Raw genomic sequence first — 144,179 nt, 5'->3', positions numbered from 1 at the left:
AACTTGATGGTGTCAGGTTTTGCCCAGCGTGATCACTTTGAAGAAGCATTGAATTTTTTGACTAGAATGCATAGTGAGGATTTTATACTCAATATGTACACATTCTCTAGTGCTCTTAGTGCTTGTGCTGGATTAATGGACTTAAAATTGGGTACGCAAATCCATGCTTTGATTTTGAAATCACCATTTTCATCGAATGTTTATATGGGGAGTGCACTCATTGATATGTACTCTAAATGTAGGAGTGCGTCCGATGCGTGTAAACTGTTCGATGAAATGCCTCAGAGAAATGTAGTATCTTGGAACAGCTTGATTACATGTTGTGAGCAAAATGGGCCTATAAATGAAGCATTAGAATTATTTTCTAGGATGATGAAATGTGGGGTGGAGCCGGACGAGGTCACGCTTGCCAGTGTAGTTAGTGCGTGCGCGAGCTTGTCAGCTGTTAAGGAAGGAATGCAAATTCATGCTCGCGCGATTAAGTCCGATGAATTTAGGGATGATCTTATATTGGGTAATGCCTTTGTGGACATGTATGCGAAGTGTGGTAGAATTAAAGAAGCTAGGCGGATTTTTGATAGGATGCCGGTTAGGGATGTGATCTCGGAAACATCAATGGTTAGCGGTTATGCGAAGGTTGCGAGTGTGGAAGTTGCACGGTTAATGTTTAAAGGGATGACACTGAGAAATGTCATATCTTGGAATGCACTTATTGCTGGTTATGCACAGAATGGAGAGAATGAAGAGGCGTTAGAATTGTTCCGCTTATTGAAGAGGGAATCAATTTGGCCTACCCATTACACTTTTGGCAATGTTCTTAGTGCTTGTGCAAACCTTGCTGATCTCCAGCTTGGTAGGCAAGTTCATGTTCACATCTTAAAACATGGTTTCCGGTTCGAGTCTGGACCGGAGTCTGATATCTTTGTGGGGAACTCGCTAGTGGACATGTACGCAAAATGTGGATCAATCAAAGATGGGGCTGGAGTGTTTGACAACATGGTTGAGAGAGATAAGGTGTCATGGAATGCTATGATTGTGGGGTATTCACAGAATGGAAATGGCAACGAAGCCCTTGATATTTTTTGGAGGATGCTAATGAGCGAAGAGAAACCCGATCATATTACGATGATTGGAGTTCTATGCGCTTGTAGCCATGCGGGGCTGGTTGATGAGGGGTGTAGATACTTTCACTCTATGACTGAAGAGTATGGTGTCGTACCACTTAAGGACCATTATACATGTATGGTTGATCTACTCGGGCGAGCCGGCCGCCTTGTTGAAGTTGGGAAGTTTATTGAAGCCATGCCGATAGAACCAGATTATGTCCTGTGGGGATCTTTGCTCGCGGCTTGTAAAGTACACCGTAATTTTGAAATGGGGAAATGGGTGGCAGAGAAACTCTTGGAGATTGATCCTAATAACTCAGGGCCTTACGTTCTTCTCTCGAACATGTATGCAGAGCTTGGGAGATGGGGGGAGGTTATGAGAGTAAGGAAGCTGATGAGAAAGAGAGGGGTTGTTAAGCAACCAGGGTGCAGTTGGATTGAGGTAAAGAGCAAGGTGCATATATTCATGGTGAAGGATAAAACCCATCCCCAAAGAAAGGAGATTTATAGACTCTTAAAGATGATAATGGCACAGATGAAGTGTGCCGGATATATTCTGGACTCAGGATCTGTTTCCTTGGAGACATCTCATGAGGAGCACAAGAAATTGGATATAATTTCAGAGTGCCAGAGTGATGCGTTGGCAGTCGCTGTTGGATGATATCAGTTGATACTCTGTTCTCTCAGCAGTGTGAATTCTGAAATTACATTGTTGAAGTTTTGTTTGATCGTATTGTTTGATCAGCTTATATTGCTGTTTATCTTTAACACCTCCATTTTTTATGGTGTAAAGTGTGACACTACTCCAAGACATGGGTCTGCTGTTTTATGGATATTCATCAGATCAAAAAGGGACTGCTTCACTCAGGAAATTGGAATGTAATCTCTCACTTGCTCAGACAATGTTGTAATGTGATGCGCTGCCATGTTGTTCGAATATTGACAGTGAGTCTGATCAAAATGAGACCGGCTTAGGTACAACAATTTAGTCTACTACAAAACAGTAGGTGCACCATTGTATGCTTTCATATTGAAGGGAAATATATTTAAACTTCATTTGTGAACAAGATGTGATTGCCACACGGTGGCTAGCATGTGAAATATCCCTGCCCCACCCAGAGTTTGTGCTTTTGCTTGGTCATCAGTTCTCGACAAAATCCTCACAGTGGACCACCTTCGCAATCGCAATATGTGGATCATCGATCTTTGCGTGCTATTTGTAGAGGCGGATGAATCTGTTGATCACATATTCATCCATTTCAAAACTGCCAGGCTTGTGTGGAGTCGCATTCTTGGCAGATTTGCCCTTTTCTGGGTCTTCCCTGCAAAGTTATCTGACTTATTGGAAAGTTGGCCTCACGTGCCTTGGTGAAGAAAAGATAAAATTCTATGGAATATCATACTATTATCTACCATTTGGGTGGTCAGGAAGGAAAGAAACGCCAGCTTTTCAAAGGCATAGTGAAATCTCCACAGTTTCTCTACATTCAGATAGTAGCGTTAACCATCTCCTGGGCCAAGGTCTTACCTAGTTTCCGCTTTGTGTCTGCATACAATTTGTGGCAGGGGTAGAGAGAGGTATGTAATAGTTCCAATCAGAGGTTGGCAATTTCTCAGGCTTGGGAGCCTCCTTGCAGTGGGTTTCTCAAGTTGAATTTTGATGGCTCAAGTTTAGGGAAGCCGGGTCCGGCTGGAATAGGTGGTCTCCTGCGAGATGAGCGAGGGGGAACGTTATGGGCTTTCTCAGGACCAATTGGAATCTCAGACTCCAATGAGGCGGAAGTTAGAGCGGTGGATCAAGGCTTGATGATGATAACTCCAATGTTTCTTGACCGGATAGTGGTGGAAGAAGACTCCATAACTTGGTGGTTTGTTCATTGGATGGACAGGATCTTGGATAGGTTGGAGGGATCCTCCGTTTCTTTCCGCCATGTTAGAAGGCCAACAAATAATGAGGCCGATAGGCTTGCTAGGGAGGGAGTTCCCAGGGCAGCTCTGGAAACCTTCGACTTTCTCCCCCTTGAGGAGTCTTTTATTTCTAGTTTATATTTGATCTTTTGTTGTTTTCCTTTGTATTGTGTTGATTAGCTCAATCGCCAGGGTTTTTCCCATGTTTTTTCCTCATTAATATAATTCTTTGCTATTAAAAAAAAGATGTGATTGCCACACTTGTTTGAAATCCCTATATCTTTTGCCTTCAGAGCTCGAAATAGGATTGTTCGTTTCTCCAAACCTCTGTCGCAGGATTTGGATTTTTTGCATCACCCAGAGTTTATCCTCACTTTTGGTGTTTCTCCATGCTCTCTTTTGTAGGGGAGAGACATAGGAGCTGATTACCAATTTTGGGCAGTAGGCAATGGCTGACCTCAGGATATTTAAAAGCTTGAAACAATGGATGATTGAAGGGCAGTGAGAGGAGTAGCAAAACTTGGAAGATGGTCGTTCCTAGTGGCTGGGCTAATAGCATGAAGAAGAAATTTACCACCCACAGTAATGGAAACTTGTTCTGTAGTTGCTATAGAAACTCCAAATTTTGATGGATCGCGTCACCTTGCTTTCCCCTTAATGTTGGTCCTTTTTGTTGGATGGTAATCAAAGAAAGTATCAATACAGCCACAGGTGATGTCTTAGAAAGGACAAAGATGATACTTAATGGTGAATCCTATGCAGGGTAGCTTAAGAGATGGCAATCACATGTTCAATCATTGTAAGATAGCCACACACACACGTATGTGTGGGCGTTCCTATTGAGTGAATCACTTGCTGTTCATGAGAAGGCCTGACCTGTTGAAAGAGAAAATTAAACAATGGTGGAAATCATCTTTTGGATCTGTTGGGAAAAAGAAATTTGATTTTGCGGGTTGTGCTTAGATTGGAGGAGATTAACTGGAGACAAAACTCAAACATTTGGCTTAACGAAGGTGACAAAACATTTTGTCAATCTCCATGGAGAGACCCTTTGATGAAGATGAAATTTGGGAAGCAGTATGGACAAGGATTAAGCACGGGCCCAAATGGCTTCACAATATGGCATTTTTCGATGACAAGTGGGACATGATCAAATATGAAGAATTTCTATGAGCGGTGTGATTACCAAAGAATGAGGTGCAATTTTCATGTCTGGATTCCAAAAATGGAGGGGCGATTTAGATAAAGGATTTTAGGCTCATAAGCATTGTGTGAAATATCTATAAAATACTTGTGAAGATCTTAGCAAGAGAATTGAGGGTGTGCTTGGAGAGTCCACCCTCAATCGTAGCAGCCAACTCCTTAATCATAGGAGTTTGGAGTATGTGTAGTTATGGGTAAATACTTTAGGATTATGTTTTGCAGGGACTTTCTTTCCTAGCTTAGAAATGTTTTTTTTTAAATATAGTTTCTTCGTAATGTTTAGTTTTTCTTTGTTTCTAGCTATTTTCTAGAAATAGTTTAAAAGAGGGTGATGATAAATTCACACCCCCTTTTAACGTGATTTGATGTCAAAAAGCGTTAAAATCTACCTCAATTCACATTATAACGGGTGCAAATTATCCTACAGGGGGTGCAGGGGCGGAGGCACATGTAGCATGAGGGGGCCATGGCCCTTTAAATACTACACGACAAGATGGGTCGCGCATCTTATAAAAACATAGCAGCGTTGATATCATTTCCTGATTTTTTTTGTTGGATATCTTTCCCGTTTGCTTCTCACACGGCATAAACGGAACTTCACATTCCTTCTCAATTGGGGGCTAGGCCATGTGGTGTAGGGTTTGAATTTATCTTGATTGTATCTCCCTCAACAATCTCTCTCTCCCTCTCTCTCTCTCTCTCTCTCTCTCTCTCTCTCTCTCTCTCTCTCACACACACACACACACACACACATTAATAATAGCTATATATATATATATATATATATATATATATATATATATATATATGAGGAAAATAATTGTGAGCTTGAAGCTCATATAGCTTATATGAGCTTGAGGGCCCAAACACATGGGTCCCACATTTTTTGTGGTGATCCAAACCATTCATTTGCAAGGCCCCGTCATAGATAGGGTGTGTACAAAAAGTCAGCTCCATTGGATCATCCTAACCCCTCGAAAAGTGGAGGGCAAAAATGGGCAGATTTGTGGCAAACGGTGTCTGTCCATTTTGCCATCCACTTTTGGATGGGTTAGGATGATCCAATGGAGCTGATTTTTTGTACACACCCTATCTATGTAAGGGCCTGTCAAATGAATGCTTTGGATCATCATAACAATGTGGGCCCACATGTATTTGGCCCTAAAGCTCATATAAGCTATGAGCTTCAAGCTCACAATCATTTTCCTCTATATATATATATATATATATATATATATAGGAAAGTGTTTCTAAGCACGTGCTTAGATAAGCTTATCTAAGCACATGCTCAAAAACACATGTGGCCACATTTTTTGGGGGATCCAAAGCATTCATTTGGAAGGCCCTTCTATGGATAAGGTGTGTACCAAAAATCAGCCATATGGGATCATCCTAACCCTGCCATTTGTGGAGGGGAAAATGGGCAGAAACATGAACACACACTGTCTGTCCATTTTCCACTCCAACTTTGATTGGGTTAGGATGATCCTATAGGGCTGATTTTTGGTACACACCCTATCAATGGAAGGGCCTTCCAAATGAATGCTTTGGATCCCCCAAAAAATGTGGGCCATATGCTTTGTAGGCACGTGCTTAGAAACACTTCTCTCTCATATATATATATATATATATATATATATATATATATACTAGTAAAAAACCCAGTGCGATGCACGGGCCTACAAAGAACTGTACGGACCACGTCATAGGTTGATCCAAACCGTCCATGTGATGGAACACAACATAAATAGGTTGTGCCCCAAAAATCATTTCCATAGGCTGATCCTAGCCGTCCAATCTATAGAGGTTTCCATAATTCCTCTTAAATCGGACGGTTAAGATCACCCTATAGATTTTTTATTAAAAAACTATAAAGGAGGGGGGTAAGATTGAAATTATGTGGCTTTAATTGGTGCATTTGTTAAAAAGCATAAAGGAGGGGGTAGGATTGAAAATATGTGAGTTGAATGGGTGCATTTGTTAAAAAAAGTCAAAAAAAGTGATGTATAATTCTCATAGAATTTTTCAAAAATTCAAAAAATTCTCTTCTTCTTTGTTCTCCTATATAGTACACTAGTGGGACAACCCGTGCGATGCACGGGGTGACATCAAAGAGAAAGCAGAAAACGAGAATTTTGAAATAGAACTCAACACAAGGATCCTCGATATGTAGAGAATTTTAAACTATGATTTGGCCGACACTTTGAATTTATTACCGACTCACGTGTCCTGCCGTGTCCGACACGACACCCGTGTCCACACGTGTCGACACTCCTTTGGACAGTTTTACCTGTATTGCTGGAAGTGTTAGACTTAATGTGGGTGTGGACATGTTTTTGTACCGTGTCAAGTGTGACATTCTGTTTTTTATTGAATATTGTGTTTACCTCTTTTAGACAACTCGTATCCATGTTGAAACTGGACACACAGATCCATATCCACATATCACGATTACATATACTTTCTATTTTAACCGTATCCCCGTTTTTAAAGCTTGAGGGTTTGCCGTGTCCGACACTCCGTGTCGACACGCGACACTCGTGTCCGTGTCCACAAATCATAGATTTTAAACTGGTCATGATATGTGGTCCACTATTCACAAACTACATTCAAGTGCCATACACCAAAGAGAAAGCAGAAAAATGACTAAAATAAGGAACCCTCTTGCAATTCTATAAAAAATGGAAATGAATTACGATATGCTGGTTTAAAAACAGTTCCAAAAGCAGTTGAACTGATTGTAGTTTGTGTTTAACCTTTACTGTTTATAAGATCTTAGTGATGGATTTGATTTAAGCAAGCCTATCGATCAGTTTGTGGTTAAGTTTGGCATAGATTAGAAAGTATCTTTTGTATCCTGATAAGTATATTTGAGACTCTACAAATCTGAGATAAAAAGCATGCACATTCAAAATCTATAAACCAAAGTTTAACCCACTTAAGGGTCTACAAATCTAAATCTGAGATAAAAAAGCATTGACATTCAAAATCTTGAAACCAAAGTTTCCAACCCAATTCATCAATGTTTCAAATAAAACGGCACAAAACTTGCTTTTACATATTCCTGAAAGAAACAAAACATCGCTTCTGATTTGAACGTTAGGAAGTTACATTGAACCTTTTTTTTCCATTTATAAGCAACAACCAGAAATGAGTAAGAAGAAGAGATAAAAATAACCTGGCTGATGAAATTGTCTTTGATGAGAGCCGGCAAGTTCTGAATCTGCCAATTTTAGAAATGATACAGTGAATGGGTTCCAAAGAGATCTTTATGTCCCTTCAGAAAATAAGGTTAGTTCTGTTCCAGTGGCATTGAAAGAGAACTTCTTTTGATTTGTTCTCTTAATTTATGTGCACTCGAGCAAATAAAAAAAAGAGAAAGGCAAAGCTAGAAGTAATCTGATGAAGCACAGAAAACAACCCGTGCATCGACTGATGTAACTTACTCTAACCTGTATATTATTGTGTAAAACACTCAGGCAACGTTAGCCTTTTTCCCACAGGTAAGTACATTAACTTCACCCACTATTCATCTGTTGCAATGACAGTCCAAAAAAAAGATGGAAATCTCATTGCATTAGAAGATGGAAAGTACATTACAAAAACTTAATAGAGAAAACCGATGAAGCACCTTCGCCAAACAACCATTAAAAAAATGCTCCAATGCTTGATGAAGCTTTCCATCAAACACCCGGTGTGCATCAAATAAAAGCATACTGGAAATGTATAAAAAATGAAAAGAAGAAAAGGAAATAGATGAAATTTCCTATGATGAAGAAGCAGAGATGAACAGATTATTAGAGATCAACATTCGGGAATGTCAATGATATAATTTCTCTTCTCCTCAAAACCCACGAATGGAAAACAAACAAAAAAATCCACTATCAATCACTTTTTTGAAAAACCATTACCGAATTTGTCATTTTTCCTAACATTTGCCTCATCAGTTGATTCCTGAATCTGAAATTAGTAACCATGGCATATTGAAAGCTAGGGTTTTCAAAATGAGAAGAATTTCATGAAAAATAAACATATAAAAACGTCCAAAAAAGGCTAAATCGATTAGGAAATCACCTATCCCCGATGCAGGCATCAGCGTGGGAGGATCCTCTTGCCAGCAATGAATCTTTGGCCTCTTCCATAGCGTTAGCGGAGCGGTAAACTTCGCATCAGGAGCAGTCTTTTACTTTACTACGGATAAACCGCGTTCACGTGGTCGAATAGAAAAAAAAACAACCTTGCTGCTCGCTCAACGCGCGTTAAGTACTCCTGCCATCCACACCAGAATAGATGGAGTTTTCCGAAAAAACCTGCTAGTGGAGGAAGACCTCCTAGGGATAAGAGACATAGGGCTGAAGAGAGAGCCAAAAAAGGATCTTTCGTGCAAGGGACCAGCATATTCAGGCCCAATACGTTGTTGTATCCCTGCGGATATTTCTCTTTCTAACCACACAATCACGAGTACCCCTATTGTGATCCCCGATACGGGAGTAAAAATAGGGACGCTAGAGAGGCTAGACAAAGGGTCTTTCGATGGAAGAGAATGGTTTTCCGCAGAGAAAGCAAGGAGGGCATCTTTCGAAAAATAGGTGTGGCAGTGGGGAGCAAGGCCAGAGAGACATGAGAAATGTGACGGTGGCCATGGAGAAAGAGCTCTGTTCTAGGGTATTCGAGAGAGAGGGAGGGAGAGAGAGGGGCTCGTAAAAAGGTAGGGATAACCTTGGAAGTTTGCTAAATATGGGTAAAGATCAATGTGTCAATAGAAGAGCGAGCATGTGATAAAATCGATAGAAGAGGATGGTGTTGGAATTTTATGGCATATGAGAAAGAAGATCACATGAAGAGAGAGAGAGAGATGGCGTGGGAATTTAAGGGCATAGGAGGTATTTTCACTTAGATGTGTTCGAATTTTAGGGCATAAGAGGCATTTATCTGTTTGGGGGTGATGTGTAATTCTCATATAATTTTTAAAAAAATCAAAAAATTCACTTCTTTTCCTCCCAGCTTATAGTAGTAGATAGATATCTCATTAATGCTCAAATAATAGCTCCTAAAATCTCTCTCAACAAAGCTCAATAAGTAGCCACTGACAAAGAAATATACATGTTTTCTCCTTCCCTTTGATTGACATGGGTTCCATGCTTCTTGTCTGATCTTGACTACTTCACATCAAAGCATCAGCCAAACCCTCCAATATTTCACCAGGTCTTCAATCCTCAACTTCAAAGTCCTTATCAGTTTCTAATCAAATAATGTGGCCAATCTGCCAAACCCAATACTCATAAAACAATACTATTCATGTTACTTTTTTAGAAGATAGGTAGCTTTTTCTTCAAGTATTTACGGCAAAGAAGAAAAGTTGAAGGACACATCACCAGTCTAACACTTAGGATAAGTTCTAGTGCTATTTTTTCACTCGTCATCATTAAAAATAGGCATGGGTCACACCCAAGCAATTATAGTGACCAACTAACCATCACAGTATTTGTCTTAAGTAAGACCTTCCACGTCTAAACTATGTAGACCCATATGCTTCACCAAAACTCGGCCGAGTTGTCTCGACTCAATCCAAACTCTTGTAGACTTAGGGGCCGTTTGGATACAAGGATTTTATAATCCAAGATTTTAAAATAGGAAAAATTGCCAATCGGAGACATCAAAATACGAGAATTGCCAACTGGGGACACACTTTTGAAAAATTGTTAAGAGGGACGAAATGGGTTATCAAGTCTCTAAAAGGGGACTATCAACCCTCTAAATGGGGTTATCAAATTCTCAAAAGGGGTTTGTCAACACTCTTTAACAATTTTTCAAAAGTGGGTCCTCCATTGGCAATTCTCGTATTTTGATGTTCCCATTGGCAATTGTTCCTCTAAAATAATGTGCTTTACAAGCTAAAACCTGGATTGTACAGTTTTAGGCATGGTTTTAAATTTCGACCGAAATCCGACCGACACCGAAATCATATAAACACGAAAATGGTACTTTATTAAAACCCAAAAAGCCTGTTTTATTTTAATTAATTTAATATTTTACAGAAATTTCAACTGAAATTACTGAAATTTTATATTGAATAAAATATTGTTTTCTTTATTTTGCCGGATTTCAGCCAAAATTTCAAATGACACGGGGTCCGAAACTGGAATTTAAAACCTTGGTTTTAGGATTGTCAAATCCATGCATGTTTTATATAGCTTATAAAATTGAGGTATTAGCATGCCCGTATTATAAAATCCATGTATCCAATGTGTTGGATTTGAATTTTTCTTTCTTTTTTGTTTAATTTTTTTCAAACCCAAAAGAATAGTCATGAAGACATGATATAGAATTACGGAAAAAATAAAAAAGCTTTCATTTTTGGAAAATAATGTAGAAACTCAGTAGGGTCCTCTTGCCGTGTCAAACACGGCCAATCCGAGTTCAAAACGAGTATTGAACTTTAAAATAATGGCAAGGGAAGTGCTACACTCGCCCCCACTTTATGACTACTCTTTTACAGTAGAGGAGGAGATGTCCCCATTGGGCGAATATATCATTTTCCTAATGGTAACTGTGAGACCCTTTGCCATGGTCCTACCTGGGTTGAAGAACAATAGTGAAATAACTAAAGTCCTTTCAGCCCTGGCTTTACATAAAGTATATGAATACGAGAGTAGGGCCCACGCTTCTGCGTGAAAGAGTTGATGATCTGAAAAGGAAATGTAATATTGAACATCCTTTCAGTTGGAAAATATAACAAGGTGGATAGAAGGTTGGTTTCTCTCTTAATTGACTGGTGGTAGGACATAGCTTGGTTTGAAGTTTAAAGTGACTTTCAGAAGATGGCAACTAGGACTTTATCAGGGAAAGAGACTTGACAGCCATAAATTTAGCCCTTTACACTATGTCAGCTTCACTTAATTAATTTGCTTTGTACTTCTCTCTCTATGTAGGACAAATGTGATTTACTAGGGTGTCATTAAGGGTGGCAAAATCAACCGAACCGAAACCGAACTGAAAATTCGGTTTCGGTTTGGTAGAACCAAACTGAATCAAATTTCGGTTCGGCTCGGGTTTGGGTCGGTTCGGTTTGGTACGTTTTGGACAATGATAAATGCGCTCCTTTTCATAGGAAAATGATAAATTTGCCCTTTTTATTAGTTCGGTTCGGTTCTGTTTGGAGTGAATGATCGGTTCGATTTGGAGTATTTCGGTTTCGGTTCGGTTCGGTTTCGGTTTGGGGTGAAACCGAACCGTTGCCACCCTTATGTGTCATTTGTAATTTTAAGGGTGACTATACCTCACCTTTTTATAAGGTGTTTGTCCTAGCCTTATTTGAGTTATTTCACATTTGTAAGTAAGACTAAGGGTTAAACTTATACGTTTTCTTGAAAATGAGAAGTCCCAACTCAATTGACTCAGTGAGTCAACGACCTTATAAATTTGGTACAATTGGTTTAAATTAAATGGAAGAGAAATTGTCAAATAAATAAATAAAATTTAAAAATACAAATAGGGATGAACAAATGATATACCCTTTTTTTTTTTTTAATGCAAAGGAGTAATATTCCAGATATTATTTTTGGTTGCGTCAGCATTACGTAAATTATGTAAATTGAGCTTTTCTTAAATAAATATACAAAATAAAAATGTGGTTGAAGTATTCATTTCATAAGGGAACATGTGCCATGTGTATGGCTAAGATGTTCCTTAAAGGGAAGTCAACAATTTTGGTTTCTCTTGATCATCTAATTAAGATTACCCCCTTAGAATAGTTTTTTGGGCCCACCACAATGTTTTATCAATCAAAGTGGGACCTACGTGGTTAGTAAGACCTAAGCAGACTCGGTTGACGAGTTAAACCCAATGCTGACTCCAAGTCCGTGAGGCGGGCCGATTTCTAAATCTGACAGAAATTTGTAAAGAAACCCAAGGGGCCGTTTGGATACGCAGATTTTAGAATCCATATTTTTAGTTTGAAAACAGTGTAAAAGAGGGTTTGTAATCAAGCTGCTGCAGCTGTCCTGGCAGCGTTTCTTGGATTTTAAGTAAGAAAACCATGTTTTAGAAATCTCTCCTACATCCTGAGATTTCTAAAACCTGGAAAAATGGGAAGATCGGCTACTCTTGCTGTTGGAAAGAAGGGCGAGAAGTAAAAAATGACGGCTGGTTTGCTTCTTCTCTTGTCTCTTGGCTACAATTTTGAAGAAATCCCAAATTCTAAAATCCGCATATCCAAACAGCCCCTAGGTTCATTCTATAAAAAAAAAACTAAACTCAAGTATCACAACTCACCCACACAGATAAAATAAAAGAGAGAGAATATTTCCTCCTACCATGTTTTGGTACCATCCCCCCCCCCCTGCCTATCTTCCTTTCAATAATTCTACTCGAATATTATCATTATTTAAAAACTCGTACCCGACAAAAATTCTCCCTAGGTAAAACCTAGTCACACGAGTTAATAATTGATACAATCAGTTTTCTAGTCTAGTTAACTTGGGTAAGTAGAAGTAGTTTTTGTTCCAAACAGTAGAGACAAAACTTAGTTCACTAAGACGAGTTGATGATTGACTTGGGGAGTTTTTAAGTAGTGTTGTTATATGTTTCATTATATATGCTTGCCAACCTTTTGTATTGGACGTTATAGGTATTTAGATTTTAGATACTTGTATTTAATCAAATTCTAGGGAGGTGATATTTACGCCCCTTTTCATCACCAGGGACACCCAGTGCCAGTGTACGTGGCAATCAAGGCCACTAGATTCTTCTGACATCAAGTACATTAGGCCCCCTCAAGTCATTGGTATACTAGCACCAGGTGTCCCTGGTGATGAAAAGGGGCGTAAATATCACTTCCCAAATTCTATCGTGAGGTAAAACCAACTCGCTTAGACGAGTTCATAATTGATGCACTAATTGTTCACATTCATAGACAAGTCAAAGAAGTTTTTGGTTTCAATGAGTAGAGCCAATGCATACTTAACTTAAACCAGCCGATGATAGACTTAATTAAGGGAGTTTTTAAATAGTGATGTTATAACTCTCATTCGGTTTAAGGGTATGTAATCCATGCTAAAGAATCCCAAAAACCAATCAAATTAAAACAAAGGTTTTTTTCACAAAATCCAGATCCTTCCGCCGAAACCACTTTAGGTCGACCTGAGGGTGTTCTTGATAAGTTTTGGAATTCTTGGATCCTTTATAATAATCTCAAGGTGTGCTTATATAGAGCACATACAGAATAAACATAGAATAAAATCAAAAAAACTATGAAAGGAAACAATCCTAATCAAATCTACTTTTCTAGTCTATAGAATGAAATCAAATCAAATCTACTTTCCTAATCTGTAAGGTTACCTCCTCTAATCTACTTGCCTAATCCACCACCACAATGATCCGATGGTGATATCTCAACCTAATCCAGCGGTGAGATCTCATATATTCTAACAGTTCTGTTCGAACCAGTAACTCTGTAGGTCGACCTGTAGTGTGCTGTATAGAAACCAATGGAAGAGCCCTAATAAAAGGGGCCAGCAGCTTAAATTTTATATATACATTGTACCAACTCGACTTGAAAGAGGCAATAATTGACGGGTTCAATTTTTCATTAACTTTGACAAGTTAAAGTAGTTTTTTATTTAATTAGCTAACTAAGACGATTATTGACTTGTTATAAAGTTCAATATAAAAAAAGAAGAAGAAGAAGAAGGGGTGGATGCTACTAAAATAAGTACCTAGAAAATCCTTCGTTTCCTCCAATCCTAACAAATCTGTTTTTTGTTTTTAATCATACCACTCAACTTCCCCTCCATTCATGATCAAACAACCTTCTTCTCTCTCTCTCTCTCTCTCTCTCTCTCTCTCTCTCATGTCAATCTTTGTCACTTTCTCTCTCCCCCACAATATAAATATGAACCAAACTAGACCATAGAAACTATAGGAAGAAGAACCAATCAACCAAAACACATTCTCCCTTCATACTCTCAAACTCTTCTCCAAATTGTGATGGCACAAGGGAACACAAACCTCCCACCTGGTTTTCGATTTTACCCGACCGACGAAGAGCTCGTCCTTCACTTCCTCTATCGCAAGGCGGCACTCTTACCTTGTCATCCTGACATCATCCCCGACCTCGATCTTCATCGATATGATCCGTGGGAACTCAACGGTTAGATCACATCTTTAGCTTGTTTGTAGTACTTTTTCCTTTCAGATTCTCTTAATTATAATTTGATTAGCAATTTATTTATTTTTTTCAATTGGGTATGATCTGTGGGACCTCAATGGTCAGATCACATCTTTAGCTTTGTTACTAGTACTTTTTTCATCAAATTTTCTTCTAATTTGATTTTATTTTTCAATTGGGAGTAGGAAAGGCTTTGGCAGCAGATAATCAATGGTATTTCTTTAGCCATAGGACGCAAAATCGAGTTTCGGAGAATGGTTACTGGAAGTCGTTAGATGTGGATGAACCCGTCACAAGTGGTAGTAAGAAAGTGGGTACCAAGAAATCCCTTGTTTTCTACATTGGTGAAGCTCCTTCAGGTACAAAAACAAACTGGATCATGCATGAGTATCATCTTTTGGATTGTGGTACCAGGACTAGATCTTCGAAAAGTCGAGGAAGCTCAAAAACAGTAAGTCTATTTTTTTTAATCTTTAGTTTTCATGGATTTTAGTATTTTTTAGACGAAAAACGATCATATTAAAATGACAATTGTAATAACAAGTGGAATTACACTATGATTTTCAGGTGTCGAAGAACGAATGGGTTCTTTGTCGAGTATACGAAACGAATGGTGGTCCGCAGGTGAACTTCTGCGAAGATGGATTCGAGCTTTCGTGCATGGACGAAGTCTTCTTGTCATTAGACGATCTAGACGAAACAAGTTTTCCGAATTAGATCGAAAAATTTGAGTCCTAAGCTTGTAATTACACCCATCTGATCAAAATGTAATAATTTTATGAATAGCAATCTAGTATGTTATTTGGAAGTATGATACTCTTTCAAATGGAGATGGTTTCTTTGCTTTGTTTTCTTCTTCTTCATTGAGATTCCGTAAAGCACGTGTTTTGGATATTGGATGGGAAGATAACGTGGGGAAGGTGGAGCCCAAGAAGCACTGTATGCTGTGCTTCGAGCTCTCAGTTTTATTTTTATTATTTTTGGCTCTTTTCATGACCTTGGTGTGGGTGCATTCTGGCTTTGAGGCACAGAGCAAGGGACATTTTTTTATGGGTGGCTGTTTATGCAAGCATTGCATCATGTCTGTTGTCATCACAAGAACCTTATAAATATGTTTCCAAGAGCTCCAAATGTTTGGATTGCAGGAAAAACTTTTCCTGACGAAAATATTTTTATTTCCACAATTTCAAGGGAAATGATAAATTTTAGGGATATCATTCTAAATTATGGCTACTGATATTGACACTGCATGTTTTAATAATTGCATAAACTTAGCTGGTGTTTTCTTTCTTAATCCGAGAGCTTTTTGGGAACTGTAATAACCTTTGTGTTTAATTAGTAGAAGACAAGATGAGTTAGTGCAATTATGAAAACATGGTTGAGCCAATATCAGTTGCCTAAATTAATGGTCCCTCTAAATAAAACTTGAACTGCCATGTTTAAGTCACTTAATCAAACAATGGAAAAGGCATGAAAATTTGGAAAAGTTTTTCTTTTCAAAACTTTTCCAAAAAATTTTGCAATCCAAAAAGGAAGTTTGGATGTAGGGGGAATTTTTAGGGAGATGATATATTCGCACCCCGTGTAGGGTAATTCACACCCCTTTTAACGTGAATTGTGGCAGACTTTAACACTTTTTGACATCAAATCACGCTAAAAGGGGAGCGAATATATCATCGCCCAATTTTTATTGGAAAATTTATTTCATGGAAAATGAATTTTCAAGCATTTGGATAACTCCTTTTCCGTGAATTATTTTCAAAAATAAAAATTTTTCTTGGTTTTAAAAAATATTGCACACTCACTAGACCCTAGAATTTTATTTTTCAAGAAAGAGTTTCTTACATAAAATTTTTAATTCTCTATAATTTTCCATTCCCTAGATCCAAACACCCAAGCATCTAAGGAAAAGTTTCGACGCAAATAAAATTATTTGGTATAAAACATATTATATTTCAATGGAAATCGAGTTTACCCGATTGAATTATCTACAATGAGCATCTAATCTTTTGCTTAAACAACTGAACTATTTTGAGACTCAAGGGCCATGTTTTGTAATGCAGGCTTCTCTCCCAACTGATATGCTAGGAGAGAAAATGTGGTAATGTTTTGCCTGAAATCTAGACTGGCTTTCAGAAGTGGTCCCGCGCTAACCTTTGGCTCCTGAAGATGACCTTGCTCGGAGAAAACATATATGTCACAAAGAGGGTGAGAGTTTGGCTCAGAAAGGACTCTCCAATGCTTAAGTCAGATAGGACAACAATATGAACTGAGGAGGAGAGGAACATTTGAGCGGAGTGATTATGATATGCGTACCTCGAAGTTTAGTCCCCATTTTATAGACTGGATTCTTAGGCAGCTATGGAAAGTTTCATTCTACCGAGTCTCCTTTGATTGGGCGAGTTCCCTGGAATCTCGGTTTCCAAGTTTATCCCTCTATTAAGGTTGGTTTTTAGGGGTTTTGGAAAGATTGTGAAATTACCCTTTTACCCTTAATGAGCCTTTGAATCTCCTTGCACCACGTCTCGGCTTCTAATTGGTTGTTGGATTTTGCCCCATTAGTTAATATGTACATAGGAATTTAAAATGTATTTAAATAAGAAGCGCATGACGTGCATTTATAAATATATATAAATTAAAATTTATACATCGATTGATGCCTACGGGCTGCTTTGGATGCCACCAAAACCAATCCTTATTTCCTAATAAGTTTATTATAAATTAAGGGAAATGTTATCCACACTACTGTATTTTGCTGAGGGCACTTCTCACTTTATTAAAAGTACGGTATGGCCAGCACCATAGGATGATCCAAACCGTCCATTAGATGGGCCACAGCCTAAATAGGTTGTGCCCCAAAAATCATTTCCATAGGTTGATCCTAACCCTCCGATCTATAGAAGGTTAGGATCAACCCTCTAACAGTCCGATCGAAGGGTTAGGATTAACATATGGAAATGCTTTTTGGGGCACAACCTATTTAGGCTTTGGCCCATCTAATGGACGGTTTGGATCATCCTATGGTGCGGGTTATACCATACTTTTAATAAAGTACGTGAGGAGTGCCCTCATCAAAATACGGTAGCGCGGATAACATTTCCCTAAATTAATTTTATTCACAAATGGGACATTAAGATCTCTTTGGAAGAAATTTTATAATTTGAAAAAAACCATTATTATCATTTATTTGAAAATATTTACATTTAGAATCAAAACCATTTGCATGTAAGATTAATACATAAATAATTTTTCGAAGTGTCCAAAGAGTCCCAACATTTAAACGTATACGTCACACCATCTTGCGATACTAAACAATTTTCAATTACCATGCCTGTAATAAACAATATATATTTTAAAAATTATACTAATCTTTGCTTAGTAAGCTCGTAACCACCTGGCCTTTATAATCATCTTCCTCATATATGGAAAACCAGTCTCTTGTGGGTCTCACCATGATGCATGCATGAGAAAACTTGTATGTGCGGTCTGGTCTTTGCTTGATTCAAAGCCTTATGATTGCACAAGACATGCCCCTTTGGTGCCCCGTTGGTCCCATCTCAACTTGTTTATAAAGCTTAGTATTTTTTTCTTCTTCTTTTTTTTTTGATACAGACACCCCTTTTCACTTGTCAACTGATGAGTTTAATGTGGCTTAAGAGAACTGAGGTGATTGACGGACCAAGGTGTGTCACTTTCCAAATAAGTTGATTAATTATGTTAATCCATGGAACCACATTCAACTTGCCCAAGAAAAAACCAATTAGTGTCAACAGCTAGCCACTAAGAAATGAAGTCTTAGAAAGATAAAACATGGAAATTAAGGTTAGGGTGGAAGACCTACAGAAAATAAAGGAACTTGCTAGAGCTCACTTCCTTGTCTCTTAAATGTTGGAGGTGATACAAAATTTAGTCAAGGAGGAGGACACTATCAGGCTATCAGAACCTTCCAATGAAGAGAAGTGAAGGTTGCTTTCTTTAGTATCCCACTGGAGAGTGCTCCATGGGATGAGTCCATTGGTTTTTACTTCACCACCTATTTGGACATCATCAAAAAGGAGGTGGCCGAGGCATCAAAGTCCTTCTTCGCTGAAGGTAAGCTTTCTAATCTCTGACATTGATTTCTCTGAATCATAAAGTGGAAAATCCAAATACTTTATCAGCCTAGTAACTTTCTGCCATAAGATTTTCGCTAAAATCATTATAATAAGACTTGCAAATGTCTTGTCTAGTCTCATCTCTCTAGAGCATCGTGCTTTTGATATAGGGAGATGTATCACCTATAACATCCCTATAGTCCAGGAAATGGTGATGGGTGTCGAGAGGATATTACAAGGATGGAATGTTAATGTAAAAGTATAAACGATTAAATAATGCCTTCTCCAGTAGCTTAAGCTTTTGAAGTAAATGGTTGTTTCACATGGTATCAGAGCCAAAGGTCAAAGGTCCTGAGTTCAAACCTCCTTGATAGCAATCCAAATGCAATTGCCAAATCCAAAAGAGGGCCCCATGTGCCATGTGTAGGCTAACCCTAAAAAGAGGGGCCACATGTTAGGAGAGTGTTAAAGTATAAAAGATTAAATAACGTCTTCTCCTATAGCTTAAGCTTTTGGAGTAACTGGTTGTTTCACAGTTATGCTCAAGATTGACATCAGGATGAACTGATAATTTATCCAAAAAGCCTTAAAAGTGCTCTAGATATTCTAACCACTGAATAAGTCTTATCTGAGAACCTACACAAACCTATTAGTTCTCGGTGATAATGAATGAGGAGCCAGTTAGGTATTTCAAGTTTAAGGCAGCCCTCTGTCTCCTTGTTTATTATAGCTGAGTTGGTGCTAAGAAGAGGGCTATACCAACTCTTCCATTCAAAGAAAGCTAAGTACTTGAAAGTAATTCAAAAGCAGTCTTACTCAGATCAAACGCTTTCTAGGAAGATATGAGAAGATGTCTAGGCAATTGATGAATGCAGGTAGAAGCAATTATAATGGGATGGTTGATAAAGTCAGAAAGAAGATTAACGGGTGCAAAGGAAAAATTCTATCTGCTGGGGAAAACTCATGCTAATCAACCATGTGATGTAGGACCAGGGAAGAGAAATAGAAGAATAAGAGGAGAAGAAGAGAAGATAAGGAGAAGAGTTGAGGAAGAAGAAGAAGAAATTAGGGGAGAAGATAAGAGTGAAGAAGAAGAGAAGGATTAGAGGGGCCTGCAATCTGCATCACCATGTCTCGAAATTTCACGGCGTTCAATTAGATTCGCCACCTAGGGTTTAGGTCAATGACTCATGTATGACTCTGAAACTACTTTCTATGCGCCCATAGATAGCGTAGGTTGTCTAATTACAATAATGAAAGGTGCTAGGCACCATTCGTGCCTGTAGCACTAGTGTCCACATCATAGCCTTGTCATGTCATTCAAAATACTTATTTAATTGGCCCATAAACAGTTCATAATGGTGATGATAAATTGTATGAGAATTATGGCAGCAATTCTCATTTTTGTGTGTGCATGTGCGCACACGCGACAGGTTATTGCAGTCACACTCTTCCACACAGCAATTTATTTAACTAAAGCTGATTTTCAAAAAATGATCCCTTATTTTGATGACAGAAGATGGAAGAAAAAGGAAAGAAGGGGGTTTTTCATTTGCAACTTGTTAAGCATACGTGAAAAAATAGTAATTGACAAATTAATTAGAATAAATATGTAAGGAGGATCCATGAAATCAGATTATGGGAAAATCCATCTCTCATATCCCAACTAACACAACTAGAATCAAACTGAAACCTAAAAAGAAGAGAAAGGAACCTGATTAAACTTAAACCATACTTGGGGAGTGCCTTGAGGTTTAGGGTTCTTCGAAACTAAAGCCTCATGTCCATCCCCTTAAGCCGTATTAGCTCTAACATGATAAGGCATGATCTTGGAAAAACTAAATAAGAAAGGAAGAGATTATGATATCTTTTGGAAATTTCGTCGCCAGGATCATTGATTTGAACCATTTGATATTCGATCTAAGGGTTCTTAATGGTTTGATATCGATCTAAGCAATCCGATTAGATGCTCCTGCATCATAAAGTCTATTTACAAAGTTCCAATCCCAGCTCCTTTCAGAGACTCCATTAATCATTGGATTCCCTCATCCTGATAGTGATTAGTATCAGGTCAGGACCAAAAGAGGTGTCTACAGTAACATGAAGAACTAGTGGGTAGACGCTAGGGCCACTAAGTACATCTGTTGTGATAAAAGTGTGTTTTATCTCCTACGAAACTATAAAGGATGATTAAAAACTATTCATCTGACACTTTTCCACATCTTAGGTAGCATGTATAGGAATTGTGCTGCTCAAGTTTAAATTCGAGAAGTTCCTCAAGTTGAAAGAGTTATTGCATGTTCTACGTATTAAGAGAATCTGGTATTGGGATCAATGTTGAGTAAGAAAGGTCTTTGACCTCTGGGAAGCCTTCCTCTGTTTCGTTTTGTTTCAGCTTTCGACCTCTGGGAAGGATGGTCAATCATATGCTTGGAATCGGCTACCAAAGTGAAAATCCTCCCCTCCTGGATTCCTCCTCCTCCGGGATCCCTGAAACTTAACTTTGACGGATCGTCTATCGGCAATCCAGGAATGGCAGGAGTAGGGGGGTTATGTAGAAACCACAAAGGGGAAGTCCTCTGGGTCTACTCGGGACCTATCGGAGTGGCAGACTCAAACGAGGCAGAGGTCCGAGCCGTTCATAGCGGGCTTCTCTCGATGCCTCGTCTAGAGTGCGACAAAATTATCGTCGAAGGGGATTCCTTAAATGTTATTCGCTGGCTTTCGGGTAACGCTTCTCCCCCTTGGCGATTTTTGCCTCTCTTAGAGGAAATAGAGGACAGGGCTAAGGGCTCCTCAATAGTTTTTCGCCATGTCAGGAGATCAGCCAATGCGGAAGCAGACTCCCTTGCCAAGAAAGGAGTCTTTCGGGCCGCGTTTGAGTGCTTTGACTATCTACCTCCTTGAATTATTGTACTGCTATCTTTGTATTATCTTTGTTCCTTCAGGACCACCTCGGTTCTGTTTTTACATATATATATATATATATAATCTGTTGCCCTTTTCAAAAAAAAAGAAAGGTCTTTGAGCCTGATACATTCATCTTATCCAACAATGGATGTTTTTGGTAAAGATAGGGATTATTCAAACTAATTGTCCTTAACCTTCTTGCGTGGATTGTTGACTCTATACTTATGGCATATTTATCAAGGGGTATTTATCATGTGGAAACATTTATCAAGGTGGTGTTGGGTTTTGAACTCAAGAGCTGTCATGAGGCAATAGCTCTGATACCCCGTGAAACAACCAATTACTCCAAAAGCTTAAGCTGTTAGAGTTGGTATTATTTAATCATTTATACTTCCAACACTAGGCACTGAGTATTAGATTTATGTTCCTCATTCATTAAAGGTCATGGTTCGCATGTCAACAAATACAAATTCAATCACAGTAGCCTTAGAACTGAAACAAGAGCATCTAGCATGTGAGATACACGCATGGCAGCAGTTGAACAAAGGTAAAAAGGTTTCAGATTTAGGTGTAGCTGTTTGTCCAAATCAAACATGGAAAATAACTTGATGTTGTATGAGAACTAGAACTGAGCAAAAGCTCTTTTCTAATTAAAAAGGACAAGCTAAGCTTGGATTTCCCAAAATACAGTTCCAAAATTGCAGATAAGAGCACTTAAGATTAGATCAGAGGTGGTTATTTCTAAAGTCTTAAATCTGGCCTTTGCTTCTTTATGAAATTCATAACAAACCAGAAATGAAAAACTGCCAAGAGGATCAATACAGAGATAGAAATTGTAGAGAAAATCAGTCACTGAACTTATTAAATTGTAAGATTTACAGCAGCAATCACAAGAACAGCAGCTTGAACAATTCAGCTCCTTTTGTTAGCCATGAAAAAAGTCACAAATCAGCCAAGCAAGGGGATACCTAGCTCAATTATAGTAATGAAAACCTTAATTTTCAAGGCAATGAAGGACTGAGATTCCATGGAGGAGCTTGATTTCCATGTTCAAGATCTCCTTGGATGAAAATTCACTTCAAACCCTCTGTGCAAGAACTTTCCCTCCAAAATACTAGGGGTGGCCAACCGGTTCGGTTCTCAGTTCTCGGTCCCTTTTTTTTCGGTTCTCGGTTCTCGGTTCCATGAACCGTAAGAACCGAACCGAACCATAGTACACAGTAGGACCGAACCGAACCGGACCGAACATAATCGGTTCGGTCCGGTCCGGTTCTTCGGTTCTAATGGCTAATTATTAATTATTAATTATAATTTATAAAAACTTTTAATTAAAGTTATAATATAAGTTACTTTCTTATTATAATAATAGTATTAACTATTACTTATTAATATTATAAGTAATTTATATTATTAAGTATATGTATAATAGAAATATATATATATATATATATATATATATATAGAGAGAGAGAGAGAGAGAGAGAATGGTTCCTACACATATGTGTAGAGAGTTCTCTACACACTAGCTTAAAATACAGTGGAGGCCCACATTGTTTGGGTGATCCAAGCCATCCATTTTAAAGGCCCTCACATAGATAGGGTGTCTACAAAAAATCAGATCCATAGGATCATCCCAACCCTACGATTTGTGGAGGTAAAATGGATGTCTTTAAACCTTCACAAATTAGTCCATTTTTTGCCTCCACAGTTCGAATGGTTAGGATGATCCTATGGATCTGATTTTTTGTGGACACCCTATCTATGTGAGGGCCTTAAAAATGAATGGTTTGGATCACTCAAATAATGTGGCCCCCACTGTATTTTAAGCTAGTGTGTAGATAACTTATCTACACATATGTGTAGGAACCGTTTTCTCATATATATATATATATATATATATTCAAAGTTCGGTTCTTCGGTTCCGGAACCGAACCGAGAACATTAGACCCGGAACCGAACCGAATAAGTTCGGTTCTTCATCAGTGGAACCGAACCGGACCAAAAATATTTTTTTAGAGTTCGGTTCCGGTTCGGTTCTTCGGTTCTGGTTCGGTTCTGGCCACCCCTACAAAATACCTCCTTAGATCTAAGATTTAAGCTAAACTTATTTTCAAATTCAAAATCCAAGAGTTAATTACAAAATGGTGAGAAATGGTGAAATGACTAAAATGACCCCTAAGAATAGCAAATGACTAAACTATCCCTATTTAAACTAAAAGACAATAAGCGCATGAGAAAATGCTCAAGATTACCAGTCTACCACTAGGCGAACGCATCAAATGAAAAAAAAGAAGGGAAGTGATATATCCACGCCTTTTGATTACTTGGGACACCCAACAGCAATGTACGTGGTTATCAGCGCGCCCCATTGAATCCTTCTTATGTGAAGTACACCATCCCCTCTGCAGTCATTGATACACTGTTGTCGGGTATCCCAAGTAATCAAAAGGGACGGACCAATCATCAATTCTAGGCTAATGTAGAGATTCTCTCCTGCATTAATTTCTCTCCTGCTAAAACTCAAAAATTTCATTCTCTCTCATTCCCTATCTTATTTCTTTGATGTTTTTACTGTTTTTTCTACTTTTTCTAATTACTTGTGAAAACACTAAAATCACGCAGCAAGAAGAAGAAAATAAGAATAAGAAGGGCATTTTAGTCTTTTTTTCAAAAGCATTGTGTGTTTGTTTCAACTTAATAGTTTTGCCTAGCCTTTCCATTCGATACTTCGAATCAGTGTTTAAAAACGCGGATTTGACGCGGAACGCGGCCAAGAAAAATCCTTGTTGACTCGGCGCGGACGCGGCCAAGAACGCGGTTAACATGATTGACAAGGTCATAACTCGGGAGAGTAAAAGGAGTTTATTGACTCTGTAAGGCAAAACGCGGAACGCGGATGTGCTGAAACGCGGAATGCAGCCGAGGTAAAAAGGAGTTGACTCGGGCGAGTTCCTTGCCGAGTCAAGGAGTTTTTAAACACTGCTTCGAATACCCTGTAATATGAGTTTTGGTTGTTAAATGTGTCTCATAGGCAGTCTTTAGGGTTGCAACTAGGGTCGGGTTGAAGCCAACCCGACGCCGACCCAAGCAATCAACCCGGGTTGAGAAAACCCAACCCGAACCCGACCTGAACTCAACCCATCCCGACTTTTTCCCGGGTTGAACCAGTCGGGTTCGGGTTGAGCCCGCCCAACTTGCACCCTGAGTCTTCCACCGTTCGCATTGAATGAAAAAAAAAGGCTACTGCATTACCATGTTTTGATAATTGCACTAACCCATCTTGTTTTTACTATTTAAACATCTGTCAAAGGTTATTGCAGTACCAAAAAGCTCTTGAGAGGACGAAACTTCGCTCAGGTCAGGGTCTGAGGAAGATCGTTCATCCCCTCTACTTGGCCCAATAAAGCATGCGACCTTTCCCAGGGAAAGTTTCTTTAAGCATTATGCCCCAATCTACTGAGAAAATGACCATTTTGTCCCTCCCTTTTCAATTACATGATAGTGCAAGCCAGTATGCTTCAAAAAGTACGCTTACACCATAGGATGATCCAAACTGTCCATTTGACGGGCTATAGCCAAAATACATTCTACCCCAAAAATCACTTTTATAGGATGATCTTAGCCCTACGATCTATAGAGGAATTGTATAGTTTAGACACATCTATATAATTTTTGGGCACAATCTATTTATGTAGTTGTCCATCAAATGGACGGTTTAGATCATCCTATGGGGCACAATCTACTTCGTCGCTGCCCATCAAACGTACGGTTTGGACATCTTATGGTGTAAGCTATACAGTACTTTTTGAAAAAAATACTAGACTATACGGGGTCTCTCTCTATCCCTCCCTCTATATCTAAATTGTATTCATTTATCCAAGTTACTAGTGACAGGCTCAGCAACAATTCTCTTTATGAAATTCTTTATTCTTTTGAATTTGGGATCTGCTAAGGACCATCGCAGAAGGCATTTTGCGGGCTTCTGTTGCTTGTGAGAGCAGCCACATAGGCTCACTATGAGTTTGGGTATGTGTTCTCTAAAATAAAATTTAGGGATGATTTCAAGAGGCATGAAGGCTAAAGCGTTTCCAAAATATGCAGTTCCTCTATATAGGATGGTCTAAACCGTCCATTTGATGGGCGACAAATGGACGGTTTCGTTCAAACAACTTTCCAGTTTTTGAAGCATACTGGACTATACGTAGGGGTGGTAATCCAACCGAAACCGAACCGGTACCGAAGCGAAAATTCGGTTTTGGTAAATCCAAACCGATTCAAATTTCAAACCGAACCGAAACCGAACCGTTGCCCCCGATTTCCAATGATTATGAGTAAGGGGTGGTGAAATTGGCAGAACCGAACCGGAACTGTTGCCACCCCTAACTATACGGCTTACACTATCACGTAATTGGAAAAGCAGGGACAAAATTGTCATTTTATCAATAAAAATAGAGCTGGGGTATAATTGCTTAATGCAACTTTCCCAACGAAAGGTGGCATGCTTTTACTGGGCAAGGGGGTGAATGATATTCCTCAGATCCAGACCTGAGCGAAGTTTGGTTCCGTCGGAAGCCAATTAAAAAAGGAAAAACAAGCTGAGTTTGTGCAATTATTAAGACATGGTAGTGCCAATATCAATAGCTAGCCAAACAAATTGATTTGATTAGGACGGTCAGATGTGATCTTTGGGACAAAATTCTATGACAGGCTCTATCAAATGTGCTGTGGGCCACTAGCAGAGAGAGAGAGAGAGAGAGAGGCAGTGGTTGGATTAATTATTAGGGGCTCCACTTATGTCGTACACCCATTACGTGGACAGCATATAATATGACCTTTTTTTGTTGGTAAGGTGCAAAACACCTTGTAATTACATCTAATTAAAAGCTCTTAGGAATTAGAGAGATGCAAAGCTCTTACAAATTTGATTTCATGTATTATCAACAGATGTAAAAGTCTTAGAGATTAGATGCACTTTGAGCAGCTTTTACATGTCTAGACATCTCACGCTTAACTATGAAGATTCTCTCAAGAAAATTAAACTCAAATCACGAGAGAGAGAGAATTTATTTTCAGCCTTGCAGTTTGATAAGCTTTTACATGTTTATAGATCTTAGAGTTCTTAACCCTTTAAGTAAATGAAGAGAGAGAGAGAGAGATGACTCACTGTTGAATATATTTGTGACAACTCACCCTGCCTCCTCAGCGCTGTGATCTCTTCCTCGGATTCTACTCATGAACCGTTATGAACTGCTACTCGGGCCATTTACTTCTTGATGCCATCAACAAACGTCTCGATCATGGAACTCAAGCTCTGATACTTAACCTTCAAAATGGGGTTCCCCTCAGACCCCTCTGAGAGCACCTACATCTAAGTATGACATAAGAGAAAAACCTGTAAGCCAAGATGAAACACACCATGATCAACACATTCCTCCACCTACTTGTATCTCCAAACCCTACCTCTCTAAGAACATCATCTCCATCCACCAGACATATTCCACTCCTCTCCTCCAAACACTTCCCTGAACCAGAAAACTCATTCACCAAAAACCCTTCAAAAGGATACTTAAAAAGAGACAAATAATGCATAAAAATCCAATAATTCGGAATCTCCCCTTGCGAAATGAAGTAGCCTGAGAACAGAAAGAATGCCCCCATCACGCCCGAAATCAAAGAATTCCCAACTATGAAATTCGGCACGAGAGCGCTGAAACAAACAACTACCGAATTCGCCGTATAGAGTATCAACCAAATCACGAGCAAGAAATACATAAAGGACTCAAAATTCCGATTAAGGCCGACGAGCCAATATAAAGGGGCGGCGAATAACACGGCGAGGATGAGCTTAAAGGGGAGGAAAACCAGTCCATTTGCAATGACATAAGATGAGACTCTATAGCTTCCACATGAGGTCTCTTTCATGAGAATTTCCCTCTCTTGCAAGAATATTGGTAGGGCTTCTGTGGTGCAAGACAACAAAAATGTCAATACAAATGCAAATAGGCCTACTCTTTCTTCGGCGCCCGATTTATCGTCTTTAAGATTGTAGAAAATAGAACCCAATACAAGTCCCGCGATCAACATTTGAATTGTCCGGCACGCGAACAGCTCTTTCGTTCTATAGATGTTCTTCGAGAAGCGATTCGCAAGTATAATTGTCTCGTGAAATCGAGAATTTGCAAAACCGCTTTGAATAGTAGTAGTGCCAATAACAATTTCGTCCTCTACTACTTTTGAGAGCTGAAATAGTTGTTGTAGAGTGATCTTATTATCTGAATTATCAATTTGATCACCTCCCCTTTGTTGTTGTTCAAGGGCTTCGATGGATTCGATCGCGAATTCCACAGCATTGACATGAAGAGGGGGCTGTAGTCCAATGGATCTCATTTGAAATTGGAGCTGATCAATTGAGCCATGGTGAAGAACTGAACCATTGGCCAACAAAAGTACGGAATTAAAGAGCTTCACAATTCTAAAACCAGGCTGATGAATGCTTAGAATTATGGTCCTGCCCCGGACCTCAGCAAAGGTCTTGAGCAAGTTGATGATCTGAAGGGCTGACGTGCTATCGAGACCAGATGTTGGTTCATCTAGGATCAAAACCCTAGGATCATGGATCACGTCCACCCCAATCGAAACCCGACGCCTCTCCCCGCCGGAGATTCCCCGGATCTTGTCATCCCCCACGCGGGCCCCCGCGACATGTTCTAGACCAAGTTCTTGGATCAAAGACTCAACCCTTGAGCTTAATTGCGAGGGGGCGAGCCGGAGCCGGAGCTTCGCGCTAAACATCAATGTTTCCTGGACAGTTAGTAGGGGGAAGAGAGTGTCTTTTTGAGTAACATAACCACTAATCTTCTTAAAATCAGCTTTGTCAATAGGCTTGTTGTTTACAAAGATGGTTGATGTTTGCGGGGTGAGTTTTCCGGCCATGATTTCTAAGAGGGTGGATTTTCCGGCGCCGCTCGGGCCGACGATGGCGAGTATTTCCCATGGTTTGGCTTTGCAACTAACATTCTTCAGTACATGTCGAACTCTTGTTGTTGTTTTTCTATCTCCTTGTTCTTCTTCTATTTTTTCTTCTTCTTTGCTCCAAAACATAAATGGGTTCTTATGTTTTGGGCTGCAGATTTTGTAACTGATGCCTCTTGCTTCTACCTCACAACCCTCTTTCTTCATTGAGAAATCTCTCTTTCCCTTTGCATTGCTCCCCATCTCAAGTTCTCTCTTTCCTTTCACTTCTTTTGTGTTCTACGTGAAAACATGTGAGTACTACCTATTTCTCATAGAGATTATTAGCAGCAATGACTTGGAAAAATGATATTTTCACCCCTTTCCCAGTATTGTTAGTTGTTAGTTGTTACCCGTGTTGTTGTCTTCCTAGAAATGATTACATTGCCCTTTTCTCTTTCGCAACTGATATTGGCACTACAATGTTTTGATAATTGCACTAACTCGAGTTGTCTTTTGTTATTTAACCAGCTTTCAAAGGTTATTACAATTCCTAAACGGCACTCAAAACATGGTAGTACGCTTATCAGAAGCCTTCTCTTTTCTTGAAAATATAATAATTTCCTGGAAAAGACAAACAAAAGGGGTGGAAATGCTTAGAAAGTGGGTCGAATATCATTACGATAATGACTATTATACCCTCTTTGCAAATGCTACACCTCATGAATGCTAGCGTAGTGTTTGTAATTCGGTGGAAAACATGAAATATTATGGTAATTCTGATTGATAATATTATAAGAGAATGGTATTGCCACCCACATGAAAGATGGTGGCAATACCAACTCCCTAGGAGAAATATGGAGATACATTGCTGACTCACGTGACATGTCTTAGTGTTTTATTTTAGATGACGAAAATGCCACTATTATGTGAAAGATTTACCATGAAGCTAGTTAAGGAGAGTGGGAGAGAATGAGGATATATTCGTCACTCTAATGAAATACGGTCGTACTCTTTGTAGGGTTTTGGATGGCTCCTCTAGCTTGTGGCTGGGATCACATGAGAATGTTGGTGGCTGAAATCGCTCCAGCTGTCATCATTTTTGCCCCTCTATTGTTATAAAACTACAATACCACCCCTATTATGTCATTCCAAGAATGACACTCTTTTTTAAGAAAAAAAAAGATTCAAATTCAATGAAAGCGACGAAAAATTGGGTATAAAAAAGAGACTGTGTGGACAAAAATTAAAGGGAAATCATAAATGCGCCCCCTTTTTGTCATTGATAAGGGCCCGTTTGGATACCTCAGATTTTGCATTTGAATTTGGAATTGAGTTTTCAGTACAAAATGAATAGATCTGCCGGATCATATTGAGGGAGACAGAGACAGAAGGGGGTAATTCCTCGTGCAGGAGAAAGGTTGAGGAGCCAAGAGGGTGAAGGAAACTGGCAGATATGTGGATTACCATGTTCTTATTTCCACAGCTTATTTGGAAATCTGATTTTTTTCACTATCAGTCACTGAATTGAAAATTCAAGGATTTGATCGGGATCCAAATGTCAATCCCAAAAGGGTTTTAAATGTGAGAATTCCAAATCAAAATCTTCTCAGCGTCAGTGTATCAATGACAAAAAGGGGCCTAATGTACATGATGTCAGAAAAATCAGGGGCTTTGATTGTTAAGGATACTTTGGTCACACTAAAATATATGAGGTCGTTAATGAAATGCGTGCCATTAAAAATCTCTGAGGGCAGTTCCGTAGTTTGAATTGAGTTGAGGTGCTTTGAACCAAGAAGCAGATGATGTGGAATGAAATCTTTTTTCATCTTTTGGATTGAGGCTGAGGCGGATTCAGTGTTTTTGTTTGTCGTATGTGGCCCGTGATCTCCCGTCCCTCGTGATATTGTGGGCCCACCAGACCAAATTCTTGGACCCGTGAAATTGTGGACCCACACCAACTCTGCCGCACTTCTTTCCTCCCTCTCTCTCTCTCTCTCTCTCTGGTTTATCAAAATGATTATGACTAATATTCTCTCTGGTTTGTCAAAGTTCTTTTCCGATGCTCCTTAGCAAAACCCATTTTGAATTTAAAAATTTTGGATTTAGTTCTTGCCACTATTTCCTGCCATTTTATGTGTGTTCAATTCACGAGATGTAAGACTGATTCTTTTGTCACCATTGCCTTTTCTCTCTCCCAAGAAACACTCATCATCTCTCCTTATCCAATTCTCTCTTAATCACCAAAACCATGCACACTGCTTCTCTACATCTTCCAGGACTGATGATCAAACCTCTTTTTTTCCATGTGGGGCCCACAAATACTTGCAAGGATCCAATGAATAATGGATCATTCTCCAAAGTATCTATTCTGGGCTAAATCTATAGGAACCGTGTCTAGAAAATCAAACTCGAACGATTACTCAGTTGACTTAGGTGAGTTGATGATTGTCTTGGGTAGTTTTTAAGTATTGATTTGGACAAAAAAAAATTACACAGCCCTGTAGACAAATTCCTTGCCAAGATATCACAGATTTACAGTGGGTGAATCAACCTTGGTAAGAAGAGGGGCATGAAAATCTTTTTAATAGACCTAGAGACCCATGAAAAGAGCTCAAACCATTGCAAAAGGAGGCTAGCCTCAAAGAATCTGCCTTTTCTCACTGGGCCAAGGTCAGGGAAAACCCACTTCTAATAGCTTTGAAAAAGGGAAATGGAGAAACCCACATAATAAGAAAGAGAAAATGGATACAAGAGCCTCTCTAACCACCACACAATGAATGGAGATGGGGTTGCAAGGCTCATTTTTTGCACAATACACTCACTAAGGGTTTGTTTGGCTACATGATTTTCAGAAACTCGGGAGAAAAAAATTCCATGGCCACCAAACATGGCCTAAATGGCAATCCTATTTTTGGAAAAATTTCGGGTTAAAAAATGACAATTATTTCGTTTTAGACTGGGAAGCATATTAAACCTTGCATCCGCCAACCGTCCACTATTCTCCGAGGTAATTCCAGGCAAATCCAATGCTTGTCTCCCTCCCTGTTGGCTTCTTATTCCACTACAATCCCAACTCTATGCCACGCATCCAATCATACCCTCGAAATTTGGGCAATGCACAAGTCTTTCAAGAGCACAAGTTGCTGATTCCAAGGGCCCCCTTCCCACATACACTACATACCAACTCCAGCTCAAGGTGGCAAACGTGCCTTGCCGGGCCGGCACGGATAGCTACAATGACGCATGCCGTGCCGGCAGGGCACGAAGCCGAGGGCCGTGCCAGGCTTGGTTGGGCGGCCCGGCGGACCAGCACGGCACGGCATGAGCCCGGTTCCCCCTTTATAAAATGTATTTTTTTTTTGAAAAACCCAAAAATACCCCCCAAAAGTTATTTCAAACAGCTAGTTTGGGGGTATTTTCGTCCAAAACAAATATTTTCAAAAAATAAAAAACACAGGCCGGCACAGCTGGCCGTGGCCCGTGCCGTGCCTAGCCTCGAGGATTTCAGCCCGGCCCATGATCCCTTCCGTGCCGTGCCCGGCCCGCGGGCCTCATTTGGTCGTACCGTGCCGGGCCACCTTGAACTCCAGCTATGACTTGATCCTTTATTTGCAGCTGAGCTAAAAATATGGGCACACTAATCTGATTCTAATTTTACATTTGAGCGTTCCACCGGGACACTGGGACTTGATTTTCACTTTTATGAAGATATTAACTGGATAATTTCCTACGATACCTTCAATGTTTTATACCTTCCCATTTAATCACAGGAATTAAATGTCAGTCAAAACTTCCCTCCACCATTGAAGGAAGTAGCTCCAAAGGTTCCAAACTAACTAGTAAGCTTGTGTCACACCTGTTCTAGAAAAGATTTTTCTTTTCCTTTTTTGAGTTTTCCCCCCTCATGCCTCAAACTCTTTGAAGCTACCAAAATTTGTCCCATGAACTTGGGTTCTCTTCAACAAGAAAAAAAGATACTGATCAGTTTGAAAAGAATTTGAATCAGAGCCTTGTCAATTCACAGTCTTCCTTGCTTTCGGCTTCTTTGCACGTGGTTTTCTTCGCTTCAACAAAGCACTAGATGGTTTCCTCTTCCTGTTCTCCTGTTTCATTGGCTTTCGTTTCTCACCAAGCTCTTCCTCTGAAGAGCCCTTCACAGGTTCATCTTCATCAGCCTCATCTTCTTCTGAACTCAGAACCAACTCCTCCACAACATCCTCATCTATCCCTCCCTCTTGATACATCTTTTTCAAACTTTTAGCCTTCTTAGCACCAGCACTGCATTCCAATACATTTTGAGTCTCACCAAATAATAATAAGAGTGAAGTGAAAGTAGACCAATATAAAAACACAACTGCTATTGGCACTTTCATGTTTAGATAATTGCACTAACTCATCTTGTCTTTTATTATTTAAACCTTTTTTACAATTCAAAAGCTTTCAGAATCCAATTAAAAAGAAAGGACTGGCTGAGTTTGTGCAATTATAAAAATATGGTAGTGCCATACCAGTAGCCTATAAAAAACATGGAAATACTGAAATTCATACTTGGAGTCACTTCCAGGTAACCATGGTGAGTTAAAGACAGCAGTCCCTTCCTCTCGGTCCACGGGATCTTCAGCAATTTCTGATATCTTACTATCAAACACCGACGATTTCTCCCCAACAAGAACACTGAAAATTGTGAAAAGGAGTAAGCAGTTTTCTGACTCTGCAAATAAACATGATAAAAAAATAACATGGACACAAACCTGGATTTAATAATTGAGTCACTCCTTTGTTGAGCTCTTGCGCGTATGTTATCAACATATTTGGACAAAGGACTTGCTCTTGAATCCTTTTCAGCCTATCATGAACAAAAAATTGATCATGTTTATTACCAAAAAAAAAAAAGAAAAAAAAAAAGGGGGGGGGGGGGGGGGGGGGGGGGGGGTTAGTTCAACTCCAATGTTAAATGGTTTAAGATCCAACTCGAATCTTATATGCCAAACATGAACCATACGATTACCGAGGAAAATAGAAATGCATAGGGTACATGTGTTATTGGTTTAAAAGTATATTTAATATGGAGGGATAATAAAATGGACCTGCAGGAACATACTAATAATTTCTTCCATGTTTCAATTTTTTTTTGAAAGATGACTTTTATTACCAAGCAACGAAAAACAGAGAGGGGGACAAGACGTTCCCAAACCCTGTGATTACAAAAACCATACGGTGAACATCATTGAAAAGTGCAATCCATAAAGTAATTTGCACCAAAAAGACGGTCTAGTCCGATGCGATATAGACAACCATAGAATCCATAATAACGCCGTCTTTCGCCAATCGATCTGGCATCTCATTAGCCAACCTCCTCCTATGCTTGATAGTGGGCCTGATAACGCTAATCAAGTCCCTGATCTCCGAAATGAAATTTTGGATGCGCCATCGTCCTTTAGTGTCGGTAGACGCCCATGAGATTGTGTTTGCTGAATCGCCTTCAACAATGAGGGGTCCCAAGTTGTGCTCTGAGCACCACTTGAGTCCGAAAAGTAACGCTCTTACTTCGGCCTCGTTTGCATCACATACACCCCCCAGCCTGGAATAGGACATCCGTATCCTCTCGTTGGAGTCCTGAATCACACCACCAATCCCAGCCTTACCAGGATTGCCAAGTGAGCTCCAGTCAAAATTCAATTTGTGCCAATTAAGCTCCCTTCCTTGTTTCAAATTATCTGTCAGCTTACACTCCAATAATAAGGCCTGTTCGTTTGGGATAATGACAACCGATTGCCACCCCCACAATCCAATTATTGGACCCAAAATTACATTAATTTTGGGTCCAATAATCAGATTGGGGGTTGACAATTGATTGCCACTATCTCAAACGAACAGGGCCTACATATAAAATCCAGGGTTGCTAGAAAAACAAGACACCCGTTTGGAGAAAAAGACGATGCCCTCTAACGTGACACGTGTGCAGTGTGCTAGAAACAAAAAGGAGAGCCCGTATCGCAAAAAAAGAAACCGTTTGAAAATGACCAAATCAATGGTCATTTTCACTCCCGTCATTATTTCCAGGACGGGATTCTGTTTTAAAAGTGTTTTCCTATAAAATCTATTGACGTTTGTAAGTATGATTCATTTGGTCATAACTGATACCTCTGTAATTTTAGTATTATCTGTAAAGGTTTAAAGGATGTTACCATTTATAATCTGAATTTATATTAGTATTGATCTATGATTTGGCCGACACTTCGAATTTATTGCCGACTCACGTGTCCTGTCGTGTCCGACACGACAGACACGACACGCGTGTCCACACGTGTGCACACTCCTTTGGACACTTTCACTTGTATGGCTGGAAGTGTCAGACTTAATGTGGGTATGTGGACATGTTTTTGTACCGTGTCAAGTGTGACATTCTGTTTTTTTATTGAATATTGTGTTTACCACATTTAGACAACTCGTATCCATGTCGAAACTGGACACACGCATATCCACAAATCCTTATTACATATACTTTCTATTTTAGCCGTGTCCCCGTTTCTAAAGTTTGAGGGTTTGCCGTGTCCGACGCTCCATGTCCGTGTCGACACGCGACACTCGTGTCCGTGTCCACAAATCATAGGTATTGATGTTTGCATAATGAGTAGACAAAACAGCGGCCAAAAGACAAAAATGGGACCCAGCCTGTGTTGCATGGATTCTTTGTCCCCCTATGCCGAATCCGTGTCAACACATCTCCGCATCCGAATCGGACATGGATTCACGTGGGACACCCGGATTCTTGTCGTAGCCGTGCCCTGCACGAATCCTATTTTTTTCGAGCGAATCTGATTCATTGTTGTCTCTTTTGAAATGTGAATCCTGTATATTTTCCCTTTAAACGTATTTTCTTCTTAAGTTTTTTTATATGAAAGCACAACCCGTACTCTTTTAATAAAAACCATAGCGCCTCGATCCTCGAACATCGACCCCCTTCCTCCTTCAACTCTCTTAATACAAAATTCGCCTCAACCCTCTACCCTCAAATTTTTCATGAATATATATGCATACACACATCTTTACTATTTTGGATACCACTACCCACTGCACATCATCATCGATGAAGACCGATACCTTCATTATTTTCGATGAAGACCGATACCTTCACTTTTCGACTTCTTTCCTCCATAGTTCCAAGCTTTGTTTTCTTTATTTCATCTGTATTGTTTCGGCTCGTTGCCCCTTTCTTTGTATCTTTTTAAGACCCCCTCGGTCTTTGTTTTATTAATGAATTTATCCTTACCATTCAAATATATATATATATATATATATATATAGAGGAAAAGGATTGTACGCTCGAGCGTACCAAGCTTATGGTACGCTCGAGTGCCCAATCACATGTGGGCCCACTTTGTTAGGATGATCCAAAGCATTCATTTGAAAGGCCCTTACATAGATGAGGTGTGTACCAAAAATCAGCTCCATAGGATCATCCTAACCCATCCATTTGTGGAGGGCAAAATGGACAGACCACAAATCTGCCCATTTTTGCCCTCCACTTTTGGAGGGGTTAGGATGATTCAATGGAGCTGATTTTTGGTACACACCCTATCTATGATAGGGCCTTGCAAATGAATGCTTTGGATCAGCACAAAAAATGTGGGACCCATGTGATTGGGGCACTCGAGCGTACCATAAGCTTTGTACGCTCGAGCGTACAATCCTTTTCCTCATATATATATATATATATATACATACTAGTAAAAAACCCCGTGCGATGCACAGGCCGACAAAGAACTGTACGAACCACATCATAGGTTGATCCAAACCATCACAACATCAATAGGTTGTGCCCGTAAAATCATTTTCATACGCTGATCCTAGCCGTCCAATCTATAGAGGTTTCCATAATTAAAAAAGCATAAAGGAGGGGGGTAGGATTGAAACTATGTGGCTTTAATGGGTGCCTTTGTTAAAAAGCATAAAGGAGGGATTGAAAATATGTGGGTTGAATGGGTGCCTTTGTTAAAAAAAGTCAAAAAAAGTGATGTGTAATTCTCATAGAATTTTGGGAGAAATTCAAATAATTCTCTCCTTTTCTCTTCTGCTATATATATATATATATATATATATAGAGGAAAAGGAGTGTGCGGTCGAGCGCACCTAAGCTTAGGTTCGATCGAGGGCCCAAACACATGGGTCCCACATTTTTTGTGCTGATCAAGACCATTCATTTGCAAGGCCCCATCATAGATAGGGTGTGTACAAAAAATCAGGTCCATTGGATCATCCTAACCCCTCCAAAAGTGGAGGGCAAAAATGGGCAGATTAGTGGCAAACGGTGTCTGTCCATTTTGACCTCCACAAATGGATGGGTTAGGATGATCCTATGGAGCTGATTTTTTGTACATACCCATCTATGTAAGGGCCTTTCAAATGAATGCTTTGGATCATCCTAATAAAGTGGGCCCACATGAGTTTGGGGCCCTCGACCGCACCTAAGCTTGGTGCGGTCGACCGTACAATCTTATTCCTCTATATATATATATATATATATATATATATATATATATATATATATATATATATATATATATATATGAAAATTTTATTTTATTTAAAAATTACCGAATCCGAATCCTACTTTTGGGGGTTTGCCGAATCCAACACCTCAAATCAGTGTCGGATCCCGACACGCGAATCCGAATCCATGCAACACTGGACCCAGCAAAGACGCAAACCTGAAGAAATGATGCGACAGCAGGATCACTGGGTGAAAACGCAATGTTCATACGCTTTGAATTTATAAACTCAGAACTTGCCTCCACCTGCAAGGAAAAAAAACTCATACTTAAGAATATGCACTGGAAAAGGACAATGAAAAAACCATGACAGCAAGTAGAAGATACCTGACGAATGAGCTCCTTCAATTCTCTGCGGAACCTCTGGACCTTGGTAGATTTACAGAAGCTTTTCAAACGTGTGAGTGGAATAAATGCGAGTTCAAAGAAAGCAACAGAATAACTCCATTGAGCTAAATGCTCCGCAAGTTGTTCCACCACAGAAAACACACATGCCTCCTGAAATGCGCGGGTATTCAATCTTGACTTGCTTACCTGCCAAAAAAATTTTCACCAGTTACAGTTGGCATGTGCAGAAGACCGTAGTTTTAAATTTCGGCTGAAACCGAAATGTGTCGGCCGACGTTTCGGATTTCAGCCACGACACGAAATTTACTGGTAATCAGAAATTTACAAGATAGCGAAATTTCGGAAAAAAATTCATTTTGTACCCTTTTTACAAAATTTCAACAGAAATTTGAAACTTTCAGACGAAATTTTATGATCCAACGAAATCGCTGAAATTTCCAAGAAAATTTCAGAAATTACAACCGAAATTTTAGTACGAAGTTAGTACACATTTTCGTACGTATGAAGTTCGTGCAAAGTTCATACACATTCGTACGAAGTTTGTACATACGAAGTATTTCCACGAAAGTTTCAGAAATTTCCACAGAAATTTTCCACCGAAATTTTAGAAATTTCAGTGAAAAAATTTATTCTTTTTTTATTACATAATTTCAGGAGACTGATAATTAACTCCACCTTCAATGTAGTTCGCAAATCAACTGCCTCGCCAACACCTCCAATAGGAGGCCTAGTCAGTTCTTTCATCTCCAACATATCAAGGAGGAGAAGGGAAACAGGTATATAAGTACCGGTGGCGGCACCAATGCGGTTAAGCATTCTAGTACACCGCAATCTAACAGGGAAGTACCGCGCAGTTGGAACCAATCGGGGCACCCCGGAAATTATTTGCGTCAGTGGGTATGCCAGAGGTCGAAAATCAGCTTCAGAACCATAGGCACAGATAACTCCAGTCCAAAGTTCAAGGCAATTCATGAACTTCCTATTATAAACTTTCCGAAATGCTTCCTACGAAACAGTAAAAACATAGGATTTGCATTAATTCCTCATGGATATGTATGGAAAGTCAAAAGACACAAAACTATGAATATTATCATAGGAGACAAGCCCGTGATGTGTTATACACATGCAACTACAGCAAATAATGTGATGGATAATCAACAGCTGATCTCAAACTATAACAAGGAGATGGTGCTTCTAGTTTTATTAGCAAGCTGGAACATATTAACAGGGTCACACGAGTATACATGGCTCTAGGTTTCTCTGTTCTATTCTAAGTTATTTGCACTTATTTGGGTATTTATAAACTTAATACTAAAAATGTAATTATATGAACAAGCAAGGAATAGTGAGATTGATGGATATTTGTCAACAGAGAAAATTGCCAAAATTGCCAAAGAAAGATCAGGTGTTGGGGAGTAACTTTAAGAGGAGTTATATGGCATCCGGGTGCATTTATCCAAGGAAAATTATCGGCAGAAAAGGTATAGGTGGGATCCAGGGGTTTGGTGATCCAACCCATACATCTGTTAGGGCCTACAATGGATCAGAACATACCAAAAAATCAGACGATTTTAATACTGATATGTGGAGATTTTTGCATCACTATCTTCTTACTTTCTAATTACAAACAAATGTTCAAGGTCTAGCATCATCTAATGGTGAAGGGTTTTGGGGCATGGACATCCGGCGGTGGGGTATCAAATGAATAGCTCCAGATCACTAAACAAGTGGTCCCACCTGTGATCTTGCCCACACTTAATTACTGCTGGAAAAATAGTTCTGGTGTCATATAATTCATCTACAACACCTGCAAAAAGTCATTTAATGTTAGGTTTTGTAGTAAAATCAATTAAAAAGGGAAATCAATCAGCTGACCACACGCTAGGAGAAGGAAATGTGTAAGATGTAGTGTCTCAAATTGAAAGACACTATCAGCCCTCGATGCTATCACTTGTATAAAACCTAAAAGCTGTTTCGGTCTGTTGTGCCTCAACCTCGTTCACAAGAAACTCCACTTGAGAAACAATCAAGCATTGATGTAATTCCATGACATTGTGAATTTGGATTCACAAAGCCAAGATATAGTAATTCCATAGTTGGTTTTATATCTCTTGAAGTTGAAATTTTGAACACGGGATGTGAGAATATAGAAGTCATTCGTATATTCCCTAATTTGTGATATTTCCTTTCCAAAGTTAATGATATTGTTGATAAAGAATATCTGCGCGGTTGGTTTGGGACCAGATTAATTTCACGATATTCTCTATGAGTTGATTTTGTCCTTACCCATTTGAACTCTAGTGATAGAATTTGTTGCCACCATGTAGATACGTATACATTTGAGTTTGATAGCCATAAGCATCAATTTTTTTGGTTTTTGACATCATAAATATTTGAAAGTCGTTTGTACTTCAACCAACCTATCGAATACTTGCACCAGGTGTTCATAAAAATCAGGTATGTTCACTTTTAACACGAGAGTCCAGATCACTTCTATAAAACCCATGTTGCTGGAGTTGTGCTCCTTACACAAACCCCCTGATAATTCCGATCAAGTGGATCGTCATTTGAAGTCCACGGATTGATTGGTGGTCTAGGGATTCTAGGGTTTGCAACAACATCATTGGTGCCATAGATTCCAGGTGGCTCATATTGTTGGAAAATTGCCCAATCAATTGGTGTAAAGATTGAAACTCCTCTCGCTCATAAACACAATAACAGCACAAAATTAGTTGTCTTTTGTGGCAAACATTGGGCCCACTAGACAATTAAAAACACCAGAGAGAGATCCCCAACAACCACAAGTTTCTCGATCCACACAAACCCCCCGATAATTCTGATCAAGTGGATCGTCATTTGAAGTCCACGGATTGATTGGTGGTCTAGGGATTCTAGGGTTTGCAACAACATCATTGGTGCCATAGATTCCAGGTTGCTCATATTGTTGGAAAATTGCCCAATCAATTGGTGTAAAGATTGAAACTCCTCTCGCTCATAAACATAATAACAGCACAAAATTAGTTGTCTTTTTGTGGCAAACACTGGGCCCACTAGACAATTATAAAACACCAGAGAGGGATCCCCAACAACCACAAGTTTCTCGATCCACACGCCTACATCCTCTGCCTCCTCTCTTCCCTCCGCTTGTGAGATCTTGGAACCCTAAAATTCATCCTCTCCCATCAACACTTCTCTGATTTCTTTTTCATGATTTAGCTCTTCTTTATAACCCCAATGGATAAATCATGACAAAAAACTCGTTTCCCTACAATAATGGAAGAATTGGAACTCTGACACCGAGAACCCATTCAAATTAATCGAACACAATAACTTGGATTTTCTCTAGCACTCATCTCATGAGATTAGTTTAGGAATCATTATTGAAATACCATTTCCATTTTCATCTTCAAAAGCCTCAAGTGCAAAAGAAGTTAAGTTCATTTGAGGTATAAAATGGGGTTTTCGCTGATGATGTCCTTCGGATTCTCTCCAAATTGCCTACTAATCACTCTTCCTAGGCAAAATTGCCTGTAAGTTTTAGAATAGATGGACTTCTAAAAAGTACCTCATTCAACTCTAAAACGAAACATCAACCAACTATCCAATTGTATCGGTAGAGATTATCCCAGATGGATGTATCTTGAATATAGTAATTGTTCTGTGTCCTCGCTGCAAGAAAGAGTGCTTCTCAATAATAAAATAATGATATATCTTGTCTTGAAGCTTGCAGGAAGAGAGAGAGATGAATATGAAATACAAGAATATGAGAAACCTTTACAAGATTGACATCTATTTATAAGTATGTCTCCATAAAACTGTGTAAACCCAGATTTTTATTGATCAGCCCTGCGAACGATATGCATATATAAAACTTAAATCTAACATTTCTTATTTAAATATTTTAAATTCAATATTTCTTACATCAATTATGTAGAAAACCGAGAAATACCTTCTCAAATAAGGATCAACCATGATTTGCAGCAACCGTAAAAAGAATGTGAGAAACACAATCACACAATGCAACAAGACAAGATTTATGTGGTTCGGCAGTGTGCCTACATCCATGGGAGAAGAGCTTTCACTATTTCGGTTTAGGGTTACAAAACTCTTCTTCTTGGCCAAGAAAACCTAGCTACCCGTAACCCTAACATGTGGCTTATATATCAACGCCACTACATGGGAAAAATTACCAAAATACCCCTTTAGTTAAACACGAAAAAATAAATTTTCCTTCAGGGGCGCTGCCCCCTGCACCCCCAGCAAGCTAACCGGGCAGCTCAACCCACAGTCTATCGGGGTCCTGTACAGTGCCTGAATACAAGACATCTGCACAATAGATTCAATATCCAAATTGCCACTCTCGTATCAAACAAAAAATTTGACAAAAAAAAAATTGAAGTAAATTGAAATAGGGAAACAGAGAGGTGTAGAGCCATCTTGTTGCTCAGAGTACCAGCAGCGATCATGCCATTAGACTACCACAGGATAGGCCTGGTGATTTCTCTAAATTAGTGAAATCATACTGGACAGCACCAATTTGCTTCATCAAGATGATACAATAAGCAAACAAAAAGGTCATGATAGATCTGTGGTGGGAGCAATTCATCAAATAGTACCATAGAGATCACATAGTCCACCGCCTTCAATTGCCTAATTGGCTGAGAGAGAGAGAGAGAGAGAGAGAGAGAGAGAGTCTACTCACATTGGACCCATTGCCCAGGTGGTTTGGCCAGTAGTGGGTCAAGAAATATTGAATGGTGATGTGGGGGTGGTTTCCGAGGAATAAAAATAACCTGTGGTTTTCTTCAGATTTGGCGAGCATCTGGAATAACTAGTGAATTACAACTCTATTGCACTGCAATTGGTGCATTGGTCTTTGCAGGGTTAATGCTTTTTTGTTGCTTAACAATAATTGTTGTTTTTCCGATATCCGTGCGTTCATCAATTTTCTTTCTCCCTCATAGAGGAAATAAGGTGGTAAGGGTGTCAGTTTTGGCTCGGGCACAGAAGCTCGCTCGAGCTCGGCTCGGTAAGGGCTCGGCTTGAACTCGGCTCGAAGCCTTAACTAGCCGAGCCCGAGCTAGGCCAGGCTCGGCTCGTTAAGGCTCGATTTAATATATATATATATATATATATATATATATATATATATATATATATATATATATATATATATATATTATATACACGAAAAGGGCTGTCCAAGGAGTGAAAGGGGGAGGCAAAATATATCACTTCTTTTTTGGAACCCCTTTTGTTGCTTGGACCACCCCCCCTGTGGTGTAAAAAGAGTAGTCGAATTACACTAGATGGGAAAGATGAAGGGGTGTGAATATAGGATTTTGGGGGTCCATTAACGAGCTCGGTAAGGCTCGTGAGCCTGGCCGAGCTCGAGCCAGGTTCGAGCCCGAGCCGAGCCCAGGTAACGACCTTAACAAGCCGAGCCGAGCTGGGCCAAGCTCGGCTTGGCTCGGCTCATTTACACCCCTAGTGGTGAGATGGTATACTATAAGAAGAAGAGGGAAGCACTGTGTGTACCGTTGTTGTGGGAAAAGAGTACTATGGCCGTTGGAGAGAGACACAGAGATAGATGCCTTTTTCCTATTTTCCCTTTATTGTTTAAAGGTAATACCAACGGTTGGCAGGTATTACTGCCCCGGCCTCTTGAATGTCACAAAAAACAAATAAGGTTGTGCCCTTATGGTGTTTTGGGTGTTGAGATATCAATACACACACATATTTAACCCTGGGTTTGATGCCCCCTACATGTGAATTCCCATGCAAATAAACTAAATTACTGCATGTGAATCACCCCACTGTTGCTTCTTGAGAAAGATATGAAGCAATGCTGGGTTAACCATGTCTCCAAGGCTCCAACCTCTGATTCTTTGACGCATAGGAGATTAAATTTGTAATAGAATTTCTCAGGAACCTTGATTAAAAGTTCAGTCACCATGCGATGGTAACTTTTTTAAAGGGCTTTAAACATAAACTGCATGGACAGAAAAGAAATACTACATTGCGTCATTGCCTACTTCAATATGCTACATAAAAAGATAACTGTATTAAGGTTAACACCTAATATACATTATTAAAACAGAAAAAGGGATAATATAGAATAATGAAATACAATGACAAAAAAAAATCTCGAAATGTGTTGCAATTGCTCTCATTTACTGAAGAATTATAGCTCTAATTAGCTCAAGAATGAATATACACAACTAAATGACAAATTGAACCATAGGCAATAAAGATTACTATACGAAAAGGAAAAAAGCAATAATACATTGTTCTACTAATTGTTATGCAAGGATAAATGATAACATGTTACCTTAGTTTTTACGGTAAGGGCATCTCTTAATATCATTCCCAACTGTCGAATGAAAACAAAAGCATGTTGATATGCACATGGAAGGTCCACGCCATAAAGTTCGACGACACAGTTTCCAAGAAACTGAATATGCTGCAATTCTGATGCATTAACATATTGGCAATTCAAAGTATAGGCCTTGTATATACCTTTCAAACATGTCTCTAGACAATCAGAAGAAATACGAATGCATAAGTCTCGTAGGAATAAAAATGAAACAACTGGAAGGGCACCGCCTCCAGTACCCCAGAAGTGAAGGGCAACCTGTAACAACAGTACAGAATCACTCTCAACAAGAGCACTTGGTAAATCAGTTCTGAAAATAAAGTAATTACATATGAAAATAAATATTTTCTACAGGTAACATAGCCTAATATTATGGAAAGAATTGATGCCTCAGAAGTCCGTACACATCTAGCATTCAAAGGTCCAATAAATCAAGAGGCATAGTTTTAAATTTTGGCCACCAAAATCTGAAATTTTGGCCGAAATATTTCGGTTTTGGTCCAAACCGACACCGAAAGTACATTGAATCGGTTTTTTACAGGATTTCGGCAAAATTACAGATTATTTACAAGATTTCCACTGAAATTTCCATCGAAATTTTGTAAATTTCCTTCGAAATTTTAAAAAAATACTGAATTTTACATGATTTCGGCCGAAATTTCACGGAAACTGAAATATTTTGATTTTGTTGCTGGCCGAAACCGAAATTTAAATCCTTGCCAAGAGGAGAGCATATTATTAGAGAAGAAGGGAAATAGCTACAAAAATTCTGCATACCTTAATGTACTTCCTTAAGAGGTTTGGAAATGCAGCTAAAAATATGGCTGAATATCTGAGGCGCCGTAAGGTGAATGAGATCATCTGATTGTCTGTCATTTGGTTCAATACATGAAGGGCATTTCCAAGATATGACTTCATTAAATAGCCGTGGTTCTTCCATTCTTTGGCAGTCATCAGATTCACAACGGTTTCCTTCTTTCCTCCAGAGGTAGGGAATTTTAACAACTCTCGAAGAATTAAATCCATTTCACTCAGAACAAACACCATTATTTTATTGAATACACTGCTAGACATGATACTAAATTTCGTTGAAGAGTCATCTTCACCAGCATCACCATAATGGCATGCAGTCCTGAACGCTCTCATAAGAGATCGGACTGCACCTAAATTTCCACTTTCTCGAATTGCATTGCACCAGGAATCAACGATTGGGGTAGTAATAACTTTCACCGATGGTTTTTGTTCCTTCTCTGAAGGAATTTGAGGTTTTAAGTCATCCAAATCCGTTTCAGCGTCTTCCTGCACATAGATTAACTATTACACAGCCTTCATATGAGCTATACGCATGGTTTTAAATTTCAGGCCGAAATTTCAGTCAAATTAAATTTTTTTTTCCGGAATTAAATATATTAGCCGAAATTTAGGCCAAAAAAATCTTTTCCGAAAATTTTTGAATTTTTTACTGAAATTTTGTCTGAAATTCAGGATTTCGGCCGAAATTTCAATCCTTGGATATTATATACATATGCAATGCTGCCGATATACTCACATCAGCATCTTCATCGTTGAACTCTAGAAGCTCCTTATCATAATCTTTCAAGAACTGATAGAATTCTGGGTCCTGTGAAAAATAAAATCATCAGCATCCGAACTGGACAGGTCGTTTCTGGAAACAACCCTACATGACAGGTCATTATAAAAGAGTAAAGCCTGAAAACATATCCATTGAAGTGACAAATGAATATAAACCTCACCTGGAAGAACAATTTAGTTGATAATTAGCAATAGACAATCAATTCATAGCGAGAAATAATGCTGTGAACATGAACAAATCCATTTCTAATGTGTATATGCAGACCATGTGTGTGGTTATCCTTTGAAAGATGTCACAGAAAAAATCCCCTCTAAGATAGAGGCAAGACAGCAGTGGAGATCAATGTTCTAAATGTAAATTTTGATATGCATGCCAGTCACCATGGAAACGGAAATATATCGGTTTCTCATGTAAATCTAGCTCTGATACCAAATTGGAGCAAACCCAAGGGTCGGAGAACCTTAGGAGTTCGATGGGTCAACCTTCAAGTTATAATAGTACAACCATTCCCAAAATTCAGATTAAGTACATGAAAGCGATCAAATCGCGTTAGGGTTCTCACTAGTTAGTTAACCATTGACATAATTCATCAATAGACATAATTAGTTAACCATTGAGATAATTCATCAATAAACATAATTCGGGTCGCACCAGTTTCGGTTTGATATTTCAGTGGAAATATTGTAAAATCAAGGAAATGTATGGAAACATATGCAAATGGTGGAAATCTAAGATGAAACTTCAGAAAATGCTAGAATAACCACAATACACACTCAAAAACTATCACATAAAGGGAACCCCCATAATGGTCTAACACCATTGAACACCCAGTGGCCTGCAATGTCGCGCATGTCCAGAGCATTAAGTTTCATTCTAAACTCAAAATGCATACAACGAGAGAAATGTAGGAAACATAAAATGTAGGAAACCACTTCATTCATAACATCAATAAAAATACCATATGATATCCCCCAACATAAAGTACAATTTAATGTCACCAAGGGCTTTTTTGGAAGGCTGATACTTTCATTCAGTTAATTTGTCTAAACTAGTAACCACAAAATCTGAATACAAATTGCCAGGTAGAAAAAGGGCACAAAATAGAAATGTGTACACAATTTCCTTGAAAGAAAATACCACTGGGCCCACACATTAGATGATCCAATTTATCCACCTGCTCTCTAACCCTTTAATTTGCGAAAACTTTCCCATGAATGTGGACTTTTCTTTTTCTTTTTATAACCATTCATGTAAAAGGTAGTAAACGAAGGGTTAAGATCATATCATGTGTCGGATCTTTGGGTCATGGCCCATATATGCAAGGGCCTAATATGCATCCACCATCTTTCAGCACAATAAAATAAGCAAAGGGAGATGATTTTTTCGCCTCCCCCTCTTAGCCGTGAATTGGGGACAGACTTTGACGCTTTTTGACGTCAAATCATGCTAAAAGGGGTGTGCATAATCCTACAGGGTGGGCGGCGGCTAAAAAATCATAGCCCTAAGCAAATGGTCATACTTATGTTTGGAAGTCATCATTAACTCAACATAAAGAAGTTAAAACTCCCTAACATTAAACACAAGAAAGATGATATTGCACGCCCTAGTATTGATAATAGCAATCCTCATTTAATTTCACACTTTATGATTGCAGCCCCAACATGGGAAAAATACAATGGGGCCTATCTGTTTGGATGATCCAAACCTAAATATGTCATACCCCAAAAATCACCTCAATATAACAGAGAACATGACCTAGGATAGGAGAGAATGGAAGAAAATGATCCATCTAGACGAACCCAACTAGTGTCAGGATTAAACTTAGTCAATTTGAGCAGGGTAGATTCTTTCACCTTCTTCATGAAAATTTTCTAAATGATTCATTAGCCGACCCCAACTAGTTTGGGACAAAGGCTTAGTTCAGTTGAGTTGAGTATGATCCTGGGGGGCGAAAAAAATCATAGCCCTAAGAAATGGTCATACTTAAGTTTGGAAGTCATCATTAACTCAACATAAAGAAGTTAAAACTCCCTAACATTCAACACAAGAAAGATGATATTGCACACCCCAGTATTGATAATAGCAATGCTTACTTAATTTTACACTTTATGATTGCAGCCCCAACATGGAAAAAATACAATGGGGCCTATCTGTTTGGATGATCCATACCTAAATATGTCGTACCCCAAAAATCACGTCAATATAACAGAGAACATGACCTTGGATAGGAGAGAATAGAAGAAAATGATCCAAGTAGACAAACCCAACTAGTGTCAGGATTAGACAGTCAATTTGAGCCAGCTAGATTCTTTCACCTTCTTCATGAAAATTTTCTAAATGATTCATTAGCCGACCCCAACTAATTTGGGACAAAGGCTTAGTTCAGTTGAGTTGAGTATGATCCTAAACCTCTGATCTGTAGAGGCTAGTATAATGTGTCATCCATTTTAAACCTCAACAAATCAGAAAGTTAGGATCATCATATGGTGATGCCTCAGGGTTCTCAAATATGCACTCAAAGCTTAAGAACCATTAAGGTGCTTTAGTTGTATTTTCCCTTTAATTTAGAGCGTTTGCCCTCGTTTGCTCAGAGGATAGGGGCATATCCTCTTGTTGGCACCCTATTTTTCTATAATATTTGAGATCCTCCATGGGGCGCATTCCTTTCTGGGTTTAAAAAAATAAAAATGACTTTTGGAGAATTCTGAAAGTGTGTAGTGATTTGTACGAGTTATACAGGATTCCTATAATCTCTATGTCAGAATGGACAGTGCTCTCTTTTAATGAGAGATAGACTCATGACACCCTCTAATTGTTACGACACATTAATACAAGCTGGCAAAGACTTGATTAAATAAAACAAACAAAATAAAATAAAATAAAAGGGTTCATGCTTGCATTTATTTAAAAAAAGGGTTCATGCTAAAATACTAAATGTATATAAACACAGGAAAATAACATTACGCCTCACCATGGCCTAGTAATAGCCTGGCACAAAAATAACCGAAAGATCCAGTGATCTCTAGGACCCTGGGCAATATGCACGGGTACTAGTGGACTATGAACATTGTTGGTTGTGTGATGTAACATCGCACTACACCAATAAAAGGGGCTCTCGCCTAGATCCTGGGTCAGAAATGGAACTGGATTGGATCTAAGTTGGATGTGATAGTGTGTTGCTGGGTCTACAATGGATCTGTACTCTAAGGTCAGGATCCATCCCTAACAAAAGTAGAGAAGAATCCATGCTGAACCAAATTGGAGAGCTAGTAATGAAAGAGGAGACTCCTCTCATTGTCCTAAATTGGAGGGTGACTAGTGGATATCAACATAGCAATTGCAAAATTTAGGATCCTTTTGCAATGGCTCATCCAGAAAAGGGTCATTGAAACGTTTCCAACAATCATCTTTGCATTAAATCCCTAGGCTCCTCCTAACCAGAATTCCCCTTTTGCTTGTCTTCATTCTCCGAAATAATGTGTGCCTCCTCAACGCAAAGAAAAACATCATTCAACAAAAAAATAAAGCTGAGAGGCACACATCTCTAGAGATATAAAATAGAATCATGGATATACCATGCATAATGAAAAAAAGTATTTATCCTAAGGCGAAAAAGGAAGTGCCTCCGTGCACATGCATGCCCATGATGATGACTAATAAAAACGTTCTTTAATTACATGTCAGAAAAGCCATTTCAAAATTACATGTCAGAAAACTAAATTTGTTCAGGACTCCGTGTTGAAAATTTCCTAATTGCATTTTCATTAGTATCAACCAATTAGTCTTCTCAAGGTCCACTCTTGTTGTTATCCCTTATATTTTTATTTTCAAATTGGACCGAGACAGATTTTTCTTTGCCGAGTAAGCTAGACATGAATTAGTTGCAAAATCCTTGGCCCGTACCACTAAGCATGGGTCCCTTGTTGAAGATTATGTTGATCCATCGGCAAAATATGAAGACAAAGCAAAAAATAATCACAACAATATGCCTGGGAATTAAAAAAAAAAACGTTTATAAGCTAGACCATAATAGGGGAACAAAGAACTAATCCCAAAAATGATAGGCCATTACAGATGAAAGGCTGAAAGCATTGTTACCAAATATCAATGGCTTTGGCATCTAAAGTCAGTCCACTAATTAGTAGATGGGGAAAGCTTGAAAATATAACGACATACCTTCTCTTCAAGTCTCTGTAATTGCTTCATATGCTCTCTTGCTTTTTCTCCAGATTGTGAAACATTCTCTTCTGACATGTTATCGTTTTTACCTGATCATTGAAACAAAGCAACCAAGTTAAAAAAGAGGCAAAATTCCACCCAACTGCTATCCATAATAGAAATTTAACCTAAGCCAAAGAAAAGGGAACTCCTAATTAATTTTTTTTTAAAAAAAACCTGAATCATCAATGTCTGGTAATGGATGCATCGAGCCTTCCTCGTCCTTTCAACATTATAAAATAAAAATAGAAAATAAAGATAAGAGGAAATCAGTCAATGTATAACAACAGAAGATAATGAAGTCATAGATTGGTAAGAAAAGGCATTGGGTAGAACCTCTTCGATGACGGTGCCTTTACCAAGCTTGTTACCCCCTTTTCTTTTAATACCCATAGATTCACAAAAGATCCTGTCAACCTTATCAAAAAATTCAAGAACCAATTACACTTGGTCCAGAAAGACATTTCAAAATTTCAAACCACAATGCAAATTAGTCAAACAAATCACGAGATTGTATCAATTGTTACGATTCGCAAAAAGGACAAATGAATAGAAAGAGAAGCAGGAAAAAGGGAACCTGATTTAAGTAAAAACAAATTTGTAAATAAATATAAGTAGAGTAGCAAGAGAAAAGATTGATCGAAAGTGTGACCGAAAAAGAAAACATATTCAAATTTAATTACAGCAGACACTTGCAAATATAGCTACAATGGATGCTCCAAACAACAATCTAACCACTATAATTCTATAAAAAAAAAAACTAAAGAAATCAAAGCAAGAAGAGAAAAAGGGAAGAGTTAAAGGGGATTGCATAGTGCCAATGTGTTAAAATGTTGACTAGATAGGTGTAAAGGGGAGAGGATTTATCTACTTTGTGATTCCGATCACGCATTCATATCATCCCAATACACAAGGGTTGTCGGTGAGGAATGCTGGAAGCTTACCATTAGGAGCCCTATGAGCATGATCTGAATCATTAATCTAACACAACACCCCCACAGCCCACAGCCCACCCCCAATTAAGGCAACGTATCTAGAAAATCAATGAGCGGACAAATCATAAATATTTGGTTGTCATTGTCAGATGACTTATTGTAGGCCATGGCATCTTCATGGTGGGGCCTTTTGGATGAGTGGTCTAGATCATGTTGTTGTCATGTCAGTTGGCAGAAATCCATACATGTATATACTACATTCATATCATTTCGGTCGACATGATCGAAACAAACATCAAAACTATCACCAATATAACTGAAATCTCGGTTGAAATTTTGTAACGATTTCACATTCAGTGAATATGGTTCGCTGACCATGTAAAATGGAAGCATGTCAGCTGAAACCAACATGTGTCAACAGATATTTGTTACCATGTGTCAAACGAAAGGAGAAACATATGATATTAACTACATGTGTGAAAAAGAAATGAGAAAGAAAGATTGGTTGACTAGTTCAATCAGTGTTTCAAAATGCGGCTAAAGCAAATACTAGTTGACTCGGTACAATGCGGCCGATCACTTAGTTAACACAGCTGAGTAATTGGTTAATGTGGTCATAACTCGGGCGAATTAAAGGAGCTTTGATTGACTATTTAGGGCAAAACGTAGACTTGGACAAGAACGCTTCCAAGGTAAAAAGGAGGAGTAAACTTGGAGGAGTCCATGATGATGCAGGGGGAGCTTTAAAACTATGGGTTCAATAGTAAAGAAGTCGCAGTACATTGAAACCCGTCCAAATTAACAATACCTAATTTCCTCTTGTACTGATCAAATGGGATGTCATCCATTTTACTATCTCCAGATGGGATTGCGAAGTTAATCTAGAAAATCAAAAGCTTAACAAACCTGGAAAGGTTTAAGAGATAGGAGCTTCCATTTTCAAGACCTGACGTAGAATGTACTGAAGGAAGAGAACATCAACGTAGAGAACTCATTAAGGACAACAAATCCATAAGAGGGAAGATGTTTAGATTCAAGTGAAATGTCAAGGTCCACTCAATCATGCTTATCCCACAAAGCTCAGTGACTCACATGCAAGAGATGAGTGTTCTTTCGCTAAGAGTACAGTCTTATGAAGGGGAAAGGAGAGGAAATTCATAGGTTCATTCATGCTTGACCCGGAAAGCTCAAAGAATCGCAAGATGGAAATAATGTCATTAAACTAAGATATTTACTCATTACAGGGATACATGAAAAAATGAACAAGAAGCCTAAGAATGGCTTAGCAAAACATGTGCTAGTTAAAATGAACTCACATGGGCTTGTCCCACGAAACTCGAAGAGTCGCATACAAGAGATCGTACGTACTTTTATTCATTGGCTCTAATACAATAGTGATGAGGTACTAGCCCTCTATAATGATCATAGAAGCAACTAATCAGGCTTCAAGCATGTTTTCTGGTTCCAAAAGCAGCAAAAAATGAAAAAAAAAAAAAAATAGCACATCGAATTGCACATTTGATAACTTTATAAAGATACCCACCCAAAAAAATTTATAAAGAGACTACTTGCAATTTGAATATTGCACATCTAATTCTATTAAGAAGAGCAAACTTGGTTATAATTGCAAGCTACAACAATCACACCACTAAAGTTAGTGTAGCAAAATCATAATTGAACAACCCAAAACTGCAAAAACAAAGCCCATTTCTGAATTATATAGCAATTCTAAAGTTTGTATGAATGTTATGAACATAATTTGAAATAACTGGTCGAGAGAGGAAAGGATAGAGTGGGAATCAAAGCTCTGACTATAACGTGTAACTAAGAAAAACAATAGAAACGAAAACACTAACCTTTTTGGAATTTATTTTTCTTCCTTTCTTCTTCTTCTTTCAGACGCTGACGGAAGCTTAGAGCAGAGAGAGATACAGACAGAGAATGAGCGGAGCGGGGGCTGAAATTGAAAAAAAAAAAATTAGGGTTTTTTTTTCGGAGGGAGTTGCGAGGGTGCGCCGTGCGCATATAAATTTGCCCCCTCTAACCTTGTTACCGGTTGTGTGTGAAAGCCACAACCGGTACGGTTGCAACTCGGGTTGGGTTCAACCCGAAAAAAAAAAGTCAGGTCGGATCGGGTTCAGGTTTGGGCTGAGTTTTTCCAACCCAGATCGAGGTCGGTCGGGTTCGGATTGAGGGTTTGAGCAACCCGACCCGTGCGAAACCCGATATTTTTTATCAAAAAATTTTTGTAAGCTTAAGAACTCGGGTTGGGTTGGGTCAGGTTGAACTCGGGTCAGATCAGGTTCGAGTTGGAAAAGAGGTTTCCTCGGGTTCTGTTCACTTGCGTTCCCGGGAAAGCAAATCCCTAGAAAACAGCCTCTTATATTTTCCTTGACAAGACAAAATTCTGATGTTCTTGCTTTCCCGGGAAAATAGAATTACACATGGGGAATTTCTACAATAAGTAAAAAAACACTCGGATTTCGTTTCCCGGGAAAACTAGTGCAAAAAGAAGGGCAAGCAATTTTCCTGGAAACCTTTTCCTGTGCAAGTGAACAGTCCGAAACAGTCCAGGGAAACCTTTTCCTGCACAGATTCCCTGGATTTCTTTTCCTAATGCCACGTCAGATTCTCAGGAAACAGTTTCTTTTCCTTTCCCGGGAAAAAAAATGAACAGAGCCCGGTGTCTCTCTCTGGCTCCGTTCACTTGTTTTCCTGGGAAAGGAAAAGAAAAGGTTTCCCGAGAATCTGACGTGGCAAAAGGAAAAGAAATCCTGAGAAACTGTGCAGGAAAAGGTTTCCCACGCCTGTTCACTTGCGCAGGAAATCTCGGGAAATTGTGCAGGAAAAGGTTTCCCACGCATGTTCACTTGCCAATTAAACATTGGTGGGATTTATCTACTTTGTGATTCCGATCACGCATTCATATCATCCCAATGCACAAGGGTTGTCGGTGAGGAATGCTGGAAGCTTACCATTAGGAGCCCTATGAGCATGATCTGAATCATTAATCTAACACAACACCCCCACAGCCCACAGCCCACCCCCAATTAAGGCAACGTATCTAGAAAATCAATGAGCAGACAAATCATAAATATTTGGTTGTCATTGTCAGATGACTTATTGTAGGCCATGGCATCTTCATGGTGGGGCCTTTTGGATGAGTGGTCTAGATCATGTTGTTGTCATGTCAGTTAGCAGAAATCCATACATATATATACTACATTCATATCATTTCGGTCGACATGATCGAAACAAACATCAAAACTATCACCAATATAACTAAAATCTTGGTTGAAATTTTGTAACGATTTCACATTCAGTGAATATCGTTCGCTGACCATGTAAAATGGAAGCATGTCAGCTGAAACCAACATGTTTCAACAGATATTTGTTACCATGTGTCAAACGAAAAGAGAAACATATGATATTAACTACATGTGTGAAAAAGAAATGAGAAAGAAAGATTGGTTGACTGGTTCAATCAGTGTTTCAAAATGCGGCTAAAGCAAATCCTAGTTGACTCGGTACAATGCGGCCGATCACTTAGTTAACACAGCTGAGTAATCGGTTAATGTGGTCATAACTCGGGAGAATTAAAGGAGCTTTGATTGACTATTTACGGCAAAACGTAGACTTGGACAAGAACGCTTCCAAGGTAAAAAGGAGGAGTCAACTTGGAGGAGTCCATGATGATGCAGGGGGAGCTTTAAAACTATGGGTTCAATAGTAAAGAAGTCGCAGTACATTGAAACCCGTCCAAATTAACAATACCTAATTTCCTCTTGTACTGATCAAATGGGATGTCATCCATTTTACTATCTCCAGATGGGATTGCGAAGTTAATCTAGAAAATCAAAAGCTTAACAAACCTGGAAAGGTTTAAGAGATAGGAGCTTCCATTTTCAAGACCTGACGTAGAATGTACTGAAGGAAGAGAACATCAACGTAGACAACTCATTAAGGACAACAAATCCATAACATAAGAGGGAAGATGTTTAGATTCAAGTGAAATGTCAAGGTCCACTCAAACATGCTTATCCCACAAAGCTCAGTGACTCACATGCAAGAGATGAGTGTTCTTTCGCTAAGAGTAGAGTCTTATGAAGGGAAAAGGAGAGGAAATTCATAGGTTCATTCATGCTTGACCCGGAAAGCTCAAAGAATCGCAAGATGGAAATAATGTCATTAAACTAAGATATTTACTCATTACAGGGATACATGAAGAAATGAACAAGAAGCCTAAGAATGGCTTAGCAAAACATGTGCTAGTTAAAATGAACTCACATGGGCTTGTCCCACGAAACTCGAAGAGTCGCATACAAGAGATCGTACGTACTTTTATTCATTGGCTCTAATACAATAGTGATGAGGTACTAGCCCTCTATAATGATCATAGAAGCAACTAATCAGGCTTCAAGCATGTTTTCTGGTTCCAAAAGCAGCAAAAAATGAAAAAAAAAATAATAATAACACATCGAATTGCACATTTGATAACTTTATAAAGATACCCACCAAAAAAACTTTATAAAGAGACTACTTGCAATTTGAATATTGCACATCTAATTCTATTAAGAAGAGCAAACTTGGTTATAATTGCAAGCTACAACAGTCACACCACTAAAGTTAGTGTAGCAAAATCATAATTGAACAACCCAAAACTGCAAAAACAAAGCCCATTTCTGAATTATATAGCAATTCTAAAGTTTGTATGAATGTTATGAACATAATTTGAAATAACTGGTCGAGAGAGGAAAGGATAGAGTGGGAATGAAAGCTCTGACTATAACGTGTAACTAAGAAAAACAATAGAAACGAAAACACTAACCTTTTTGGATTTATTTTTCTTCCTTTCTTCTTCTTCTTTCAGACGCTGACGGGAGCCTAGAGCAGAGAGAGATACAGAGAGAGAATGAGCGGAGCGCGGGCTGAAATTGAAAAAAAATTAGGGTTTTTTTTCGGAGGGAATTGCGAGGGTGCGCATATAAATTTGCCCCCTCTAACCTTTTTACCGGTTGTGACTTGTGAAAGCCACAACCGGTACGGTTGCAACTCGGGTTGGGTTCAACTCGGAAAGAAAAAGTCAAGTCGGATCGCGTTGGGTTGGGTTGGGTTGAGTTCAGGTCGGGTCGGGTTCAGGTTTGGGCTGAGTTTTTCCAACCCAGGTCGAGGTCGGTCGGTTCGGATTGAGGGTTTGAGCAACCCGACCCGTGTGAAACCCGATATTTTTTATCAAAATTTTTTTGTAAGCTTAAGAACTCGGGTTGGGTTGAGTCAGGTTGAACTCGGGTCGCATCAGGTTCGAGTTGGAAAAGAGGTTTCCTCGGGTTCTGTTCACTTGCGTTCCCGGGAAAGCAAATCCCTGGAAAACAGCCTCTTATATTTTCCTTGACAAGACAGGATTCTGATGTTCACTTGCTTTCCCAGGAAAATAGAATTACACATGTGGAATTTCTACAATAAGTAAAAAAACACTCGGATTTCGTTTCCCGGGAAAACTAGTGCAAAAAGAAGGGCAAGCAGTTTCCCTGGAAACCTTTTCCTGGGCAAGTGAACAGTCCAGGGAAACCTTTTCCTGCACAGATTCCCTGGATTTCTTTTCCTAATGCCACATCAGATTCTCGGAAAACAGTTTTTTTTCCTTTCCCGGGAAAACAAGTGAACAGAGCCCGGTGTCTCTCTCTAGCTCCGTTCACTTGTTTTCCTGGGAAAGGAAAAGAAAAGGTTTCCCGAGAATCTGACGTGGCAAAAGGAAAAGAAATCCCGAGAAATTGTGCAGGAAAAGGTTTCCCACGCCTGTTCACTTGCGCAGGAAATCTCGGGAAATTGTGCAGGAAAAGGTTTCCCGCGCCTGTTCACTTGCCAATTAAACATTGGTGGGATTTTCACAATGAGACTCACATCTGATCTAGAACCTGTTTTGAATAGATAGGTTTTTAAGTTTTGTAATTTCTATCTTTGTCTCTGTGTGTATCCACTACCTTTTTTTTTCAATAATTAGAGCTTCTAGCAAAACAGAACCCCCTTTTATGAAATAAAACTTTCATAGAATGGCTTAGTGATACAGTGACACATGTGCAAGAAAACAAGGACAATGGTCTGAAAGTAGAGCAATTGTTTTCATGGACATTTTTCGAATCAATAAAAAATAAAGCAGGCACATTAATGAGCATCACTTAATTTATGTAAGCTTCTTCAATTCTTGAGACTGTTATACAGGAGTATATTTACAGAGGAGAAGATCAAACCAGCCATGAAATCATATTAGCCGCATGATGCTACCTATAGAAAAGTGCTCTACATGGGTGTCTCATAAATGCTTACAGTGCTTGTGGGTGATTCTTTTATCTAAGAACATGTGTCCTATCAGCTAACACCTTTCATGAACATTTTCTTTATCTAAATCTGCTAATAACACCAAGCAAAATTTGCGGTCTTTTTTTTTTTGAATGATTCATGCAGTTTCCCATTTCAAAAGCCCCTTTTTTTTACTTTTATTTTTCAACTTTGTCCAAAACTAGAAAGAAGAAACCCATTTAAAAAAGAAAAAAACCATCTCATTAGTTTCTTAGCTTTCTTCCTAACCAGAAACAGAGATTAACCGAGAGAAACCCTCTTCAAAAATCCGATTTTTTTCACCTTTCTCAGGACGAGAGAGAGAGAGAGAGAGAGAGTAAACCCTCTTCAAAAACCCAATTTTTAGAGAGAGTAAACCCTCCTCAAAACCCCCATTTTTTTAGGTTTCTACGGAACTATAAACTGAGACAGACAAAGAGAAACCCATTTCAAAAACCCAACATTTTCCACCCTTCTTCCTCACCAAAAACCCTAAACAATCACTGTATAGAGGGAAAAAAGAAGAAAAAAAAAAAACCAAAAAAAATAGAAACGAAGATTAGAGGAGAGAAACATACCTGTAAACCTTAGCTTGCCGTGGAGGGAGGAAGAATGGAGGAAGAAGACTGTGTAGGGTTTTATTTTTATTTATTTAATTTGTTTTTGGGGTTCGGGGGCGCGCGTATAAATTTGCCCCCTTCAACTTTTTACCGGTTAGGAAATCCACATAGGGCCGGCAACGGGGCGGGTCGGGGCCGGATGTTGGGGTCCCCTACCCCTTCTCCTCCCCGCGGGGAATATCTAATCCCCTTCCCCTCCCATTCCCCTCCCCGCATCCTTCGGGGACAAAATCCCCGCCCCGCCATCACCCCCTCTTTAATCATTGATACACTGATGCTGGGTGTCCCTAATCAACTTGATGCAATTTCAATATATAAAAATGTTATAAACTAACATACTTGTAGACGAAGGAGATATATTTCTTACTCTTCAGAATATAGCAAAATCCCTTGAAGTACTGACTTGACTCTTGAGTGCCCTCGCAGCAGTCGCACCAACAGGCGTTATAAACCCAAATAGATGCCTGAGCAATGTTCAGAGGCTTGGGAATCACCAAAATGCAAAAAGTGAACTGTGTCCCTAACCTGAGCAATGTTTCTTTCGTAGGAAGGAATTAAGGAAACCCTAAGTCCCTAACCAAAATAAAAATGCAATTTATTATTTTATTATTTTATTTTCACCACCGATGTTAGCACTACGATTTTTTGATAATGGCATACACTCAGCTTGTCTTTATTATTTCAACATCTGTCAAAAGGTTATTATAGTTCCCAAAATGCTCTCAGAAGCTAATTAAAAGGAAAAGACAAGCTAAGTTTATATTTGGGGACATCTTGTAGCCGATCCACAGAGTTTCTAGTAGTTTTTCTTAAAAAAAACACTTAAAAATATACAAAAAAATGGCATTGATTAACGGGGCGAGCGTGGAGAGGCGGGGCGGGGAGGGGACAACTACATCCCCTTCCCCTTCCCCTATCAAATCGGGGAATCCCCGCCCCAAACGGAGCGGGGCGGGGCGGATCCCCTCTTTTTCGGGTGAAATTGCCAGCCCTAAATCCACAGCCGATGCTCTCTCTCGCCTCTCTCTCTCTCTCTCTCTCTCTCTCTCTCTCTCTCTCTCTCTCTCTCTCTCTCTCTGAACCGTGGGCCAAACCACCCATTGGTGTGTTCGTGGGAAATTATATGGTGGAAGGCTGTGCGTGCACGTGCAGCCCAAAAAAAAAGTGGGACCCACATATTTGGGTGATCTAAACCGTTCATTTGTTGGGCCCGGTGTAGATAGGGTGTGCTCAGAAAATCTTTTCCATAGGATTCTCCTAACCCTTCGATCTGTGAGGTTTATAATGAACAGCAAAGTATAAAAACCTAAAGATCGGAGGGTTAGGATCATCCTGTGGAGAAGATTTTCTAGGCACACCCTATATACATCTGGGCCCAACAAATGAACAGTTTAGATCACCAAACAATGTGGGCCTCACTGCTATTTTTGCGCTTCGCATATAAATTCTCTGTTTTTTGAACGATGTAGGCTTTGTTGTATTTGTAAGAGATTTTATATTGGTATAAGCCAGTATAGTCCAGTTTTTTTGGAAAGTTATTATACATCCCACACCATAGGACGATCCAAACCGTCCATTTGATGAACCACAAAGTAAATAGGTTGTGTTCCCAAAAATTGTTTCCATAGGATGATCCCAGCCGTCCGATAGATATGCAATTTCTCTATAGATCGGAGGGCTAGGATCATCCTATGGAAATGATTTTTTGGGCACAACCTATTTAATTTATCGCCCATCAAATGGACGGTTCGGATAATCCTATGGTGTAAGTTGTACAATACTTTTTGAAAAATACTGCAAATCACTTGGGCCCACCTTGTTTGAAGATCCAAAGATTCATTGGTTGGGCTATTAAATAAATTTTCTTCATAAGATGATCCTAACCCTCCGATGTATAGATGGACATCATCACATATAACCCTCTACAGATCACATTGTTAGGTCATCTGAGATGATTTTGAGGGCACAGGCCAAACAACTTGATGGTTTAGATCTTTGAAGAAGGTGTCGTGTGCAACTATGTATGGATGATTTCCTAAGAAAGATATCCTCTTCCCTTCTTGGCCCTGCGTCAACAAGTTGGCTAATGCCCAAGTCTTTGGTAGTGGTAAGGATGATTTCCCAATCAGATATTTAGACCACCCTCTTTGTTTGCATCCTTACTAAGAAATGGTGGAATCTCATTGTAGATTGGATAGAGAGCTAAACATAAAAATAAATCTATCTTAAACTAGATAACACAAACATACATAAAAGAAAAGAATGTGACTCTTAATGGTTGACTGGATAATCATTTGCAGAGGTGGGACTAATTGGCAACAGATGATCACCCTCTTGCTTTTCAGAAAGAGGCTGATTAGAAGGATAGTCATTGCCTCTCACACAAAGACATGTATGTGTAAGTAAGATTGCTGATCTTGTAGGCCATCAACTTGAAGAAAATGACATCTCATCTGTCATTTTCTTGAGAAGACAAGTGGATATTTTTTTATTTTTTTCAAGAACACTCAGAATTGCACTATTCATTCAGAAGGATATTGTAATGTGTAATGGCAACATAATTTTTTTCAAAAGCAAAGTCAGAATTGCACTATTCTATTCACTCATAGGGATAATGTCAATACCAACAATCGCTATCAACCTCAGCCATTAGCCATTATATAAAACAAGAAAACAGCACTCGCTGTAACAATTCATGCGATAAAAGAAGAGACTAAGAGGGTCCTCTTTAGATGCCACTAAAATTATTCCATATTTGTAAATCAGATTATTAAAAGGGAAATGATATTTCCACGCTCTTCTTTAGTCGACCCTAACTTTTCAGAGTCGGGGTCCCAACTTTTCCTACTCGATCCTAACTTTAGCTGACTCGACCCCAACTTATGGCTAATGGTTGATATATGTTGCCAAACATGCCCTAAGTTATTGATTTTGAATTTCAAACCCGATTTTTTGTTGGTAGTAAATTTTATACACATGTATCACACTGATGGTGGAGAGGAGGGGCTTGAGAGGGTGAGTGGGAGTGGAGATAGCACAATAAATCCCTAGAAAATAGTGAAAAAAAATGCACTACTTAAAATTGGGTTTTATTTTTCATGTTTTTCAAGGAATTTTCATGCTCCCCTCACTCCCACTCACTCAAGTCTCTTCCTACCGGTTCATCTCTCAAGACGGGCCAATATTCCATGAAATATTTTTTCATGGTTGCCAAACATGCCCTTAGTGAATGCTTGGCTACCACGAAAGTATTTTCATGATAAACCGGTGTGTTCAAGTGGTGAATGGCTAAAAATTAGGAGACTTGTATCTCAAGTGGTGAGAAGTGACTAAAAATCATGAAAAAAAAAAAAAAACCTCTACTCAAAGTAGGATCTTTTTTCCTGATTTTTAGTCACTTCTCCCCCTCGTCTCAATCGCGCCCTCTCAAATCTCTCTCCTTCTCCCATTCACCCTACGCCTCTCTCACGACTTGCAAACAATAATTTATCATGAAAAAAAATTCTTGGCTGCGAGACATGGCCTAAAATTCAAATATTTACATAGAAGGTGTTTATAAGTTTAGGTGAGTATACTTTTAAGCTGACAGTGTTATCCTGAGAACTAACCAAGAATCTCTCTTCTAGCTATTAAAAAACAAGGGCAGGCAAAAACTAGCAACCTTTTTTAGTAGAATCTCTTTACAGGAAAAGAAGAAACGGAAGCCATCCGTTTTTTTTTTTTTATAGATTCCTCAAAAGAGGGAAAAAAAACAAGAGATTTAGTGGAGAACCCAATGATAAGATATTACAATAAGAAGGGAGAATATTCGTAAGATGTTTTATTTTGAGGTGGAATAAAGGTGACGATGTGAGGGGAACGTTGCATAAAACTAATGCCAAAGGCTATGCTTGGCAACCATGAATTATTATTCCATGGAATATTCATGGGCCCAATTGCATGAGAGGCTAGTAAGGAAGGAGAAGGAGAGCATCGAGTGGAAGGGAGTAGATGTAACATCAAAACTCCCTAAAAGCTAGTGAAATGATATCAACACTCGAGTGTTTTAAAACGTTTGGGTGTTGATATCATTTCCCTTTTATAATTGGTTTTTGTTTACCTGATTTTTAGGAGTTTTCTATTCTTTCGAATTTTACCCCCACCATATTTTGTAAATGACAAAATTTTAAACTCATTTTCTTGTGTTTCTGTTTTTTTTTTTTTTTGCTAGGTTTTTTTTTGAACCAGTAACGTATTAAACTCGAATTTTTGTAGTCCCCGAAATTAATTTCAGCCCAGAATTAAGGAATTTCAAAGATTTTTCCTGTTAAAAAATACTTTTCCAAAATTTCAGCATAATGTCGGTAATTTTGGTCGAAATTTTATACATAATAAAATAGAGTTTTATTTGATTTCGTGGATTTCGCTCGGCCTAAAATTTCGGTTTAGATGAGGACCGAAATCACTCCCGAAACCGAAATTTAAAACCTCTAGCCAACTAGATGTGGCATTTTGGTAAATTAAAATAAGAAAGGGACGCCTAAGTATCTGAGCTGGTCGCCGCATAATCACCCTCGTTGTCAATAATATTTGATATTGACACCCATAAATTTATTATTTAGGCATTTTCTACCATTTTGTCTTATTTGATTGTCCTTTTCTTTACACATACAACCAAACTGATTGGGTGTCATGCCTAATATATAGGGTATCTATATCACCCCCATTTATATAAATACTTAATCGGTATAGAATAAAGAGAAATGGTGTCGTCACTCCTCGTCACTCTCAAGTTTTGATAATTACACTCCTCCCTTTACGAAATATCATGTATTATGAATTTATAATAGCTGTTCATAGCTTCTTTTTTTTTTTTTTAAGGGGAATTGCTAGTGTCCATCACAAAAGCAATTTCACGGCTAGTCTGTTGCATGCATGTCACACCAACCATTTGTCTCCATTCACAGGGTGGTTAGTCTGACAAGGGACAAACCAGCTGCGAAAGGACCCTAGCAAATTCCCTTTTTTAAGAATTTTAACAGCTAAGTTGAAAGGAAAGATCCACAGTAGTTGTTAAGCTCATTGTTAAAATAAACTTTATGGGCCCCACTAATGCCCCATCCATGTGATCTGGTCCACATATTTTAGGGTTTCATAAACTAAATTAGAAACTGTTGATTTAGCAGTTATTTATAGAAAAACAAAAAGGGAAGTGCGGTTAGTATAATAATAATAAAAAAAAATGAAAGAATAAAAGAATAAAAGAATAGAAAATTAGAGATATTTAATGTCGCTTATATGTGTCGTTTGTTTAGAAAGAAGAGGAAGGGGGTGGGCCTCCTTCTGATAGTCATAGCTTAGTAGTGAACGTGTGAGGTGCATGTTGTGTGCAAGTGCTATTTCCACGTCCAAAGGCGATAATTCCACTTCACCAACGATCCCTTTTTTCTTCTCTCTCTCTCTCTCTCTCTCTCTCTCTCTGGGTTTTGTTGATTGAGGATTTCGATTTCGGAAAGCTCAGCTGGTGAAAGGTTAGCATTTTCTTTTCTTCGATTTCCATCTCTGTTTTTTTTTTCCTCTCCATCTCCTCTTTATCTGATGCGTTTTTTACATAGTCCGCTTGATCTTGCTAAATCTGAATGATTAGATAAATCTCTCTTCTTCTTCTTCTTTTCTCTTCCAGTTTCCTTTAGCGGTGAGATCGATTATGTAGATTTTCTTTGAAATTTCTTTTATCTTGGCGCAATTCTTAAAATAGTCTTGTGTTTGAAACTTCTGCTTTAGAAGAGGAGAATTTATATGATGCCTGACCGTCAAAATAGCCACCTAGCCCTTCATTTTTGAAGGTCGGGCATCATATAAATTCTCCGGTCGGCCATATAAATTCTCTGGTCGGACAAAAATCAAGGGCGAGGTGGTTTGCCATCATATAAAAACTCTTAGAAGAGATCCTAAAAAAAAAATGTGTTTGTTTGTTCCAAATCCTACACGTTTTCTTGCCTCCTCCGTCGGAAAGTACAAGAGGGCAGGTACTGCCATATTTTGATAACGGCACTACTACTCTTTTCAATTTATAGCTTTTTAATTCGCTCTGAAAACTGCTCAGCAGCCTATCAGAAAAGTGTGAGACAAGGTGAGTAGTATAGTGTCATTCTCAAAGTATGGTTGTGCTGATAGTGAAATAAAGTGATTAGTGATCTGGTGATCTCAATCTGGGCCACTACTAGCTTGGGCCATTGAATCTGGTCCTACCGGAATCAGATTACGGTCCGAACGACCAATTTAATGAGAAGGTACTGATCAGCTGCTTATGATCATTATATATTGGAACCAAAGGCAATTAATTTTAGCCCACTATCTAAGACTTTTCTTTGAATTCCATGGAAAAGTTTGGAAAGGAAAATATTTTTAAAATTTCCTACCTTTTTTCACACATGAAAACATTCATTTTATGATAATATCCCTTCAAATTAACAATAGTCATATAATTTCTCTCTAAATCATTGAAAGAAAAAAAATTCTTAAGGAAAACATTTTCCATCAGAAAGGTTTTTCCTACAATCCAAACAGAGCCTTAATTTTGTTTTAGATTCTGGCTATATTCTACTAATCAAGAGTCAACACGCATGACGCAACCCTTTATCTCGTTTTCATGGTGAAAATCTGGATTTATTGCGGAAATGGGATGTGTTCGGCAACAATTCTCTGTAGGGTTTCTTTCTTCTTCTTTTTTGTGTGAGGAAAAAAAAATGAAGAAGATGGCCTTTGACATTTACAAAAGGAAAATATAGAAGAGGCAAAGTTGGAAAGTTGCCACTTCAAAAGTGCTTAATAAATCTAAAATGCATTCTTGGCGTTTTCATTTTGCTACAAATCGTTTCATAGCCTATTTCGAAAACGTTTTTTAGCCAGGATGTTGGCACAATGTTTTGATAATTGCACTAACTCCTCTTTTATTATTTAAAAAGCTGTCAAAAGTTATTGCAGTTCCCAAAAAGGTATCACAAGCCAATTAAAAAAAAGAAGAGAAGCTGAGTTTGTGCAATTATTAAACATTGTACTGCCGATATCAGTTTAAAAAAAACCGAGTTTTGCATACTTATGTGGGGCCCGCACAAAATGACACAATGTGACCTCAGCTATTTTGGTCATCCAATCGTTCTGTGCAGCGTGTCTTCTTCTATTGTACCTCTTCTATTCCACGCCTCACAATATGTCGTAGAAATATTCTTCTCCACCACAGCATGGACGGCTTCCGTCTCTCTCCTTTTCTGTAGAGGGATGCCCCAAAAAGGAAGCTTCCTTTAATCCTTCCTCAATTTTGCAACCCCCCGGGGGGGGAATTTGGTTAGTTTTCCTAAAGACCTAAACACTGTAGTCTCTACATTAGGGGTGTAAACAGATCGAATTCGAAGCGGATATGGCTATATCCGAATTGGATTACAGTATACACTATCCGAATTCGGATTCGAATTCGAATTCGATGGATATTTAATATCTATTACCGAATTCGTATCCGTCGGATATTGTTCGAATTCGGATATTATCCGTATCTGTTTTTCCGATAAATTCGAACATTTACTTGCAGCACTTTATCTTCTTCTCCTTCTTACTCGAATTAATTTTCCAAACCCTAAAACCAGACCTCTACCTTCTCTTCACAAAATTAACTCACAAACCCTAAAATATATGAGATCATCTTTTTACTTTTAAAACAAAGGCAGAGAGAGAGAGAAGCGGTGGGGATAGATGATGGTGTTGATAGTGGTCTTTGGATTTTTTCTTTTTTTGTGTATAATGGAATGGGCTTGGGATATTTTGAACATAGGAAATGGGGGTGCTGATGGTGGAAGATGAAGAGAAATGGGGATGGGGATGGGGTTAGAGATGGAGGTGACTGGCGGTGATGGAGGTGGCTATGAGAAGGTGGAGAGGGGCGACAATGGATTTTGGTGGGGTTGGAGGCACCAAGGAATGCCGAAGATGGTGTCTCAGCCTCCTGCTTTCTCCGCTCTTGTCTTTGCAAACCTTAGAAGTCACCTCTTTTAATTGCATTTTGGGTTTTTATATAATCCCAAGTTAAAAAATTAATCTGAGCCGTCCATTTACCATCAATGACCTAAATGGCATTTTTGCTTTAGAATTCTCCATAAGCTATGCCATCTTCTTTCAATCACCATCATCCATTTATCTCTTTCATCCTACAGCCCACATTTGTTGCTTCATAAAAAAGCCATGTCAAACTCCAAGAATACCCTTAAAATGAGATATTACTTCATTTCCTACCCAAAACACTTTTTGTTTTGTTTTTTTTTTCTAAAAAGAAAATTCACTTTTATTTTGGAAACAAAAGATAGTGTGTCATTACTAAAAATAAATATTAATGATATTATTAATAATAAATTAGAAGTACTTACTTCTCGGATTCGGATATTAAACGGATCGGATTAACATTTACCGGATGCGGTAATCGAATTTTCGAATATCCATTTACACCCTACTTTACATAGTTGTTGGGGATTTGCCAGCATCCATCGGGAAAGGCATTTCGCGGATGGAATGTTGCATGGGAGAGCAGCCACCTCTGTATTAGGGAAATAAACTTCGCACACTTTTTCTAATCATATTTGGGAGGCTGTTACGTTTCCCCAAACTTTATTAGCACCCAACTCGAAAAGTAGAGGGTAAAGTGAGTAGTCTATCACTAGGATAAGAGAATGTAGGGTCCACTTGGTCAATGATAAAAACCATTTATCTAGGTCTTGCTATGTATAGGCCATGAACTAAAAACTATTGCCATTGGGCTATTCTAAACCTCCAATCTGTAGAGATTTTCTCCCTGAATAAAGACCAACTTTTTCTAGCTCATATCCTTGCATCAATCTTATAAGAACCCATAAAACAGTGTTGCCGTGGTTTTTTTTTGTTTTTTGTTTTTTTTTACTTTGGTCTCTATCTTCTTGTTGTGACTTATGGCACATATAATGCCACTTCTTTTTTTTTCTTTTGATAATTGAGTGATATAAGCATTCCCTTCTTTGTACTGGCATCCCTTCTTTTAAAAATATACTCATGAGACCCTTGGATTATATATCTTTTCAATTTTGTTACTAATTAGTTTATGTGCATCTAAACTTTAAATCTAGATAAAAACCTTCTTAAATTCTAAGTAATGTTTGGAAATAGTCATCAAACCTGCTCATGTTTTTCCATGTATCATATATTAACGGAAAATTAAGTATTTGCGTATAATATTATAAGAATATAGTCTTATTTGCACATAATCTTATGCGCAAATAATGGTTATGATAGTTATATATGTGCCTAAATAATCCTATTTGCAAATAAGGACGAATTTCGGTGGTGTCTAAAGAGGCCCTTAGTCACTTAAAACACACACACATGCCACATGTATAGTTGGCCCATGAAGATTATTCTAGTCAAAGTTTAAACGGGCTTTATTCATTTTCTATCCTCTCCTTCATGGGTGGCGAAGGAAATGGATAGGAACTGCTGAGATTGATTAATTTAAGTCGAGTTTGATCATCTTTCATTTAGTCATTTACTATTGCTTTCTCTAATCTCTATTTTAATTTATATTATAGTCTGCAGTGTTGATATTCATAGAGACAGAGTTGGGCATGCATGGCTAGAGTTTATTGGCCTTACTTTGATCCGGAGTACGAGACTTTAAACCACAGAATAAACCCTCCAAGGTGCTCTCTCTCTCTCTCTCTCTCTCTCTCTCTCTCTCTCTCTCTCTCTCTCTCTCTCTCCAGTTATATCTTCTCTTTCCATGTTTACTTTTTTTTAATAAATGATCATGAAATAATATCTACACTCAACCCCCTCTTACTAATGTTTGACAAAAACTAAAGGGAGGGCTTATGCTCCTTCCTGTTAAAGTGTAAAAGATAAATAACGCCTTTCTCAAGCTTTTGGAGAAGTTGGCAAGTTAACATGGTAGGACTTGTGTTCAAACCTCCCAGATAGCAAAAATTCACATGCGCCAAGAAAAGTTAAATAGTCCTTTTATCTTAGGCACGGTGTGTCTGACCGGGATAGACTAAAGCCGTGTGCATGGCCTCATGATGTTTTACAAAGGCACAACCACACGCGGATACCATATAAAAACTCACAATGACTTCCTCTTCTTCCTCTTCTTTTTTTTAATTTTACCCTACCTTCATTCGCTATTACAAGGCCCAGCCCTTTTCAAAAAACAAGGCGAGAAATTTACAATAAAATTAGTGGAGATATCAAAATAAGATAGTATGGGTATCATCTCCATAGATGATGTAAGTAATAATGTTGGTGACCACATTTTATGTAATGTATTAGAGAGCATTAGCTATTAGACACGTGTTGTCCGTCTTCCCTACCCCTAGCAGCGTGGCACTTCCTTCATTTAACTATTTATCATTGTCCCGGCCGCCCAAGTTACTTGTGCACTAGATTTTATATTTATCTGTTTGGCAAGAAAAAAAATTCGGGGAACTGTTGTCTTGTCAAGTGAGAGTCTGGTATTGTTGCCCTGCTTGCATTTGTCATTGGAATTTTATCATTTGAAGAAAAAAGAAAAAAAGATATGCCATTAGTTCCATTGTCACTGCCATGCCACAGTCCATAATTGTTGTGAGCATTACAAAAAATTAATTGAGGAGACTGAAGAACATTTTATATTTACTTACATACAATATGTACTTACATACAACATATACCTTGACTGTATGTACTTTGAACAATGTTTCCTAAGTATAAATTTATGGGGCATAAATAAATAGAGCCCCAAGTGTATAAAAATAGTACATTGAACCTCTACTACTTCATTGTGACATTATTGACAAATATCTTATTGTTATTTGTTTCGTAATGCAGGGTATCAATAGATAACGATACTTGCAATGACTGTACATTAGTGAAGGTACACTCATTTTTCTCTCTTTTTTTTTAGATTTTTTAAGAAATGCTGAAGAGACTCGCCCTCTCAATTTTATGTTGCTCCTGGCCCCACCATTCATCTTGTAGTCTTGTACATGTATATGTGATCATGTCCATGGATTTAGGGGCCCACCACTAGAACGTATGGGCTTGGGCTCAAGAGCCAAATACCAAATGGATGATCCTAACCCTTCGATCATAAAACATTTTCTCCTTCAAATGTTGACCTTCGCCATTTGTAGCCGATGATCAAGCAAACTGTTTGTGGTTTCTTTAAATCTCAATGAGATGGTGTTGGGCAGGTATACAAATACTGCTTCAAAAATAGGACATCAAGTTGCTACTTAATAGCAATGCCATTGGGAAGCTATACAAATAGTGTTGAGAAATTGTGCAAGTGAGAAGTAATCTAACCATGGCGGTGGGTGCAGGTGGACAGCGTGAACAAGCCAGGGATACTGTTGGAAGTGGTGCAGGTCCTCACCGATGTAGACCTAGCCATCTCCAAAGCTTACATTTCATCAGATGGTGGATGGTTCATGGATGGTACTTCCTCTCAAAACAAACATTTTCTCTCTCTCTCTCTCTTCAAAATCAAAAGCTTACAGCTACCTGATGGTGTTTTTCTTTCACTCCCTTTTGATTGCAGTGTTCCATGTCACCGACAAACAGGGGAATAAGCTGACTGACAGGAAAACCATTGAATATATAGAGAAGGTCTCTCTCTCTCTCTCTCTCTCTCTCTCTCACACACACACACACACACACACACACACACAATTAAGCAGTTCTTCTGCTCTTCTAAGAACCTGTTTAGGTGTGCAACCCACTTGCATTGTGGGTAAATTTGTATGTAAAATGCAATCTAAAAAGGCTTTTTAAATTGCAGTTTATATGCAAATTGCACTAAAAGTGCAAGTGGGTTGTACACCCAAACTGACTTTACCCTTTATTTTAAAAGATTATTGGGTCAACAATTGAAGTTGAGCATGATTCTTGAATCTGTAATGAGTTTGGTAAATTTAATGTGTTTTTACCCTCTTCTTTTTTCGTGGAAGAAGCATGATTCTTTAACTGTTTAGCCGGTTTGGATGCACAATTAAATATTGTTTGTGTGGTATGTTTTCATTGCACACTCACAAAGTATGATATACTTCAAAAGGCAATGTTTTTCTGTTTCTGCCATTTTTCTTGATGGAAACGTGGAGAAGAGAATTCTTATTTATCTGCTTATCTTTAATGATCTGGAATTATTCTAGCAATAATAAAAATAAAATTAGAAAAAAAAAATGTGTGGGTATTATTCCCACAACCCCACATGCCCATTGATGGGAAGTTTTAGTAGTTATCAAACTACTGACATATGTCAGTGTTGGTACGGGTACGAGTGTCGGAATTTGGGAGAGGGATCATTCTGATCTTTCACACCCTTTCTCACTTTTCTCTCTTTCAAACTCAACATCTATAAATGCAACAAATCAAAGGTAGAAAACAGGGCCTTAGTAAAAAAAATGGAAATGTTCCAAATGGAAAAATTGGGCCTTAGTAAAAACAAATCAAAGAAACATGTTTTACGGAATAAATTCCAAACTGTTTGGTTGCTGGGTTTTTTTTGTTCCCAGGATTTATGTGGGTAAAGGTTTAGTGGTCACATCAGCTTTTTCTTGCTGACATCAGCAAAATCTTGTCTTGAAAAGGGTGTTCTCTCTTTCTCTCTCTACCCTCTCTCTCCACTCATCATAATATCTTTCTCTAATTAATGATTGTCCCCTCTTTTGTCTCCTACCTTTACCCACATAAATCCCAGGAAAAAAAAAACCCGGCATCCAAACAGAATAAGGATTTTCCAAAACAAGAATTTTCCGAAAAAACTTCTAACTTTTTTTAGGGTCTTCCAAACCATGGTTTTCTAGAAAAAAAAATCCATGGAACTATGGAAGAGCAGGAAAAAAATGTGTTTCTTTGATTAATTTGCACCATTTTTTCGATTTATAGCAGATTATGGGTGGATTTTTTATTTTTATTTTTTTGAGATAGAATAGCTTTATACATTCTAAATCATAACATCTTTCCTTCTTCTTTTTTCATTTTCATCATTTCGATCGAATTTGGGGAATTTCGATTGAAATTTCGACAGAAATAATAAAGTGGAACGAATTCATTGAGATTTCATTTCGGCGGGGATGGAAATGGAACATTTCGGCCATTTCGTGTTGGTTTTTGTGGAAATTTAAAACCATGACACACACACACATATAGATGATGTAATTTGTGCATTTAATTATCATTGAATAGAAAGCCTCCCGCATGAATTGTTTACTCTCTTTTTCTCTATTCTCATCCCACACCAACTTTGAATACTTTATGCCATGCCGGTCCTTGCTAGGATATCATTTCTGATTGGACTGTTGTTCATTAACATCTTTGATCGAGGCTATTATCAATTTGCTCCTTTAACTGATGTTGTAAAATGTCACTTTTGAAGGAATTTTAATCATGAACGGAAAAATTCTTGAAAAATAATCTTATTTTTGTGACGAGGAATAGGAGAATGCTTTTGTAACACAAACTTGAGTTGGAAAAAAGTTCTTGTACTTTATAGATTCAGCATAGTAGGAATCTCTCCAAGTATGGCCCTGTTTCTTTTCTACACAAATGAATTGTCTGAGGGAGCACATACTTGACTATCTTTAAATGTGTGCTCAGTTTGAATTGATCCATCTCATTGCAACATTTTTTTGTTTTTTCTTCGCGGTGCTGGATCTAAATTTTATTAAGGTTGGTATACTTTCCTTATCTTCGCTTGGTGTTCTATTGTGATTCATCATTCCAAATGTTAAATTTTGGCAATGTGGTTGCCTCAGATATTACCGCTTGTATCATATATAATTGCTTTACTTTATTTTAATAAACTTTCTTAATTATCAAAAAAGAAATATGTGCACATAATTTCCAACATATCTTCTTATGATGCTTGGTTGAATACAGGCTCTGGGACCAAAGGGCAATACTCTAGTCCGAGAAGGGAAGACCTGGCCAGGGAACAGAGTGGGTTTGCATTCTAATGGTGATTACACTGCCATTGAGCTCATCGGTACAGATCGAACAGGCCTCCTATCTGAGATATCGGCCGTTCTTGCAGACCTCCATTGCAATGTGGTTGCCGCAGAGGTTTGGACCCACAATATGCGTTTAGCCTGTGTCGTTTATATTAACGATTATGCCACATGTCGTGCTTTGGATGACCCAATCCGGTTATCGGCAATAGAGGAACAGCTCAAGAATGTTCTACGCGGGCAAGGTGATGTCAACAGGGGGGGCCACACAAGTTTCTCTGTTGGTTTCACCCACACAGATCGTCGACTCCACCAGATGATGTTTGCTGACAGAGACTATGAAGGTGGAGTGATAGATGGGGATGTTGCTGTCTCTTTCAAGCCAATTATTACAGTTGATCATTGCGAAGAGAAGGGATACTCAGTGGTAAATGTTAGGTGCAAAGATAGGACTAAGTTGTTGTTTGATATTGTGTGCACACTCACAGATATGCAATATGTTGTCTTTCATGCCTCCATTGGATCCGACGGCCCCTATGCAATACAGGCAAGAATCAATCAAGAAATCTTTCTTTTCCCTTAAAGAGTAATTTGAAAGCAAACAAAGATACACATTTTACCACATAAATGGCTTGATTTATAATCTTACTAGCATGCTTTCTCCATTTTTAATCAAACTAGAAGAACAGAAAACATAGTTCCAATGCATGTTGGAACTTGGAATACATATACATGATGAGAAAATAAATAAGCAAAGAGATTTATTGGTAAATGAGGATTGCTATGCTGAAATATGAGAGCCATAGCTATGTGGCTGATGTGGGGTTTAGTTCCCTTAGCATCCATCTTTGAATACTTGGTTAGCTGGTAAATTGTTAGTAACTACCCCTTCTCTTCTTACCAAGACAGAGGAGAAGAGAAGTGGGCCCTGCTTTTCATCTCTCTCTCTCAAATTATGTGTCCTCATTCAAGAGATTTTAAAGATTTGCGGTCAAGTCTCAACCGAGTCAATTTTTATCTCAATTTCACTATTTCTGTTTCTTCAGTAATCTTGTGGTCAAGTTTCGACCATTTCTTTTATCGTAATTTCATGATTTGTTTCTTAGACAATTTTTTGGTTTTTCTTGCTCAAGTACTGCAGATCTAATTTGTAAAAGTTGGATTGCTATAAATTCACCATGGTTTTATGATTCTGATTGTGTGGTTTGTTTCAAGGTGTTTTCAGATTATTCAATAAATCTACGGTTCTCATAACCAGACTTTTATGATATTTGATTAGTTTCTCAGTTCATTTTCTTCAGTGCAAAAATGATCCCACCAAAAATCACCTCAGCTTGTATCACAGAATTTTGGAATGACAAGCTTGAAATCAAATTTGAGTAGAGATGAGAGATGTGATTGGAAATTCTCCTCCTTCTCCTGATATGGTACATACGAGAGGAATGCTAGCCAGTTTATCCATAAATTATATTATTAAGGAAATGGAGGGCAGGATTGGCTCCATGTGGAGGTTGGGACCAAACTCCATAATCCATATTTCTCTATGGATCCAAATTCGATGGTAGTGCTGGTGATAATGTTTGTGATTTTGTACACCGATTGGATGTTTATGGCTAAGCAATGAGTTTTGGCGTATAGTTTATAGCAGAGATAGGATGCTCAAATTTAAATTTTATTTTTTGTTAATAAATAAAGCCTATCATGGATGAAATGGAGAAACTTTCCTCTTCTCTCGTTTTTTCTTCTTTTTTCCTTTACCATATTTGAAACAAATACTGAAACCCTCGATGTTCCAGTGCATTGAACTTCTGCTACACACAAATCACAAGGAATTCTCCAAGTTTCTGAAAGTTTGTTTAAAAAAAAAGGGCGGCCCAGTGAACGAGGCTCCTGCCATTGCGGGGTCTGGGGAGGGATAGATGTTCTAAGTTTCTGAAAGTTTGATGTTCTGAGTATTTCTTAAAGCCTCTCAATTTCAAACTTCTCAATTGATCGAACACCTATCAAACCAACATTAGCTTTCCCCTCATATTTAATAAGGATTGCAACTATTGGAACTTTTTTGGCATTTTGGTTGTTCATAGGGGATTTGTGTTCGTTTTAAAGAATTTGCAGCTTTTTATAGGAGGGTTTTGTCGAAGTAAAACTAATATTCCAAACAGTTCTTAAGGATTTTTTGTTACTTGCAGGAGTATTATATACGCCACATGGATGGTTGCACCCTTGATACAGAAGTTGAAAAGGCAAGGGTTGTCAAGTGTCTTGAAGCTGCAATCCGGCGAAGAGTATCTGAGGTGAGTAAAAACCTCGACATTTAACCCAACCATTATCCTCTTGTTGTCCTTTTAATGCATAGACGAAATGTTTTCTGATTTTGTCCTAAAAGTAAGTTTTGGGGAGAACATGAGTATTTTCACCCCTACGATTTAAGAAAGTGCATTGCTGCCCATCCTTATCTTTAATTGTAGGGACATAATTAGTACTTTTCCTCATCTTGAGCACTTCTCATAGACAGTTCAAGGCATAAAAAGTTACTAAACAATATGCTCCCTAATGTGGGAGATTCAATCCACTCAAAGTCTCTAACAGTGCTATACTCCATCAAACTTAAAAAAACCAAGCTTGTTACTTGTATATGTTTAATATTCTCTTGTACTTTAACTTTTTTTGTTATAATTAAATTAGATTCCATAGAAAATGTTTATGAAATCCTCGTAGGCGTTTGGATTCTGGAAGCCTTCATATTGAGTTAAATGAACTAAATTTTTCCATTAAGTTTCTGATGCAAGGTTCCCATATTTTGCAGAAACAATTTACAAGAAATGACCAGGGTAAAAGCAACTTTTAAATCAATTTTCTCCTAGAATAATAAAATATTTTCCATTTCGAAAACATCGATTGTTAGAAGGCCATTTTTCATATGGTATTTTTCAATTCATCATTTCTCGTTTCTTTTTTTATTGGATTTCTATGCTCTTTTAAGGGACACACAGACCAATTTCAAGTAACAGTGGAAAGCAACACAGATTTATTGCTACATGCACTTCCTATTTTGCTACAAGAAGGATATCACTTTAATGTAAATGTACCAAGTTTCCTACTCCCACTTCTTTGGACAAAAATCCCCAAAACTACTGCTCCATATTGAGACAGATCCATATTTCAAGATCCGAAAACTTACGGATCCACATTCAAGATCCGTGAAGTTGTCCAGATGACATTAGGGTCCGACGAATTTCAAAACTATGTCCTGACATAGTTTGCGGGGTTTAGTATAAATTATAGGAGTACTTTAGTAATTTTCATCACATGTTATTAAACATAAAAACAACCCCTCATATCCTGTGCTCCATTTCTTTTTCCCTCTTGTTTGCGAAGGCGGTAAATCTAATCCCCTCTTTCATTCTTTTTTCTTTTATCTCGTTGCTTCCCTCTTTATCTTTACCCTCCGCCTTCGCGCCTCTGCATCCACCTTTTTTCTCTTTCCCTCTCTCATAAAAGATGAAGGCTTGCCTCATAGACATTGGTTGTTCTGCTTATGCTTAGGTATTTTACTATGCTCTCTTTCTATTCCTTTTTCTTTGGAATGAATTATAATTATGGTGGTAAAGTAGTTAAATGCTCAAATATGTAAATATTAACTTATTGTACTTGGCAGTACCATACATTGCGCAATTATTGTAAGGGTGGTAAATTAGTTTCTTCTTTGTTGTTTGATCTTGAGAGCTTCAAAGCAATGTCCAAATCCAAATGGACTTGGATTCAAACATTGAGAGTGGGATCTGAGGAATTCTCTTATTATAATCCGAGCGATCATGACTTGGACATTTGTGGATCCAATCCAATTTTGGCCCGTTACTCAAAATGCTTAGTCCTAACATGAAACCGTAGGTTCTGTGACATTTTGTTGACATTGTGATTGTCACAAAACAAATTATGAGAATCTAAACTGATGTGTAGCTTTTGTAATAAGTGTCTAACCCACATATATTGGCACGAATGGATGCCATATCCCTGTACTATTCTTTTGCACTGAGTCAGACAAATTGCCGGGGGGGGTGATATTGTTCTTCCTTTTCCATTCATTCTTTTGGAAAATCGGATATATCAGAATTATCTAATTCAAATATGGAGGCTTTAAATTCCCAGGTGCTTATAAAGTGGGCAAACAAGTTAAGTAGTCTAATTCCTAAAAATATCCTTAGTAGATTGGAAATTTCTTAGGTGGTTGATGGTTGAAAGATGCTAGTTACATGTTTTAAGTATAGTGTGTCATGTTATAGTGTGTTTGTTATTTATTCATGTCATCTAAGTCACAGGGGCACTTCTGTCAATATGTAAATATCACAAAAGTGAATAGTGCATGCTACGTGATTCCCCCCCCCCCCCCCCTCACTTCATGGTTTTAAATTTCGGCTGAAACACTTTGTTTCAGGCAAAATATTTTGGTCTCGATTGTAAATAACATGAAAGAAATAGAAAGAAATCAGTCTAACTATGAACATAATCATGTACAAGTGTTTCAGCCAAAATATTTCGGTCTCGGTTGTGAATAACATGAAAGAAATAGAAAGAAATCAGTCTAACTATGAACATAATCATGTACATGGTCATACTACAAGTCTACAATACAGTACAACACATTACAACAAGCACTCAGAAACCAGCACATAAGCAAGATAACCACTCTAATGATATACCAACATAGAACACCTTGTGGAATTTGTTATTGCACATGTTTGAATGTTTGATAATTCTGTACATACTGCCTTTCACGTTCAATTTATAGAAATATAATTATGTAACACATAATGGCATAGTATAACACTAATGCACTAAATAGTAAAGAAAGTTATATTTTGACTTTTGTTTTTTAAATTATTTTTAATATTATATGAAAAAATATAACAAAAAATTGAGAAAATACAACATGAATAGGGCATGGTTAAATCTTAACATGCCTTGATTCTGTTCTCTTCAAGTTTAAAATTTTACATATAGAAAGTGGTTGGACTTTAAAATCATAGCAGTTATACCATGTTCTGTCGCTGCTATTATCTTGGACTGACTATATGGCTCTTCCCCATGATTTTCTTCCAAGTCAGGTTAAGTAAGATTAGTTTCTAATGGGGGACCTTCAGTGCTAATTTTTTTCTCTCAAGTGTCATTATCATTATGAGCATGGACTGTCATTATGATTATCAACTAGTGGTTTACAATTGGTCAGGGAGCTACCATACATGGAGTCTTCCTTTTCCTGAATCAGTTTTTAAATTTGTTATTTGGTTTACTTCAGGATGTAACATTGGAGTTCTGTGGAAGGGACAGAGTGGGTTTACTCTCCGAGTTGACTCGGCTTCTTCGTGAAAACGGTTTGTCAGTTACAAGAGCTGGTGTAACAACACTAGGGGACCAGGCAGTGAATGTGTTTTACGTGAAGGATGCCTCTGGGAATCCAGTAGACATGAAGACAATTGAAGCACTTCGCCAAGAGATCGGGCAAACTATGATGCTGGATGTGAAGAAAGTTTCTCCCAATACCACAACACCTGAGTCTAGTGGATGGGCCAAGAAGAATCTCTCTATTGGGAGTTTGTTTGAGAGGTTTTTGCCTTAAAACACTATCATATTTGAAGAAACAACACTTCCATTGTCAACTTTGAGAGCAGAATTGTTTAGGTAAGACATGAACTTGTCTTCCTTTTTTTCTTTGCAGGAAGTGTGAGAAGTTGACAAATTGAACATAAGATATAGGGTTGGGGTTGGTTTCTCCACCCATATAATTGGGTAACCCCCACCCATTTACCTTGTTGTTATTTGCTTGTTTCTGGTTGGGCTGGTGTCCTCTACGCATGAAATCATATGGTTTTCGGTCCTGCTTTCCCAACTATTTTCTTTTCCAGACTAAATGGGTGTAAAACAAATTTTATGCCCATTTTTTTTCACTTGGGCTCTGTTCTTTTAACGTAAAATGGTCATATTACAAATTTTACTCCCATTTTTGAGTGGTAAAAATGAGGGTAATTTATTGTTATATGCCCATTTTATAGAGAGAGAAAAAAAAAAGGGTGTGAATGTAGGCATGGGCCACGTTTTCAATGGTCCCTGTGCCCCAAAAAGCTTCTCTATTTGGACTATCCTAACCGTTATTGTGGGAGTAGATGGGCAACTTAGAAAGTTGAAAGAGAACAATTCATAAATCTTGACAATCAGAGGGTCAGAATTGTAGGGTGCAAAAGATTTTTGGACAATGAATGGTTTTTGATCTCTAATATGCAATCTGGCCCATATTTTTCCTTGGAAAAAAACATGCAAATTTCATTTACAGAGTAATATTATTGAGAAACTTACCTCCGGCCATGGCGATCAGATCCTAGCATTAGCTTTCCTGAAGAATTGAAGCCATCAAAGTTCCATTTATGGGATTGATATGATACGTATCAAAAAAGAAAGAAAAAAATGTTCGAGGTATCAAAAATGGTGTAGACACCACTTTTGATTGATCCAAACCATTCATTTGAGGGGCCTGGCTTTGGATCTATGCCCAATAATAAATTAAGCCAAACATAATATCAAACAAACAGATGAATGGTTTGGATTAATCAAAGGTGGGACCCACTATGTCGTAGAGGGTGTACCACATTGTATTATAATGAGGCCGCGCCCCACTTAATACTACAAAAAGAAATAAGGAAATGATATCAGCACTCCCATGTTTTCATAATAGCACTCCTCACTTCACTGTGCATTTCTTGAATTGGCTGCTTATAGCTAAGGTTTGAAATTTCAGTTTCGGTTTCGGCCTCAGCCAAAAACGAAATTTCGGTGAAAATCTCAGTAAAATTCTTATAATTTCAGCCGAAATCCGAAATTTCGGTACTTCAGCAGAAATTTAAAACCATGCTTATAGCTTATTAGGGATCGAAACATCTCTAACATCTAATTACAAAACGAAAGAATGAGGAATGCCAAATGCCTTCATTTTTTTTCCCCTGAAATATTCAACCATTTGCATGGATCAAGGACCATTGATGTCCTACATAGCAGTGTAGATCCCTGTTTTGATAAGAAAAATAAGTACTGCCACTGTGCCACAGAACCACAAAATCCTATAAATGGTTCAAAAACTCCATCATTCTCATTCTCATTTTCTCGAGAAAAATGACCTGCTACAAGACCACAAATGGTTCAAAATTTTTTACCTTACTAATGTTTCGGATTTTCTTTAGACTGATAAGAAAAATCCCTTAGTTTGTTAAGTTACACTCAGAAGTCTCCCTATGAAGATTCTTATCCGCGGATTTTCCTACTTTCTGCTTCCTCTTTTTCCTTTTTTTCCCCCTGTTCTTTCTACCCTGTTTGATAAGGAAAATCACTTAGTTTTATAACTTAACGCAAGTCTCCCTATGAAGCTTCTTCTGAATCCGCAGCTTTTTCTACTTTCTGCTTCCTCTTTTTCCCTTTTTCCCCTGCTTTTTACCCTTTGTAGACTTGTTCTTCATTTTGGAGACTTTATTAGCCTTTTGTTGCCTGTTCTTCCAAACTTGACTGGGGTCTTTAAGTTCAGAAGGCACATTGGCATTGGGGACGGAACGGCGCTGATTGCCCCCTTTGAAATTTCTGTTGTTCCATCGTGTATGACGATCCCCTATAAAATGGAAATGAGTACATCAAACAATTTAGATCCAGTTATGTTTAATTACATGGTGATAAAAAGCAATTCATCATCAAAAATTACAATAATATGCAATTAATGGGGTGTAGTGGGAATTGATAAGGGTGTATTATGATTGACAGTTAATGAGACTTTAGTGAAAAGATGACAAACAAAAGCAAAGATGTATGTATGTATATATACACATACATATATATTTATGGGATTTGCTAGGAACTTTCACATAAAGGCATTTTGCAGCTGGCTGTTGCATGAGAGAGCAGCCATCTCAGATGAATTAAACAAATAAGACAAAATCTGCTGAAAAGTGAGCCTGTGTGGCTGCTCTCCCATGCAACAGCTAGCTGTGAAATGCCTTTCTGCGAAAGTCCCTAGCAAATCCCTGTGTGTGTGTGTGTGAGCGAGAGAGAGAGAGAGAGAGAGAGAGAGAGAGAGAGAGAGAGAGAGAGAGAGAGAGAGAGGATGCTAAACTGAAGGGCGACCTTGCAAAAACCATTTGCAAGGGGCACCCCCATTGGATCCACGTCACCTAAGTACATTTATAATAGCACTGAAAATGTGCCCTTGTGGCTAGTTGAGAGATTCGACACTTGTTAATGTTCCAGTTCAAGAAAAAAAACACTTGTTCATGTAATTTTGTGTAAATAAAACTTGGTAATCTAGTCTTTAGAAAGGTAACTTCAATTAATTATAGAAATGCCATTTGTTTTTCTAGTTAGGCTAGCCTTCCTTAGAACCCCACCCCACCAACCAACCAACCAAAAAAAGCCTTTGTTCCCCTCTTCACCACTCCCTCTCCTTCAATAGGGTTTGGGACCGCCAGAACCATGTCGCCTCATCCGCAACATAGCACCTCATTCTTGTCGGCAAGCACTAACCCATACTCCCCATCACACACACGAACCCATAATACCCGAAAATTCCATTCCCAACCCTCAATCACTACGCAATCCAGCTCACGACCAATTGAAGAATAGCTGAAGAATCGTTGATTAAGCAACATGTATTGGAAATCATTGAATATGGAATACATGCTAGGAATTATGTGTTGGAATGAGGGTCCTAAGCTAAAAAGGCAAAGGCAAATATACATATGGAGATCTTATAAGCAAGGTTTGAAATTTCGGTTTTGGTTTCGAAATCTTATTAAGTCATAGAAACATATGCAAGTGATGAAATTTTAGGATGAAACTTTGGGAAATGGTAGAAAAAGCACAAATACGTACTTAGAAACCATTACTTAAGCAAGAAAGTCATCCATAATGGCTTAATCACATCGAACATCCCATATAAGACAGTACAATGATCCCCCTCCTAATAGTCCAACTCTATGTCAATACCACATTAGGTTACAAGAAATTATTGATCCCATGCCGATTTTGACATCCCAATATCCCATGCATACGATATGGTTACTTTTTTGTGTAGTTCAATGATGTTGCCTACCAAATATCACTCTCTACATTAATGAAATGAAATGAAATGCAAATGGAAACATATTTCCATTTTTTTGTAGTTCCAGCCATTTTGGTCAAAATTTGGGAATCAGTCAAACTTTAGAATTTTGGTCGAATTTTGGGAATTTCAACTAAAAAATGACGTGGAAGGAATTCATTGAGATTTCGTTTTGGTGAGGATGGAGACGAAAACATTTCGGTCGTTTCGGGGAAATTTCAGGGAAATTTAAAACCATGCTTATAAGTTTATCTAAGCATTGAAGTTAGCAATGTACAAAATTCTGGATTCTCTCACTCAGTAACCCTAAGTCAATATATTCTGCAAAATCCAATGGAATAGGCACCCAAACAAACATTTGTCCAAAATTCACTTAAGTCCTGATTGGACAGTGTCAAACACACACTGTGTATGACAAACTTCTAGAAGAAATAATATTAAACAATGAACAGAAACAAATGACGAAAGAATATGCTAGGAAAAGTGTATTGACCGACATGATTAAAATTGATCAACAAAAGTAACATACGCGGAAATAAAAAATTACGCAGGTGTGTGGGTGCATGTCTGCATGTGTTTATTTTTTGGATTTTAAGGCATTACCTGCTGAACGTGTATCATCTTGAGCATTGCCCTCGCTAGGCGTTCCATCAAAAGAGATCTTTCTATGTGTGTGTTGTTGCCATTTTTTGTATATTCCTGTTTTAGTAGCTTTCACTTTTGAGCCACTTTCTGTCTTGACCTATACACCATATTAAGAATCAATAGTCAGATCAATTAATCATGAGGAGAACACATATTGAACAAAATAATGTTTAACATTTCTGTAGGTAATATAAAAACAGATCATGAGCAATTTCAGAGCAAATTTCAGATAATTTGATATTAAACCGTTTGTAAAACAAAATTTGACAAATGATCAACTAGTCAGGCAGAAAGAGAAAAATCATAAGAATTCGCAAAATTTAACATGTTCTGCATGTTTCTGTGGCCACGTCCATTGGCAAGGCCGTCTAGAACTTCCACTAGTGGAGGGGTTACGGTTGTTGGAAATCAAGGTAAAATGACAAAAAATCTGTAATTCCTTTGAAAATATGTGTTTTATGTAAATAATGTATGAGGGGTTCAAACTAGAATACGCATGAAAGTAACAAATAATAATTGAGCAGATCAACTTTCAAAATAGAAATTGTGATTCAACATAAATCTGAGACATGATATAAACAAAAAAAGTTTTGAATTGCCCTTTTAGGAATGAAAGCAAGGTTTGGAAGCTTTGCTTCCACCAAATTGATGCTCCAGACGGGCTGCCATGCCTTCAATCTCCAATTTACTCTTTTTTTTCTTTTTTGAATGGTAATCTCCAATTGACTTCTAGCCCAATAAAGCTACAACTACATACTATTCAGATAATCCCATGTTTCTCTGGAAGTCATAAACATCAAAACCCATCCCGGACAGCTCAAAAGAGTTTGCAAGCCACGCCAGAATTTTTTGATGAATTTTCAATATTCACTCTCTAATCATCAATTGCTTTTTCATGATTTTCATATTCAGAATAAGGTTTAGAAACAATTTTTTGAATGATGAAGAAAACATTTTTAAAAAGAGTATACAACACGCTCAAGGACTGAGCTGTTCACAAGCGAAGGACAGGAAAAAGAATACAAAGCCAAGCACAAGACACAAATAGACAAGATATCCAAGGAAATCATATACCCACTCTTAGCCATGGTTTTAAATTTCGGCCGAAACGTTTCGTTTCGGTAGAAAACGAAACAAAATTCACATTGAGTCGGAAAAGTACCAAACTTCGCCGAAACGTTTCGGAAATTTCGGTGAAACGTTTCGGTCAAGTACAAAATTTCACCCGAAATTTCGGAAATTTCAGGGAAACGTTTCGGAAATTTCACCGAAATTTCGGTGAAATTTTTACAAGATTTCGTCCGAAATTTCGTACCGAAACCGAAACCGAGATTTAAAACCTTGCTCTTAGCTTGGATCTACTTAGTGATGTTTTTGGAATCCCTTCCACAATCAAAAGGGCACCCAGTGTTTAGGGTTCCACAACCTTATCCCCAAAGCAAAGGCCTTTGTTTATTCTTCATGCCAATAACATCAAAACAAGTAATCACGACCACTCCCTCGTGATCCCTTAAAATAAGTAAGCTTTATCATGGGAACCTTCCGGACAAGGATTCCTGCAGCAAGAGCCATCAAAGTTAAGTTTAAAGGAAAAAGGGAACGGTGTTCAACGAGGAGCAGGAGTTTCGCTGGAAACAGAATTGGAGCTCCACACTTCCCAACTCCTTTGCAGTTCAAAGTAGGAAGTAACAGAGAGAAAAAAACATGTAGGAATGTTTGAGCATTTAGATAGGCTTAATCTTGCCATCGAAAACCCGTAATGTTACTTTCCCTACAAAGAGTCCAATGGATGGCAGGAAAGAATGGAGACCAAAGAATATTCCCTCTATTCATAAGAAACCACATCTCCAATAATTTCAGTTCATAAAGCAAAATCTTGACAAAACCAAATGTGCCAAACCTACAAAAACTACGTTGGACAATAAAATGCTTCCAAAATGTGTTTAAATAAATCCACAACTTTAAGTACAATATAACACTTATTTGGATGTGGAAATCATAACAACGAACAAGATGATACCTTTCCAGAAGCTGTCACACGTTCACCATTGTTTAACTTGACGTACTTCTTACTCCTCTGTAACCAAAGTAAGTCCACAGTTTTAAATCTTTGAAAATATTTACAAACAAAAGGACTAACAACACAAGTAGTTTTAATTGTTGAAATTACCTTATCCCAATGAAAAAATGATTTTTGTTTTTGCAAACCAGTACTATCATCTGCAACTAAATCCAGAACAGCAGCTTCCAGTCTATAAATGACGATAGTATCAGTAGAAGAAGACAAAAACAAGCAATATTTTTATCAAATTGATGGGTTCATCACACCTGGTGATCATGGAACTTCATAGCAACACCAAAAAAGCAACCTGATGATAAATAGTAATGATAAATTTAAAGGTGCAATAAAGATTCAAAGGGTGACAAGCTAAACCCACAAGTTGTCTTGAACACGAGCCTTTCATCATGGTTTTAGATTTTGGCTGGGACCAAAACCGAATTTTATACCGAAATTTTTAAGATTTAAACCGAAATTACTGAAATTTCCACTGAAACAAAAGCCATTTTGTAACATATAGCAAAACCCTAAAAGATGAGCCAAGTTATGACATTTTACAGAAGAAGGAAACTGGTTCTTATATTAAAAGGATAGTAAGAGGTTGCAGTCCCCAAGTCAACAATTAAAAAAACACAAGTATTATCTTCAGTCTCAAAAAAATATGATAAAGCAACAACAAAGAGGACATGTATAGACAGACTAACATGTATTAAACTGTTCAGAAAAATGTTCAATCATTTGGGCCACTTCGTATTAAATTGTTTCTTATTAATGTCAGCATCTCCCCATGCCATCATTCTGTAATATACTTTCCAGAAGTTTTCACTTGGCCCACAATGCCATCGTCTGATTGTTTTTTTTTTTTAATGGTGAATAGTATTAATATAATCGAAAAGAGAACGAGAAGGAAAAGAAAGAGAAGAAAGCAAAGGAAAAGAAATAATTCAAGGGGAAGAAAATCAAACTGTTCCAGTCTCTCCCTGAATACCCCAATCTCTGGCTAGCTTATCCGCTACGCCATTTGCAGACCGCTTCACATGATAAGCATTTATATGTGCTCCTCGGACCCTATCTTGTATTTCATAAAAAAATGCAGCAAATATCCACAGGATTGAGTGTGCCATTAATCCATCTTATCACATTCATTGAATCTCCTTCTATCTCCACCTTTTTCCAAATCAACATTCGTTAGAAGCTTAATACCATGGTGGATAGCCCCCACTTCTGCCTCGTTTGCATCCGTGACTTCTATAGGGCCCGAGTAGGCCCAACTAGGCTCTGGGAAAGGCTGTACGCAAAGGTCATTCATTTTCTCAACGGGGGAAGGAAGGAATGTATAACTAGTGGAGTGGCGAAGGAGGCCATGGGAACCTCCTCCTCAGATATAATTCACTACATAAAATATAACCACTTTTGGAGCTACCTACTGATGCCAATTCAAATTGTGCACTTAAAAATGACACGTTGCCACCTGTTTGGGCACTATTCCTTGGGTCCAGTCATGTTTAATGGAAGAGCAATGGAGTTCCGGTAAAACAAGCCTTTTCCAGTATTTCTCCATGGCATCCATGTTAGTGTTTTTTTAATTTTGCCTGAAACAGTGAAACCCAATTTTCCATGATGCAACGGACAAAGAAATTGATTTCCAGTGTTTTTTTTAATGGAAAATTGATTTCCAGTTTATACATGAGATACACTGAACTAGAGTTAACAAATTTGTTGAGCTGAAGTTCTCCTGGCGTCCTGGGCATAGTTCTCCTGGGCTGTACGCAAAGGTCATTCATTTACTCATACCAGTTTAGTGACAAGTTCTCCTGGGCATACGGTCTTTTTTTTTGAGCTGAAGTTTTCCTTAGAATAGTTAACAAATTTGTTGACATTTTTTTTTTGCAAAGATTGTGATTTATTTGTGAGTTTCTCACCTGGCATTTTATATGCAAAAAGATTGAATTTTTTTTTTGTTTGAAAAATGCCATATTCTCCAAGAATTCATGATTTTTTAATACACAATATTTTCATGAATATTAATTAATTAATTCACAATAAACATGCTAATCTAGAGAGAAATAGAGTTGAACCTACATGCAATATTATTTACTAAGCAAATAAACATAAGCATCAAGCCATGCGCTTTACATAATTTTTTTTTGAACAGGTGCGCTTTACATAATTTCTTGACTAGTTATTGTACTCAACTCAACTCAACAAAGCCTTTGTCCCAAACTAGTTGGGGTCGGCTAAAGGAATCCTTTAGAAAAAATTCATGAAGAAGGTAAAAGGAATCTACCCGGCTCTAATCCTGGTTCAAGTTGGGTTCTTCTACATGGATCATTTTCTTCCATTCTATCATATCCAAGGTCATGTTCTCTGTTATATTCCTACCTATCAAGTCTTTCCTCACTGTTTCTACCCAAGTTGTTTTCGGTCTGATCCTACCTTTTTTTACTCCATCAACTTGGCACGAATTGCCTCTTCTCACCGGAGCATCCAAAGGCCTAAATTAAATTTTAAACCACATGTAAAAACCAAGAACAAAATCATCCACTAATCAATGCGAGACTATGAGAGAAATATGAAACTTGTTGCATACGAATTAAACCCACAAATGCAAAAAACATAATTTCTCAGCATAAATAAATAACTTCATGTTTACCTGCTTGATTCAAAACCCTGATTGGCATTTACTGAGAGTCCTGCTTCCATATGCTGGAAAAGGTCACAACACAAAGTGAAATTAATTATATTTTCAAACCGATCCTTCAAAAAACAAGAACAAAGCGTGAGTAGAAAATAAGAAACTGAAAATGCACAATTGGCCCTAAAAAGGTTCTTATTTGATTAAACAAATACCAAAGAAACAATATAGAAAGAGATATTCTAAACTGAAGGGCGCCCTTGAAGAAATGGGGTGAAAGGGCGCCCCCATTAGATGAAAGGGGCGGTTATGCATTTAATGCACTTTGGCTTTCAGCCATTTAAAATGCACATCTGCTCTTTGCAGCCAATAAGGGCACCCTTTCGCCCCATTTCTTCAAGGGCGCCATTCAGTTTAGAATACCTCACATAGAAATAATCATTTCCAAGTTAGAAACATCATCATGAAGATAAAAGACCTACTTGATTTTTCGGTATTGAACTTATGTAATACTCCTCATCCATGAAGCTTTTTGCCTTTCTTTTAGAACCACAAACTTCAAGCATGGATACAAAAGCATCAGTGAGATTGAATCAGAAGCCTACAATTCAGATTTTCTTTTTTCCCCCTCTTAGGGTTAAGGACTACAGAAGTTCAGTTCATAAAACCAACCCAATCAAGCTAACGATGAAAAAGGAAGAAAAAGCCAACAAAAAGATGCATGGTGCTTTCAGTTTCTCTATAGCATTTTCCACAATAACCATTAAAAAGAAGCAGCGGATACTGAAGAGTTATGTTGGCATTTATCATGATCCTCTAATTTACATATTTAAAGCAACAAAATTAAAGAATCTAAAGAGTAGTTTTGAAAATCTAGTTAGCACAGTCAGAATGGCAATTTAACTCTGAAAGGGGTGGAAAACTTCAAAGATCTGTGGTAGTCATAAAAAGTTTTTTTTTTTTTTTTTTTTTCGGCGTTTGTGTGGCAGTGGGGAGGAGGGGTTCATATAAGCTTGTTTGGATCCATAAACTCGGTTCAGAGCATAACAGGTCCATAATAACTGATGAGATTTGGAAAGAAAGAAATGCAAGAGTTTTTTATGGGATCTCTAAACGTTCGGCATTCCTCTTTATTGAAGTCATTGCCTTGACGATATCATGGGTCAAAATCCTTCCAAGTTTCAAATTTATATCCGCCTATGCCTTATGGTTAGATTGGAAAGGAGTTTGTTATTGCAAGAAAAAGAAAGAAAAAATAGTGCAACAATGGACACCACCTCCCAGCGGCATCCTCAAACTAAATTTTGATGGATCTAGCTTGGGAATCCCGGCCGGGCCAGGATTGGAGTATTGAGAAATGAAGATGGGGAGGTCCTTTGGGCATTCACCCGTCCCATTGGTGAGGAGGATGCCTCTGAAGCAGAGGTGCGTGCAGTTCACCAAGGATTAAAACTACTGGGTAGAGATGGTCTAGATAATGTGGTGATAGAAGGGGACTCCTAGAATGTGATCCGTGGAGATTTGACAGGTTCTTCAATGAGATGTTTAATTGGGTGAGATCTTCTTCTATGATCTTCCATCAAGTGCGGTGATCTGCCAATTTGGTGGCAGATGGGTTAGATAGAGAAAGTGTCTCAAAGGAGACTTTCGCTCTTTTTTATTCTCTTCCTCCTTGATTGTATTTTTACTATAAAATAAGTCTAAACATGATATATAAGAACCCTTTATGAAAAAACAACTCTTGAAATAAGAGAAATAGAGACTGAAAAGAGGAATAATCAAATAACCTTTTTTCTCCCTTGCCATTGGAAATGTGCCCTCTGATATGACATCCTACATCAAGAAAAGAAAATATAGAATTTTTTAAATATCAAATATAAGGGATAAGAAGCAAAGGGAAATGATAAATGTGCCCCTTTTCATCCTTTGAGACACCCAGCTGCAATGTACGTGGCAATCAGGTCACTTCATTCCTTCAAATATGAAGTACATCAGCCCCTTTGCAGTCATAGATACACTATAGCTGGGTGTCAGGTCACTTCATTCCTTCAAATGTGAAGTACATCAGCCCCTTTGCAGTCATAGACACACTATAGCTGGGTGTCTCAAGTAATGAAAAGGGGCGCATTTATCATTTCCCGAAGCAAAAGCTTTTGTTTTAGACGATCAAAAAAACAAACTAGACCCTGCATTTAAATGCACGTTTAATTGATATCAAGAGAAAGGGGCATATGCATTCTAGATTTGCTAAGCATTCTAGATCAATTAAATGTGCATATGCATGAAATGACGAAATTGATAGAACCAAAAAAATGGCATAAGCTCATTAAAGGAAAACAATGTACATGACAGTCTTCACGAGCATTAAGTGAAATGTTTCTAATTCAGTTGAAAACTTGCAATTCTTCATGAAGACTTTAGAAAGTGTTTATCAATTTCAAATGAAAATCAAAAGAAACACGATTGACATGCCATTTTATTTCATGAAAAGATCTACCTTCGCAGTCCGATCACTTGACTGTTGTTGACGTACCAAATTGATGACCCCTTCATGAACAGCTCGTTTCTTCTTCATGACATCGACCCATTGACTAGAAAGGCCCTATGATTCACAACAAGGTTTTAAAACAAAAAATAAAATGTTCATCAAAGGTATATTATAAAGTCATTAATACGGACAACATGAACATAATTTAGAGACATTCAAACATAAATGGAAATGTACTTAGAGACGTGTTGTGAAATACGAAATTAATTTTTGACTTCTTGATGGAACAGAAACTAAGAACCACATAGTATGGCTCACAAATATGAAGTTGACATTCATCAAAACTAGAACGAGATATGTGAATATTGAAAAACAAAGTAATAGAGATGAACATTTCATCAAAAAATGTGTACATAGTTAACATGCTTATCGCATGAAATACAAACAGTCAAATTTAGATGCCCAGACAAAAGAGTGGTTTGGTGTCTTCAATTTACATACTTAACATGGGTATCCCAAGAAATAAATAGTCAAATTTAGATCCTAGTAGTAATTCAAAATGTTATGTATTTTTTAGGACAAGGGTGGTTTGGTGTTGTTAATTGAGAGGGTCCGCTGTTAAGAGCCTACGGAGAATTTGAATATTTAATTGCAATCCTCCAAAGAAGATTTTGTCCCTTCTGATATAATAGATTAATGCAGATAGGGCATCTGATACTACGGTTCATTCTCGGCCATTTCTTTCTATTTTAAGTCCAGGGTTCACTGTGAATCTTTGCCCTATGCTCTACCAACTTTTTAAATTTCAGTTTCAGTCTTGGTTTCAGCCATCATGGAAATTGAAATATTTCAGTTTTGATGGAATTTCGGCCGAAATCTTATAAAATTTGTGAAAATATTTCTGTTTCTCTAAAATTTCGGTGGAAATCTTGTAGATAGGCATGAAAACAAAATTTCAGTTGAAATTTACGCGAAATCTTGTAAATTTCCGATTCAAAGTGAATTTTGTTGCAGCTTCAACCGAAGCCAAAATATTTCGGCCGAAAACCATGTGCTCTACATATCTACTTGGGGTCACAATTCCTAGGTTGTTGACTTTTCATTGGCTTAGATAAATGGGGCTAGAGACCAGCTTATGACAAGGAGGATTCCTAAAATGACTGATTGTAAATTATGTTATCATCTGTTTGAAAATCCATTGCATGTCATGATTCAATATCCATGGTCCACACAAGTTTTTTTTTTTTTTCCTCTTTAGGAACATTCAGTGTTTGTTTAGGCTAATATTGTTATAGCAGCACTGAGGTTTCTGAAAATGGTGGTGTAGGCCTATGGGATATAGAAGGAAATGGAAAACCCCTGATCTTGGAAGTGAAATGATAGCGGTAACTTATTTTCTCACATTTATTTAAATGAAAAAGTTGCGCAATCACTTGACATTTGACAAACTATGGGATGCCATTCAGTAACGTAATATCTTGAAATTAAACGCCTTAAATCTAGTTTTAGACATTGTCTTGGGATTTTGTGTGGTGGTCTTTTATTTCTTTTCTTTTGTGTGTATGTTTGGGCCTGCTGATTGGGGCCTTATATCCATTTCTCTGTTATTTTTAATAAAAGTTCCATCAGTTCAAAAATAATTATGTATCAATTCACATCAAATAAATTGAAACGCATAAAGAAACATGTCCATAAAAAGTAACCAAAGTGAATGAAGTTACTTGCGAATGTTTAGCTTTAGCAGCTTCCCCTTCAGCCTCCAAAATAGTCTGCTTTGGTCTACCACATGTTTTCCAGTGAACGGTAAAATATCGGTCAGGAAATTTAAATAGGAGGCCGCAAATCTCATATAAACAATGTAGAAGTTGCTTATGAAGTTTGAGCATAAAAGATGAGGAAAAGCATCACAACTCAAATAAACATGTTTCAACAGTACCAGATCTCTCCATTTCAAAAAAACAGTACCAGATCTCTGTGTCAAAACAGAAATGATATGACCATGGTTTTATATTTCAGCCGAAATACCGAAATTTCGGCCAGAATACAAAATTTCGGAAATTTCGGGAAAATGTAATTTTTGAATTTTTTTGGTATTTTTGGGTGAAATTTTGGCACAACAATGAAATTTGCTTTTTTTTTTACTGAATTTTTGGCCGAAATTTTGGTACTTTGGCCGAAATTTTGGCCAAAAGCTATGTCCGAAACCGAAACAGAAACCGATAATTTTAAAGCTTGGCTATAACAATGTAGACAGCACTGACCTGAAAGCTTTTAATCGTTCAGAAAAAGCAAGTGCTGCCAACTCGCTGCATCCCAGGAGACTTTTAAAAATAGGGTGTAATCCTTCGTTAGGCAGACCCTTTGCTCTTCTAATGGATTCCTTTGAAGGTAAAGGCTTGGTCTTTGAATATACACGAAATGCATTTGTGCAGACCTTTTGCAAGGTTATAAGGTCTGTACAATTATCAATAATTTCACGAACTCTATCAGACGAAAGATCAATAATGGTTTGGGGAAAACGCCCATATATAGTTTCTCCATTTGCAACTGCCTTATCAATTCTTAATAATACTCCGTCCATGTCTTCTAGAACCTCCTCTTCGGTGGGAGAAGGTCTAACTGGCTTTGAGAGAAAGAGATGGAGATCCAAAAGGTAAGCCATATCCTCTGAGGTAATAAAGGAAAATGCAGTTCCCGTTCGACCTGCTCGAGCCGCTCGCCCCACTCTATGGACAAAAATTTTAGGTTTTGGAGGGAAGTCCCAGTTCACAACATTATCAAGCAATGGAATATCGATACCCCTAGCAGCGACATCTGTCACAATTAGAAACATCGTCTTCCTGGCTCTAAATCTCGAAAGATGAATTTTCCGAGCATCTTGATCCATATCCCCATAACAGATAGAGGCCTCAATACCCTCTTCTCTAAAAAGAATATTGATAAATTCCACATGATGTTTTGTAGAAACAAATATTAGGGTTTGCTGATCAGAACTAATTTGCTCCCTAATTAAATATAATAATGCGGCATGTTTTTCTTCATGCCGTAAGGTGAAAAAAGTAAGTTTTAGGTCAGGACTAATCCTAGTCTCCAAATCAAGGCGCACAAGTTGAGGATCACGTAGGCCGGCCTTAGCAAACTCAGCAAGCGCACTTGGTAATGTTGCGCTAAAAAGTAACGTTTGCCGCATCTCACTCAACTGTGAAAGGATTTTATGTAACTGTTCGGCAAAGCCCATACCAAAAAGACTATCAGCTTCATCAAATACCACATACTCTACAGTTCGAAGAGACATGCCTTCAATCTCAGCCAAATGATGCATGAGGCGACCAGGAGTTGCAATTATAACATCAGGATTCTGAGATAATTCTTCAAACTGACTTTCCATACTATCACCACCAACCAATAAGCTAGTACGAAGATCTGAAATAAAAATTGCATAGAAAAAATACACTTATCAAGAAAAACCAAAACAGATTTATACTAAGTGAACTTAAAAGGGATAACGAAAAAACTGGATAATTTTCTTTTGAGTTGATCATCCATAAGATCTTATTGATACAGAAATTCATAAGATTTTGCAGTTGCAGTCTCAACTAAGTGGAGAAAAAATGGTTACAATATTGAGAAAAATAAGGTAAACAATGAAAGAAACAAAGAAAAGAAAGAAAAATAAATCTGTCTTAAATGTTTAATATGACTCGCAATGAATTAGAGAGTCGAACTCAAATTTATGTCAGGCTCTCTCATAATTTCCACCCAAAGAGGAAAATTCCTGTTTTGTCCTCCATGACTTGAGAGTTACCAATTCAATGACGGTGGGGGATATATAAGGCCTCTGGAAAAATGTGGACCCAAATCCTTAAAGCAAAGTATGAAAACAAAGGCTGTCATATTTCTTGGTGGCGGAAAAGTGAATGGCACGGTTATGTGGTACAGCAGGAAGCCCATAAATGCTAACATCAAAAGAGGCTTGAGTATTATCATCGGATGGGCAGAAAGTTTACTCTTTTACTACGTAACTCAAAGTGTTAGCATCAATGATGCCAGCAAGTTGGTGAAATTTGGAATATAATCGGTTAGATTCATAACACCCTTAATCGGAATGACGAACAATGATCAAAATGAGATCAACACAATCAGAAAGGGGAGAAAACAAGGAGGTAATTTTCACTTGGTTTGCAAAACCTTAGTTTATGGTGCCTGATGCTTCAGCCTAAGTCTAAGAGTCCTTCTATGTTGAGTACTTAAGTCACTCTATCACCGTGCAAGTATACATTCAAATTCCTAGGTTCATTATTGGAAGCATTTAAAGTCTGAAATCATTGGTGAGGAGGATGGGTGGCATACACATGGTTCGCTTTGAGGAGAAGGGTTCTTACTATGATCAGCTAGAGGAAAGAGAAACCATGTCTCATATACTTATAGGGCCAATGATTTAGCAGACAATTTGGATAAATAAGGCATGCTAGGGAGATCATGTTCACCAAGGAACCTCTGCCCCCCGTGTAGCCTTTTCTTCTTAATATTATTATGATCTTTTCAAAAAGAAAGAGAGAGGGGAGACACAAACTATGCTTAACTTTCCATGTTTGTGAAGGAAAACACAGTCGAGAAGGGAATGCAGACAGGATTTCAGTCTATTTATTGAATTTAATTTCACTCTGTTTGATAAATCAACGAGCATTGTAGTTGTTTCTTCTAAATATAATTAAGATCTTTTAAATGAGAGAGAGACTGTCACACTTTCCATGTTTGTTAAGGAAAACACAGCCGGGAAGCGAAATGCAGACACAAATTCAGTCAATATAACCATTAAAAAAAATCAGTCAATATATTGAATTTATCTTCACTGTATTTGATTCCATTTATGTTCCTCAGTTTTCTTCATGCATCGGTAAATTTCAAAGAAATGCAGACCTAACAAACAAAAGAAACATAAAAGGAAAGGATAAGAATACTAAAAAAACAAAACAGGAGAGCAATGGTAGAGATCAAGGTTTTCAATTTCGGCTTCGATTTCTATTTTGGCCACCACATTAATGGAAACATTTCGGTTTCAATCTAAATTTCAGTGCAAATCCTAGAAAATCACGAAGAGGTATGGAAAAACATGCAAGTGATGAAGTTTTAAGATTAAACTAAAGAAAATGCTAGAATAAGTACAAATACACACTCAGAAATCATCACATAAGCAAGACATCAATCCATAAGGGTTTAACAATATCGAAAACCTAGTGACATACACTACCCCACATGTCTAATAATTCAGTAAATATAATTCAAATAGGAGAAAACATATATATTCATGTAAAGAAAAATGAAATTCTAACCCATAAATCTGCCAAGTTCTTTCGAGAATTTCAGAGTCTGCATTGCCAATTCTCTTGTAGGGGAAAGAATAAGAGCCCTAACTCCACTCTGTGGCAGATGCTGCTTCAATCGCTCGAGCATCGGAATGAGAAAAGCCGCGGTCTTACCAGAACCAGTCCTAGCCATGGCTACAACATCCCCACCAGAAAGTATGAGAGGCATTGTTTTTCTCTGGATTGGGGTAGGGACTTGGTAGCCCTTGCGTTTGATTCCTCTAAATACATTAGGACTCAGATTCAGTGACTCAAACCCTCCAGATTTCGACTTCTTCTTCGGCTTCTCCCTTACCATCTTGAAATCTGAAATCATAAATCAGCAATCTCAAATCTGAAGTCTGAAATTATACTCAAAAATCTAAAATCATAACTAGATTAGGGTTTTTTATTAGATTTCGTATAATGTTTGAGAAAATTAGGGTTTTTTATTCCTCTAGATTCAGCGACTCAAACCCTCCAGATTTCGACTTCCTTACCATCTTGGAATCTCAAATCTTAAATCTCAAATCTGAAATTATACTAAAAAATCTGAAATCTGTTACCGTTCTCCGTTGAAAACTATACACAAAAAACAGTTTTTTTTTCTACACAGAGATTCAATGTATAAGTGTTTTTTCTCTAAACAGAAACCCTAGGTTTTTCCAACACTGAGGTTTTTGTGTATGGTTTTCTATAGAAAAACTTCAGCACCGAGGTTTTTTTTTTCTAGACATAAATCCAGTTTTTTCCTACTCAGTGAAGGTTTTGAGGTTTTTGTGTATGGGTTTTCTACACATAAATCTCAGGTTCTTGTAGATTTCTGTGAAAAAAAACTCAAAACCTAGGGTTTTTTTTTCTCTACACAGAAATCTGGTGTTTTTCTACTCACAGAGAAAGGGGAAAACCGTTGAAATTTAGAGAGAGAGAGAGAGAGCCTACGCTTTGCTCTCTCCTACTGTGTTCGTTTTTGTTCTTCCTGGATTTCTCACAGTAGACGAGGGAGCAGATGCTAAGAGAGAAGGCATGAATTAGGGCAGTCTAACTTTCAAAGGTATCATGGACCCCACCTCAAAAAACCATGGGCTAGGTTTAGCAAACCCGACCCGACCCGACCCGCCCGCCTGACCCGAGCTGCAACTACAGTTTTTGTGTCACTCGAAGAAAAGAGGACATGGGTACAACTCAACTCAGCTCAGCTCAACTAAGCCTTTGTCCCAAACTAGTTGGGGTCCGCTAATGAATCCTTTAGAAAAGGGAAATGATATTTTCACCCCCTTAAATGGATAAAATACCCCCCTTTAACAGTTTCTGTAAGAATGGTTCTCTGCTTGAGGATAAATTCACCCCCTTTAACGTTTTTATTTGCCTTTAAAACTTAATGGAAAACGTTAGGTCCATTTGGTTGCCAGTTAAATTTTTGTCCCAGGAAAATTTAGTAAAATTTTTGTCCAGTCCCATGTTTGGTTGCCTTTTAGCACTAGGTTTTTTTTAATCCCACTCTTGTAATGATTGCTTGTGTCGTGAATTTTTTAATCCCACTTTTGTAATGATTGCCTTTTCATCCCATCCCAAAATAACCCCAGGAACAAAAATAAACTCAGGAACCAAAAATAAGCTTGAGAAGAATTTTTTTCTACCCAACAGTTCAAGCAACCAAACAAAGGTTTTTTTTTTCCCACCATAATCCGGTCAACCAAACATGGGATTTTTATTTTACCAGGATATTTCTAGGACTTCTTTTTTCCCACCAATCTCCTGGGATTTTTTTTCTCCCACATAAATCCCAGGAACCAAAAAAAACCCGGCAACCAAAAGGGGGGATTTTATCCGTCAGAGGGGGGAAATATCACTCCCCTTAGAAAATTTTCATGAAGATAGTGAAAGAATCTACCCATATCAAATTGACTAAGTCTAATCCTAACACTGGTTAGGTTCGTCTACATGCATCATTTACTCACATTCTCTCCTATCCAAGGTAATTGTTAAAAAACAAAAAGAAAAAAACAAGAAGAACGGACGTGCTTTAGCTAGAAAGATCTTAAAGAATGAGATGTGTTTCGTTGATTTTACAGGGTTCATGTAATTATATTTATCAAACCCCATGGTAATTCATTTCCAACTAAAATGCCTACCATTATTACCACGATCCAATTCACCATATATTGTTTTTTCCTCCCAAATTAAAACCAAAGTCACAATTTTCAAGCGTGTGAAGGTGTAGGAAGAATAAAAGAGAGATTAAAGAAAATTATTAGCAATTCATGCCATCGACGTCAGATTGGAAGTCCACGTCGGTATATCCTAAGACAATCAAATCATCCCTACCATAGACAAACAATAAGGCTTGGTTCGTCTATATACTTATGATCGTAAGTTTTATCATTCCCTCCGGAATTTAAATTCAAATTCAAATTTCCCAGGGAATTCGAATCTTAAGATCGTAGACTTCAATTTACAATCGTAAATAATAAATCCGAGATCTTTATGATAATTCTGAGATCTTCGAGTTTTTTAGAATTTTGATGAATTCTAGTGATCTTAGCATATCAGATATTTGATTATTATTAGTTTTAGCACTGGAATTTATCAAAACTGCACCTAGAATTTGAATTTCTATGTATTTCTCCCTAGATCTATGAGAATCATAGAATGATCTCCTTAATTCTTATGATCTTTTGCCAAGTCAACCCAATTTTGTGTTGATTCAACTTGATTTTATCGATCTGACCCTATTTTATGCCAATTTAACCCAATTATTTTCAAGTTTACATTTCTCTTCTTCTTCCTCTTTAATAATCTGTTGGCATCTTCCATTTTCCAGTGTTTTTCATTTTTCAAATCGATTCATCTTTTTTACTCCGTCGTCTTCCTTCTTTTTCCTCTTTTGAGCTGCAGCAATGGTCAATGGCTGTAGAGATAAAAAAAAAAATAGGAAAAAATTACAGAAGAAGAAAAGGGGGCAAAATGGTCTTGCAGACTTACGGCGCCAGTCCAAAAACAATAGAATTGAAACTACAATCCATATGTAATTTCGTGCTTAAAATGAAATTCTTTCGTACTTTATCCAAAAGATAAAAGAAAGGAAGTTTCTTTAAAATTGCTTGCAAGGTTGGTACAGATGACCTTGAATTTTGCGGTTCTAGATGCAGTATTTTGACTCTGATGTTTGTTACAGTTTCACACTAGACAAAGTAGTCTTCTCCTTTTTATATGTTATACTTGTACTGCCACCCACTAGATTTAGGTACATCTACCAACATCAGTTTGTGCATGTCTCACTCGTTACAATTTTTGAGAACCGATTTCTGCACTCCTAGTTTTCAATAATGGCACTCCTAATTTCAACGTTGAAAATACAGAGACGAATTGGAAGAGAATTTGGTGAGGACGGAAACTTGTTTACTCTTTCTTTCTGATCTTTCAAAAGTAACCCAGTTGCATTTCTGATCTTTCTGCTCCTACTTTTATCTTTTCTTTATTCCTTTTCTTTTTGGGAGGTTTTTGCAAAAAGAAGTCTTGTACTTTGCTTTATTTGCAAAAACAGTCATCTGGTTTGACAAATTGTAAATAGCGGGGTCACATTTGAGTCAATTTTGCAAAATCAGGTCTTGCCATCAATATGTGACAAGGGATTTGCTAGGCTCCAAATATTCATGGTAAATATTTTTTACGCATTGAAAAAGACCGAAATGTCCTTGCACGTGAAAAGATGAAAATTACCTTATAAAAGAACCAAAATACCAATGGGGGCCCACCATTTTGCCTCATGTTTTGATGGGTAGGTCCGGCGACCTCCACCCGAGCCCATGCATATCGCGGAGCTTACAACTGTACACACCATTTTTTATTTATTTTTGGGTGGGTAAGCTGGGGTTAGGCAGACCCTTACCAGATATATTAAAATAAGAGAAGGATACACCATTAAGAGCGAAGGACCAGCCCTTGATCCAAAACAGAGGGCAAATCAAGAGCAAGATAGCTCAAAAACACAAAGCAAATAAGAAACAAAGAAAAAATAGCTCCCAAAGAGTCTTCAACAAGGGAGACAACAAAACCGAAAAAGGGGCAGCGACATAGCAACAGATGGATCAAGCACCAAACTGACCCAACCAAAACAGGGGGGATATCCCAACCCAACACCACCCAAGACTATCCCAGAATGAGACTGCATATGAATGCCAGCATGTGCACGCCATGTTTTGGTGGTGTAGGCACACTTTTTTACACCCATGCATATGAATGCCAGCATGTGTAGAAATGATATTCACACGCCCTTGATTAAAATAATAGTTGATTGTCATGGATATTTTGATGTTTTTATAGTGTTAGTTTTGTCTTTTCACATATAAGGACAATTTAGTCTTTTCAATGAGTCAAAAACATCTACCATGGGTATTTTAGTCAGACATGACCTGATTGGCTGATTTGCAAAATTCTATCACACGTTATGACGATTTGCAACTTGTGAAAGGCTGTTTTTGCAAATAAAGCAATCAGAAAACTACATTTTGCAAAAAACCCCTTTCATTTTTAGGGCACTGATACTGACACTGGCACGTTTTGATAATTACACTAACTCATCTTGTCTTTTCTTCTTTAATCGCCACAACCTCGCAAATGATGTAATCCAACTCTTAAGTTTAGGGAAATCAACCAAAACTTAAAAAACTTCAAACACATGGCACATTTTCACTGTAGGACCCTTGTTCGGTGGTACTGTTGGTCTCCTTGGCATTGCTTTTAGTAATAAATTTTGACAGCTGTACGTCTTAATAGTTACACTAACTCATTTTGTCTTTTCTTCTTTAATCGCCTTCTGATAGCTTTTGTAATAACCTTTTGACAGCTGTTTAAATACTGAAAGACAAGATTGGTTAGTGTAATTATCAAAACATGGTAGTGCCAATATCAGTAGCCCATTTTTTAATGTCTCTAACTCTCTGTTCCTTGTTGCCTTTGCACCAACCAAACGTCACAACTTGCATTATTTTAGAAGAAAGACCACCCTTCTGAAATTTCTTTGTGCTGATCTGTTTGCCCTTTCAGCATCAATCCCTTAGTCAAAATCAGATTTTTTTTCCTATTTTGTTCTCTTTAACCCCTTTTTTAAGATTATCTCATCTGGGTATTTCGGCATTTTGAAGACATAACACTGGTCATATGATCCAGATCCATTTCTTGGATGTCAGCCTGTTTTAACAGATGATCTATGCTAGTTCTTTGTGGGTATGTTTCATTTTGTTTTATTTTTATTTGGTTTGCAAGGATCTCTATTTTTTTGGATGGGTCTGGGATTTTATTAGTGTTTGCTTATCTGGGTATCTTTTTTTTTATACCTAGATCATTATTATTATTATTTTTTGCTCTTAGATTTCTGTATAGTGTTGATATGTAGAAAGTTGCATATGTTTGGGCTCTGTTTGGATTGCTGGAATTTTTTGGAAAGGAAAAATATTTCTAAAATTTCCCACTTTTTTGACAAATGAAGAAAGATAAATGGAACCAACAATATTCAATTTTAATTAACATGAACCTTTTATTTATAATGATATCTCTCTAAATTAATCATTCTTACATGGAGGTCCAAGGCTTCAATTTTTTTCCCACAATCTAAATTTTGGAGCTGCTAGAAAGATAAATTTTTTTTTGTATGCTTGTTATATGTTTCTAACTTGCGTTTTATGGAATTTGTTAGTTGGGTTAAGATGTTGTTTTAGAGACTTATTTAGTGCAATGATAAATTTGCACCCCTTGTAGGATAATTCTCCCCCTTTTAAATGAGGGTATGTGGAAGGCTTTAACTCTTGTTGACGTCAATTCACGTTGAAGGGGTTGGAGTTATCTTACAGGGGGTGCGAATTTATCATCGCCCCTTATTTAATGTCTTTTGTGTTATTGGATACATCTCTACAAATTAGGCCCTGTTTGTTTGGGATTTTGTGAATTGATTTTGAGTCCACAACTGATTATTGTATTCAAGATTACATTTAATTTTGAGTACAATAATCAGTTTTGGACTCAAAATCAATTCTCAATATCCAAATCAAACAGGCCTTTAGTGGTTACTTCTTCTATAATACATTAACTTTATTTATATTTGAATTTTGGCTGGTAATATATGGTTGGTAAAAACCTAATTCCTAATAGGAAGGTCCCTATAATGCAATTGTCTTAGCACACATTTCCATGATAATGTTTAAGAAATTGATTTGATACCACAAATTGCTCATGCAACTACAGCTCCTGACTGAATGCGGCAGGTACTTTCTTTTTCAATACTTTTAATGGTGATTTTAGTACTTTTACTCATCTTGAATCACAATCATGTTAATGCGTGAATTGTTGATATATTTGCATCACAAAAGACGAGAGAATTCCTCGAAAAACATCCTATAGTGGGTAGATTTCTGAAACATAGGTCCTTATCAAAGACAGCCGGAGTAAAAACAAAATAGCACTTAATCATCATATAAATGATGGGTAGTACCTGTATCTAGTACCCAAGAAGCATCAGAGGGCATTGAAAGATAGAGATCCTCTATCTGATGAATGAGTTCCATTATAAGTTCTGTTGTTAGTGAATTGATGGTAGCAGTGCATGCCAATGTGTTTCCTATGCCCACAATCTAACATCCTACAACATACTGAGGCAGATGATACGACAAACTGAATCCTTACAAGAATTTGTTGAGCCCAACTACCGATAGGTGTTTATGGGAGGGACAAGTAAGAACCCAGAAGAAGAATCCCCTTGAGGAGGACGATCTTGCCCCTTTCCAGGTCGTTGACTAATGTTGTAGGACACTTGACCAAGATGCTGATTTTAATAGCACTCCTGTTGTGGGCCTGTGGCTTAATGGGGGCATGCCCTTGTTACTAATTGAAGTACATGTTTGGACCATGACCACGTTTGTGGCTCGTACCACAGCCACAACTAGAGATACCAGCAGCGTAGTGTCTGAAGGAGTCTTGGGAAGTGGATTTTGGTTTGGGACGCTTCAAAGATTCCATATCTACGGATATGAGGCCCTCATGATAAAGTAACAGCACATGCAACTCAGAAAACATATGCAGTTTTGGGTGTGTGAGGATCAAAGTATGTATTGAAGATTTTCAAAAAAAAAAAGTTTAGTATTTATGGAACCTTATCATGCTCATCGAAGGGTTTTTGAATGGCAGCAAATGGTCAAACAAACACATGATTTTGTTGAGAAACGCAAAATAGATAGGCTTCATTTGCACAATTATGAAGCTCTGTGTGGAGTTGCGTGACAAGTCATAGATTGTTGTGAATAGGACTAGTGCAGTGTTGTCCAAAGTTCACAAGATGATGGTACATCATGTACCTGAGCAACGACTTTTGACATGAGTGAAACTCGCATAGGAAATGATGAGATGCTCTCTTTAACCATTTTTCATAGGTTTGAATTTTATCCCAGAATATGCATTTTTCTTCTGCGTGGAATCACTTCCTACTCTTTTAACAAACTCAACTGGAGCTACAAATAGGCCATTCAAGTGATCACGAGCAATAGAAGTAATTTTCCCCTTCCATGGAAGAAAGCTATCGTTAGAGTCTCCTTGATAGTAATAAGATGGGCAAGGGGTAGGCAAGATAATGGGTTGTTAGAAGAGACATCCCTTTTTATAGTTCATGCTTCTATGTTACTTTTGCTGGTTATTTTAATCGATATATGCGAATTTTTTTTCTGAAACAAGAATTTGAAGTCTTTCGAACTCTGTGTATGTTATTGAGCACTATAATGCTCGTATTGAAAGCCTACGGAGTGATCGTGGAGGGGAATATACCCCTCAAGCTTTCAGGGAATCATGGCCCTTATTCCCAGTTCCCCATAAAGACACTTTTAGAGCTTTCTGGTTAGAATCATTGTCTCCATCTACAACCTCACAATGTATACCACTATATTATTTGCTTCTGCTGTGCAGATGTCTTGTATTCTGGCATTATACATGATCCTAATGTGCACAGCAGGTCTAGGTTTTCTAGTTTGATTTCAGTAATTTTTTTGATGTAGTGGCATTGATATAAGCCACATATTAGGGTTAAGTTTTCTTTTGAGTTTTCTTCGCAAAGAAGCAGAGCTTTGTAACCCTAAACCGAAATAGCAAAACCCTTCTCCCGTGGACACTGGCACACTGCCGAAGCACGTAAATCTTGTCTCCTTGCATTGTGCGATTGTGTTTCCCGCATTCTTTTTTTTTTTTTCGTAACGTTTGCCGCAAATCGTGTTTGATCCTATTTGAGAAGGTATTTATCGGTTTTCTACAGCTTCAGTTCTCCAAATAGAAGCACATACCTCACCTTTCCCTAAAAAAGAAAGGTCAAAGTACCAAACTAAAGGATGCTTTACTATTATAGGAGTTCTGCCACAACCATGTCAAGCCAGAAGGCACTATGTTCCAATGTTCAAACTATGCTAATATGGGAAAAGTTTTCTTACATACCATGCTCAAACACATTAGAAGTGTATGGCACATATTATACAATTTAACATATTACTTTAACGATGTACTCTGGTTAACTGGTTTTATTTTTCATCTCTTATGGTTGAATTCAGGTACATGGAGGCATCAAATGAATTTAGTTTCCATCAGGTACAGGCTGTACAGCTAATATACATGCCTCTAAAGAGTTTCTCCAATATGAAAATTGCAAGAGCTCTATCAGGGTAGTATTCACATTCAATTCAGATGAAGAATTATTATTGATGGATACCGGATGACCTTCGTAACCCACCTTATTAACAGTACAACTGTGCCTGCAACTATTTTGTTACTTTAAAAGGCCATCATGTCTTTAGTCAACTATGTAGATTCACCTTCCACCTCATATAGTGACTCCAACCTCTACATACTTAAAGGCAATAGTAACGGCACCATTTTATCTAGTCAAATATTTCATTCTCAAGGCTCCCCCTCCTATCAGCTGATGGCTAGTTCAGGATCATCTATCACTGCCCCAAATCCCTATGATTCTTTTTTTACATCTACACATTCCTCACTATTTTCCAATGCCAGTCATGAGACTCATTCTGTATCAGAATACTTAGATAGCGAAAGCCCGGATATTGGAATGGACTACGATGAAAATGAAATCACATTGAAGCTTCAAGAACTAGAGAGAGTTCTCCTGAATGATAATGATGATGATATGTTTGATCCTGATCAAAGTACTTCTATTTACGGAGAATGGACTGAGCCCATAAAAAATCTTTTACTTCCCAACTCACCAAAGGAGTCATCCTCCACAGATTCAAACCTCAGCAGCATAAGCAGCAATACAGAAATGCCTATATTACCTATCTCTACGCCACGATCGAGCAGAACTTTGACTCCTAAGCAGTTGCTCTTCGAGAGTGCGGCCGCGATATCAGAAGGAAACATGGTGGAAGCATCAGCTCTTATAACCGAACTCCGACAAATAGTCTCAATCCAAGGTGATCCTCCTCAAAGGATTGCCGCGTACATGGTGGAAGGCCTTGCGGCTCGTATGGCCTCCACGGGCCATGGCCTCTACAAGGCTCTTAAATGCAAAGAACCTCCGACTTCTGACAGGCTTTCGGCTATGCAAATCCTCTTCGAGGTCTGCCCATGTTTCAAATTCGGATTCATGGCAGCCAATGGTGCGATATCTGAGGCATTCAAAGATGAAGAGAGAGTTCACATCATAGATTTTGACATAAACCAAGGAAGCCAGTACATAGCACTCATACAAGATCTTTCGACTCGGCCAAATAAGCCGCTGCCCTTTGTGAGGATAACTGGGGTGGATGATCCAGAGTCAGTTCAACGGACAATTGGCGGCCTGGAAATCATTGGGCAGCGTCTCGAGAAGCTTGCTGAATCAGTTAGTGTCTCTATCACAAATATCGTTCTCGGGAATTTCTCTGCAAAGGAAAATCTTGGGATATTTTATTTTTATTTTAATTTTTTTGGGTTTATATCAAGAAAAAATGGTAAAATTTAAAGTATTTAAAAATATAAAATATACGCACTTTTTAAACCCAAAATTAGGGTTAGATCGAAGGTTTTTGGATGTTTGGGATTTTTTTATTAAAAAACTCACGAATTAATCTCGATCTTTATTGCAATAAATTTGCGAGAAAATCAATATCTTGTGAGAAATTGCAAATATCATGAAAATCATATTTTTATTGTTTAATCAAAATATTGCATTTTTTCGCGATATTTTTAATTTCTCATTTTTTTTGTGACATAGGTTGGGGTTCCATTCGAATTCCGAGCATTAGCTGCCAAGATTGGGGATGTCACCCCATCTATGCTAAATTGCCAGCCCAATGAGGCGCTTATTGTCAACTTTGCATTCCAGCTTCATCACATGCCCGATGAGAGCGTCTCAACAGTTAACCAAAGGGATCGGCTTTTACGCATGGTGAAGGGTTTAAATCCAAAGCTAGTGACACTTGTGGAGCAGGATATTAACACAAATACTGCCCCATTTTTTCCTAGGTTCGTGGAGGCCTACAATTATTATTCAGCTGTGTTTGAATCACTTGACGCGACTCTCCCCAGAGAGAGTACTGATAGAGTGAACGTTGAGAGGCAGTGCCTCGCGCGTGACATAGTGAATATTGTGGCGTGCGAGGGGGCAGATAGAATAGAGAGATATGAGGTGGCGGGAAAGTGGAGGGCAAGGTTGGCAATGGCGGGTTTTTTTGCGTGCCCACTAAGTACTTATGTAAATGGGACTATTCGGTCAATGCTTAAAATGTATTGTGACAGGTATAAGGTGAAGGAAGAAAGCGGAGCGCTTTATTTTGGGTGGGAAGAAAAGATCTTGGTTGTTGCTTCAGCGTGGAGATGAGTTTTATGACAGGTAACAGTGCAGTTTATTGATATTTTTGTTTTATATTTATGTGTATATATGTGTGCCTGTGATTGGACTCAGTACTGCTAATGTCTAATCTAGCTGGGGTTAGGAGAAAATAAAGAATTTTGTGAACCAGCTTTGTTTTGCTATTTGTGAATCATGTGGTTTAGGCTACAATGCCACTTTACTTATATTTTTCATCTTTGTGTCACTATGAGACAATGTTACAGAACCCTGATGCAAGTAAAGTATTAGGAATCCAAAAAAAAAAGTTAATTTTTTTTTTCTCAAGGATTAAACCACACAAGCCCTTAATTGATCTTCACAAACGATGTCAGAGAGAGATATAAAACGGCAATAGTTGATCAAAACATGATCAAAGCAGGGCAAGACCAAAAACAGAAAAGGAATTCATAACTATTTATTAATCTACAAAGAGGTCCATCAAATTTCATATATAAGTGTAGGCAACCTTTCTACTTGGTTCTAATAGAAAACAAAACCAAGCAAAGAGTAGTAACAGGTCCCTCACCTTCTTTTTGTTATGTTTGTATGACTGAGGTTTGCTTTTGTTCAGCTGTAATCTGTCTTCGATCTCATGCGAAACAATGTTTCATTATCCTCCATTGTTGTTGATATTACATAAATTTACTCCCAAGGTACACCTTGTCCAAAAAATGATAGGTCACTGTCATGCTCCTCCATTGATGATCTTTAGAGGTGATAGGAGTACCATTTAAGTCAACAAACACTCCCCACTTTGATTATTGGTGGGATAATCTTCTCATTTATGATCCTCCTTTAGTGAAACTTCTACGTGAAATTATCATGGAATTCAGATATTCCTACCTTATTCATTCTTTAGTCTCGATGTTATGGACTCGAACAAATCGTTCTTCATTGTAATTCCATCCTTGATTTTGACTATGATAATCTCAATCTCGGAGTTTGTTCCGATTGATCAATCCTTTTTATGTTGATCGATTACATTCTTCAATGTCACCACAAGTCCTCGCAGTATTTCTCGAATCAAACTTGCTTTGATACCAATCTGAATCATTAAACTACGAAGAATTAACTATAAGTAGTAGAGAATTGAACAACCACAAAAAATCCTAGATCTTTAGAATAATGCTTGCAAGATAAAATGATAATAGATTAATACAAAAAAATATGATCAAAGTAGGATTAAACCCGAAACCTAAAAGGAGAATTCCAAAACTAATCATCAACCTATTGAATAGTATATCAAAAGTCCATATAAAATACATACAAGAAACTGATATTTTCACAGTAGTAGTAGTAGTAGTACCCTGACAGTCACTATTTAGGCCATAGATATGACTTGTTGACATGATATGGTTCGTTGATCTCAGTAGTAAGGGCATCTCCAGCCCATTGCCATTGAACCCACCAAGATCGGTCGACTTAAAGATCTGCTAAGTAGGCCTTAATCCTGAGGATGGGATTTTTGTTTGGGGCTGATGATAGTCTAAAGATCAGTGGTCTTTGATTATGCATACGTATGGGACCCAAACTATGATTGATCCTAATCGTCCATCTGTTAAAACTGTTGTTGTTTTTTGTTTTTGTTAAAAAGAGAATTTTCCGTAAATAGTTTTCATGTTAAAAATAAAGAATTTTCCTTCTAAGAAAAATTCATTTGCACCCACTCAATCCAAGCATGTAGATGGTGGGACCTAGGACTCATCATAGATTGGTTATGATCCAAAAATTAGACAAATCAGATAATCCTAGCCGTCGATCTAATAATTAGGATCCTACAGACTAACAATCTCTTAGAGCATCAGGAACCATGGTAGGGACTACTGAACGGATGGTCCAGATTATGGCTCACAACAAGCACATCTAGTATGATTCTCTCGCACCGTAGTATGGTGCAAAAACCATACCATTCCTCTACAATTTTTCTTCATTTTAAACTGTATTTCATGTGAGAAAAGCCTAACTCATGGCCATGTATGGATTGCAGGAAAATTATTTATTTTAGAAAAATTTCTCCTAGTTAGTTTTTTTTTGTTTTCACCATTTAGAGGGAAATGATAGAGTGATAAATCGACTCCCATATATCTTAAATCGACGCTCCATGTTTCTATCTCTCTCCTCTTTCTCTTTCTAACCCAGACGAGAGAGAAAGACACAGAGGGAGTCGAGTTAAGACATGTTGGAATAGGGTGGTTTTCGTGTATGAGTAGTGGGACCCTGAATGAAAGGTTTGTAGATCATGTGGGTGGGCCCAGGTCAGGTCGATCAAGCTTTGGATAGAGCAACACGTGTAGTGTTGGCATGGGGTTTTTCGGTTAACTACTTGTTCCATGCATGGAGCGGGTCCGATGGTGAGAAGGGAAACTCGGTCTCTCTCTATCTATTTCTACTCAAACCTCCCTCTTTTCTTTCCTATAATAGAGATAGTTTTCTTACCTCCCTCAGCATCTTAAAAGCACCCACATGTGTGTGAGAGAGAGAGCTTTCACCTCACACATCTTAAAAGCATGCACCCACAATAGAGATAGAGAGGGTTTTCTCACTTAAAAGAGACTTTTCTCTCCTTTAAATATAGTTTTCTTACCTCACACATCATATGAGAGATAGTTTTCTCACCTCACACTTCTTAAGAGCACCCACAAGAGAGAGAGAGAGAGAGATTTCTCACCTCCCGCATTTTCTTAAAAGAAACCGAGAGAGAGATACTTTTCTCACGTCCCATATAGAGAGAGAGAGAGATATGCAAGGAAGCCCAGATAGCAGCCCTCTTTCAGAAAACGGGTGCAACAACAGTAACAGCAACAACAACAATAGAGATCAAGACCGCTTCCTTCCAATAGCGAACGTCGGTCGGCTCATGAAGAAGGTAATCCCATCCAATGGGAAAGTGTCCAAAGATGCCAAAGAGATCGTCCAAGAATGCGTCTCGGAATTCATTAGCTTCGTCACCGGGGAGGCGTCCGATAAGTGCCAAAGGGAGAAAAGGAAGACGATCAACGGCGATGATCTCATATGGGCGATAACGACACTCGGGTTCGATGATTACGTAAACCCACTTAAAATATATCTCCTAAAGTATAGAGAATTGGAAGGGGAGAAACTCACCATGCCCAAACAGCACCACCAAGAACAGCAACAACAACAACAACAAGATGTTTACCCCTTAGATTACAATAACTCTGCGCTAATGTATTCAAATCCGCCTTTTACGATGCCTTTCTCATCAGATTCAGTTCCAGAACAACAAAATGATCCAAGAGAGCAATGGTAAAGATAGATGCTTGATTGTTTATCTTGTCTTCTATAAACTTTTATACAATTTTCTTAAGTCCTGATTGTTATGTTGGAAATTATAAATCAAAATCAATGTTTAAGGATTTGTGAAAAGTTTCTTTGGTCTTCTAGGATAGTTATTATTTGTGGAAAATGTATGTTTCATTATATGTTTTCTAGAGTTCTTAATGTCTTGGCTAGATTATCAAAAAGTCAATGGAGAGTTCCTATGATGTTGCTTAGGAGGGGTTAGTCTGGCGGGATTTACGTGGTTTTTGGCAGACTTGACGAGTTACGCGTTAGTCGGGAGCGCCTTTTTTCAAGAACTCTAAAATACAGCGTTAGTCGCAAGTCTCATAAAAACAGGGTTTTTTGCTTGGCGGGGACTTATTTAGATATTTTAGTAGGGCCCACAAATCCAATTATTAAAACTCTAGGACTTTAAATTCATGTATTTGTTGATGACTAATGGGTGATTTCAATGTCCGCATGACTCTAAAAAGTCCACCCCAGAGTTCCAAAAGTCCTAGTGTCCGCACATTAAAGTCCAAGTCCCCAAAGAGTCATGGACAATATGGAGAAGTCCGCACATTAAGGTCCACACATTAAAATCCCGCACGACTAACCCCCCCTTAGGATTCCTATAGGATTCATGGGGACTACAACAAGGTATTTAATGTATTTAGCTATTTTAGCAGTGTCTTGGGTCTATAAGTATGAAGTGATTTGTGTAGAGATTGTTAACTTAGAAAGAAGTTTCAAGGGGTAAGGTTCAGGGGAGAAGAAGTGTAGAAATCTCTTGTAAGTTGTTTTTGATGTGTGTGTATGTTTCTGTGTATATATGGAAAAGCATACCTAAGAGTTTGCATAGGGAGCTTACCTATGCAAGCGCTTGGAAAACTGCTTACCGTTGGCAACTGGAGAAGATTTCTGAAGAGTGGCTGTTACTGTTTTGTTCCTCTTCAACCGACCAATAACCCCCTAAAATTTCGAGTCGATCCTACGGTCGGAGAAGAAGAACGAAGCTTTCAAAGTTGAGTGGCAGTTTTTGTAAATCAAACCAACAATCATTTGATTGTAGTTCACATACTACTAAATTTTGAGTTATATTTTTATTAATTGGAAAGGCAGTCGAAAACCTTCAATCAAGACTCTCTCATATATGAGTAGTGTGTAGGATTTTTGCAAAAACACTTAATGTTTTGTTCGTTGGGTTTCACCCTCTCCAGCCAAAACCAAGCGCAGGGTGGGTCCCATCATTTTGCACCACATATTTTGATGGGGTGGGTCCACCATTTTTACATGCAAGCGTTGCATGGGCCAGGAATGCTAGTGTTGTCGATCAGAATACTATAATTCTTAAGGTTGTTGTAACTAATAATAATATAAAGAGGGACTGATCTATGGCTTAATCGAACAAAAATAAGGTCAAACCCAAGTTCATTACTCGGCCCGAAATTGGTGCAACTCAGACCCAAAACTTATATAGTGATAATGGTTCCAGAAATGATATGAAACTTGGAAAACCAAATTTCAGTTATCATTTTGACGAAAAACCCTTTTTGAAAGTAAGATTGTTAATGATGGAGGAAGAAAGGCTGAGTCGTGCCACATGGTCACTCTCCTTAAGAATCGTATCTATGCAGCTGGGATCCGCAAATCGACGCTCCAAGATAAAACAGCCCAAACAAGGCACGTACACGTACCGAAGAGCCCAAACAAAACAATATGTATTCTTTTGTTGAAAGGCTCAAGCCTTTTCTGCCACTCTTATATGAGGCGAAATTCTCTCAAAAGTTCCAATGTGGGACTAAAGTTTTTGCATTTGAATTGAGAACCCTCTCCACACATTCTAAGGTCTTGGATTCAAGTTCCCATAAACCACAAAAGGCAATTGCTTTTGAAAACAAGAGGGATCTTTCAATTTTGAATCTACCCTCCAAACTTCAAACTAAAAAAAAACTATCGTTTTAAAATTTCTAACAGCAACAAAGACTAAAATATACGGATTTTACACCAAGAATTGATCCACGTATTTCCTCTAATCTAACAATATAATTTTACCCACAGGGCCTCAACCCTCACAAAAAAAACAAAAAAAAATTAAAAAAATAAACTGAGCCAGTGGAGGAAATAAGGTGAAAAAGAAAAATATATATGACTTTAAATACATTATGAATTAAGGACAGCAGCAACAGAAGAAACCCAACACCAGAAGCCAATGTAGGAGGAATGTTAGGGCGAAAGCTAGGCCGTGGACTATCTCAGTGCCACTGTAGCCTTGGGTCGCCAAATGCTCTTCTGCACGCACAGTAATCCCTCTTGGTTCTCGGAGTAAGTCAAGTGAATCTCCCACTGTAACGACTTAACCATGTCTTCTATTTCTTTGATAGTCTCAACATTATCGCGGACAATCAGCTTCCCTTCTGGCCTCAGTAGCCGATCGACCTCAGCAATTACAGACACTAGCTTGCACCTGCAGCAGTAAAAGCATTTATGGATACGAGTGTCGGATTACAACATGGGTATCAAGTGCCAGATTTGGCTAATCTCAAAAAAAAAAAAAAAAAAAAAAAGAAGGATTCGTGAATTCAGCTAATTATAGTTCTTTAACATGATTAATAGGGGTATTTTTTTTCTGAAAGGTTAATAGGGGAATTTTTTACTGCCGTGATAGTTTTTTATGTACTTTGTATATCAATGACCTTCTCAGTCTCTTCCTTTTTATATTAACGATATTCACCATTCAAAAAAAATAAAAGTAGGGGTATATATTGGAAATTTTGGTAAGTTGAGTAACCATAATGTTTTATTTACATACAAAAAATATTACAGTAGGATAAATGAAACTCAAAACATGTGATGGTTATAGTAAATACGTTGTATTCAGGAGAAATAAAACTAAGTCCAGAAGTGTCACATTGAATCCAAAAGTATTGGAATCCGACATGGGTACTTCATCCATTCCGAAGAATCCATGTAAGATAATAGGAAGTTCCAAGGTTTAAGTACATCTTGCTACTCCTAAGCTTATATGGGGAAAAACTGATATAAAATATTTCAAATATATAAAAACATAAAAAGGCTACCGATATGCCCACTGATAATGAGATGAACTCATCTTGTCTTTTATTATTAATCAGCTGTCAAAAATAATTACAATTTCCAAAAAGCTCTAACTGGCTAATTAAAGAGGAAAAGAGGTGGTGGAAAAGAGAAGGTGAATTTGTCTCATTATCAATTAGTGTAAATATCAATAGCCTATAAAATTTAAGAAAACAAGTTAGACAATAAATAGTATTTTGAATTTATCGCGAAATTTTGTGACAATTTCATGGTAAAAAATAAAATATGAAGATGAATTGATATTTTGGGGATTTTGTTGTTTTATCAAAATATCACAAAATATTGTGACATTTCCAAAGGCTACTGATGTTTGCACTGCCATGTTTGATAATGACACTAACTGCAACTCAACTCAACTAAGTCTTTGTTCCAAACTTGTTGGGGTCGGCTAATGAATCCATCAGAAAATTTTTCATGAAGGTGAAAGAATCTACCCAGCTCAAATTGACTAAGTCTAATCCTGACACTATTTGGGTTTGTCTACATGGATCATTTTCTAACATTCTCTCCTATCCAAAGTCATGTTCTCTCTTATGGTCCCAGCCATCAAGTCTTTCCTCACTGTTTCTACCCAAGTTGTTTTTTGTCTGCCCCAACCTCTTTTTACTCCATCAACCTAGCACAAGTCACTTCTTCTCACTAGAGCATTAAGTTGGATATGCTCAAACCATCTTAAGCGGTGCTCTCTCATCTTCTCCTCAATTGATGCCGCCCCCACTTTTTTACGGATGTCTTCATTTTTAATTCTATCTTACCTTGTGTGGCTACACATCCATCTATGCATTCGCATCTCTGCTACACTCATCTTATGCACATGCTGCTTCTTGGTAGCCCAACCTTCTGAGCCATACAACATGGCTGGCCTCACTACTGTCTTATAAAACTTTCCCTTCAACTTACTAGGTATTTTACGGACGCACATAACTCCTGAAGCATGCTTCCGCCCCGCCTCTTCCTCTCTTTGTAGTACTAATCAACATCGAAGAATTACTGCTTATGACTTGTGTAAGACATAAAAGCTGTAACAAGTAGTCTTTTTTATCTTCAGTAGTACTAATCTAGCTTTATTAATTTATTTTTTGAATAGTTAATCTAGCTTTATTTTTGTTTTCTTATTTCTAGTTATCTTTGGGTGACAATTAAAAAATTAGGCAATGCATATCACACACCTCTTTTTGAGATTGGAGAAGAGATGATCGGCGTGGAGAAGGTCGTATGTTCTAGGATAAGAACTGAATGATTCACACCAGTCGTGATACATTCCAAACAAACCTCGTTCATAAATTATGGGAAGTGTGTCTGGTGCATCAATTGAGACCACATTCATGACCCAAACACTCAAGTCTCTCAATGCCGCTGCGAAACTGCAAAATAGCCATGGGAGAAGCACAGTATGAGTAATAGAAATCAGAACAATCTGGATAATGCTGAATTGCTGATAGAATAAGTACTGAATGCTGTGTACATTACAGTCATCGATAATAAGATATAGTAAATCAACCAATAATATAGCTGCTAACTTAAGAGAGATCATCAATATCCAATTGAACCAATCTGCCCCATCATCAAAATGCTGGCACTTGGAACAATTTTTTTTCAAATGGGACATGTCATGACGCTTCACAAATCAGAGTAGCAAAAGACACAGTACAAAGTATCTATGAAGCCCTTGGTTTGTCAAAAAATATTTAGGGAAATTAATTTCAAAATAGCCTTGGCGCAATGGTAAGGTTACTCCATTGTGACCTGGGTGGTCACGGGTTCGAGCACTGGGACGCCCTTTATTAATTTCAAAGTAATGTCTACAACAGAAGTAAATTGAATTTAAGAGCATTCAGACGATACCTAAATACTTGCAATGATGAAGGATTACCATTCCAACAAAAAAGAAAGAAAGAAAGAAATGGTGAAGTACTAATACTATTGACATGTGCCATTCCCAAAAAGAAAAAGAAAAAGGAAATGAAGGTTCTTGTTAACTGAGGAAAATCAGATTGTGTTCGGATACTCTCCGCAGCACTTTTGTGCCTGTTTCGGTGTAGAGAACGGAAAAAATAAGCGTGTTCCAAAAACCCAACCTACTCTACCCATTTCTCAAAATCTCAACATTCGAGCGGCAAAAGAAGGCGATTTATTGAAGCGAAATGGAGTCACTTCAGGTAATTTTGTTCCGCCCTTTTCGCCTGCTCCGAAAGTCAGAGAACGAGAAGTGTTGCCGAACAGGGCCTAACAGGCTATTCCCCGTTAAAACTCCACAACTGCTTGCAAGCTAAATTGATATATGCACAGTAATTGTCCTTAAATTCATGCTTGTAGCCATATAATATATAAGGAAGAAATATAGAATCACAAGGACATGCTTAATTTGAAAAAGTATAATTTATATCAAACAAAATAAGCAGCATTGCTTACAGAGCCGCATCAGCATAAGGCTAGAAAGATAGAAGTTTTTTACTCACCCTCCATAGACGGATCTCATGTCCATGACATTTCTCACTTTGGACCAGCTGATTCCCAGCCCCTTCAGATAGGAGCTCCTCACAACATTTTTCCAATGCTCGTAGTCCGACCTGAAATCCTCGAGGGCTGGTTTTCCATAAACTCCAACCTGAGAATCATTCAACCAATAAGGTGCTTTATCCATCCTTAGCGGCCATTTCTCTGGCCAATGTGACCCACGCTCTCCCACACCTTCTGGCACCCTGTGAATACATGCCTGCAATGGAATGTTCCTATACAAACAGATGCCATTTTCAGAGATTTTTAAACATCTAAGGAAATTAATAAACCAATGAAAAAGAGTTTAATCTAGTTCTAGACAAAAAATACCAGGCTGCATTTGGATCATCAGTTTCTGGGCATAGAGGGGGCTTATTCTCCAATCTTTTTTTATAGCAAATATTGGAAGAAGGTTTCTTAAATATTGCCACACCCACTTCGTTCACTCGATCCTTTGTAACTTTCACCATCTCCCAGCACATGGACTTTGTCAGTTGAGACATGGCTGCATCAATTGTCACAAAAATCACAGTTCAAGACAAATCCAAAGCACGCAATCTCTCAGACAAACGCTAAGGACATGTCTTGCTGCCAGGAATATAGTTTCATGATACATTAGTGTCTCCAAGTGCTAAAAGATGGGTGGAACAGGTGGAAGGAGAGATTTGAGAGGGCACGATCGAGATGAAGGTGAGAAGTGGCTAAAAATCAAGAAAAGTCTATCCTATTTTGGGTAGAGTTTTTTGTTTCCTGCTTTTTAGCCACTTCATCACTTGAGACACTAGCTTCCTGTTTTTTAGTCACTTCACCCTTCACCCTCATCTCCACTTGTACAGACCAATTTGTCATGAAAAAAAAATTCATGGTAGCCAAATGTGCCCCAAGTCTAGTTAACAAATACCATTCCAAATCCCAACATCTTCATCCGACTTTCGGTAAACTGGAGTAGCAGACCACACAAAGTAACCACCGGGTCGCAACACCCGATTTAGCTCTAAAAGAAGCATACCACCTGCAAGTTCAAACCTCCATGAATTCCCAAAATGAAGTTTTGCATAACAAAGGATAGTGCTTTTTAAAGACTATTCCTATCAAAGGAATCACTAGATAGATAATACCTTCAATATGCCAAGGGACCCTACAGCGTGCACAGTGAACAACATCGAAGACCTTGCTAGGGAAGGGTAGTCTCTTGGTGCCCATCACGGCTGATATAGCTGGTATTCCCCTCTCAAGTGCAAATTGCACTTGGGCTTCATGCTCATCCTTGGGAGCAAGGGACATGGTAAGAACATCTCTATCAAAGAGATAGCCTCCAAAGCTGGCCACCCCACATCCAACATCCAATACCACACGGCTTGTTTTTCCCCAAGCTATACCTGGCAGAGCCTGCAGCAGCAATAATGTATATTCATGTTAATTATTAATTTTTTAAAAGCCACATTTGCTAGGATTCCACCACTCAACAATGTCTTTAGGGGATAAAATCCTAAACCTGTTAGGCAGTACAATGTCAGATTGCGAAAATGATTGTAGGTACATTAGTACATAGACTTTAGGAAACCTGTTACTTCAGTTGGTAATATTCTTAGAATGGTGTTTGACTAAGAATGAGGGATAAAAATGTTTCCAAGAGAAACATATACATATGTATTGCGAACATGGTTTAAAATTTTGAAATGTTGGATTTCGACCAGGGCCAACACAAAAAGTATATGAATTTGGTGTCTGATTTTTTTTTTCCTGATTTTTTTTTGGTCATGGTCGAAATTTTTTTAGTACCAAATTTTGGTATTTCGGCCACTGCCAAAACAGAAATTTTAAACCCTGGCTGCGACCTTTTACAATGAATAGAGTAATGCTATCATATATTGCACCATATGTATCCACATCTATATATGGATATTTTATTGTCTATTTTGAGAAAAGTATTCAATGTGAGAAACCAAAGACTCCAAAATTAACAAGCGAAAAAGTTCATTGCAATCAAACCAGGAAAAAAATTCATAAGGTGAACAAAAACATGACCTGGAATAATTCATAAGTTACAACCACACAGGCCAAAAAATAATAAGATGGACTCCAGAAAAGGTAGTGAAGGATTACGAGCAATCACCTTCTGAATGAAATCAATGTAATGCAGAGCACCATTCTTAAATTGTGTTCCACCACCAGGAAAAATAAGGTACTCCCCACTAACTTTCACCCAATTCTGATGTCCTTTCAATGCTGCAAGCTTGGTGTGAGGAACATTGGCGTACCATACCTGTAGTACGCAAACAATAAAGTTCAATCATAACTAAAAAAAACTACGTAACGAAGAGATTTCACAGTAGGCCGCAAATGGGCAAACAAATGGTATACCCTATCCCTGCTATGGGGCCACTTGATTGGTTGTTTGTACCCATCAGGAAGGGGAACAAGGCAAGTTGGGCCTTCTTCAGGGCAGTGCCTCTCTCGATGTTCATAGTGCTTAGTACTCCGAAGTTTCCTAATAGCTTCCTCATTGTCAAGACAAGGAATATAATCTGGCCCCGCAGTGACATTACAAAATTTCCAACTATATCCAGTAGCATTCCCATCATCTTTGGCCACAGATTGCTCATTCTCACTTTGGCCCTTGGATGAAGACTCTTGTGCTTCTTTTTCATTCTTTGACTCCTTGGCCTGAGTGGAAAAAGCGCCATTTTGAGTATTAGTCTCATTCAGAATCTCGGACTGGGCCCCATCAGGAAAAACCTCATTTGTAGTTTGGTCCTTCAACTGGTCCCCACCGTCGGTATTTGTTTCTCCACCATCTGAATTCACCTCACCACCTCCCATATTTTTTTCTTCGCCATCAGTCTCCTGATCCCTATCAATTTCAGTCTGTGTTTTAGACAGATCATCTGACTCATTCTTTGTATCCTGGATCTCCTTAGAATTCTCTTCCCGGGTATCCTCAACAGGATTTTCAGTCGTTTTCTCAGGTGGATTATGGTTTTGATTGACTTCGAAATTGGATACATTAGGAGCCACGCTGGTGTTTGTGTGTCCTCTCATTGAAACTTCAGGTAAATCCCCTGGACTATCTTTGAATTGTTGAGCATCATTCTCTGTCACTTGTTCTTTTGTGTTGGACTTGGTCTCCTGAGGAGGCATATCTAAATTTAAAACAGGAACCATGGTTGATGATGATATCATCCAAACACCAACCAAGCAAAGAGCGACGAACACGGCAATAATTATCGTCGAGCAGTACGATGGTGATGATCTCCTAATATCCATTCGTTGGTTTTTCCCAAACGCCATTATTATACATATAAATAACACTTGTAGCTCTGAATCAAAACAAGAACACAGTCAGAAGACCTAAGCAATCTCAAATACCCTCCTCATCCACCTTATCTATATGCCCAAATGCACAGATTCAACAGAACTAACAAAATTACGATCAATAAAAATCAAATCATGAACAAGATGAGAAACCACAAAATTTTTTGACCGCCAACCAACAAAAAATGGCCTCGAATACTAAAATTTTAGACAGAGATCTGCGGCCAAAATTAACAGATCTAAGATAACAAGCAGAAATGGTAGTGAAGGAATAAAAAACAACAGAAAATGACACTATAGAGACTAGCAACATAGATAAATATAGCTACACGTATAATATACAAAGAAATAGAAGTTTTAATAATGTAGAAGCAAATACTTCAACAATTGCAAAACAAATAGATAAGAAATTAAAACAGAAAATACACAAGCTCCCCATGAGAAATCCGACACAGGAAAAAATCCGATACGATTGGGAGCAAAGAAACGAAACAGTAGAAACAAATAAACTAAAAGAAACACACGCCGAGTTTTTTTCCGTTGTTCGTCCAAAACGCCTACAACCACGGGTGAGATCACAATCTTCACTATGAGAAAGAAATAATGCAAGTATTATAATGGATTAACCCAAAATTCACAAACCGCAACCCTTCCCCTTCTCTCTCAATTTAGACCGTGCACACAGACCAAAAAAATGTTAGGTACCTAACCAATATGTCAAAACCTCTAGAGCTGATAGAACAAGTTAGGCTAGGCCCTTTAAACTTGTTCCATACAAGGCTGGGTCCTACCCAGGTAGGCCCCCACTAAGGACCGTAACTTTCCACCTCGCTTGCGTATTTGCCATCCTTGACAACCCACATTGTGACGGCTTTCAGTCTGGCCTTCTGTCCAGGTAGCCCTTTCCACAGGCCGCCCCTTCCGCGACTCGAACATGGGACATGGTGGCTGTTCTGATACCAAATGTTAGGTACTTAACCAATCGCCATAAGCTCCAAAGCTGATGAAATGTGATGCCAAGCTGAAATACTCAATCTATGACAAGGAGTTGTATGCAGTGGTGCAAACTTTGAAGCATTGGGAACCGTATGCTTGTGGCTTGATCTCATCAAGTGACTTCCGCGATTAGCAACGTTGAGTGACGTTTGTTGCCTCCGGTTGAGGATTCCCGGAACTATCACATTCTTCTTGGTTGAGATCATTTTGATCTTGGCTATCCCTGTAGGCTCCGACCTATTAGAATGCGTTAGGCTAGGCCCTTTAAACCTATCCCATACCAGGCTGGGTCCTACCTAGTCCCATACCTAGGCACACCAAGAAGAAAAGAACCTCTCTCGATTTCAGAAAACCCAAGAAGAAACTCTCTCTCTCTCTCTTCCCACTTGGTCGTGGGTTTTTTTTCTCCACACCATTCCTTAAATAAAGCAAGGTCCCTCTCTGTTGTGCATATGTCTTGATCCTTATTCGAGAAGGTATTTCTCGATTTTCTACACTCTCCCTCCCTCTCCTAGTCAAACTAGGATACAATAACCTACTCACCCCCTTTCTCTCTCCTAATTCAACTAGGAAAACAATGGACACCTCATTCCTAGTTACACTAGGGCTCAGTTCTGCTTTTGTGCAACCAAACCCTAGGGCTGTGCTTGGTTGCACAAAATCTCGGCAGCCGTCAGGATTTTGTTTGGATTTGGGACGTCATTCCTTGTTTGGTCGCTATTGCATTGAATTCCTCAGGGAGTTCTCAGGTAATGATTGCATGTTTGCTGAGGTGGCATTCTTATCCCCTCCTTATAAGTTTCAAACCAAATTCCACAAAAAGGTGAAATTTTGATTAAAAATCTTCGGAATGATGCTCTCTCTCTCTCTCTCTCTCTCTCTCTCTATATATATATATATATATATATATATATATATATATATATATATATATATATATATATATATATATGACACCCCCTACTTATTTCCCTACTCTATGAGACTATGCCGCGCAACCAAACACTACTTACCACTATTCTCCGGGGTAATTCCAGGCAAATATAATACCTGTCTTCTCCCTATTGACTACTTATTCAACTACTCCCCGAGTCTATGCCGCTCATCTACAAGGGGATCAAACAAGACACCTAACACAACAATCTCCACCTTAGTGGAGAAACAAAAATAAAAATAATAATAATAATAAAGCACTCCAATCTTCATAGATCTGGAACAGATCCACACCAGAACACACAAAAACAACAAATCGAAAGCCAACAGCTCTTTCAGCTAAAAAAAAAACCATCTAAAAAAGCAAAAACTAAATCAAGAACTCCAAATACTGCAAAATTCAAGAAATCTACAACGAATTCAAGTAAGAAAGCATACGAATGATCAATAGAGTGTCCGTACCTTTTTCGATCTGCAAAAAAAAAAATTAGGGTTTTCCCTTCCCTTCTGTTTCCTTCCGGGAAGGGGAGATTCTGAGAATTTAAGAGAAGAGAGAAAGTAGGAGGGGTTTTTTATAATTATTTTATAATCAATGAATATTTTAATTTTATTTATGAGAGAGAAAGACACAGATATATAATTTTTTTATATCTGACGGATAAAGTCGCTAATTTAATTTTGGGATAATTACATTTACACCCCTCTAGTTTCTGACAAATACACCCTGTAGTTTCAATTTGTTTAAGGTTTGCCCCCTCAGCTGAAGGTTCGTCCATAAATCAGCTTCGTCCATAAATTGAGGGGTTAGGATGATCCGATGGAGCTGATTTTTTGGGCACACCCTATCTATGTCAGGACTCATCAAATGAAAGCTTTGGATCATCCAAATAATGTGGGCCCATACCCGAATCCAAACACTACCAAAAAATCATCCAAATAATGTGGGCGCACATTGTTTGGATGATCCAAAGCGTTCATTTGATGGGTCTTGACAAAGATAGGGTGTGCCCAAAAAATCAGCTCCATCGGATCATTGTAACCCTTCAATCTATGGACGAACCTTCAGCTGATGGGGCCTACCTTAAACAAATTGAAACTACAGGGGTGTATTTGTCACGTTTTAAACTATACGGGTGTAAGTGGATGTGTCAGAAACTAGAGGAGGTGTAAATGTAATTTTCCCTTTAATTTTTTAATAATTATATGATATTTCCCCCCCTCTATGGATAAAATCGCCCGGGTGAAGAGATAGAGGTTGCCGCATCAGCAAAAGCCAAAAGGTAAAGAGATAGAAGAAACAGGTTTCCTAGCAAAACGGGACAACGAAAAAACAGGGGAGATAATAAAGAAAGGGGGCTGATATCCACACCCATCACATTTTCATAATGGCACTGCTCACTTTTGCTGCCTTAGGCATTAAAGAAAGAGGGAGACTGACATTGATACTCTCACACGTTGATAATGGCACTACTGACTTATATGGCACTACTCACTTATACTCTCACACGTTGATAATGGCACTACTCACTTGTTACCTGATATCTCAGCAAAAGGGGACGACGGTAAAGACGACTCGTGATTTCCTAACCATGGGTTGAGCCTCTAGCTCAATGGTTGACAGGCGCGGAGTCAAGAATTTACACTCCGCCTGAATTGGTTATTGGGGGTGCACACTTGCTAACTTTTAATAATAATTTCTGCACATATCAGTACTATAAAAGGGATTTTGCAAGTGTGGGGGTGTCAATGAGTAAATCGATTGTCGGTAAAGGATAGTTGTGGGCATGGGCGGGCATGCCTTGTTGAGGTCGATGAAGCCAGTGCAATCTTCCACTTCTCATTGGCTTTCGCACCCGTAAGTGGAATTGACGTCAAAAAGTGTCAGACTTTAACGTATTTGGACGTCAATTCACGTTAGAGTGGTTTGAATTTATCATCACCTAATATTATCAATCTTGTAAAATATGTAAAATTAGGAGTTACGTCGCTCCCTAGTTTGATAAGGACACTACTTTGCACTTTATTAGAAAAGACTCTCTACGTACCCAAAATCATTTTGCATCATTGAGCTTACGAAACACATTCCCTTGTCAAACCAGAAACAAAAGGTGATTGAGAGTAAAATGAAAGTGAAACTTTGTATAGGCTGGCCAGAAAGAAGAAGAAAAAGAGAAGGAAATTAAACGAAAAGAAAAGCTAACGGAGGAAAAAAGTAGTTTGATTAAGGAAAAGAAATGCAGATTAGCTAAACGTGCATTTATAAAGGCTGCATTTCAAAGTGTTTTAACTTTTAAATGCTGGATGGTATTTTCCAGCCAATAGGGGCACCCTAACTATAGCAATTTTTTTTTTTTTTCTGATGTTGTAGTATAATTATTTCTCTTATTAATAAGGATGTGATTGGTTTGGGTCAAACATTGTTTTTGCCCAACTGATGAGCAACAAAAGGCAAGTAGAGTTGGTAATAATAAGAATTGAATAGTGGTGGCGAATAGGAGTGCAACTCGAGTTGATTTTTACGAATTCGGGTTGTGATTTTACCATAAAATCGGGTCGGTTTTCGGTTGATTCTAATTCATTTTAATTACCGAAAGCTCAACCCAACCCTAGTTGCATCTTCGCCGATTTCAAAAGTGATCAGAGAGTCAGTTTGGTGCGAATCGGGATTAGCATCACATTCCATTCCTATTCTAATTCCGCCTGTAATCAGGATTTTATCGCTTTCGGCGAATTGCAGTAAGACGCGCCGGTTTCAGGGAGCGTCCGAACAGCCCCCTGAGCAACGCCAGTTACCCAACAATGCATTAATATTTCAAAATTATAAAATGACAAACATGCCCCGTAAAGGTACACGTGTCAGCACTGGGTCTGTTTGCATGCTCCCATTAATCCATTGTCCCAAGTAATGGGACCCAGGTTCACATTTCCATTGTTCTGTATAGACTGCTGAACTCCACACAAACTCGAGCCCAACGAGCCACATGGTCGGTCGGGATTGATTCTAAGGATTGAGTTTTCAATCCATCACGAGGCAATCGACAGAGTTCAGCTTTTCTTGGTGAAACCCAAAATGAGGCTTGATGGATCAAAGAGCTAAGATCATCCGATCAAGGTGGGATCGACGGTCATAATTTTCGTCGTCACGGGTCAGATCAATGGATCCAATTATGTCCACAAGGCACAAATGGGAGCCCATAAAAGTGCCTGCTAGAAAAGAGCTTAACATCCACATTTTTTAGCAATATTCAAACTCATAACTACACAATGTCGGTTAAAATTTTAGGTATTACTTGGTGGGAAAATTAAAGAAATTGGTCGAATGAGAAATAAAATTACCCATCAAATATTTAAAAAAATGAGAATTACCTAAAATTTGAAAGTGGTCCAACAATTTTCAATAGAGCAACACTTCCATACTGTTAGAGGTCCTGAAATGGTTGGTCCTTTTGTTCTCTTGCCCTTCTATGACTCAGCAGTGTTGAACCTGATGGGAACTCAGTTGTTCATGTATCATTCTGAATTTCTCTTTCAGCCTTTGTATCTGCAATACCCAGCAGAAAATGTCCAAGATGAATCAATAACAACCAGGTGCAAGTCACTGATATGGAACCCATTCTACATTCAGGCCCTGTTTGGATTGCAAGAATTTTTTTTGTTACACGAGATAAAAGATAAGTTGATCCAACTCAATTCAATTTTTACTTAAGAGGGACCTTCAACTTATGAAAATATCCTTCTAGATTAACCATAATCATATCACTTCTCTAAATAGTTGAAAGAAAAAAAAATTTCCCAAGAAAATATTTTCCGTCAGAAATTTTTTCTTGCAATCCAAACAGGGCCTTAGGAGTTAGGACAGAAAAAAAACAGGGATGAGGAAGATACCCGTTTCAGCTCAATCTCGGAATCCCGCTTCCTCTGCTCGAGAGAGTTTCGTAGATGAGTAATGTCGAAGACATTATCCAAGTCGGCTTTGAATGCAGACTCCAGGTCTTCTCGCAGTAGAGCTGGCAACTTGTCGACTACCGGCATGAGGAGAAAGCAGTTGAACTGGAAAAGACATAATGACATTCAGTATACATGAGGCTTAGGAATTGTTTATGTAAAATAGATATCTAAGGGCCTATGTCACAAATATCGCTCTTGGGAATTTCTTGGTAAGGTAAGTATCAGGAAATATTAATCTTTTTATTTTTTATTTTTTTCAGGTTTATATTGGGGAAAAAGCGATAAAATAAAACTATTTAAAAATATATAAAAACATATGAGTTAAGAAAAAATTTCGAGAAAATATCATGATATCATTGAGGTAAATGAAAATATCGCTATATTTTTTAAAGTGAAATGATAAATGCGCCCCTTTTTATCACTTGGGACACCCAGCTGCATTGTACGTGGCAATCAGGTCACTTCATTCCTTCAAATGTGAAGTACATCAGCCCCTTTGCAGTCATAGATACAATGTAGCTGGGTGTCCCAAGTGATGAAAAAGGGCGCATTTATCATTTCCCTTTTTAAATTCTTGGGATTATTTTGGGATTTTGTCGTTTTATCAAAATATCACGATAAAATCGCTATATTTTGAAAATATCAGAAATATTTGTGACATAGCTAAGGGCTAATTTAGGTGCACAATCAAATTGGATTTTGGATTCAATTTGTGTGAAACTTGCTATCTTTTTTTAGATTGCAAGCTTTGCATCCACAATCCAATTCGTTACACAAAAGGTACAAAAGCACCCATGATAAAGAGAACGACAACCTCATAAATGCACAATAGCCTACAAAGAAGACCACATAAATCTACAGAAGAGCAGTCCACACTTCACAAAAGTAGCTTCATAATAAATCTTCTCCTCAATTTAAAATCAAAAAAGGAGTAGATCAAGTGGAACATTCTAAGGCCGAATAAACATAGAGCTTTTGTCAACAAAAGAAGTGAAAGTGCTACCAGAAGGAGATAGATGGAATTGTATGATCAAGGCTAGCGTTTGAATAAAATTGATATGCCTAAATTCGGAAACCAGATCCAAGAATATTCAGTTCTTGAAAATTAATAAAATGAACAGATCGAAAGTTTTTCACTATGCATATGATCGGAATGGGTGTGAAAATGAAATAAAACCAGAATGTAATCCTTTAAGTTGGATCTACCAAACATCTCATTAAAATTTTTTCCAAGAAATGAAAGTACAGAGACTAAAGATGAGCAGATACATTGGTTCCCAAATCACTATTTTGTAATTCATTTTAGAGCTCGATATTCTGTCAAATAATATAAGAGTTGATGTGTGAAACTATGAAGAAATATTGTATATACAGACATGGTTTTCAATTTTGGCTGAAACACCGAAATTTTGTCCCAAATTTCGGATTTCGGTGTTTCAGCCAAAACCAAAGCCAAAATTAAAAATTTCGGCCAAAACCAAAACCGAAAATTAAAAATTTCGGCCAAAATTATAAGATTTCCACCGACATTTCGTTTTCGGCTGAGGCTGAAACCAAAGCCAAAACCGAAATTTCAAACCTTGTATGCAGATACACACCTTTAGTTCTGCAGAGGCCAAAAAATGTTCCCTTATGCCATGAAATATTTGCTGCACTAAAGCATAAACAATCCTTTCAGATGAGGGAGCGAGCCTTCGGTTCCAAAGGGTGTTATCTAAAAGATCAACCAGCCTTGTCTCTGTTGTATGAATACAAGTGCTTGAGTCAATGTTTGGTGAGAAAGGGTAAAGCTTCATATCTTCCCTTGGCTTATTGTCATGCTTATTATCCTTTGTAGCGGGCCCGAAGGATGAATCTGGAGAAACTGCCGCAACAAACATTAAAAAAAAAAAAAAAAAAAAGCACTGCCGCAACAACTGAATTACCACCAAGAACCATTCAAACATTACCAGTAAGAGTGGATTGTTGTGCGCCAGAAAATGAGTCTAAGAATTGACGCAATCCTGCTCGATTCTGAAATTAAGACCATAAGTGATAGTTAAAGGGTTGCACCGATAGAAAGTAGAACCAAGACAATACTGAATGTTGAACAACTATTGGTCCAACAGTGAACAATGTTTTTACCTTATTGTGTAGGGACCAAGAGACATAGCGAGTGGTACTCACTAAATCCTCCATACATCTGAAACAAGATTATTTAAAGCCACACAGGCAAGAGATAAGTGCACAACCATAATTTAAAACTTGAAAGTAAATAATCATCAAGGATTCAATTGGAATGAATGGAATGACGAATGCTTCTAGGACATTCGTTCTGGTTTGAGGGCATTTTTATTTTTTTTTGAATAAAAAATGGTGAATCAGAAAACAGGTCAATAGAGGGGCCTCCGAAAATTATCTTTGACCCAGATTTCTAATGATTAAATATCTCCATGGTATGACATGAATTACAAAAATTTTGTACATGGAAGGAGGTTTTTCCTTTTGCCTTTTGACCACATTACAAATACATTAGGGACTTTGTTTATTCTCTGTGTTTATATCAATGTAAAGTCTGACTAAAGAGACGCAATAGATCACGTACAATCCAGTGAGTCTACATGGAGCCTCATCAACACCTAAGGTTTTGATGTCGATTAATTGATATGATATGATATCCATATTCTATCTCTTTGAACAAATCTAATTGAAGTTATTGGTCTAATGCAAATCTGCTTGGCACTTTCTACCTCCTCATTGTCCAGGTCCATACGATTGGCACTAGTTAGTATATGTAAGGTTCATGTTGAGAATGAGTTGAAACTATAGAGGTTTGAACTGTTTATATTCTGGAATTTATGATTTTCTTTCCAGAATGTTGAGTTCCTTATGATGGATTTCCGAAGTACTACCCAAATGAAATTTAGAAAGGAATATTTGGGGTCTTATGCTTGAGTCAAGAAGTACAGCGAATAATCTGACCAAACTCACGTTACTTCTGGGTCTTTCTTATTCCTTTTTCTTTCTTTTTTCTCTCTTGATAAAACATTCCGCACACACATGCACATGCACACATGCGTGCACATGGGCACACCTGCATGAATAAGCACGCGCGCCCGCCAGCCCGCACACAGACATGTACGTAATTATTTTTGAGAAAAGGTAATTGGATTCTTGATCACGAAAAACCATACAAAGAGCAGTACAAGGTGCCCGAATCATAAACAGTAGATACAATCTGAGACAAGAGAAAAATTAAACAATCAGATAACTGTTGCAGATAATAAAGACGTCACCTATTTGTTTTCCATTCAAATATGTATCCAATTATGTGATTATGTATATAATTTCTATTGCTTTCTCACATTCGGAATGCGCTTGTCGTCTTTGAAGACAGTTGTGCAAATTGTCTCCTTCTAGGTATCTCAAAGGGTTTTTTTTATCATAACCCCATTGATTTAGTTCTTTTTCTAATGTAAGAATTGAGAGTGATGCACTTCAATTCTTGTTTCTAAATTTTCTCATATATTTGGAGACTGCAGTGCAAATTGTCTCCTAAACAGATTATTGATCATTCAAGGAAACTACTGCAACCAGCAACAATACTATATCCCCACGGTAGGGGTACTACCAAATTTGATATCCTAGCCAACGACCTGGCTAGGACCAGCATCCCCCCAAGGGGATTCTTCTCGTGGAATATTAATGGAACCTCCCACAAATACATATTAGCAGCGGGGCTCCCTATATTTTTATGCTGCAGTATCCAATTCATCTTCGCCGTGGTATCAGAGCCCTAGGGTTTGCGATCCCTAGGGACCTCCATCTTCTCCATCACCTTCATGCCACCGCCGCCCTCACCTCCTCCCTCCCCGAGACACTCGGCCCTCACCATCACCTCTTCCTGCCCTCCTCCTCTCTCCTCGATCTCGCGGTGCCCCTCCCGTGACCCACGCTACCCCGCGGCACCACCCAAGTCCTCTCCTGCCCCTGCGTTAACATCCACAGCCCTCCCCTGTCCCGCGCGACATCCCCACCCCTCCTCACCCCCGCGACCCCCTCTCCCCTCTCTCCAGCCCTCGTGACCCCCTATTTTGAAACCCTAACTCTAGTTTTCTAACGAACCCTATCCACCCTCGCCTCATGTGCTGATTTATATTAGTTCTTTTTTTATCTATTCTTCGCGGCTTTGTTTCGATTTCTCGATGGCTCCCTCTCTACGCTTGTCTCTTGTCAGCGGAGCCGCGATATGAGCCATCTTTTCGTCTAGTTGGTCTCTCCATCTCTATTTTCCCATCTTTGTGATCGATTGTTGTGTGTTTCTCTCTCTTCGTCATTTGTTGTCATTGCGTTATTTACTAGAGGTGGCCTGCACCTTACTCTTTCAGATGTGGGTTCCTAAGTCTTTTTTGGAGTGAGGCTATTTTGACTTCTTGGTTTCTTGCGAATCGCCTTCCGTCATCTGTCCTAAGTGGTGACTCCCTCTTTCAGGTTTTATATCCTCAGCAGGATCCATTTCCACTCACTCCTCGCCTCTTTCGGTGTGTCTGTTTTGTTCATCATTTAGGTCCTCGTAGGGACACTCGATCCTCGGTCGGAACGTTGTGTCTTTCTGGGTTACTCCCGTACCTACAAAGGCTATCGTTGTTATAGTCCCCGTCTTCGTCGGTGGTTTGTGTTGGCAAATGAACGTTGTGTCTTTTTGGGTTACTCCCGTACCTACAAAGGCTATCATTGTTATAGTCCCCGTCTTCATCGGTGGTTTGTGTTGGCAAATGAACGTTGTGTCTTTCTGGGTTACTCCCGTACCTACAAAGGCTATCGTTGTTATAGTCCCCGTCTTCGTCGGTGGTTTGTGTTGGCAAATGTTACATTCTTTGAGTCTGAGCCCTTTTTCAGTCATCCATCTGCGCCTAGTTCCACTCTTATGGAGCCTGAGGTTAGCCCTAAATAAGAGATACCAAACCCAACAAATAAATCATTCATAAACTTCGACTACCACTACCACCATTTCATGAATAAGAAACATTAGCTCAAAGGAGAAATTATTTAGTACACAATGGAAAAAAGAAAACAAGACACAACAGAATCCCTTCATGACAAATCTTTATTGCCTTAAACTTTGCAGCCTTGATAGCACCTAGTTCTCGAACAACTTACACATACAGTACTCATGAAATTTAAAGATGTATTATCATAAGCAAGATGAGTTTAAAACTTAGGGTTGATGATTAACTTTTCACGGCATGCTCTTTCGGTAGATTCTGCGAAACTATTGAAAGCAGTCCCAACACGCCTCAGAAATACATCATGGCCACTTAGATACTCACCATCTTTCTGTTGGAAAATCAGTTTAGGAAGGCCTAGTGAGAAGACATTGAGGGAAACAAAGACTACAAACAAAAGATATGAACATCAAGAAACCAAAAATACAAGTTCAGTAGAAGACGGAGCTCATACCTGGAGTAGGTAGACAGATATAGGAAGCAACCTCTTTAAAATGTGTAAGAGCCTAAATCCCAACTGTTGCAAGAAAAGAATTGCTAATAAATTATAAATTTCATACAAAAAATAAAACTGGACCGTGGTATTCATCATCATAAACATCGTCTAATGTAATTCACTACCATGTATCGTCATTTGAAACCGCTAAATTAAAATTTAATAAAAAAAAAGAGGCTGGTAACTGTGCAATCCCAAATTCCTCACTGGAACCTTCCATAAATACAGAATTGATTCAAACTGCAAACAACATTTATAGAATAGAAATGGTATCTCCAGTCCAAGAAATAAAAGGAAAAAAACAATATATATATATAGCTGATTTTTTGGGCACACCCTATCTATGTGAGGGCCAATCAAATGAATGCTTTGGATCACGCAAACAATGTAGCCCCCACTGTATTTGAAGCTTGTGTGTAGATAACTTATCTACACTAGTGTGTAGAAACTGTTCTCTCTCTCTCTCTCTCTCTATATATATATATATATATATATATATATATATATATATATATATATATAGCAATATTCAACGATGAAAACTAGTTCTTCACAACATTAACCTCAAATGATGAATGTAAGTTTGAATATTGAAGAAAGAGTTGAGAATCCTACTTCTAGTATTTTGTGCTCTGATGCCTAGTAGAAAACTTAGAAAGAGTAGTAGAATCACATGAGTTCTCTATGTACCTCACATATGAACTTGATTTTATTAAATGTAGACTAGTGAAATTATAAGTATGCCCCTTCAGTAAGACATAAAACTAAAGGAGGAAAATTAATCCAAAAGAGAAAAATGTACAGGTCTCAACAGATGACTCATATTTCTATAACCAATGCCTTGAATCAATATCAAACAATATTTATAGATAAAGAACCACACTCATTGAATTCGTTATGTGCAATTTAGATATCAATTATGGACTGGCAAAGGCCTCATTGGCTCTAAAATCGCAAAGCATGTATCAAGAGATAATGTTGAATCTTTCACCTGATGAAGAAAAGGCTCAAACGTATCACGAGCCTTTGCGACAGCAATCACACAAGCAGTCCTAACTCAACAAAGTTTCAAAAACCAAAATCCAAAAGTTATTGCCACTTCAAATGAATAATGTAATAAAATTTAGAATAACATGAATATGGAACACTCTAATTACCTAGAATAGTTTGTCCCATCATGAATATCTTCAACCCCACATGCATTTACTATCTCCTCCCGCGTAATCGGAGGACACTTAATTCCTCCAACCACAAAACGAAATTCTGCCATTGCGCGATGGTATTGTGCACCCCCATATAGTCGCATTCCAGCATTCTAAGAGTAAAACTCTTAATTACATGCAAGCTAATAAATTGAGACAGATTTGGAAATGAAATTTTGAAGTAAGAGGCGTGCGAATTAAGATGAAAGATGTAGGTATATACTATATACATCACTTTACCAATATATGAAAAGAATAAAACCCGGTATTTTATTTACAATTCATTAAGTATAACACAGTGTCCCATGCTAAAGTAGAAATTCTACATAATTACATGCAAGCTAATAAATTCAGACAGATTTGGAAATGAAAATTTGAAGTAAGAGACATGCAAATCAAGATAAAAGATGTAGGTATATGCATCACTTTACCAATATATGAAAAGAATAAAACCCGGTATTTTATTACAATTCATTAAGTATAACACAATGTCCCATGCTAAAGTAGAAATTCTACACTTCATTAGACAACCGAGTAATGATAATAATTGAGTACAATCAATAAATGCAGGCTTTAATGAATAAAAAAACCAAAATGATGTCTTTAAACTAATCAACTCATAATAATGTTGAAGTAATTCTATTACCAAAGCAACCTAATACCCAGTTCCATTACACACATGCATAATCATTAGCAATGTCCAAAAGTATCCACCATGCCACGCGCCTTTAAGTCATAAAAATACTATGCTATTTATATAACCAGGATATGAATAACGACTATGTTACCCACACAATTACAAATCTGTGCAGAACCTATGCCCTCCCACGTATTAGTACTTCAAGGATACTGTATCCATGCTGTAGTAATTCAATAATCTTAAATAATTTAAAATTATCATAACATCAGTACTTACAATATCAACCAGTAACTAAATCATTTATAATGTATAGGAGTGTGACAAAAAAATCAATAGCCATGGCACTAGAGCAGCAGACCACTTTTGTAAGTGTGTGGCTTCACAATCCAGAGCTAGCTTCAATGTTTTAGAGGCCAAGTACCATCTTTTATTTTATTCTTCCTATAACAACTCGTTGGGTTTGGTTTCAAACCCATTATATATTTCCGCAATTACTTTCCTTAAGAAGCGATAGGATCCATAAGGTAGAGCTTCGAAGCCAGATCCACCCAGTTACATGTCCTCCCCACGTCACTCGGATGATGAAACCATTGAAAACTAACCTGTAATCTGCTTCCGTTCCTATCTCCATTTTTGAGGTATAGCATTTTCCATTCAATTTAATTAATAATTCCTAAAGATGATCCACCATAGAAATATTTGATGTGCATTCATATTTTTGGTAATGACATCTGAGTTTTCTTAGCATTTCTTGTTTTTTATGGAAGTTCTATAATTTTCAGATATTTTTAGGGAAATGATTTCAACACAAACATTTTTGATACCAGACGCTCATGTTTTTTGTCTTTTACAATTTAAAGAGCTGTAAAAGGGTTTTACGGTTCCCAAAAAGCACTTACATGACAATTAAATACTAAAAGACAAGAAACATAAGCGTCTTGTATCAAAACATAGTTGTGCTGAAATCATTTCCCTATTTTTATCAACTTTATGGGTATTTCTGGTATTTTAAGAATAGTGTTAGAATTTCACATGATATAAGGGTGGTCTGATTGAAAGAATTTCGTAGGGTGCAAAATTTCAAAAAAATAGCAAGCCACAAAAAAAACTCTGAGAATCATTCAAAAAAATAAAATAAAATAACTCTGAGATTGCCCAGGGTTACACTAGCCAAACTTTCATCATATAACTTACAGGGATCAACTTGTATGGGAACTGGAGACCATCAGTACCAATGAATGCCCCTCCATTTACTCTCTCATCTTGAAGTGTTTCCCCTGCAACCAAAACCAAAGGGGCCCCGCACTGAACTAATCAAGTATTTCCCAACAATAGGGAATTTATTTGGTAATTATTAAAGATAAGTCATAAGAAAACTACCACTGCCAAAAAATTCTAAATAATAAACAAAATCAAGATGATTTTACCAAATTTATCAGGAGGGGCTACCACTGTCCCTTTCAATAGCAATGATAGCTGAAAGAAACAAAGGGCCAAAGTAAAACAAACAAACAAAAAATTCTCTATCCTCGGAGTTATACCATTGGCCATAAGGATGAATTTATATCAGAAAGCAGAAAAAGTCAGCATGCGAGGTCCATGTGGTATAAAAAGTAGATAACAAAAAATCCAAGAAGGAACTTATACTGTTCTCATATGGAGATGCTCTAATAGATAAAAACCTTGGTTAGGAATGAATCATGGAACATGCGCCCCTTCTCTTTTAGTTTCACTTCATCCAAATCACTGCATATAAATAGGCCAACACTAAGTAAGCAAACTTAAAGAACAGTTGACTATCTAATTATCTCATTTACTGTTTTATAATTGTGATTTTAAAACAGGATCTCATGCAAAGAGAGACAAGAAAGAAAACTAGTAACACACTTCTGACAGTTGAGAAAACAGAGTTCTCCCCTTATTGTTTTATTTTTTTCCTTTTCTTTCATTGTGTGTTTAAGGTCGGATCGAAATACAACCTCAAAATCGAGGCAAAAAAGTTCATCTGCAGCTTCATAACACAAGCAAATGGAAATGCTACGCACATGTACCATGGTTTAAAATTTTGGCCGAAATACCGAAATTTTGGATTTCGGCCAAGGCCGACGCGGAAAGTACATGTATTCGGTGTCGGCCCAGATTTTGGCTGAAATTTTGGAATTTCTGAAATTTAGGCTGAAATTTCAGTCATTTCTAATTTTTAGTATTTTTTCAGATTTTTTTTGGTTTTTTCCAAAATGTCAGCCGAAATGAGCGAAATTTTGTTTTTTATTACCGGATTTCGGCCGAATTTTCAGTTTCGGACACTGCCGAAACTGACACCGAAACCGAAATTTTAAACCTTGCATATAATAGGCGCAGATCAGTAGGTGCAGCTCTAAGAGTTCACAACAAAGATATTAAAAAAGCGAACTACTGACCTGAGTTCCTGTTTTATTTCATGTAGCTTTCTTGTTGTGCTTCGATACTCCTTTTCAAGAAGCGGAATGATTAGCGGAACGCTGTCCATATACCTTTACATGAAAGTTTCACATGATGCACTACTTTAGAGAATATAAAACTGAAATTATAGTGAGCTGATCAAATGGAAGATAAAATATTTGTACCTTTTCTGTAGTAGTTCTTCCAAAAATATCCTAAGGCTGCTCACACCTATTCGACTTCTTTCTTCCTTTGATAGAGACCGACCTAACTTTCCTTCCAAAGATGCAACATCTTCAAACTCTCTCAATGAAATAGCCTGCATTTGCACGAAAGAACAAAAAAAAATAACTCTTTTTTGGCAGGTAAAAAAAATAAGGAAAAATTACAAACGGGGGGCACAAAAATGACGTAATTGTCAACAGGACCCATGCTTTTTTGAAATTATCAACGAGGGACACAAGAGGTCATGTTAGTAAAAGCTGGACGAAAATGCCCTTTTCTTAAGCAACACGTTTTAGTTTTTCACTTTTCCCTCTTCTCTCTTCTTTCCCTCTTGTTTTTACTTTTTCATTTTCAACTTTGTTTTTTTACCCTACCAGTCATCTTCCTCATCGTTCAGCCACCATTGTCGCTGGGAAGTCTCGAAAACTAGAAACGTAAGTTCATTCTCATCTACCTCTATGTATCTAGGTTTTGTTTTTTATTTGTTTTAGGGTTTTGCATTTCTCCTTCTCCCTTTCAATGGCGGATAAGGAAGATGAATCGTAGGGTAGAAAGAAAAAAAAGGTGAAAATGAACGAGTGAAAAAAAGGAAGTAAAAACGTGTTCATAAGGGGCTTGATAAGGCCATTCGGAAATTGGTAACCCCATTTTGATACTACATAACCCCAATCCTAGAGACTTGAAAACCCCCTTCTAAAACTCCAGTACCCTCGGCCAGTTTTCAGGGACTTAATAAGCCCATTTGGAAATTGGTAACCCCATTTTTTTATACTAGATAACCCCAATCCCAAAGACTTGAAAACCCCCTTCCAAAACTCCAATACCCTCAGCCAATTTTCAGGGACTTGATAAGCTCGTTCGAAAATTGGTAACCCCTTTATTGATACTAGATAACCCCAATCCCAGAGACTTGAAAACCCCCTTCCAAAACTCTTAGTACCCTCGGCCAATTTTCAGGGACTTGATAAGCCCATTCGGAAATTGGTAACCCCATTTTTTATGCTAGATAACCCCAACTCCAGAGGCTTGAAAACCCCCTTCCAAAACTCCAATACCCTCGGCCAATTTTCAGGGACTTGATAAGCCCATTCAGAAATCGGTAACCCTACTTTTGAGTGTTGCTAACCCCCTTCCAGAGGGTTGATAAACCCCTCTGCTACAAAACCCCTGCCTATAGCAACTCTTCTAATTGTATTACAATTCTGCTCATGATAGAAATAACAAAAGAAGGATGTTGTATTCATTAAATGTGCTTCATGTATTACATCCCAATTTGTGTATTGCAAAAAAATTGAAGCACATCAAAAAATGTGTAGCCATCCATTCATGTATTACATCAAATTTTTCTTATACAAACACTTGTCTTCCAAAAAGTGAGTGAAGCCATCTATCCATTATCTCCAGAACATACCATAAAATACAAACCGCTTAAACCCTAAACAAGATAAATCGGAAACAGATGAATGAAAAATAGTGCAGAACACTTTAAAAAAAAAAAAAAAAAAACTTAGATACAGAGAGATAGACAGTACGAACTCAACTTTCAAGTTTTCAAGACTTGCCAGCAACAATGATGGTTGAACGAGGAGGAAGGTGACTAGTAGGGTAAAAAAGCAAAAAGGTGAAAATGGAAAAGTAAAAGAAGAGGGAAGAAGGAAAAAACAAAGTGAAAACGTGTTGTAAATGCCAAAGGGCATTTTCGTCCAGCTTTTACTGACAAGACCTCTTTTGTCCCTCATTGATAATTTCAGAAAAGCATGGGTCCTACTGACAATCACGTCATTTTTGTGTCCCTCATTAGTAATTGTTCCAAAAAATAAAAATAAACTTCAGCAGATGTTTAACAACTAATTTGACAAGCTCATCTTTTCTATCTATACCAAAGGTGAAATTAAACCTGTGACCTAACGGTTTAAACACAGAGCTTCACTAAACATAGCAAGAGGTTCGAATGCAATTTGATATGCTCACCACCACGATAGTTTAAATTTCAACTTTATCACAGAAGATAAATGAGGGTAGTCACAGAACACCCAGTTGAAAGGCCGGTCACAGTTTGAAGTGAACACTCACCTGAAAAACAGGTAACATATTTGTACACGAAGGCATGCCCATTCTGAGTGTTCTACCAAAGAAACTTTTTCGAAGTTTATGATCAGTGCCATATGCCAACATAAAACTCAGGGTGGTTAAGTAAAACTCTACTCAACATGAATTATGTAACACAACATGAAACATTCCCTAGTTTTATACCTAACGGGATCGCACACACAGCAACAAGAAAAAATTAATAAAAAAGGTCAAAAGAAATATTGCTATATATCTTTGGCATTTTTTCTTGAATTTATAAAGAAAATGCGGAAACTGGAGCCCAGTATTATAGTGGTGTTTACATTATTATTTTTTGAATGGTGAGTGGTATTTTCTTTATTATTGATACTTTACTGTAGTCTATATGAACAATTCTCATTAATGGAATAATACAACCAGCATATTCCCAACGAACTGTGATTGACATAATATCATAGCCTCAAGAGATTCTTCACAACTATAAAGGGTTTCTAAGGGAATTCTTTCATCTCTCGATCATGATCTGCTCTTGATTTTGGTAATAATCAAATGGGAAGACTCAACAATGATAATCATGATTTTTAGAGGTTTCTAGAGATTTTGGTAATAATCAAATGGGAAGACTCTAAATCCACTTGTCCGCATCATCTCTCCTAATAGAGACGTAACTAATCACAGATTCACATCTAACTAGGATGCCACCGCCTCTCACAATCAAAATTCTCTCTGAAATTAAGGCTGTTTAGACAAAGTGACTTGACTAGATGATTGAGTTCACACTAACAGCCGCTTAACTTGTTAGATTTAGTTTGATGGACAAAATGTAATCCAGAAAATCATTTCAAAAAACAACTAAATAAAAAAAAGCCTCATTGGAGACAACTAATTGCTAGTGCTATATAACATGATTTTACAACGCGGAGACAACTAATTGCTAATGCTATATACCATGATTTTACTGGGGGGGACCAAGAGCAATAAACAAAATCAGGAAACTAGTTTTTTTTTAAAATCCAATGACAAGTGGCAGCTAAGTTGTGCTAAGTGAAGCCATTTAAGAAAGCTCATCATTAAATAGTTAACGATCCAATGACACGAAAATAGTGAAAATAGTTTTTTTTTAAAATCCAATGACAAGTGGCAATCAAATTGTAATAAGAACAGTGGTAAACTAACCTGTTTAAACTCATCGTTTGATCTGTAAACACATTCATTTCCAGAACCAACTCTTCCGGAGGGCACAGAAGTAAAGAAGGGAGAATCACCCAATATGCAACTGTCAAGTGTACAAGCAGGTGGCCTTAGAAAAACTTCCACATCAGAAGATCTTGCAAATTGAGGTATTTTTGTGTCAAGCTTTGTAGAGACAACAACCGTCCTTGATAGCTCAGGATCAATCTACAAGCAACCAATGAGAGAAATTCCAAAGTTTAGACTGACAATGCAATTACACTAGATTGGAATGAACTCCTCGAAGAAATCAAGAAGATGAGAAGTATAAACTGCTAAATTAGAAGGCACACATACTTGCATTACTACCCTACGTGTAGTGGCATTACTCCAATCACTACAATCTTCAAGACATAAAATAATGAACTCTTTATGTTGCATTTTGGCTCGCACAAGGGCCTCCACTGCACGAGCTTGCCCCTGCAAAGGCATGAGACAATATAATTTTAAAAATGTTATTTTTGTAAGAAATGTAGAATATGATGTAGAGAACATGAGCTTGTAAAAGTGTTAAGTAAATTATGATAGAGGCTCAAATGACATCTTGTAAGGAGATGTACAATGTAAATTATCTATAATCTAACAGCAAGGTTTTCTTTAAATTTCGGTCATTTCGGCCTTTTTTTATTACCAAAAAGATAGAAAGAATGACAGCCATGGGAAATTTGCCATTTAGGCAGATCCCATGATTGGGCACAATTTCCCCTTCTGGGAAATTTGTCCAACCTATGTGGATTTGGGAAGATATTTTCCATACAAAATCAATTCTATGGAAAATTTCAAGATTAGATTGAGTGATGACTTTTAAGATAATTGGATATGGGCCATAGATTTGTTAACTCTTATGATCTTGCAAAAACAAAGGAGATCGATGCTCGAGTGACATGATATAATGTCTACTCGAGTTTGATCGACGATCTTAGGGGTTCAATTGTGGATCTAATGGATCAAAAGGCTCCAATCAAAGATCTAAATTCTAAACCATTGATCTTCAATCGGGGAATCTACGGCCAAGATTAAATTATATTTTTACCAATTTCACCGACCTTTGGTGGGGTCGGGCATTACACTCTACCCCCCTTAAAGGGAATTTTGTCCCCGAAATTCAGCCATCATTCTTTTTATTTAATTCTTTATTGGCAGGGTCGGGTATTACTTTCCAACCCCCTTAGAAAGAATTTCGTCCCCGAAATTCTACTTCCCAAATTCTCTCAAGTTAACAGTTTTTTTTTCATGGAAAATTCAAACTACAAGGCTAATAGAACAATCAATTCATGAAAAAGAGACTAAACAAACACACAAAAGAGTGTACCTCCATATAATTAAGGAAATTTCTAAGTTAAATAAACAATTTATGAATTTGAAGGGAAATTTAGTGATTAAACAAGCAAAGTATTATGAAGTTGATTAGGTTTGTTCTGTATGTGTCTTATGAGGGGGTCATTAGAGTTATACTAGTTAATTAAGGAAATCCTAGCTACCCTTTTACTACGACGTACCCATACTCACAAGAACCAGGTTTCTTGAAAACCTAAAGACAAGCTCCCTTTCCGATGTGGGACCTTACATAATATAGGTGAAGACCTCAGAGTACTAAATTTAATTACGGGATATGTGGTTACAGAATTTTAGAACAATCACTACAAGGCATTCATGGAACCTTTTAAGGATATAAAGGAGAACGTGTGCAGTATAAGACTTCCCACAAATGGAACACAACTCTATGGAATTCATCACTCCATCTCAACCAGATGAAGTTTAACCAAGCTATAGAATCACACAAGTTACAACAAACACTTGAAGACAAACATAAATCCCTTAAGTACATAAAAATTTGGATTATTTATCAAGATCAAATATTTACAAAGGTAACCATGCTACCAAAATTATCATCTTCCTACACCAGATAAGCATATTAAACAGGTCAACAAACTGATGTTATAATTGGTTCAAGCAGAAAAATATTGGATTGGTTATTCAGGACGCACCTGTAAAACCCTATTATTCCGAACTGGAGCAGGAGCGATAAGACCCGGTGTGTCTATTATGGTGAGGTTGGGACAGTACTTATATTCTATTCTGATAATTATTTCTTTCGCCGAGAATTGAGAAGGCTCGCGCTCCAGCCTCATGTTTTCAGTTTCAATGTAAGCCTGTAAAAAATTATAAAAGTCAAGGATTCATATAGTATCATACACACGCACAAACATACCAAAAAACCTTGAATTTATCCTTTAATGCCTAAAAACACCAAAATGAACATGAAGAAAATACTAATAGTACTATAAGAAAAGGTCAGCATTATCATTGGAGAAAATAACCAACAATCTAATTCCATAAATACAAAAGTTCTCGATTGAATGAGTTAGGTAGGACCATAGATTTTCATCCCCACCAAAACACATATCAAAACAGAAATGCATAGCGAAACCAGAACAGTAAGTATATTGATGGCATGCTACGCCAACATATGTTGCACAATTATATTTATATGAATTGCAGGTAGAATGCGATGAATCTATTATGTATAAAGATTTATATCAATTACATGTGAAATGTAATATTTCCTAAATTATCAAGCATTCACAACAGGGCATGTCACTAGGTTTTTGATGTTGTTAAACCATAAAAAAGAATGAAATTATATGGATCAATGAGGTGGGGAGTTAAAAGGATGTATTCCACCCCCAATGGAACATGCGGCCACCCAACTCAAGGAAACAAATCACATTTGCACTTGTAGCCATCCAAAACTCGAAGGAAATAAATCACATCATTTACCTAGTGTGCATTGCCAATTATAGAATTGGTTGCGATTCTCTAAAGATATGATATAATCAAGCAAATAGGTGGATAAATTGGAAGAGATTATGGGTGTGGATATTGGGGTCAGTTTGGGTGTGCAACCCAACTACATCAATGTTTCAAAATGCAGATGCGGGTCAAAACACGGCCAGAGAAAATCCTAGTTGACTCGGCTCGATGCGATCGAGTAATCAGTTGATGCATTCAGAATTCAGGAGAGTGAAAGGAGTTTTTATCGACACTGTAGGGCAAAATGGAGAACGCGGACAAGTTATAAGGAAGTTGACTCTGGGGAGTCCATGATATGATAACGCATGGGGAGTTTTAAAACTACGAACGACATTCTGCATGTAATTTGTGGGAAAATCTTCAAATTCACCCAAAATGCAACTGGGTTTCATACCTAAAGAGACGACCATTCACTTGGAACATGGCATGCATTCCAAATTACAGCATTGGTTATATTTCTCAAATGATATGATATAATCAACCAAATAGGCAAATAAACAGGAAGAACATAGCATTGTGCATGTGTTCTCTAACTTGGGTCAGTTTCTCTTTACAACCCAACTTACATTTACTTCCAATTCATGCATAAACATCCAAATTCACCAAAAAAAAAAAACTGGGTTTAAAGCAGAAAAGTCCAATAACTCACTTGGATTTCTTGAAGTGATTTCTCTTCTACTTGACTGGGATCAGCATCAGAAACAAGATGACAAAGTGGGACCTCACATTCAGGATCATACTTCATATGAAGAGTAATAGGCCTACGAGTCTTGGTCCCACCTCCAACATGATTAAATTGAAACCCCATTAGGGCTTCAACAAGGGCACTCTTCCCATCAGTCTGATGACCCACCACCAGTACTGCAGGAGCATCAAATGGGGTTTCAAATTCCTGAGCTAAACCATGGAGCTCATTGTACGCCTCATAAATCCTCTCATTGGAAAACCCTAATGTTTGTTTGCAGCTCTGCATCTTCTTTGTTTTTTTTTTTTTTTTTTTTTTTTTTTGGGTCTTCGATTTTGACTAAAGGGAAAAGAGAATGAGAGAGGGTTTTATGAGAGTTGTGAAGTGGGGTTTTGGGGGATGGGATTTGGATGGTTATTGAGAAGCTTGGCTCCACAGTAACGGCCAAATTAAGGGCAAGAGACCCCAAATGCAGAGGGAAATAGGTCTTTTTGGAGGAGATTTTATTAGATCTAACCGTCTAAGCCAGCACTATTTTTCAAAAAGTAGGGTGCCGCTTTCACCTAACATAATAGGATGATCCAAACCGTCCATTTGATGGGCGACAACGTAAATATTAAAGTAGTCCAATGGGCCAAAATCCGATCATACGAAACCAGAGGGAGGAGAGTCTAAATGAATATTTGAAAATTTGACGTTTCAAGCGGATATTATCCAAATATGTTAAGGAGATATTTAGGTCTTAGCGGATGTGAATCTGGTAAGTGGTATATACGATCCGTATCCGTATATCCGAATTCATATTTGAATTCGATATCTGGATTCATTTTATTTTTAAAATAAATTTTAATATTTATTATTAATAATATCATCAAATAAGTGAAATAACAAATAAATTCTCAGATATAATTATATTTACATTTTGCCATCGATATATAAATTCTTAAGAAAGAGGAGGATATGGCTGGTTGATTTTTCAAATTTATTTGAGCTACAAAAATAGTAATAACAAACGAATTCTGTTGCTGAATTCGAATTGAGATATGAATTCGGACATATATTCAAATTTACAGGATAAATGGTTACGGATAATATCCGAATTCAAACAATATCAGTCGGAATCGAATTCAATACTAAATATTAAATATCTGTCGGGATAGTGTATATTGTAATCGAATCTTAATTTGGATATATCCATGTCCGCTTTGAATTCTATCCGTTTACAAACGGGGTTCGAAGCTTTTTGTTTTTCACTCTAGAAACGTGTCTTGCGAAGCGGCTAGTTTGTTTAAAAACTTAGCAACTTGGTAGTCTTGTCAATGTTTCCTAGTATTTTCCCATATTCAAAGTAAAAGATTTTGTTTCTCCCCTATAAATTCATTCCGTACGTGATATAATTGAATGACTTGTACCGATATATGTAGGAGAAATGCTAAAGTGAAGTGAGCCCTTGCAAAAACCGACACACAAGCGCAACCCATTGGATCCTCACCCAACATTATTTACAGCGGCATTGCAAAATTCAAGAAATCAAAAATGCAGTTTGGCGAAGTGGATCAATCGGGGCGCCCTTGCTGCTTCTTTTTTTTTTTTTGCAAGATCGCCCGTTACTTTAGCATTCCTCTCATCATAATTAACAAAAGAAAAAGCAAATCAAACTAGAGGAAAAATCGGGGAGATATATTTTCACCCTCCTGCATTACGTAATACCCTGATTTGACGTGAAAAAGGGCAACTTTTTGTCAAATCACGTTACAAGTGGGGTGAGCAAGTAGTGCAGGGGGGGGTGAAAATATCATCACGCAAAATAGTCGTCGAGAATGCATAGACAAAATCTATGATAATTCCACAGACTTTTTCTGGCCCTCACTTTCATAGAAGCTACACAAGCACCTTCCTTAGATTGCAACGGTCAACTGCCTAACAGACCGTTGGTTTTTCTTCTACTACTTTTCTTTCTCCAACAAATGCCAGAGTCAGTCGCGGTATGAATGTAACACAAAGAGGAATGCCCACTATTAGATGGCGGACACCATTTTCGGTCGATCCGGACCGTTCATCTTGTGGGCCCAACGCTTGCTGTACGGTGACAGAAAAATCACTCTAGTCGGAACAATCCTAACCGTCCAATTAAACATGTTTTTGGCTGATGGATAATTGATCACTACCTGTTTATATACTTTTTTCTTGTCAGCTCTCGATCGGAAAGTTAGAACCACCCGATCAACATGATTTTTTATCCATTGGAGATCTTAGATAATACCCAAAAAGTGAACGGCTCTGATTGACCAAATTGGGACCCATTATAAAATAGAGAGTGTATCTCATTGTATTAAGATGGTGTTGCATCTTACACTAGCATTCCTCTTTTCTTCTATATATATGTGAATCCAAGGGAGGAAGGAAGTTTGAGTTCCACACCTCTCCTATCCTTAGATCAAGTATATCTTGTTCCTCATAATCCTCTTCCAACTTTATGTTCACAATGACTTGTCTCCATATGTCGGATCTTCACCGGATTTTCGCAGCACTTGATCGGAACGGCGATGGCCGTGTGAGCACCGAGGAGATGAGACGGTTACTCAACATGGTCGGAATTTCGGCCCACCAGGAAGAACTCAAACCGATATTTGGGTCCACAAGCATCAGCTTTCAAGAGTTTATATTCTTCTACGAGTCCATTTCTAATCCGAAGGAGGAGGAGCGAGATCTCGCCGAGGCTTTCAAGGTTTTTGATCAGAACAATGATGGGTTCATCTCTTGCGGGGAGTTGCAGAGCGTGCTTGCCCAATTGGAGCTCTGGGACGAGACCAACGGCTCTGATTGTAGGAGAATGATAAGGGAGTTCGACTTGAATTCGGATGGACGGCTAGATTTCGAGGAGTTCAAGAACATGATGTTACTAACAATACCTGTGAGACCTTGAGATATGAAGATGGAATGGAAGATTTGTATGATTACACTGAGTTTGATTTTCCTTTAACATGATTAGACATAAAGAAGAATCAATCTCTATTGTTTTGCAAATAAAAAATGACATTAGACTGTACTATAAAAAACCATATACTAAAAAAAATTCAAAAATCTTAACTGGTATTCACAATATCACAGAGAACTTGTTTGGAGTTTTGAGTCTCTACTTTGAACCCAATAAATTGATTTTATCAAGGAAACTAAATTCCATGTAGCCAAGTCATCTGATTTTTGTGGAAATATCTAGTTCGTGCTGCTTTGTGGGCGCCACACGCTTCCTTGTTCCATGATCTTGGATGTAGAGCCAAACAATTTAATTCCAAGCTTATCATTCCATATTCTTTTGATATGTGGCGAAAGCTTCTTGTCTTTTTGTTTTTAATGGGTGTTGTCAGAGCATTTTGCTTTGGCCACATATCATAAGAGTGGAGTGCCAAAACCATTTCCCTTAATTTTTTCGTGGAAACCATATTCCTCCTAAAACCTTAGTCTTAACGCTAAATTAAGGGATGTTTCTAGTAAAAAAGGCTATTAATTTGTCACACATCGCCCAAAGGTGACCCCTCTAGACATGTGCACCTCCTCAAATTCTCTAGACCCAGAAATTTTCCTGTTTAGATGTAGGGAAAAATCAGATTTTTCATGGAAAAAATTTTCCAAAGTAATTTCCATGGAGAGCTACAAACCTAATAGACCCAGAAATTTTATTTTATGAAATATTTTCAAAAAATATTATTTTTTATAATTTTTTTCCTAGATCAGAACACAAACTACCCAATCTGTTAGCGAGTAGTTTTCATGGATTTATCAGCTAAATAGAATAGTTGAGATCCTATGAAACAGAAGAATGTGAACCAAAAACAGATAAAGAATACAAGTTGATATTATAAGCAACCCCTGAGGGTCCATTTGGTCGGCTGGTCGCCTCTCCTTGGAAGAAAGGAAAGTGAAAATACCAAATTGAATTGTCACAATAAAACATATACCTCCGATTTCACTTTCCATTCCACCAAGGAGAGACTCATTTAATTTGTAGGGAAGCGTTCCATGTTTCTATAGTTTTCGTAACTTGGTCATCGAAGAAAATTTCGAAGTGAACAGACCTTTCCAAGAAGAAAAGAAGATATTGATTTTTCATCACAGGACCTTTTCATTCAAGAAAGAAATATTGGGCATCATAGGTTGTTGAGAAAATCCGTCGGGCAATTCAATCCGATCGTACACAAATATAACAGAAAAGTAAAATAAACAAGCAAATCAAGTCACAAGATGAACACCAAGATTTTACGTAGTTCAGCAAAGCCTACTCCACGGGCGAGAAACACGATCTTCCACTATGAGAAAAAATAAAATACAATGATTACAATGGATTAATCACAAACTCTCAACCCTTTCCTTGCTTCTCAAACCTAAGATCGTACCCAAGAGAAAACCCCAAGAGAAACCCAAGAGAATACCCCAAGAAGAAAACCCAGATAGAAAACCCTATATTCTTCTTCTTCTCCCTTGTCTCTCTCACTTCACTTCTCTTTTTCTTCTTCTCTCTTTCCCTCTCTTGAGTTTTCCACACTCCAAAGAAGAAAGTCACTTCCTCTTTTTAGTTGTTTCCAAGAAATCCAAATAAGAGGGCTTCTATCTTTGCCTCTTGCCTTCCCACTCAAGCCACCTACAGTGGGTGGGAAATAAGGCAACTTTCCAACAATCTCCACCTTGGCTTATTTCCCAGCCACCTGAAGATTTTCAGTTGATGTTTCCACCGGTTCACTATTACCGCAAACCACCATTGGCCTTCTAAAGTACCAGCTACACACGGCATACCCTCGAATCACCTTGGTTCTGATTCCTTCCGATTCAATCAACACGGCCAATGCACATGTGTAGCTGCCA

At 37.9% G+C, this 144,179-nt stretch overlaps 9 protein-coding genes and 2 pseudogenes across 17 annotated transcripts in view; 6 read left to right on the top strand and 5 right to left on the bottom strand.

The window, feature by feature from the left end:
• The window catches only part of SLO2 (Pentatricopeptide repeat (PPR) superfamily protein), a 5,165-nt gene extending 692 nt beyond the window's left edge, over nt 1-4,473 (top strand). The window contains exon 1 of the mRNA XM_077393685.1: nt 1-4,473. This exon is cut by the window's left edge and continues 692 nt beyond it. Coding sequence (XP_077249800.1) covers nt 1-1,767 — 1,767 coding nt within the window. The 3' untranslated portion in view covers nt 1,768-4,473.
• A 9,578-nt stretch (nt 4,474-14,051) lies between these two features.
• LOC143890677 (NAC domain-containing protein 104-like) lies at nt 14,052-15,239 on the top strand. Its single transcript, XM_077395358.1, has 3 exons — nt 14,052-14,367; nt 14,571-14,836; nt 14,953-15,239. The coding sequence occupies exons 1-3, from the start codon at nt 14,205-14,207 to the stop codon at nt 15,100-15,102; spliced, it is 579 nt and encodes a 192-aa protein (XP_077251473.1). The 5' UTR covers nt 14,052-14,204; the 3' UTR covers nt 15,103-15,239.
• Nucleotides 15,240-26,298: 11,059 nt separating this feature from the next.
• On the bottom strand, nt 26,299-28,724 carry ABCG5 (ABC-2 type transporter family protein). Its single transcript, XM_077395357.1, has one exon. The coding sequence runs from the start codon at nt 28,602-28,604 to the stop codon at nt 26,715-26,717; it is 1,890 nt and encodes a 629-aa protein (XP_077251472.1). The 5' UTR covers nt 28,605-28,724; the 3' UTR covers nt 26,299-26,714.
• Nucleotides 28,725-32,076: 3,352 nt separating this feature from the next.
• Nucleotides 32,077-57,435, bottom strand: LOC143889465 (Noc2p family). Of its 6 annotated transcripts, XM_077393680.1 has the most exons (15): nt 57,281-57,435; nt 55,195-55,250; nt 52,223-52,323; nt 49,768-49,848; nt 49,609-49,654; nt 49,390-49,481; nt 45,169-45,240; nt 44,397-44,918; nt 43,575-43,877; nt 37,919-38,248; nt 37,223-37,429; nt 37,055-37,141; nt 33,095-33,189; nt 32,892-33,017; nt 32,077-32,621 (listed from the first exon to the last, which is right to left on the bottom strand). In XM_077393680.1, exons 4-15 carry the CDS (start codon nt 49,822-49,824, stop codon nt 32,357-32,359), a joined length of 2,202 nt encoding a protein of 733 aa, XP_077249795.1. In that variant the 5' UTR covers nt 49,825-49,848; nt 52,223-52,323; nt 55,195-55,250; nt 57,281-57,435; the 3' UTR covers nt 32,077-32,356. The 6 variants fall into 6 exon arrangements, with proteins under 6 accessions (XP_077249795.1, XP_077249799.1, XP_077249793.1 ...); XM_077393684.1 differs by lacking the exon at nt 52,223-52,323 and having other exon boundaries at nt 49,768-49,840; XM_077393678.1 differs by lacking the exon at nt 52,223-52,323 and having other exon boundaries at nt 57,281-57,434.
• A 5,203-nt stretch (nt 57,436-62,638) lies between these two features.
• On the top strand, nt 62,639-77,114 carry ACR3 (ACT domain repeat 3). 3 transcript variants are annotated; one of them, XM_077393676.1, is made up of 8 exons: nt 62,639-62,832; nt 66,914-67,017; nt 68,180-68,225; nt 68,674-68,788; nt 68,892-68,959; nt 71,231-71,845; nt 73,488-73,592; nt 76,595-77,114. In XM_077393676.1, exons 2-8 carry the CDS (start codon nt 66,947-66,949, stop codon nt 76,913-76,915), a joined length of 1,341 nt encoding a protein of 446 aa, XP_077249791.1. In that variant the 5' UTR covers nt 62,639-62,832; nt 66,914-66,946; the 3' UTR covers nt 76,916-77,114. The 3 variants fall into 3 exon arrangements, with proteins under 3 accessions (XP_077249791.1, XP_077249790.1, XP_077249792.1); XM_077393675.1 differs by having other exon boundaries at nt 66,907-67,017; XM_077393677.1 differs by lacking the exon at nt 62,639-62,832 and adding an exon at nt 64,516-64,648 and having other exon boundaries at nt 66,907-67,017.
• Nucleotides 77,115-78,387: 1,273 nt separating this feature from the next.
• LOC143889462 (putative DEAD-box ATP-dependent RNA helicase 29) lies at nt 78,388-94,700 on the bottom strand. Of its 2 annotated transcripts, none has more exons than XM_077393673.1 (12): nt 94,543-94,700; nt 93,589-93,927; nt 90,517-91,678; nt 89,977-90,034; nt 88,265-88,369; nt 87,555-87,600; nt 86,250-86,323; nt 85,786-85,838; nt 83,244-83,325; nt 83,094-83,150; nt 81,032-81,170; nt 78,388-78,946 (listed from the first exon to the last, which is right to left on the bottom strand). In XM_077393673.1, exons 2-12 carry the CDS (start codon nt 93,917-93,919, stop codon nt 78,735-78,737), a joined length of 2,319 nt encoding a protein of 772 aa, XP_077249788.1. In that variant the 5' UTR covers nt 93,920-93,927; nt 94,543-94,700; the 3' UTR covers nt 78,388-78,734. The 2 variants fall into 2 exon arrangements, with proteins under 2 accessions (XP_077249788.1, XP_077249789.1); XM_077393674.1 differs by having other exon boundaries at nt 94,493-94,648.
• A 3,868-nt stretch (nt 94,701-98,568) lies between these two features.
• On the top strand, nt 98,569-104,646 carry LOC143889461 (scarecrow-like protein 1). The gene is made up of 3 exons (XM_077393672.1): nt 98,569-98,829; nt 102,183-103,471; nt 103,844-104,646. The coding sequence occupies exons 2-3, from the start codon at nt 102,416-102,418 to the stop codon at nt 104,447-104,449; spliced, it is 1,662 nt and encodes a 553-aa protein (XP_077249787.1). The 5' UTR covers nt 98,569-98,829; nt 102,183-102,415; the 3' UTR covers nt 104,450-104,646.
• Nucleotides 104,647-107,201: 2,555 nt separating this feature from the next.
• LOC143890565 (nuclear transcription factor Y subunit B-1 pseudogene) lies at nt 107,202-107,732 on the top strand (annotated as a pseudogene).
• A 1,954-nt stretch (nt 107,733-109,686) lies between these two features.
• On the bottom strand, nt 109,687-119,224 carry LOC143889460 (putative methyltransferase PMT26). Its single transcript, XM_077393671.1, has 9 exons — nt 119,066-119,224; nt 115,724-116,679; nt 115,476-115,625; nt 114,478-114,748; nt 114,261-114,371; nt 113,690-113,864; nt 113,320-113,592; nt 112,030-112,224; nt 109,687-110,210 (listed from the first exon to the last, which is right to left on the bottom strand). The coding sequence occupies exons 2-9, from the start codon at nt 116,648-116,650 to the stop codon at nt 109,994-109,996; spliced, it is 2,319 nt and encodes a 772-aa protein (XP_077249786.1). The 5' UTR covers nt 116,651-116,679; nt 119,066-119,224; the 3' UTR covers nt 109,687-109,993.
• A 2,045-nt stretch (nt 119,225-121,269) lies between these two features.
• On the bottom strand, nt 121,270-139,825 carry ARC5 (P-loop containing nucleoside triphosphate hydrolases superfamily protein). The gene is made up of 18 exons (XM_077393669.1): nt 139,284-139,825; nt 137,809-137,973; nt 136,118-136,240; nt 135,767-135,988; nt 132,481-132,614; nt 132,295-132,387; nt 131,557-131,620; nt 131,302-131,350; nt 131,069-131,151; nt 129,190-129,347; nt 129,024-129,084; nt 127,991-128,053; nt 127,767-127,867; nt 124,676-124,733; nt 124,501-124,564; nt 124,150-124,415; nt 122,489-122,653; nt 121,270-122,144 (listed from the first exon to the last, which is right to left on the bottom strand). Exons 1-18 carry the CDS (start codon nt 139,605-139,607, stop codon nt 122,073-122,075), a joined length of 2,265 nt encoding a protein of 754 aa, XP_077249784.1. The 5' UTR covers nt 139,608-139,825; the 3' UTR covers nt 121,270-122,072.
• A 1,878-nt stretch (nt 139,826-141,703) lies between these two features.
• On the top strand, nt 141,704-142,378 carry LOC143890675 (calmodulin-like protein 3 pseudogene; annotated as a pseudogene).
• The last annotated feature ends 1,801 nt before the right edge of the window (nt 142,379-144,179 follow it).

The sequence above is a fragment of the Tasmannia lanceolata genome, unplaced genomic scaffold (assembly GCF_043159265.1).
Source record: "Tasmannia lanceolata isolate RefF3 unplaced genomic scaffold, GAP_Taslan_0.1 ptg000013l, whole genome shotgun sequence".
Lineage (NCBI taxonomy): Eukaryota > Viridiplantae > Streptophyta > Magnoliopsida > Canellales > Winteraceae > Tasmannia > Tasmannia lanceolata.
Note: the sequence above shows the minus strand (reverse complement) of the source record. Positions and strands in the feature narration are given on the sequence as shown.

Coding starts and splice junctions, on each gene's coding strand:
- LOC143890677 (XM_077395358.1), top strand. CDS start 14,205: ATGGCACAAGGGAACACAAACCTCCCACCTGGTTTTCGATTTTACCCG. Junction 14,368..14,570: donor TGATCCGTGGGAACTCAACG/GTTAGATCACAT, acceptor AATTGGGAGTAG/GAAAGGCTTTGGCAGCAGAT. Junction 14,837..14,952: donor GTCGAGGAAGCTCAAAAACA/GTAAGTCTATTT, acceptor TATGATTTTCAG/GTGTCGAAGAACGAATGGGT.
- ABCG5 (XM_077395357.1), bottom strand. CDS start 28,604: ATGGGGAGCAATGCAAAGGGAAAGAGAGATTTCTCAATGAAGAAAGAG.
- LOC143889465 (XM_077393680.1), bottom strand. CDS start 49,824: ATGGGTATTAAAAGAAAAGGGGGTAACAAGCTTGGTAAAGGCACCGTC. Junction 33,190..37,054: donor CTGTCGCATCATTTCTTCAG/GTTTGCGTCTTT, acceptor TGTTCATGATAG/GCTGAAAAGGATTCAAGAGC. Junction 32,622..32,891: donor TTACCTGGAAGTGACTCCAA/GTATGAATTTCA, acceptor ATTGGAATGCAG/TGCTGGTGCTAAGAAGGCTA.
- ACR3 (XM_077393676.1), top strand. CDS start 66,947: ATGGCTAGAGTTTATTGGCCTTACTTTGATCCGGAGTACGAGACTTTA. Junction 67,018..68,179: donor CACAGAATAAACCCTCCAAG/GTGCTCTCTCTC, acceptor TTCGTAATGCAG/GGTATCAATAGATAACGATA. Junction 68,960..71,230: donor CCATTGAATATATAGAGAAG/GTCTCTCTCTCT, acceptor GGTTGAATACAG/GCTCTGGGACCAAAGGGCAA.
- LOC143889462 (XM_077393673.1), bottom strand. CDS start 93,919: ATGGTAAGGGAGAAGCCGAAGAAGAAGTCGAAATCTGGAGGGTTTGAG. Junction 90,035..90,516: donor GAACGATTAAAAGCTTTCAG/GTCAGTGCTGTC, acceptor AACATGTGGTAG/ACCAAAGCAGACTATTTTGG. Junction 81,171..83,093: donor GTGTGACAGCTTCTGGAAAG/GTATCATCTTGT, acceptor TATGGTGTATAG/GTCAAGACAGAAAGTGGCTC.
- LOC143889461 (XM_077393672.1), top strand. CDS start 102,416: ATGTCTTTAGTCAACTATGTAGATTCACCTTCCACCTCATATAGTGAC. Junction 103,472..103,843: donor TCGAGAAGCTTGCTGAATCA/GTTAGTGTCTCT, acceptor TTTGTGACATAG/GTTGGGGTTCCATTCGAATT.
- LOC143889460 (XM_077393671.1), bottom strand. CDS start 116,650: ATGGCGTTTGGGAAAAACCAACGAATGGATATTAGGAGATCATCACCA. Junction 114,749..115,475: donor ACATTGATTTCATTCAGAAG/GTGATTGCTCGT, acceptor TTGCTGCTGCAG/GCTCTGCCAGGTATAGCTTG. Junction 114,372..114,477: donor GGTCCCTTGGCATATTGAAG/GTATTATCTATC, acceptor TTGAACTTGCAG/GTGGTATGCTTCTTTTAGAG.
- ARC5 (XM_077393669.1), bottom strand. CDS start 139,607: ATGCAGAGCTGCAAACAAACATTAGGGTTTTCCAATGAGAGGATTTAT. Junction 136,241..137,808: donor GGAATAATAGGGTTTTACAG/GTGCGTCCTGAA, acceptor ATGCCTTTGCAG/GGGCAAGCTCGTGCAGTGGA. Junction 122,654..124,149: donor TGGCCTCTGCAGAACTAAAG/GTGTGTATCTGC, acceptor TGTCTTTTCCAG/TTCAACTGCTTTCTCCTCAT.